Source organism: Equus przewalskii, chromosome 16, assembly GCF_037783145.1.
Source record: "Equus przewalskii isolate Varuska chromosome 16, EquPr2, whole genome shotgun sequence".
Classification (NCBI taxonomy): Eukaryota; Metazoa; Chordata; class Mammalia; order Perissodactyla; family Equidae; genus Equus; species Equus przewalskii.
In genome coordinates, this window is record NC_091846.1 from 34,418,249 (window position 1) to 34,562,427 (window position 144,179).

A 144,179-nucleotide genomic window follows, 5' to 3' on the forward strand; every position below is an offset into this window, starting at 1 on the left:
AAAATACTGAGATGTTTGATTAAATATGTTGTACTTGCTTTTGGCTAACTGCAAGTTATTCGGCATAGCTGTAGCTGGGGTGCCTGTGAGGAAAATAAAGAAGGACAGGGCTGGAAAGGGAGGCAAAAGTGAGCAGTGAAAGCCTTATATTAATTTAAGAACTGCAAAAATATTACTAAAGCAGTGATGGTTCAAAATTTCTATATGTGGCTATTTTAGGAGTGGCAAACTTGTTGGCTGTTGAATGTACATGGAGGTGCTACTAATGCATTATTTGGAAGATATTTACATATTAAACACTCTGTTTTTACTTAAAGTATTTCTTTTTTTGCTAGGTTTTGGAGAATGCTTACTTTACCTGATATTGATATAGCCACTCCTTGTTTCTTATTAGTCTTTACATGGTATACCTTTTTCCATTATTTAACTTGTATGTCGTTTTTATTGTTGGTTGCTAGTAGACAGAATATACATCATCATTTTTTTAATCTAATCTGATAATCTCTCCCTTTTATTTGGAATATTAGACCCCTTATAATCAATGATATGATTGGGTTTTGATATACCGTCATGCTAATTGTTTTATTCCAACCCCAACTGTTCTTTGTTTCTTATTGTCTTTTTCCCGCCCTATTTTATTATACAAGAATTTTTTAGTATTTCATTTTATCTCTTCTATTGACTCGTTAATTCACTTTTTTCTTTTGTCAGTTTAGTAATTTCTCTAGAATTTACAACATATAACTTTAAATTATCACATGCTAACTTCAAATATTAGTCTACTTCCTGTATAATGTCTATACCAGAGAAGAGCATGCTTCCATTTCCCCTCAGTCTGTCCTTTATGCTGTTACTGTCATACATTTTTTTCAATATATTGAAAATACCATTATTATATTTTTCTTTAAATTGTCAAATACTTTAGAATAAATTTTAAAAATGAGAAAAATTCCATTACGTTTACCTCTACCTTTATATTTCTGGACTATTCTTTCTCTGGTCAGTCTTAGTTTCCATTTCCAAATGTTTTCTTTCTGCCTAAAGAAATATCTTTAACATATATTTGTAGTACAGTTATGCTCTCAATAGATTCTCTCAGGAATTGTCCAAAAACACTGTTTATTTTGCCTTCACTCTTGAAGGATATTTAGTAAGATGTAGAATTCTAGTTTGATAGAGCTTTAACACTTTAAGGATGCCATTCCATTTTCCTGTGCCTTGCACTGATTCTAATGAAAAGTACATGTAATTCTTATAGTTGTTCTTTTTACGTAATGCGTGTAGATTTTATACCTCTTCCCCCTTCTGATTATTTTATACTATTTCTCTTTGTCATCATTTTTCAGAAGTTTTGTTATAATACATCTTGGTATTATTTTCTTTGTGTATATCTTGAATGAGTTCCTTAAATATGTCTTTTTAAGATTTCAACCAAATCTGGAGAATTTTTGTCCATTATTACTTTAAATAATTTTTCTGCCCTTTCTCACTTGTTCTCATTAAACCAGTGATATTGTCCTACACACCACTGAGATTCTGAGATTTTTTTCTTTTAGCATGTTTTGTTGTCTTTAGTTCAATTGGGATAGTTTCTGTTACTCTTTCTTCAAATTCAGTGATGTGATATATTTTTTTTTTTTAAGATTGACACCTGAGCTAACATCTGTTGCCAATCTTTTTTTTTCCTTCTTCTCCCCAAAGGCCCCCAGTACTTAGTTATATATTCTAGTTGTAGGTCCTTCTGGTTATGCTTTGTGGGACACTGCCTCAGCATGGCCTGATGAGCAGTGCCATGTCCTCACTCAGGATCCAAACCAGCGAAACCCTGGGCTGCTGAAGCAGAGCACGCGGACATAACCATTCAGACATGGGGCCGGCCCAATAATGTTTTCTGTAGTATCTACTATGTTATTCAGCCACAGAGTGAAGTTTATTTCATATTTTGTATTTTTGAGGTCTAGAATTTCCATTTGGCTGTTTCTTATATTCTTCCTTCCTATCTTTATTATGTTCATATGTTGTCCGAATCCTTAAATATGTATACATATATCATATGTATATCATTCATTAATGATATGAATCATCTATGATGATTTGATTCATAAATATGAATCATAGATAATTCATATATATGAACTAATCTTATATGTATACACATATATATGTATATATGTAACTATTGTAAAGACAGTGTCTTCTTATTCTATAATTGCTATCATGCATGAATTTTGATTCTATTGAATGAGTTTTCTTTCTGGTTATGGGATACAAGTTCCTACCTATTCACATGCCTAGAAATTTCTACTGTATACTGGACATTATAAATATTATTTACATTGAGTAGACGGATTTTGTTTACTTCTTTTAAAAAGGGTGTTGAGGTCTGTTTTGGCAAGGCTCTTAATATATTTGATCAGCTTGCTCTTTTTGAGGCTTATTTTCCAGCTTTGTGAGGCCAAGTACAAAGTACCTTTTGTTCTAGGATTAGTTTAGCTCTATACCTAATTTATGGCCTTTCTGAAATCTCTACTGAATCCTACGTATATTCAACAGAGACTTTGCATACTGGTTGTTCATATCATGACTTCTCCTTATATTGTGAGATGTAAGAGTTCTTCAGGTTACAGTTCCTAAGTAGCTCATCCTTTCCTGGTAGTTATTCTTTGCCTGACCTCAATGCATATCATTCTACTTATGTATATCTTAGAGTTAAAACCAGGACTCAAAGGAACCCATGCAGATTCAATTACACTACCCCTCAAATTTCAGCTGTCTCACTTTCCTGAACCCTTTCTGTGGCTCCTCCTTCTGTGGAACCCAATCTGTGGCTTACCCACCTTGCAAGGCTCTGAACGGGCTCGCTCTTTCTGTGCCGGGGATGCAGTAAATGCCTCCAGGTTAACAACAACAACAACAACAACAACAAAACAATAGCAAATAAACAAACAAGAGGATTGCATGTTTCACCTCATTTTCTGTTTTTCCTCACAAGACACAGGTTTACACTGACTTTTTTTCAACATAAGAAAATAGTTATTTCACATATTTTGTCCAGCTTCCTTATCGTTCTAGCAAAAGAGCTAGTTTAATACCAATTCCTCCATCGTGGCCAGAAGCAGATATCCTAGCTAACATATTTTAATTGCCTCTCTTTTCCACTGTTTGAGGGCTAGGGCTTGGCTTTTAATTGTTTTATTTCTTTATTTTTAATACCTAGCCGAGTACTTGTCATATTGCCTGAGGCTCTGCAAATGAAAACATTAGTATTTAGCTCTGAAAATAGACTCCATTAAAGGCATAGATTTATATGTTACCTGTATATAGATGTTTTCGAAGATATACTCAATTTCATTACCAAGAAAGCACTATTTCTTAATCATATATTCAAAACATGCGCCCTATTACCAGAGAATGTGCCCTGTTTTACTTCATTGTTGCTGATACTTTTTCGTCCTTTTCTAATATGTATTCTTTGTTCTCTGGCTACTTACCTCTGTATTCTGCCTGACCAGCATTTTGCTCAATTACCACTGTGGTAATAAGAGAGCTGATGCATCCAGTTTGTTTTGAGGCAATAATAATATATTCCAGATTGAGTCTTAACTGAAATTGGATTCCCCTGTCGGGCAGAAAATAAATGCCATGACACATCCCATGTGATTTTTAACAAAGATTACCCATGATACAAGTGCCCAAATTGTATTATTGAAAATGTTAACACCTGCTCTTGTGTGGGTTGCGTCTTCTTTGTAGTTGTGTTTTCCTTTCATTCCAAGTCCTCTGTTCTTTCACAAGGAGGCTTCATAACCATAAATCTGCAGTAAGTTAAATTGCTTCTTTCCTCCACTGCTTTGTGAATTCTGGAGTTGATAACTTCTGGGCATTCACCAGTAACTCTCCTTCCCAAATTTATCATTTAGATACATCCATTTTTAAAATTATTTTTGTTTTTTCCAGTTACTTCTAAAAAAAACCTTAAACTTTAAATGGCATTTTCCCAGAACCATTTATTTTACTTCATTTTTTTCTAACCCTGGCAGCATTAGATTTTCCTCTTTCCTTTATATGTACTCAATAGATGCTTAATTATAGTAATAGACAAAGAATTAAATGTCCTACTTACAGTATCTGGAATCATGCAGACCTATTCTCACTTAATAACTGTGCAATTTTAGGTAAGTTACACAATCTTTCTATCTTGAATTCTTACCTATAAAAGTTCAGAAGGCTGCTGTGAAAGAATTAAAAGGAGCATGCATGCCTCAGATTGTGTCGGTGCTTAGAGTAGTCTCCAGCATATAAACGCTTTCAGTAAATGCCATGTGATATAAAATGATGCTCCTGCTATTCTTTCTCAGCAATCAGTTACACAACAAAATTTTAGAGATGAGTGGGGCTTCAAGAGAAACAGAGTTATCTTTGCATGAGCAAAACCTTGTTGGCCATAATTGTAGACATTTAACATGAGGTTGCCTACCAGGGATCCTTAGAAAGTACAACAGTCATTTACAATCCATAGGTCAATATTTGCCAACCTTTAGGAACAGATTATTAGATGAATTATTCATTTGCTGTATGTCAATATAATTATATATTTGTTTCTTCTCTATCTCCTTGATTAAAATATAAGCTCTATAAAGGATACCTGCTTTGTTTACTTTTGTATCCTCTATGACTTGCACAGATAGTGGCCCATACTGAGTACCCAGTAAATAATAGTAAATAAATGTAATAAATATCCAAGTGTTTTACTGCTAAAATATTTAAATATTTAATTGTAGAATTGGTAACACTATTGATTTATGAGATTTTTTTCACGTAATGTAATAACACCTTCTTTGTAATGGTTAATTGAAAGAAGCTATGTAGACATACTATCTGTAAACCTGATCTAAATTATTCATATTTACAAAGGTTGAGATATGTATAATAGCAATAGCCTCATGTTACTGTTATTGTTATTATTATTATTATTACTCTAATTTGGAAATTGCATTTCTGATTTATTAATTTAAAAAGAAGATATGAGCAGAGAGGAAATAACTCATCATGGTGGGTGTTTCTAAGGAATCTAATTCTTGAGAATCATAGAGAAAATGAAGATCAGTTATAGATGCAAGCTCTGTTTCTATGAAGGTGTGGATTGATTAGTTAATTCAGTTCAGATCACCAAAGAACTATGTGCGTAATGAGAGCCTCAGCTACTGGTACTTGAAGATCAAATCAGTAAAATGATAATATAAAAGTCAAGCCAGTCTGAGACTATTATGCAGTCTCAGGTTGACATACCCCTGGAGAATTTCTGGAGAGGCATTTTTAAGAATGTCTCAAAATAGAATAGTTTTTTGGATATTTCATGCTTTTTTACTCCATGGAACACAATCAAGGAATAGAAGTAAAATAGGGGGAAAATGCAATCTAATTTTGCAAAATAATTGGACAATATTTTGGTATTGTTACCGCGGCCTTAGGGACCATCTTCTGATTTTCTCCATGGGAGGAAGACTTGAGTTAATGGCTTGAAAATTGTTAGGCCCCTCAGGTGGATTTCAAGCTAGCCAATCCCCTTCATAACCATTTAGAATACGTGCCAATTTCAGTTGTTGGCAGTCATTTGTATGACCTGCCTAGCTTAATATCGCAGCAGGTTGGGAAAATATCCAACAAAGCACCACTTTCAGATAGAATTGAATACCTGCGACACAATCAAATTTAAAAGAAGAAAATGGCCACAGTTTGGAATGATTTCAACATAGACCAAAACATTGATTAAACATCTTGAAGGCCTGGTGCATATTATATCACTTGCCAATAACTTAAAAATACTTTCAGTAAAGTATATGCTTTAAATTTAAATTTCCTCCTAAGAAAATTTAAAATTAATTTGATGGCAAAATTGGAAAGTCTTACTAAAATGAAAACTATTATGTTAGGTTAGGAATAATGATAATTATTCATGTACTCAAATACTTGGTCTATCTTCATTTTTCTTCATTTGTTATTAACTACTTCTAGAGCCAGGGATGTTATGACCAAACAAAAAAAAATATTGTAGCTTTCATTTTACTTTAAAAATGCAATCATTGATCTATTATTCTCTCTCTGGCAACAAGTTCTTAAGCAGATAACATACAATAAATAATCATTTTGTTCGGTTCTATCAGTCTCTAACGGACTTTGTAATTTCTTTTTAACCTCCTATTTGACTATAAATTGTGCTATTGTTTTTCCAGTCCAAAAGAACTCCCATCTCTTCTGATGACCTTTATTTTATTTGATTGTATCCATGTTTTCCCTTCAATTTCAGTTAAGATCACTCTTTTCCCAATAAAGACTTGTGTCTCTCATCTGCAAGGAAATTAGTATCTAACTAGAAATTGTAGATGACTTGTTATCTAGTTTGAATAAATATTTTCTTAAATTTCACAATAGTTTTTAAAAAACTTCTTTTCTTCCTTTTTATCAAAACTTCTGGTATCTGAACTCTGTTAAATAGAAAATACATGCAATTATTCAGAAGACATTATTACTTTTAAGGCTGAATATTTTTCCTTCTCAGTTTTCTTTTTTGTAATAAAAAATGCCATTCATATTGGCAAATAGTTTTCTTCTATCTTTATCAAAATTCTATTTATTATTCAGAAGTGTTCAATCATAAAATATCTTGATTAGTAGTCTCTCTGCTACTCTGGTTCAGAAAAATATCTGAAGTTAGGAAGTCAACTTCTGAGATTTTCAAGTAAATGTATGGATTGCATATATGGTACAATTATTATAATTGTAACAATTTTAGTTGGTACCTCAGCAGTCTCATATTTCATCATAAAAGGCAGGAATTAATCAATAGTTTTTAAATTTAAATTAAATTTAAATTCCCTTTCATCGTTTCTCAGAGACTATTACTAGCATTCAAAATGCTAATTCTCCTCAGTATTTTAAAATAATTTCTATTTATTGCATCTTCACTTTTATCTTGAAGTTGGCAATGAATTACTCAGTGTACCCAATATTACAAAAGAAAATGATGTACCATAAAAGAGACATATTAAATTATCTCCTCAGAGGTTTACTTTTTATTGTATCTATTTCTTTCAAGTTTTTTAAACTTCACTCTGGCTATTTCATTCAAAACTATTTATTAAACAGGAAGATGTGGTCATGTAAACACATGGGTTTATTATATGTGTCATTAAATGAAAGATTATTGAACCGGTATTCCCAAAATATGTTCCATGAAATATTGGTTCCTAACTAATGGATGTTATCCACAGCCAAGTTAGTACAATTTTTCATTACTGTAGGAATTTAGTTCAGTCTAATATACATAGTCTCAAAGCTAGGGATACTCTGTGCTAGATTTCCCAACATTTTCATCACAGATTCATTTTTCTAGGAGTATCTTTCAAATAAAGTACCCCATGGAATGCTCTTCAGGAAAAGCTAATCTAAGTAAACAGATTTCCTTTTGAATTCTATGCTACATAAAAAGTAAAAACAATTGTGGTAAGTAGTTAATCAACACTGGTACCTACCTCTGTGGTTGAGTTAAGATGCTGTGCTTAGTTTCTATCCCCAAATGTTCTATTTTGTAATATTTTCAACTTGTAAACCATCTCAAATAATTTTGGATGCAAACACTATGGTAATTCCCTTTCCTACCAAATATAACCAATCTTTATTCATCTCTGTGTTGGGCCACAATGTACCTGGTATACGTATCTATTTTAATTATCACACTATATAAAATTTATCAGTCTTCTCATCTATTCCCTATGCCAGAACTGAGCATTTCAATTTCAGGGTATGGATCTTGCTGTCATTGTGTATGTCACAACAGCCCAGTGTTTGTCACACTCAATAAACTTTGAAGGAGGAAAGAAATATACTAAAATAAAAGTAAAATTTCTAACATATTTATCTGGATATGGTCCAATTGATATGTCTAATTATATCTCATCATTTAAAGAATTACTGGTGTTAATTACCAAAAACACGTGGGACTGCATTCCAGTGTCAAGTTCTGTATTTGTAGATGTATATTTTTTTTCCAGGCAAACTTTGACTCTACACCTCTAACCTTGTGTCACCAGATGTTTCTAATTGACTGCTGGTTACTTTCTTCAGTACTGTTTCCTCTTTCAACTTTACATTTGCATTGAAAGAGAATGAAAAACCTGGTGATTACAGTACAGCAAATTAAGTTCTACAATGGCCTAATTAGAATGGCAAATTATCCCATTCTTTTCTTAGAATATTCCCATCACATCTAGTGAAAAATGTACAAAACAAATGAGGCATACAAAAGTCTTCTTTAATTTTATACCTTGCTTTAGAAGGAGGGACTGTAGTTGGAATACAAAGAAAGTAGCAAAAATTAGAAAAATGTAAGATCAGTAACACAAAGTGAAAAGGATATGATGTTAAATGTTTTAAAATTTAGCGATTTTTTCAAACTATCTGAGTAAAAATCTTATTTCACAACATGTCTGAAATTTGGGCACTCGTTAAAATTTCACCCACTGCTTATTTTTCTCGGGAGAACATCTCTTATCTGTGTGAGGATACTTAATTTTCTTTGTGTTTAAATGCATGAAGTAAGCATACATAGGATTACGATGGCAACAAATAATATGGAAATATATTTAGTGAGACGTTTTTTAAAAAATTGTAACAATATATCTACTTTGTCAACACATTAAATAACAAAATCTAGTGTGTGAATTAATATCTACTGTAACTTTTTCAGTTTTATTGAGATATAACTGACATATAACGTTATACTAGTTTAAGATGAATAACATATTTATTTGATCTATACATATAGTGAAATGATCACCACAATAAGATTAGATACCATCCATCATCTTATACAGTTACAATTTTTTTCTCGTGATGAGAATTTTTAAGGTTTACTCTCTTCGTAACTTTTAAATATATAATATAGTATTGTTAACTACAATCATCATGCTGTACATTCTGTAATTTTAAGTACTAAGTAAAGTACCAGGCATTTCAGGAGGTCTACCACTGAAATACATATAAATATGTACAGTATGACTTCTTTCGGTGGCAGTATCATAGATATTACTAATACTACAATATAGTGAAATTACGATATAATTTTCCCCATTTGCATTTATGAGTTTCCTTTTATTCTATCCATGGATTCCTTCTTTGTCAGAGCATGGAATAAAATGGAAGTCTAATCAGCTATGGCCATACCAAAGTCTGTGGATCATCTGTGATTTACCTGGAATTACTACATATCTCTGGTCCTCAATCGCTCTCATTCTTTCATTTATTTATGGAGCACTTGTTATCTCCATCTCTATAGTGAAGAGTTTAGATGTTTTCTACAGTTCTATTTTTAAATTATGCCATTTTTATGCCTATCAAATTGGAAATATTAAGAAAAATTTATAATACTGCAGGCAAGGGTACTGTGAAATAAGTAATAACAGCTCTCATCCACCACTAGTAAGAATGTAAATTAGTACAACGTTCCTGGAAGCAAATTGGCACAAAGCATCCATGGTTCAGACATTTGACTTCTTGGTGGAGATAGAGGACGTGGACACTAATTATGTTTAGGAGAAAACAAAAAGAAGGGATATTTTGGGGTTTTTTCAAGCAAGAATTCTTCAAGGACAGGGAGAGTGGTAGAGTAGAAAAGAGAAACATTTTGGAAAATCAGATGGAAGATTTAGGAGACCAGAGAAAACTCAATGAAAGCTGACCATGGGTAAAGCTGAGATCCAACATGATTTTTGCTGCTAAATGGCCAAAGTCCTCAGTAATGGGTGGATCCAGATACCTAGAAAGGAGGGGGTTTAAAATAAAGAGTACTTCTTGAAAAGTCGTTCCAGAAGCTGTTAGATCCATTCCCGGTCCATAACCGCACCTCAACTCTAAGGAGTCTAACAATTGTCTCTCTCCTCACCTAACCACCACTCTCCAGAAAAGATTGGAAGTTTTTTCTCTAAAAAGCACAAAATAGAGTGCTCTGGACTGCACACATGAGGTAGAGTTAAGAACGAAAAAAAGATGAGCGCAATGAATGCTGAAACCAGGAGCATGTTTCCCCTCACTGCCTCACCTCCCACATTAGGATAAATACATCATACTTTTATTTCTGGCAGAAAAGATACAAGGACATCGAAATCACCCACAAGGAAGCCCTCAAGGGGCAAACCCCAGCCATAGGCTGCAGAATCCTTTACCTGAAAGACAGTGGCGAAAATAAATAGCAACAGAGCACAGTAAAAGAAAACAGATGTATTCATGCCATAGGAAACTGGATCTCAGAGGGAGATAATATCAGGTATACCACCTTGAAGCAAGAATGAAATAATTTTTTTTAAAGGTATGCTTTTTGGTGAGGAAGATTGGCCCTGAGCTAACATCTGTGGACAATCTTCTTTCTTCTTTTTCTTTTTTTCTTGCCAAAGCCCCAGTACATAATTATATATCCCAGTTGTATGTCCCTCTCGTTCTTCTATGTGGGACGCTGCCTCAGCATGGCTTGAAGAGCAGTTCTAGGTCTGCACCCAGGATCCGAGCTGGGGAACCCCGGGTTGCTGAAGCAGACTGCGCAAACTTAATCACTACACTGCCAGGCCAGCCACTGAAATAATATTTTAAAAGGTAGAGCAGAAATAGATTTCTTGAAAATTAAAAATAAGATAGCTGAAATGAAAGAATTTGATGAAAGGTTTGGAAAATAGAGTTGAGGAAATTTTCCAGAATACAGTAAAAAAAAGAAAGGAAGAAATAGAATATAGGAGAATAAAGGTAAGAAAATCTAGATGACTAGCTAATCAAGAGTTCCACAAAGAGAGTGAACAGAGTAAAAGGAGAGAAAGGAATTAAATAAGAACATTTTCCAGAACTGATGCACGTGAGTCTACAAAGGATATATGTTACTCCACACACTAGAGAAAAAAATACCCTTATCAAGGCACATTATTTTGAAATTTCAGAAAACTGAGGATACACAAAAAATTCTACATGCTTTCAGAGGTAAAAACAGGTTGCATACAAATGTAACTGTCTATGCTTATAAGTCCTTACTCATGAAATTACTAATATTATGCTGTGCATGTATTAGGAGGGCGAGTCAGGAGTCACGGGTGCACGTGTGTGGTAGAGACAGAGGGAGAAATAAAAACTAAATCGTCATCCTCCAGAGGCCAAAGTTACCAGCTAATGCCTCAAATCAAAAAATTAAGAAGTAGAAAAGCAATCTTATTAATCCAAGATATGGTGATTAAACAACAACGTATTAGCTAAGAGAGTTTACAATGTTTGTCTTAAGGGAAAGAGGAGAGAAAAAGGAAACTACAATTTGTAGAACTATATGATTCTCTGTATGAATGCATAATTTTGATTTTGGAAAAATAATAAACAAAATATTTTCAGATTATAGACGCACAAATTAAAGCCAGAATTATAGCCCTAGACATCTAATTCTGTTTACCATATCAGAGTTTATAATATGACAGCTAATAAATAGCCAAAATGTACAAAAATCATGGAAAATTGTAATGAAATATGCTGCATCCATATAATGGGACATTATGTACTCATTAAATATTTGGAAGAGTTTTAGCATTATGAAAATGCTTATAAATTGGTATTAAGTGAAGAAACAAGATGTAACAAATTCAATTTTATAAATAACTAGAAAGAAATATGTTAACGTATGGTTATCTTTGGAAAGTAGAACTATGGTTCTTTATATTTTCTCTCTAAATTTTTTGTATTTTCAAAATATTTTATAATGATCGTATTTATTTTACTTATAAAAAGCCTTAAGAAGTTAAAAAACTATGAAACTATGAGTACAGACTTTTCTACTGAGACTGTATAATGTTCGCTAAATTTTCAAATTCAATCAACACCAGCAAAGGAAATGTGAACTTATGAACCTAATATAAATGGTGATATGTTTATTATTTTCCCATATAGCTTAAGTGAAAAAATTTCTCAAGTTAATAGAGAGTTTATAGCTTTCCTCAGGAGGAGAATTTGGGGTGAGGGGTTATACCTTGCCAACAGGAACATTTCTTACATAAAGTAATGTTATTGTCACAGATTATTATATAGTCAGAGTTATCTTTTTTTTTTTTTTTACTGCTTCAGATGGCAATTTATTTCTCTTTCTCATTTTTTTCAGTGCCTGAAGAGGTGAAAGTTTAATTTTCTGCAAAAATATTTCCCTGTTACAAATCTGATTTGAACACAAGAATGCGTGTATTCATGTACTTCCCAAGCCAAAGGTATAATAGCTACACACAAAAAACCCCACAAACAGTTTATGTCTACGTGAGGCCGCAGTTTCAAGAAGAAAACTGAAAACCCACCAGTCAGCAGTCTCTGGTAGGTTTGAATTTTGTCACTGAGTTACTTGCTTGAGGTTTTAACTGAATTGACTAAATGGGGTCATATAGATATTGCTCTAACATCGACAGCTTGAATTGCCTATGGCATTATTTAGTGAAGATATGTTTCCTGGGACTAAAAATTCTGAACCTTTTGTAGTTCTCCACATGTGAAAAAGAAATATGTTATCAGTAAGTCCTTCCCCAGGACAGACAATATGCCTAGCTCTGTGTTAAGCACAGCAGAGACCCAGAACAAGGACTTTATGTAGCATTTTAGGTGCCACCCTAATATTTGTATAATATGTAACACAGGGAAATCTATAATATGTGAGTGTAAAAATTTGTGGGAGAAGCCAAATAAATGCTGAAGAAAGGAACATGCAAGTAGTCAAGGAAGGGCATATATATTCTAGAACTTAGTATTTCAACACAGACAAGTTTCTTTTGAATTTCCATCAAAATTCTAAAGAGGTAATTATGTTTCTACTGCATAATGTACTATCTTTCATAGCTATGTGTATATGAGAAGAATTCAGATTTCATGCATAGATTTGCCATTTTTAAAATGAGCAAAGATGAAATAGAGCTTAAACATGTAAACCTACAATGATAAAATTGCTGACTAAAATAAAATTGTAAAATACCAATATATGCAAGTGACAGAAATCTTCCACTTAATAAATTGCCCACAAGAAATTCACAGTAAAAAGTCTGCTGTCTTATGGTAAAGCACAACGATTGCTCGAATGTATATTTCTCTTTGTCATGGAAATTTACTGCTAATTTATTTCAGAAGAGTTTATCCATTGTGTCTTTTCTCAAGGGAATAATTGAAGGCAAAGTTATTAAAAGCGATAATCAATTATCTTATTTGTTTCACTTAACTGAATCTGTCATAGTCATATTGAATAATTTTGGTAGAGCATTTGATTATAATTTTCTCCCATTCGGTTTAATTCAGTGAATGTAGTAAAAGATCTAACTCCTTTTCTCTGAAAAAATGTCACACTGTCAACAAAACGGGCACTGAGTCCGTTTTGGAAAAACATTATTTTGGTCTTGTGATTGACTTATTCATTGGAAATAAGTAACTTGCTTTGTCATTCAAGAATCATCTTAATACGTACTGTGATATTTTTTACTGTATGGCGCTATTTAGAAATAAAAAGGACAACACAGAAACATAGAAAAAATAATGTGCTATTGTGCCTTTCCTCAAAGGTCACGGATGGAAACAGTAGAGTTGGTGAACAGGTCATTTGCTTCTGTTAAATATGTCTGTATAGACGTAATCCATTCTTCTGAAGCTGTAATTCTCTCACACACCAGCAATTTTTGTGCAAGATGGAATACTGCAACTACAAAATTTGTTTCTACCACTAGCAGACACAAGAAGAAACATTTTATTTCCAAAGCTGTGAGTCGAATTCAGTACTATAAGTAGAATTGATGAAAGTGGGTGTTATTTTTTTCTTGTAAAGAATTTAAAATATTTAATGTTTAGTCACTATATCAGAAATACTCCCATTGGAGGGTTATATCTTGGATATGTCAACATGCTGTCAATAAATATTTGCTGAACATCTAATTGATTGCATCTGAGGCATTTTGATGTAGTTTTGAGGAATAGTTGTTTTCAAGCAGTTCTTATGCAGCGTTCCTGTGGTGGGGCTGATACCTTCTGTCTTTAGGGTAGAACACCTTAGAGAATAACGGCATGTCCTTAGCTGAGCACCTGGACTATAAAAATGAGTCACTTCTCAGGTACCAATTAGAGGACTGAGTTAGAACGGGACAATAGAAGGTTAATGCTTACGCACTGGTTACGAAGTTTAATCTCCTTTAACACTTTGCCCAAAAGAGTTCATGAATGCTATGTGAATGAACAAATTATCATGGAGTATAGATGTTGGGGGAAAGGGTGATCTGAGATGCAAATTTTAGAGTTCAAGACTTAAAAAGTGGCACAGTTTAGTTGATGATAACATTCGTGCATATATCTCTAAACTGGAGATAAAGAGTAATAGAGTTGAGAAAGTAAACTCAGATACTGGTTGGACCATCAACATGAACACTTGATTTGTTCAAAAATGAGGATAGTAACAAGAAAGAGCTAAACATCATGAACTAGGAGTCATCATTCTAGAGTTCTGAATTATAAGAGTAACTTGAAGGCAAACAGATAATGACTAAACAATGGGAAAAGAGAAGGATGCTTCACGGAGTTTCTGTGTCCATAGCAGCCCTCAAAAGCATAAAGAATGTTGTATCTGAAATTAAGATAAAAACATTAGCTCATATGTATTAGTTCACATGCCTGCTTTTTTTTTTATCATTTATGTTTCACATGCACTGTATTATTTCATCCTCGGAACAAACTAGGGAAACAGGGGAAATAGGAATATTTTGAGTGGACAGTGTTTTGGGGGGATGTAATAGTCAGCTCTTTTTACAACAATGCTGCGGTGGAACTGTACTAAAACCCAATGATTTGTGAGGCCAGCCTGGCCGCATAGTGGTTAAGTTCACGGGCTCCACTTCAGCAACCTGGGGTTCGAGGGTTTCCGATCTCAGGCACGGATCTACACACAGGCTCATCAAGCCATGCTGTGGCATTATCCCACATACGAAATAGGTGGAGATTGGCATAAATGTTACCTCCGTGACAATCTCCCTCAAGCAAAAAGAGGAAAACTGGCAACAAGATGTTAGCTCAGGGCCAATCTTCCTCACCAAAAAACCCCAAAATAATGATTTACAACAGAAAGCATTTATTCTTATGTGCCGGGTCTATAGGTTAACTGTGATTTGCCTCATTTAGACTGGACTCGGCTGTGTCACTTTTTCTTCAGGTTGTGGTTTGGCTGGGCTTTAGCTCCAGGCTGCAGGTTGAATTCTAGATTTCTCCACATGGGTTTTGCTAGGGTCCAAGCTGAAGAGAAGGGTTACCTATAGCATGATCTTCTCATGACAGCTGAGGTAAACTGAGCAAGCACACATAAGGCACCTACATGTGTCACATGCTCACTCTTTTAGTCAAAGCAAGTCATATGAGCGGGCCCAACATTAAGGATTGAGGGAGTATATGTTCCACACACAGTAAGAGTGGGAGGGAGAGGACATTTGCCAAAAAATAATCCACACTATCACAGCGGAAATACAGGTTTTACTTAAGAGGACAATTTGAAAGAGATTTCTCAGAAAAGATGGCAAAGACTGAAACAAATAAGAAACAACCTGCCCCTCACTTTTCCAGTAAATCATATAATATTAGAAATGTAAATCTGCCTTCTTACTCTTTGCTTTTCTCCCTCTGATGCCTCATTCCTGCACACCTCCCATCTAACCCCAAAAGTTACCAGGGTTGGAATTTAGTTCATGTTCTTAATTTCTTTCCTAAGTTCATTTAGATGTGTACTGACTGCCTTATTGATAGAATCAGGTTTCTCAGTAACACGATGGATCGTGTCATAGAAGGGAGGTCAGAGTCCACACATAGCTGAGGGGAGAGTAGGGTGATTTTTATAGGCTGTGATTGTAGATGACTGTAGTATGGAATACTGAGAAAGTCAAGGGAAGCAGGCGGAACAATTGGTTCCCATGGGAAGCCTCTCAAAGTTGCACCCTCTCATAAATTTCAAGTGGGGAACAGTTGGGTGGTGTGAGCACAAAATGTTGCAATCTAGGGGCCGGCCTGATGGCATAGTGGTTAAGTTCGTGCACTCCACTTTGGTGGCCCAGGGTTCGAGGGTTCAGATCCTGGGCATGGACCTTCGCACTATTCATCAAGCCATGCTGTGACGATGTTCCACAAACAGAATAAAGGAAGACTGCGACAGATGTTAGCTCGGGGCCAATCTTCCTCACACACAAAAAAATGCTGCAATCTAACTATAGTAGAAACACTAACAGAAATTATTAAAAGAGAATATTTACAAAGAAACTTCATTCTTAAAAAGTTCCTTGTATTTTGATGTAATTTAAGTCAAAAAAATTGAAGAAAATGATTAAGCAAGCCTGAGTTTTAAAGAATAGGTTTGAATAAGTATTGCAAAAGAGCATAATTTGAGAATACGTGTGGACAGAGGGATTATTCCTTCTCAGTAGATGGAAAGAATGGATAGGTAATAGTCCATATTTTGGATATATCACTATTTGGTTATCCATTCTCCTGCCAATGGCCATATGAATGGTTTTCAGTTTTGGCTATTATGAATAAGACAGTTTTAAACATTCTTTTACAAGTCTTTTTTGTTGACATACCTTTCCATTTTTCTTGGAATGAAATTGGTGGGTAATAGGATTGACATATATTTAAATTCATGAGAAGCTGTCAAATAATTCTCAAAGTGGTTTTGCCATTTTGCTTCACCACCAGTAATGTGGTGAATGAAATTTCCACTTGCTTCACGTGTTGCTCTCCTTTGGTTTCATCACTTTCTTATTTTAGCCATTCTAGCATGTGTGTAGTGCACAATGGTTTTAATTTGCATGTCCTACATGAGTGATGATAAAAACTTCTGACTGTTTACTGGACATTTCAAGTGTCTATTCAAGTTTTTTGACAATTTTTATTGGATTCATCTTATTATTGTTTTTTGGTTTTGTTTTTTAGTTCTATATACATTCTGGAAACAAGACTATTGATGGACGTATTTACTACAAATAATTTTCCTATATTGTGGCTTGCATTTTCCCAATGGTATCCTTGAATGAAAGCAAAATTTTAATTTTGATGGAACTTCATTTACCAATTATTTTCTCTTCATGGCCAGTAATTTTTCTGCCAAATTAAATATGTCATTTTTCTACCCCTAAAACACAAAGCTATTGTCTTTTGTTTACTTTTAAGAGTTTTATGGCTCTAAGTTTTACATGTAGGTCTGTGATCCAGACTTTTGTGTGCAGGATGAAATAGCTATTGCACTTTTTCTGTTTTCTTTTTTTTGTTCCTTCCTTCCTTCTTTCTTTCCTTCCTTCCCTCCTTCTTTTTTTTTCTTCTTTCTTTCTTTATTTCTTTCCTCCTTTTGCTAATGGAGTTATCCAGTTGTCCTAGCAATAGCATCTGTTAAAAACATTCAGTTTTCATTTAATTGATCTGGTATCTTTATCAAAAATTATACTGACCACATGTAGATGAGTGTAATGCTAACAGCACTGTTCAAAAGAACTTTGTGTGATAATGAAATACATTATATCTACTCTGTCCATTAGGGTAGCCACTAGTCACATGTGGCTATTGAGTACTGGAAATGTGACTGAGGGAACCAATTTTTAATTTTATTTAATTTTTATTAATTTAAATTTAAATAATCACATGGGCCTAGGGGCTTTGCTATTGGAGAGACCAGAGATCAGGAACCTGTACTCTGTTCTATTGATCTCTTTGTCTATTCTATTATTTGGGAACTATTTGAGAAACCTAGCTTAATTGTAAGTCTTGAATGCAGGCAGTGCAATTACTGAAAATTTGTCTTTTTTCTTAGGACTGCTCAGCCTATTCTGTATCCTTGATGTTTGCACATACATTTTAGCATCATTTATTTCTTCAAAAAAAAAGTTTGCTGGAATTTTAATAAGGATTGTGTGGAACTTATTGATGAGTTAAGGGAAAAATTGACATCTTGACAACATTGTCTTCCAATCTATGAGAATGACCTATCTTTTCATTTCTTTAGGTCCTATTTAGTTTTTCTTAGAAATATTTTCTAGTTATCAGTATAGAAATCTTGTACATTTTACTTTACATTTATTCTTAACCCCTTTGTATCTTTTTCTGCTAGCGTAAAGAGAATTTTTAAAATTCATTATCCAGTTCTTTTTTGGTATTTTAGAGAAATACAATTGGTTATTTGCACGTTGACCTTGAATTCTGTGATCATACTAAATCTACTTTTGATTCTCGTAACTTTTTTTAAAATCCTTTGTATTTTCTATGTCCATCATGAGGTCATTTGCAAACAAAGAGAATTTTATTACTTTCTTTCCAATATTTCTACTTCTAGATTTTTTTTTTTTTTTTTTTTTTTTTGAGGAAGATTAGCCCTGAGCTAACTTCTGCCAATCCTCCTCTTTTCGCTGAGGAGGACTGGCCCTGAGCTAACATCCGTGCCCATCTTCCTCTACTTTATATGTGGGACGCCTTCCACAGCATGGCGTGCCAAGCGGTGCCATGTCTGCACCCGGGATCCGAACCAGCGAACCCTGGACGCTGAGAAGCGGAACAGGCGAACTTAAACGCTGCGACACCGGGCGGGCCCCTACTTCTAGATTTTTAATGTGCATGATCATGCTTTCCAATCTTGAAGACTTTCGTTTCTTTATATGACTTTGTTGCACTGACTAGGGCCTCCAGGAAGACAATGAGTAGATATTTTTAGAGCAAATATACTTGCTTCATCCTGATCTTAGTGGAAAAGCAGTCATTCTTTTGCCTTTGAATGTTCTGTTAGCTAGAGGTATTTTAGACGTTGAAGCTTGTCCATTCTATTCCTAGTTTGAGAAGAGTGTTTAGTTTTGTCAAGTGCTTTTTCTGTATCTGCTGATACGGCAAATCACATGGATTGATTTTGAAATGTGGACCAATCCTGGATTCCTGGAATAAACCCCACTTTATGCTGCTCACAGGGAAGGTAAATACACTTTTTTGTTCCTAAAAGGACATTATTGTCTTAAGGCCTATTTTATCTAATATTAATATACCTAAACCGGATCCTGATCATCAAAACTGGTTTTTATTTGCATTAAGTACCAACTTTTAAAAGATGATTTGTAGTGAAAGTTTTTGACAATTATCCTGAAGACACACTTAATGAAATATGTAGTAGCAATGTTAATTATCAAAAAATATTCCCAACATGTATTTTTCAGATGTCCCACTGAAAAGACTATGGATACCAAAGAAGTGCCCAAACAGCACGCAAGTTGTTAAAGCACATTGTCTTCAAGGGAATAACGAGGCCAGGAATAAAGTGTGTGCATGTATTGATAGTAGTTTTTATATGTGTGTTTTTAAATATGAATTATTCTTATCTCACATCATGTAAAAATTTAGAAATTAATAGTGTGCTTATATCCAGAACAACTTTTTGTGAACATAAATCATTTCTTTAATATCCAAAAAATTAAGAAATAAACTCAGGAACTGTCACAAGAGGAGCCTAAGGAGTCATGATGACTAAATAGGATGTGACATGGTACTCTGGATGGGATCCTAGAAACAAAAAATGACGTTAGGTAAAAGCCAAGGAAATTTTAATTTTTAGTGAATTTTAGTTTAATAATTTTAGTTTTTACTTAATATGAAATTAAGGGAAACTCATATTGTACTTATTAATATTTTATTTTCCTTAGCCATATATAAGATGATTAAAGCTTTTCAGTTTAATGATTGTCATCAATATGGCATAAATCTTAATGCTGGCACATAAATTTGTGTGGGACTCTTGCTCATGGAACCGATAGTAATCATTTATTGTTCTTCATAGTACTGGTAAGTATGTAAATATGGCATATTTCATTTTTTAATGTGGGGAATTAATAAAGGTAACTTTTTTCTTCAGTTACACTATTTTAGTCTGCTACAAAATCATTTAGCATGCTATAAGATGTAATTTACCAAATGGACCTAGCTACCCAGAGTAATTCTTTTATTTATTTATTATGATTTTTTAAAGATATGTAACCCTAAAAGTGAGCAATTTATACTAGTTATCTAAAGAATTAGTCCCATTAACTGTATCAACTGTAAAATAGATTTAACTAATCAAAACAAAGGTACAATACAAATGCAAACCATACCACAGCAAATTTCTCAGTTCCTTGTTTACTAAAGCTTGTGGCAAACTACAAAGCAATTAAGGACCATCGTTGCTCAGTTGTAACATGGCTGTGAAGGCCAATGGAGCCACACTTCCACAAAGCTGGAAACAACATGGACAAAATGCATATGAAAATTCACACTTCTTATGTCAAAGTCTCTTGCCAATTTCCTTCCTTGATTTCTTTTTTTTTGAAATATAATTGACAAATAAAATTGTATGTATTTAAAGAGTACATCCTGATGATTTGGTACACATAAACATCACCATACTGTACCTAGATCCTCAAAATCATCTTAAAACGGAAAGTTTGCATCCTTGACCACCACCTCCCTATTTCCCCATCTCTCAGCCCCTGGCAAAGTCTCTGTCCAATTTACTTCCTTGATTTCTGAATTTCCACTGGGCCATTCTATTCAATGGTCAGTCATCTCTTTTTTTCCATAATGTGACACTGGCTTCTACTCCCAAATGTGTCCAAGTGTGTTTTATTAAATACATAGTGTGGATACAACTGAAAATCCAGCTGTTATTCAAACTGCTTCAATGAAAGTGTAGAAGCCACCAATGTTGAGGAAAGTCACTTTGTGACTAAAATATGAAGGTCGTCTGCTTGGCTTTGACTGTGAACCAGAGTAAAGCTGAGGAGTGTTTTGAGGCTCACACACAGACACAAATAAGAAAGTAAAGTATACGAATATGTATATAAATAACCACATTGTGAATTCATGAATAAATTATAGAAACTTAGACTAATGTCTTTAAAATGACCTTATCGACACTTCTGGTCTAAAAATCGTCATATTAACTCTCCCAGTCTGACTTGCAGAAAATATCCAAAAACAACCTCAAGCTAGGAAGAGTTTCAATGGTCATGATTTTCTTTAGACATATTGGTGTGTATACCTCTGGTCAGCTCTCAACATGAAACTTTACATTCGAGCAGAATTTGATTGGGTGGCTGTTGGCACTTTCTATGCATATGCATTCGTATACTTTCTAAACCACAGAATTCCTAATCCCAAAGAATTTACATCCTCTAACTGGCAAATTTTTTATTCATATTAAAATATTTAAGAATGGTACTGTGTTATTAATTCTTTCCATCCATTTTTATATCATTCGATGCACTAACATTCATTTGAACTTTATTTCTCTTCTTAACAACAGTCTTGATGATGATATCTGAGGGTACATATAGAACTGCCATCATTTTTTTCTAATTATATTGCCATTCTTAGCACAAACTCTGTGTGACTCTCCAGATTTTTCCATCTTAGTGATAACTGCTATTATATGTCATGTCGTCTCTTTTAACGTTATCCCTCAATAGTGACTTAAGTAGCATGTTTCACTGATAGTTTGCATTTGTCTTCTGAGACTAGTCTATGAGCTTATTATTTTAGTTCTTTCATCTCAGTAAAATCTGCCAGCATTTGCAATATAGCCTTCATGGATGTATAAAATGAACTCATGTTTGTCAAAACTACAAATCAACAACAGAGTTTGAATATCTAAATTAAATTCTATGTAATGGTCAATTTCAGTGCTGAATTTGCTCAACAGATTTCTATTTAAAAAAAAAATTAATGGGGCCAGGAAATCCATATTTGGTATTAATTGAAGCAAAACTTTAGACAATCATTTTTGGAAAAGAAAAATATAAGGCTAATTAAAATCCGTAGACAATCAAAACATAATTTATGTTAGGTTGTATATGTGTGTGTGTTAACAAAGATATATTTGTTAACATTTCATAGAATCACAAAATGTCAAGTTTAGAGAACACCTCATATATCTTTTAATCCAGCCACCTATTGAATGTTTGCATTTCTATAACCTCTTGGCAAATAACATCTAAAGCTATAATGAATTTGGGTTCTGGGAATTCTCACTCAAAGTGAGTGAGAATTTTCTGGGGTTCCTACGGGACAATCTCAACAGACTACATAGGACGTTGACCTATAGGTCCACAGTTTTTTATATGAAATCCTTGAAGCCATCTGTGTCTTGGAATTCTGAATTGTTAGAACTTTAGAAAGATAATAACATATCCAGCGGGATCTGGGGCAGTGCCTCAGAGTCAAATATTTCTGTAGCACGCATATATATTCATAGGAAATTTCGTAAAGAACATCAACATCCTCACCTCAGTTTCAGTCAGGTTTTATTGTCAAACGAGTTCAGGTCAGAACAGTTTTAATGACCAAATGAATTATGAAAAATGTTTTTGTTTTCTGAGCTTTTGGGATTTCAAAATTACAAAATCCTGGATTATTGTTTCTCTTTCTTTCCTTTAGATTACATGATATACTTATGTAGTAAAAATTTTGAATAAAATATTAAGTTTTTGTGGTCATATGGAAATACTTTATTGCTGAATATCTACTAAGACTAAGGATTATGGATTTTTTTTCAAACATCAATAAACAGATGACTATTAACATTCATCTAGATTCTTCTCATTCAAGCAAAAGCCATGAAGCTAGACATAGGGTGGGACAAGGACAGCGTATGTTTCTGTGCACTAAGTAAAGACTAAATTTCTCATATTTTCCCCCAACAGTAAAGTAGATTTTGATTCTACTTTTCAGTATTGTATATTTATGAATTATATGTAACTCTTTGTATTTATACGCACTATAAAACACATAAAAATAAAAATTGAAAACAATAGAAAAAATAAATCCATACAAATATTTTAATTTTTTTATCACTCCAGTAGATCATTTTGAATATCCTCTGTCATTCAGATCCTTTTGGAATCTGCTGCAAAAATTTATTCATAGACTATATTCTCTGCCCTATGGCCTAAGTTATACCTCTAGGATGAGAGATAGGATAGCAGAGTGCTATTTCCCCAAATTGTGGCATATGTGACACCAGTGATACATGAGTTGATTTTAGGTGATACATGGAGGCACATATTTTATTTAATATTTATTTAGGAAACTTATTTAATAAATTTTATTTATTTAAAAACCTCCATTCAATTTATTTTAATATTTATTAAAAAGAATTATAATGCATAGACTGAACTCTTGATTTTATTGACATCCTTCATCATGTGAAAAATAAGATTTCTAAAACTGAATCAATATAAAGAAACACATTGAATTTTTAAGTAAAACCGCGGATGTTTTGTGGTTATAGCAAGGGTTGAAATGGTGGTATGTGAATGAATGAAACTGGGGAAACAAAACTTAGCAGCTAAGAATGTAGATTCTAAAGTCAGTCTGCCTAGGTTTGATGATCACTGGTGATAATGCACGGAAAGTGGCTAGTACAGTGCTGACCCAAAGTAAAAGTCCTATGAATGCTAGCATTAAATGAAAATACTGTAATCATCTATTCAGGTCATCTCTTACCTCAACCCACTAGCCTTAAGACCAGAGACAAAGGCGAATAGCGTGTAAAGAGTCTTTATGCAAACAGTTGATCACCTCTGGACTAGGTTTTTCCACATTCATTTAGCAGACAGAAGCATAGTGTACTGACTACAGCAAGAGAAGTTTCCATTCGATGGGTTGCAATGAGTAAGCCACTCAAAGCCAACAAAGGTACAAGAACACACACGTATGATCAACAACTTATTTGTGAACAAGAATTAACCTTTTCTAGTGATTTATTTTTGTTTTATTTTGTTACACTTCATTGAAACTATGTTTTTGAGTTTGACTTTATATTATCCTCATAACCTTGAATTGTTCACTAAAAAACAGATGTAATTTATCCTAGACAAAACAAAGTACTAATTTCTAAAACCCCCTTCACACATTGTGGAATGAGACAGTCCCATTCTTTTAAAGAACAAGGAAAGGAAATGAGCATCTTTGAGCTTTATAGCATGAGGATTTTCTGGGATAGAAAATAAATAATTTGACCACTCTAAGCTTTCAAATGAGACATCTAAAACCTAACTCGCACTAGATAATGCTGAACTCCCAAAATGAAACTCTAAGATTTGCTTGAGGAATGAAAACCAAATTTATTCCAAAAATTAATTTTCAATCTGTGTTAAAATAAAATAATTTTCCATAGGTATCTAAAACACATTTCTTAACAATTAATCAGAATTAAAATGTGATGTTAATACCCATATAGCTCATTAAAAATACTTAACTGAGATTGACCTAGGTTCCCAGTAGAAGTTATCTTTACAAGATGTGCAACGACCTCACCTTTGCAAGCTCAGTCGTCATTTGAGAACTTAAACAGAGCTTGGTTGGCTTCTACTAAATTTCATCTGAATATGAGCTCCCTCCTCTCACAAAATTTTCTTAGCTTTGGCTCCCACCAAACATAGCAATAATGGTCATACCATTTATTTTAATTTAGGCCATGTTTGATTTGGTGCCTATTGTGTATGTCCCACCCACCCCCCTTTTTTTTGAGATTGTTTTGCAAAAACTATGAACTCCATAATGTTGTTGGGAGTGCTGAAGATGCTGACAAAGAGGGAAGGAGTAGTCTTGTCCTTCTCCTCCCTCCCATCAACTATCACAGACTCTCTATTAGCACCTGAATGTGAGAGTGAGGGGTAAATTCATCACAGCCCAGGCTGCTGTTAAGGAAGTTCAGGATGATCTTGGGCTTTCAGAACATCCTCCACCCTCCGGTCTCCAGTCTTCACAGGAATCTACAGAGCTTGTGGGCTTCTTATCTTATCCATGTCCCATTTACCGAAACCATTTCCCTGTACCCTCTGAAACTCAAAGTCAAGTATCAGTAGAGTCACCTTCATCCTCCATCACTTCTATGAAAATTCCCTCCATCATCTTGCCATAACCGAAATTTACCTCTTTCCTAATGACAGTCAAGTCCCTGTCTACTGTTTCACATGTCTCATAACCTAGGATCTGGAGGTACAGTCTATTCGCCATTTCTCAGAGCCACCTGACAAGTCCTCCCTCAGGGTCTTTGCACTTGAAGTTCCTCCTACCTGGAATGCCTTTCTACACTCCACTGTCCATATCCACATGGCTACATCCTTCACTTGCTTCAGATGACAGCTTCTCAGTTAGCTTTCTCTAGGCCCTAATCAAAAACACCGACTGTCCCTCTACATTTTATATCCCCTCTCTGCTTTATTTATCATCTTAGAACAACATAATCAGGTCAAGAAATAATGAAGACTTAATGTTTGCCTGATGTTGTTTGCAGGTATCACATCTGTTATTAATAGCCATTTTATTAATGACTGCTGTGTGCCAGGTTCTATGCTTTGTACCAGATGCACAGCGGTAAATGAGATGGAGTCCTTAACTTCCCAGAGTTCGGAGATTAATGCTGAGTCAAATCCCTACTATGTCTCAGCTGTTTTCCATATAGCCATTATAATTTACACGACAACCCTTATCTGATCGCCTTTCTTCAGCATTATTCCTTCTTTTTTCTCCATACTGCCATAGCAGTTGGTCTAAAGCACGAATCTGAATTCTTTCCTCTGCTTAAAAACATGCAATTTTCTCTTCTTGGAGTGCCCTTTTTCCATGTATTTACCTGGGCAGCTTCACCTATTCAACATTCAATATTTAGTCTAGATTTACCATGATTGAGTCTCTCTCTCTCTCCTCTCTCTTTCTCTCTCTCTCTCTCTCAATACATATAGTTATATGCCTTTTATCTGTACTCTCATAGTTTTCAATGTATTATCTATCACTCCAAGCACTCCATCAAAAAAAACATTGGTTGAGATTCTATGGCATCAATGAGCTTATCTGTCTTTGATTTCCCCATCAAACAACATAGACATGTCATAAATGTTTGATAAACAAATGAGTACATTATGCTTCTCTATGGATGTACTTCCATAGGGAAGAAAGATGAGAACTCATGAGACCCAGGTACTGAGCTCAGGTACACAAGTGAAAGAACTGAGATAAAAATCTACTTCTTTCTTATGCTTAGCATTCCTGTTGCCACCATAGCCACAAGCCTTGGGAAAGGATAACTCAGAAGATGAGGAGGAGGCTGGTGGAGATGCCCATTTGAAAAAAAAAAAGTAAATGACAGAAGAAAATGTTTGAAAGCACAGAAATTTAGAATGAGAAGAGACCTTGAAATAATATAATACCACAGATATTATGAACTTTATATTACAGGGGAAGAAATAAGACTCAAAGAGATTAAGTGCCTGCATCAATGTCACACAGCTGTTGCATTTTAGAACCCTCATTTAAATTCATATAATTAGGAGTTCTCTCACTATATGAACCTCCATTCAATTTCTGAGAAGTGAAAATGGCATGGAAATCCATATGGGTGTCATGAAACAAGATACATTCTGTAACTATTTATGCCTTTATCACCATCCATGCCACTTCTATGAGTCAGTCTAACACTGTAAAAATTCCATATGCATGGGAGAAATAGGTTTATTATCTCAGGTGTTGGGCTGTCCTGCATTACTCTCCCAATCTCGTCTTTGACTACTTACCCATGATCAAATATATTATTTTCCTACTGCCATCAGTTTATTTCTTCAAGATTTCCCATTGGACTAATCTTTAATTCTTCCTCTTTTCACTTTCTATATTTTAACTTTATTTCTTTACAATTTTCTTTGCAAGTTGTATTCTTCTTTTTTTTTTTTTTGAGGAAGATTAGCCCTGAGCTAACATCTGTGCTCATCTTCCTCTACTTTATATGTGGGACGCCTACCACAGCATGGCTTGCCAAGCGGTGCCGTGTCTGCACCCGGGATTCGGACCAGTGAACCCCGGGCCACAGAAGTGGAACTTGTGCACCCATTGCGCCACCAGGCCAGCCCCTGTATTCTTTTTAAAAGACAGAGGTTAGTTGGTAACAGGGACCTGTGAAGGGTTCTCGGGTGGCCTGGAGCAATACTACTGATTCTAGGCTCCTGGTTCCAGTGATTCTCAAGCAGAAGCAACCGCACTTGCATGTATTTGTCTTCAACTGGTCCTTGACTGCCTATAGATTTACTCATAGTGGGATTTCTTGGCTCTTTTGAGCCCTAGCAGCCAGTTCTCACAGAGAAAAAGAGCCCCAGAAGAGAGAAACACAAATCTAAAAATAATCATAGATTTATTGGAATCTTGGTAACTATAGTTCATCTCAAGGGAGAGCAAAGTCTTCACATAAAGCAAGTCAGTTCTAGTCATGAAAGTAGCCAAAGATCCACTTTCCAGGTGGTTTCTGTGGAATATTGTTCCTTCTCCTCTCCTGTGACATACCCTTTCTAGAATCTATTCATGCCCATGGAGTTAATGCTCCTTTTCCCGGAAGCTTCCATCAGGGTTTCCTTTGTCAACACCCACCAATAAAAATGTTAACATTTAAATGTAGTCTTAGCCTCTGCTCAGGTCCATGTGCTTTTTTCTCCCTTAAGGGCATTTCCTTCCTTTTCGTATAACTATGATAAGAATTCAATATGTGAAACCAAGGAAAAGAGGTTATTTCTGAGCCTGTGCTTTATTACATGGGGACCATATTATTACTGCATAATGTATATTTAATACAGTAATAATAATTAGTTTTAGATACTATTAAAGTTTTAAAACCCCTTTTAACAAGGCAAATATGCTAGAGTCCCAGGTGACAGGCAATGCTATTAATAGCAGAATTTTTGTTAGCTTTCTAGGTATTTCTTAAATTGTAGGCAGTTGGAAATGTTCGTGCTCTCTCACTTTATTCATGTCTCTGGGGACTAGGCTCCTTCTACTCTTAGTGTCATGTAATTTCACGTGATATTCTCTCTTTTATAAATCACACCTCAAATTCCTGTGACTTGGACATCAGCTGAAAATCAATTGCCCATTGATCAATAAGCTCTCTCTCCTTTTTTCTATTTCCACGTAAAAGCAAAGGTGTCTTTCCCATATTTCATTGTACTTTGGAAAAAGCATACTTTCAAACTTATCTAGGTGTATTTTTGTTATTGTTTCTTCTATCATATTCAGAATCACTCCCACCATCCTGAGCTTTCTCTTCTGTTTTATGGAGAAATAACAGGCTCTCTCAAAGGCATCAGCTCTACATCCAATACTGAGTGGCTAAAATTCTCGTTTCTATTTTCTCCAATTTTCTACTGCATTTGTTTTAAAGCTTACCTTTCTTGGAAGCTTTAATTGGTCCATTTTTAATTCCTTCTGACATCACGTAATTATTGGTTTCTCTTGTAGAAAGAAACACAAGGCTCGTTGTTAAATATAAAATATTTTATTGTGGAAACTCTGTGAGCTCTTCAAATTGACCCTTTGTGTTATACGTATGGCGTCAGCACTCCACAATATGACCTCATGCAGTAGTCTAATATTTTAAACAGATCTTCTCCGCTCGCTGCACCGGGTAATCTATCGGTTAACTTATGCACTTCCCTAAAGTTCCTGCTATCTTGATTGCAATGACCTTGAGGCTATATTCACTTCTGGCCAATTAAGCTGTAAATCAGAATTTATCACTAATAGTGGTGCAATTATAGGCTGCAGTGAAATTGCTCAGCAAAGAGAGATATCTGTATACATTTACGTTTTGTTTATTTGCCAAAGAACAGACAAAATTAGAGCAACTGCACTGGTTCTACCCCTCACTCCCTCAAAAAACGTCTATCTGGCATATTTACATTTTATCCTCTTTCTAAAACCATATGCCTCATCGTATATTATTTTATATACCTTCAGGAAGACTGACTCAAAGATTGTTTGATTAGTCATGGACAGTAAATTTATAGGTATAATATGCAACTATTTTAACCTTGTAAAACACAAAACTTTGCTAGCCAATGATGTTTAAAATGGTTGCACCTTCAATTGTATTGACACTGCCAAAAGTACAGGTTTGAGTGGCTAATTGCTTTTCCATTTGAAGGATGAAACAGGCAAGCTGTGCTGAATTTGCTCACGAGATATTCTCATTTACACTTGTAATTTGTGTGAGCTCTAGTCAACACAGGCACCACGATGGTAACTTCCCACAAAGAGACCAGAAATCTAAGTGAACACAGGACAATCATGGATAAGTTGCAAAAGAGCTCCTGAAAGTCTCTGATTCCGTGAAACGTTGCTTGATAGCAGTGCTGCTTGCGTGCACACTATCAAGTCATTTAAATATATGGTTCGAGAACATCTACCATGGGTATATTTTTACTCTATACTTTATGGATTGTTTCATCTCATGGTAGAACATCCATTCCTTAGTATGGGGAATATCTGTGTGAATATTTAATCTTTCGGATTGTTACAAGTGTGCTAAATTTGGACTGGTATCTTGTGTTGAAGGTCACCTGTTTAGAGTTAAACACTTATTAAAGAGGGCGTCCAAGTCTAAAGTACTTTAAAATTAGACATTTAAAAGTTTCTGTTACCTAAATTAATTACAAATCCTTTCACAAGTTAGGTATGTAAAAAAAACTATCCAGCAACTCATTAAAATAAGACACAACTTATTGACTTGTAAGGATAACACCGAACTTAATGATTATGTTATGCAAATGATGTTATGATTGGCATAATATTATAAAATACTGTAATAGCCTAATAATAGCAAGCCCTTTAGTTAGAAAAAATGTGTCCTACTATTTCTTCAAGGATTACTTTAAAGATAGGTTTAGGTTTCAGTAAATATTAATGTGCATTTGGGGGTCACAAAATATTATTGATTATCTGCTTTTTTGGATTTCTCTTGATTACCTTTAAATCACAAGATTTATTTCTGGGTATTCTCCACTTAAAATATGTTTATATTTATATATTGCATTCCAAACCAATTTTTTTTTAAGACAATTTTTTTTTCTGCTTTATTTCCCCAACGCCTGCCCCCACCCCCGCCCCCGCCCCATACACAGTTGTATATCTTAGTTGCAGATCCTTCTAGTTGTTGGATGTGGGACGCCACTTCAACGTGGCCTGACGAGCAGTGCCATGTCCACGCCCAGGGTCCGAACCCTGGGCCGCCGCAGCGGAGAGCGCGAACTTAACCACTTGGCCATGGAGCTGGCCCCTCCAAACCAAATTTTTATGTGTTTTTCAGATTTTCCATGCTTAAGTAGTCTCTTCATTTAAAATCTCTGGTTAATTTAAAACATGAAATACAAGCTATTTTAGTTACTCTGTAATTGTTCAAAAATAGGCATTTGCTAGGTACTCTGGGGGATACAAAGGTGAATCGAAAAACTTATGCTTTAGAAAAGGAAAAAAGATGAACGTACCCACAACTGGACCACAATGTAAAATGTAAACAGCATCATCATAGACTGTGTAAATCCTCAAAGGAGGCCATGAGAAGAGATGGTTTGCTGTGTGGTGTGGGGAAGGGACAGAAGAGCAAGGAGAAAATCCGGGAAATGGTTTCTGAGCTGAGCTTTAATAAAGAAGCCTTTGAGACATGGAAGTAGGATGGTTCAAGCAGAGTTTACAATGTTTTCCTTACTCGAGATAGCAGGGAGATGACTCAGTGAAGGGCCCAGTGTGGCGAGAAAGGACTCTGTGTGGAGAGGAGCTATGGGAGAAAAGGTGGACAAAAACTAGAGGGAGAGGGCTGCAAATACCAGGCCTTGGAAGACTTGAGAGCTTTACCTGTACATTTTGGGAAGAGCCGAGGATTTTGAATGGATAATTACGATTGTACTTTAGACACTTTAAATGGGCCTGAATTTTCAATATTGACTAGAACAGAAGATAGGGTCATTTGGCACTACCTAGACTCCAGGTGGGAGGCTGTGAAGGCCTATTTTAGGGCTTATTAGTGAAATGGTAAAGAAGGGACACATTTGAAGTATATGCTAGTAGAGCTAATATCAACAGAATGCGAATTTGTGAGAATATACAAAATACCAAGAAGAGAAGAAGAGTCTCAAGACAACCATCTTGAGGAAACATTTTTAGCGGAAGCAGAAAAAGGTCCATGAAGGAGAGAAGTTGTATGAATTCTTGATGAGCCAGCTCACATCCTTCCTCACCTTCACAAAGCCATCTGAACCACTATCTTTGAAAAGAGTGTTCATTTTGCAGAAACGCAGGTAAGTATGATGTAAGAGTGCCAAGCTAGGAAACAGACTGCCTGGTTTCAAATCCACAGTCAGCTAGGAGATCGTACACAAGTCTTGGGAACTCTCTGAGCCTCTGTTTCCTCATCAGGACGAGAATTCTACCTTCACAAAATGGTTTATGTTACCTCCTGCCTCTCGGGCTTCAAAGATGTCCACTAGCTTTAACGCTTTTGTGTGATAAAGTTTTGCATAACCTCTGCATTAAACTTGGCATCTGTAAAGAGGAAACCTCCATGCATGTCAAGAATATGCTCTAGTTCCTCCCAATTCACAGGGCTATAAAGCTTAAAGCTTAAATCAACCTAATAACTCCTGCCAAAATACAGCATTAATTTGTTCATTCATCCATCCACTCAATTAAGTTAAATTTATTGAGAACATACTATGCTTCAGACGCTGTGTTAAAGAAGAGGAACCAGCAAAGCTAAGGTCTCTTCCCTCATAAACTTTGAATCTTAGTAAAAGGAGGAAAGCAATAAACAAACTACCTTGGAAAAAAAAGTGAAGGTCGGGAGAGCGGTGATGGTGGTGAGCAAAGCAGTAGCCAGTGACAATGTGGCCAGAGAAATCGGACCTATGAAGGATGAGCAACAGCCAGCCATAAATGCTGGAAGAACTTTCCAGGAAGATAATTGATTACTAGCCCCTTCATTCACATCTCAGGCATCTCAGTTACGTAGTGTGTCCCAAGCAATGTGTTTCTAACAACACTAATCATAATTGAGCTATTTACCTTCTCTCTGCCTCAGTGTTCTCATCTTAGAATTGGCCTAAATCAGTACATGCCTAATTATTGTGAGGATTAAAAGAATTAATGTAGGTAAAGTACATGGAATGTAGTAATTATGTATTTGATAAAAATAATGACTTTGAGATTGTACATTTTTATACATGTATGCACACGTGTATATAAATTTGCATTTATCTACATACATGTATATATAGAGATTTACATAAATATATAGTTACACACACAAATAGGAGTGTATATATATACAAACATACGTATAGTTAGAATAGATACAAGGTTATACTTATTTTAATACCATTCTTGCTTGTTTTCAAAGGTTTTTTTAAGAATAAAAGTGACAGTGCTCCAGCTAACATTAGTATTTGCACATAATACAGAGTATGCCTGCATTAGTCAGGATGCTGCAACAAAAAACCCTAAAAATTTCAGTCACTTGATGAAATACAGTTGATTTCTTACACATGCAAAGTCTGAAGCAAGTCAGACAGTCCTCCGTGTTGGTAGCTAAGCCATAACAAACAGGGGCCTTCCAAAGACACCCCAACAGGTAAAGAGAAGTCTTGAGAATAGTGGAAAGTAAAAAAGACAGATCCAAAACTGTCTGGTCTGACTTCCATCTACATACCTTGGCCAGAACTTAGTCACATGGCCCAAGGCAACTGCAAGGGAGAGTGGGTAATACAGGTTTAGAAACTTCCCACGTGCCCAAGAAGAAGAAATGTAGTAACTCGTGAGGTTGCCTCTGCCATAGTACCTAGTGAAGTGTGTTGGATATATTTATAGTTGCTGCAGAGAAAAACAATAGTTTCATAGCATTTGCTTTAACAGACAAAATAATGACCCATAAATCTGACATATTTGGATTCAGCTCTATCTCGATAGATTATAGAGCCAAAATGTATTATTTATCTTCCACAAAATTCTTCCTCAGCACCAATTTCTATATTTAATTATTATTCAAATGGATTAAAAGAAAACATACCTATATGTGCATTATAATATACGATAACTGCAATGCAGTATAAAACACATTATCACCATTCGATATATACTTGTAAAATACGTTTATATACAAGTACACACAGACACGTATGTACACACACTAACGCACACTGTCTTATAGTAACTCTTAAAGTGCTGTCCAGCTCTCTTATTTAATTCACTTTGAATATTTTCGCAAATCTCCAATCAGAAAGTGAAATCCTTCAGCATGTTTGGAGTTATAAGTGAGTGAGAATGCTAAACACATGGTCAGCTCTCAATAAATATTTGTCGAATGAGAGAACAGGGTCAGCTGGTGAAGATTTCATGCCAGGCTGAGGAATTTGGATTTTATCCCACAAGGACAACCATAGGAAGTTTTTGAGCTGAGAAATAGCATGATGAAAGCAGTCATTTAGAAATGTAACTATGTCATCCGATGCAGGAACGATGAGAGGGGCAAGGTGGAGGGGAGAATTAATCCAGAAGCTATTGCAGTAATTCAATAGATGAGTCTGGGCTTCAATAGTAGCTGCTGTAAAAGAAATAAGAAGCAAATGCTGGAGACATTGTAAATAAAAATTGGTGAATTCTTGAGCAGCAAATTATTGACCATATGGGGAGAAGGAGATAAAAATCCAAGATTACGTCAAGATACTGAATTTAGGAGCTGGGGAGAGAGCGACACCGTTGATGGAGAAAGGGCCGCTGAAGTGGAGTGATTTACAGGGATCACAAGCACTGGTTTGTCGATTTCAGAGGCAGCTGCGTAACCACTTGCAAGTAATTCCTCGATCTAGTAGACGTGTGAAAGAGGGCATGCGCATTAGTCATTTTAAATCAGATTTCTTTTTTTCTGAACGACCCTCATTTAAAGAATAATAAACTTCATTTTGGGGGGTTGAAATAACATTTTTAATATTAATCTAGGTTACGAGGTCACAGAACACTATCAACACAATGCTTACAAAACACCCTCATTCAAGTAAATAATTATCATTTCCTCTTCTAAATAATTAGTAATTAAATTAGAAGGGAAATATTTTCAGTGAATGTATTGCAAAATATGCCACACAGATTTTGTCATAATTAGACCTAGGCGAAACCATTGTGTGAACTATTTTCCATTCCAAAATTAAAATTATCCATAATCCCTTGATTTTATTTCATTTATAACGATGAGTCAGCTTGTGCTTACTTGTAAATTAAGTCATGGAATTAATCTGACATTTTCTCTATCAGTTAAATGATTTTGTTTATCAAATTGCATTAGTTTAAACTATTCTTAATACAGAATGTAGTTTATCCAATAAAATATTTCATTTCAATTTTTATTCAAGTAAGTGAATTCCCACCCCGTATAGAGATGTTCAGTGCCCAAACAGATCTTTATTGCTCTGTGAACTGTTAAGAGTGTCCATGGGAGCTATTACGGGGCCTATCCCTCCTTCTTGATAGAATATGCAGAGGGAGGGGAGAAGGGTGTGAAAAGAAGACTTGTAAATAACAGCATTTCTAGGATTCAGGCTTGTCCTGCACTGAACGTGTCTTTCTGGAGGAAATACCTTTATTTTGTGCAGAAATACATTTATTTCAAGTGAAATATGTTGGAAATTCCTGTAATTCTATCTGAAGACAGAGAAAATTTATTTTATCAAGATTTTCTAATTTTTCAGGGAGTCTATTATGTCATAAAGGAGATGATTATGAGTGAAACCGTTTATCAGTTTGTGTGCTTTTTCCGCCCAAGACTAGAGACAGAGGGAGGAGACAGACACAAACATTTGCCAGGCACTTATTCAGCAGTACTTATTGCACAGATGATCAGACTGAATTCTCACTAACTTTGTGAAGTTGGTTCTAATTTTATTGTTCATTTTACAGATGAAGGAACTGAGGTTTTTAAAGTCATGTAATTTCTGTATTTCATCAAATCTAAATGTCTTGTTTCAAGACATGCCGTTACTTTGTATATCACAAAGAGAAGAAAAAATAGTCAATTAGAAGATATCATTTAAGCAGACATCCCTATTTCAGACATATTAAAAAGTAAGCACATGTGAAAGTGATGTCAGCAAAATGGTCGACTAGTAAACTGTCCTCCTTCCCCAACAGAGACACTGAGTTAACAAAAATTACACACTAAGATACCTCTATGAAAATTCTAGAAAGCAGTTGAGAAGCTATAGCATGCAGGCCATTGGAAAACCAAGATGGGATTCCAGCAAAACTGTGGGAAAATTTATGGCATTTGGCATGCCTGTTCAGCCCCTTCTTCTATGTGGCATAGTGCAAAGCAATGGGGAGGAAACCCTTCACACCCAGGCTCCTCCTTCAGGATGGAAACAAAAAAGTGGACCACGCAACCAACCTTCTAGCTTGTTTGGAGGCTTCCCCAGGGACTGGTTTCTGTCTTGCATGACTCAGAATGTAGACGAGATCATTGTGAGAGCCCCACAGCCCACTGCACTTAGTTTTATATACAGATATGACCAATTTTTGTTACAGTGTTTTTATACAATTAAAACTGTAAGTGTTTTTTATTCATTTCCATTCCTTGAGTTTATTTCAACAATCACCTGAGGCTTGCTCTGCCAAGCCCTGGCTGTCGTGAGTGGGGAATAATGATGGAAATCTGCAAGCATCACCCTGACAACCCCAGGCTGAAAGCCCTCCCCATCAGGCCTGGAATGAAGGGGAACTGGGACATCAGCTTCATCTTTGTGACATCACCACATCAAGACAGTCAGAAATGTCTCTTTCCCACCACAACAATAATTAGGCACACTGCGAAAGTTTGAGGGCTGGGCCTTTCAGTTGATCCTGAAAGCTTCTTAAGACTTTCTTATCAACCAAGAATACTTTATCTGACAAAACTATCCTTCAAAACTGAAGGAGAAATTAAGACTTTCCCAGATTAAAAAAAAAAAGCTGAGGAAGTTCATTACCATAGACCTGCTCTACAAAAAATGCTAAGATAGTCCTTTGGATTGAAATGAAAGGATAGTAGACAGCAACACAAAGCCATATGAAAATATAAGGTTCTCCGGTAAAGGTAAATACATACGTGAATATAGTAACCAGTACTATTGTAATTTCAGTGCATAGAATTTAAATGACAAAAACTTTAAAAAACCTATAAATCTATAGGTATGGGTATACAATAGATAAGGTGTCACTTGTGACATCAATAAAATTAAGTGGAGGAGAGTGAAGCTGGAAAAGAGTAGAATTTTTGTATGCATTTGAAATTAAGTTATCACTTTAAAATAGAATGCTATAACTTTAAGATATTTTATGTACTTACAATGATTACCACAAAGAAAACATATTTTGAACACAGAAGAAAATGAAAATGGAATCAAAACACTATAAAAAATCAGCAAAACACAAAGGAATGCAGTAAGGAGGGGCAAAAATGCTACAAGACGTACAAGAACAATTGGAAAAACGGTAGTAGTAACTCGATCTGTATCAGTAACACTTTAAATGTAAAGGTATTAAACTTCCCAATCAAAAGACATAGATTGGCTTAATGGATGAAAAAACAGAACCTAATTATGTGCTGGCTACAAGAGACAAATTTTAGATCTAAGGGCACACATAGGCTAATAACAAAAGGATTAAAAATTATATTCCATACAAATGATAACCTAAAGAGAGTAGGAGTGGCCATATTAATATCAGACAACATAGACTTTAACACAAAAATGTTATGAAACAATAACATTATATAATGATAAAAGGATCAATTCACCAAGAAGATATAGCAATTATAGATATTTATGCATCAAACCTCAGAGCTCCCAAATACAGGAAGCAAATTTTGACAGAATTGAAGGAAGAAGTAGGCAGCAACACAATAATAGTATGAGCCTGAAACACCCCTCTTTCAATAATGGATATAACAATCAGACAGAAGATCAATAAGGAAACGGAGGAATTGAAAAACATTATAGACCAGTTGGACCTAACAGATATATATAGAACACTCCACCCAACAACAGCAGAATATGAAATCTTCTCAAGTACACATGGAAACTTCTCAAGGATAGACCACATGTTAGGCCACAAAGCAAATCTTAACCAATTCTACAAAAACAAATCATACAAAGTATCTTTTCCGATTCACAATAGACAGAAAAAAGAAATCACTAGCACAAGGAAAACTGAGTCAAAGAGGAAGTCACAAGGAAATTAGAAAATATCTTCAGACAAATGAAAACATACGGGATGCAGCAGAGTTAGTGCTGAGAAGGAAGTTTATAGTTATAAATGCGTACATTAAAAAAAGAAAAAGTATCTAATCAACAATCCAACATTACAGATCAAGAAACCACCAAAAGAAGAAAAAAATAAGCCCAAAGCTAGCAGAAAAAAAGGAAACAAAGATTAGAGATAAAGTGGAAAATAGAAAAATAGTAGGGAAAAAATCAACAAACTTAGGAATTGTTCCTTTTGAAAAGATACATAGATTGACAAACCCTTAGCTGATTAACAAAAGAAAAAAAAGAAGACTCAATTAATCAGAATAAAAAATAAAAGAGAGGACATTATATCCAATGTTACAAAAATAAAAGTGATTATAATTGTTCAAGAACATTCGTACACCAAGTTGGGTAACCTAAAAGAAATGGATGAATTCCTAGAAACACACAACTTAACAAGATTGAATCATGAAGACATAGACAATTTGAACAGAATAATAACAAGTAAGGATATTAAATCAATAATCAAAACGTGCCAACAAAGAAAAGCCCAGGACAACATGGCTTCACTGGAGAATTCTATATTTAAACGTTTAAGAACATTAAAGAATTAACAATTCTCCTGAAACTCTTCCAAAAAAATAGAAGAGGAGAGAAAACTTATAAGCTTATCCTGTGAGGCCAGCATTACCCTGATACCAAAGCCAGACAAAAACACCAAAAGAAAACAAAACTACAAACCAATATGTCTGATGAATATTGATGAAAAAATCCTCAACAAAATACTAGCAAACCAAATTCAGCAACACATAAATGGATTAAATGTCATGACCAAGTGGGATTTATTCATAGAATGCAAAGAAGGTTCAACTATACAAAATCAATAGATTTAGTATACTGAATTAGCAAAATAAAGGACAAAAAACATGCGTTATCTCTATTTATTCAGAAAAAGCATTTGACAAGATTCAACACCGTTTCATGATAAAAACACTCAAAAAAGTAGGAATAAAAAGAAATTTCCTCAACATAAAAAGGGCCATTTATGAAAAGGTGACAGCTAGCATCGTACTAAATGGTGAAATACTGAAAGTTCTTCCTTTAAGATCAGGAACAAGGCAAGGATACCATTCTCAACGATTCTATTCAACGTAGAACTAGAAGTCCTAGTCAGAGAAATTAGGCAAGAAACATAAATAAGAGAGACCCAAACTGGAAAAGAAAAAGTAAAATTATCTCTGTTTACAGATGAGCTGATAAATGTAGAAGCTTGTAAAGATCACACACACACACACACAGAAACTGTTACAACAAATAAAAGAATTCAGCAAAGTTGCAGGACATAAAATCAATATACAAAATTCAGTTGCATTTTTATACACTAACAAAAAGCAATCAGAAAGAGAAGTTAAGAAAACAATCTGATTTACAATTGCATCAAAAAGAATAAAATATCTAGGAATAAATATAATTTAATTTAAGGAGGTGAAAGATCTGTACACTGAAAATTATGGCATTGATGACAGAATCTGAAGAAGACATAAATAAATGAAAAGATAGTCTATCCTCATGGATTGAAAGAATTAATACTATTAAAATGTCCAAACAACCCAAAGCCATCTACATATTCAATGAAAGCTCTATCAAAATTCCAATGGGATTTGCACAGAAATAGAAAAAACAATCCTAAAATTTGTATAGAGCCACAAAAGATCCAAGAGAGCCAAAGCAATCTTGGGAAAGAAGAACAAAGCTGGAGGCATCACTTTTCCTGATTTCAAACTTTATTGTAAAGCTATAGCAATCAAAACAGGATAGTATTGGCATAAAAATACACACATAGATCAATGGAACACAATAGAGATCCCAGAAATAAACCCACACGTATATGGTCAATTAATTTACAACAAAGGAACCAAGGATACGCAGTGAGAAATGATAGTCTTTTCAATAAGTGGTAGTGGGGAAACCGGACAGCCACATGCAAAAGAATAAAACTGGATCCTTATCTTACTCCATACACAAAAATCAACTTAAAATGGATTAAAGACTTGAACGTAAGACCTGATATCATAAAACTCCTAGAAGAAAACATAGTGGGTAAGCTCCTTGATAGTAGTCTCAGTGACGACTTTTTGGATTTGACACCAAAAGCAAAGGCAACAAAAGCAAAAATAAACAAATGGGAGTATTTCAATTCAAAAATCGCCTGCACAGCAAAGGAAACCATTAACAAAATGAAAAGGCAACCTACCAAATGGAAGAAAATATTTGCAAATAATATATCTGGTAAGAGTTTAGAATCCAAAATATAGAAAGAACTGATATGATTCAATAGCAAAAAACCCCAAAGAGTTCAATTAAAATAAGGGCAGAGGAACCGAACAGACATTTTTCCAAAGAAGACACACAAATAGCCAACACATACACAAAAATATGATCAGGGAAATTCTAATCAAAACTGCAATGAGATATCACCTCACACCTGTTAGAATAACTATTATCAAAAAGACAAGTCATAACAAGTGTTGGCGAAGGTATAAAGAAAAGGAAACCCCTGTGCACTGTTGGTATGAATGTAAATTAGTGCAGCCACTATGGAAACCTGTATGGTAGTTCCTCGAAGAATTAAAAATAGAACTACCATATGATCCAGCAGTCCCACTTCTGAGTATATTACCAAACAAAATGAAAACAGGACACCAAAGAGATATCTGCACTTCTATATTCATTGCGCTATTATTCACAGTAGCCTAGATATGGAAACAACCTAAGTGTCCATCAATAGATAAATGGATAAAAAAGATGCGTACATATATATATATACAACGGAATATTATTCAGGCCTGAGAAAAAGGAAAACCTGCCATTTGCGACAACATGGATGGAACGTAAGGGCATTATGTTAAGTAAAATAAGCCAGACAAAGACAAATACTGCATAGTATCACTTATATGTGGAATCTGAAAAAAAAGTCAAACTCTTAGAAGTAGAGAGTAGAAAAGTAGCCACCAGCTGCTGGGGGAAGGAGGAAATAGGGAGATGTTGGTAAAAGTGTTCAAACTTTCAGCTATAAAATCAATAAGGTCTGACGATCTAAAGTTAAACATGGTAACCATAGTTAATAATACTGTATTAATAATTGAAATTTGCTAAGAGAGCAGAGTTTAAATGTTCACACCAAAAAAAGCAAAAGGATAAATATATGAGGTGATGGATGTGTTAATTAACTAGATGGTGGGCATCCTTTTATAATGTATGCATTTATCAAATCACCATGGTGTACACTTTAAATTTTGTCAACTGCACATCAATAAAGCTGAAAAAAAATTTATGGTGTATTGGTTTCCTAGGGCTGCTGTAACGAATTACCACAGGTGGCTTAAAACAATGAAAATTTATTCCAGAAGTCTGAAACTGTGCCGAAACTGAGGTGTCAGAACTTGGTTTTTTTCCCTTTTCTAATTTCTAGACCTGTGTTCTGTGGTTCAGGGCCCCTTCCTCCATCGTCAAAGCACACAGTATAACATTTCAAATCTCTCTGCTGAGGTCATCACATTGCCTTCTGTTTTCTGTAATAGAATCTCCTTCTACCTTTTTCTTGTGAGGACAATTGTGGTTACATCTAGGGACCACCAGCAAATTAATGACGGACAATCTCCCTATTCTAAGATTCTTAATCAAGTCAGCAAAGTCTCTTTTGCCATATAAGGTATGCAGGGCTTTGGACCTAAATATATTGGGGTACCATTATTCACCTACCACAGGTGTGTTTCTATATACCTTGAGATTATTCTTCCTAACTAATTCTAACACATTATAGTGCTTTGAAAAGCACATCCTTTGCTTTAGGTCATGGGGCTTTTTCTTTTTAATCCAGTTTACTAAAAGAGCAAGCAAAAATATTTGAAATAACAAAACTTCCCTTGTCCAAAGGTCTTTCAAGGTTTACTTTTCTTTTCTGAATCTCTGCATTCTAGGTTCTCTGAAAAGACGGACAAACACAAAATTGATGCCTAGCATCAGAGGTTGTCAGCGTATGTGGACAGTTAATGAGGATGTCAATGGTCAAAACCTATCTGATCATCTAACCTCTTTCTCCCATAACTTCGTCGTTCTGTACGTTAACCTACACCCAGAAAAATAAGCCATATTTGTCGTCTACCAGTAGCCCTTGGTTACACATTGCTTAGTAGTTGCAAATCACAAAATTATTTTTAAAATGTGTCTAAGTTTTATAGTTACCTGGAGGAGGTAATTAACTTTTTTTTTCGATTCCAGTAAGAATGATTAAATATATCATAACTTCTTATGAAGCATCAAGATATATTTGATTTCTGTACAATGTTCTCAATTTTCAATGTTTAATTAAACAATTACAGGGAAGGCCACTTGGAGGGCACAGCAAAAAGGATCATAGAGGACTGCAGAGTCATTTGTTTGGCCCAATGGTGCTGTTCTTACAATGATCTGTGGGTTTTCTGTTATCAGCAAATGTCCAGCCCATTGTTTTTGCATTTCTGTCTTCAGGGGGCAGCTGCTTCTCCTTGAGCTCCCATGGAGCTTCGCTGCAACACAGCACTCTATTCCAGGGCACAACTGTCTCCACTAACGGCGTTTTCTTCCACAATGTGGCTCCCTGATGGGTCTCCTTGTGTTTCATTTTTACTTTCTATGAAATGTACTGCAAATAGCTGTTTATGCTCTGTCTATTTCATGGTGTCATGCCTTCTCTTTGGTGTATTAAGGGCCTGAAAGTCTTCTATTAGCTGTTTTCCACTTTAATTAGTTGCCTGCCACTCTTGTGTCTTTGAGCTAAGTAATCTTGAATAGGTAGCAAGCTAAATTACCTGACACTTTTCTTTCTGTCAATTTGTTTTAAAATGTGCCTTAGCAGTTTTTAGCAGACATATATTATGATTAAGGTAACATACCAATAAAAACTAAGTATTCTTTCATGTTCACATGAAATATAAATACATATACAAATGCAAGTTCAAAAAGTGAGGGAAAATAACAAACAAGTTCAATGCCAAAAAGAAACTGGGTCAGAACCAAACAAGGTAAACTGTAGGTAAGGATTATGCTTAATAAACATGGAAAATTTGATCCTGGAATTTTTATTTGTAGAACAGGAATAATAACATCTACCTCAGATATAATATTTGAAAAGTATCAGCATTTTGCCTGGTGAATAGCAAGTGTCAATAAAAATTAATTATATTATATTATACATCATATCATATCAGATCATATCATATAAATCTGTGCAGTTATTCATTTAATTCAACATAAGCTCTTTTTCTGACTACCATGTATCAGATCTATGTGTTTCAGTGCCTACTGTGTGTCTGTACTATGCTTGGGCATCACGCTAACTTCAGTTAACTCATTACCTAAGAAATGAACCACAAACTTTTATTAAGCATGTAGGTCATGTTTTAGAGCAAGCCATAGAAAGGATCATTATATGAGTCTTGAATGCAGAGATCATGTCTCTACACTGAATAAATTCTCTCAACTATGGCAGTTTATAGCATCTTAAAATATTGTGTTTCTCCTGGCTTCTCTGAAACATCCAAATACTGTTGCTCAACACATTTCATTACATTCTCAAGATTTTAGGAGGCACCATAGGACATGTAAGCATGCGCTTCATACACAGGTTACTCAGATCACTCAAATATTTAGAAATCCTGTGTAAATTAATATTTATCACAGAAAGCCGTTAAAATGTCTGTAGAGACAATCCAGTCTCGTGGAGTGGCTAACTCCGCCATTTTCCTCTTCAAATGAATCTAAATAACTTTTACAGTCAGCCACTTTCATTATTCCAGTGACTCCCCAATACTTACCCACACAGTATGTGATTTTGAATTATGCCCATCAATGATCTTCCTTCTATTTCCAGCCACAAAAAGCACAACAAGTGAATTCTATTGATCTTTGCCAACAAATAAAATAGTGATCTAAAGAGGTTCTTGACAGTTAGCACAGTTGTAAAATATGAGCCTCTTCATCATGTGTCTTGTAAATTTTGGAACCTAAGGAACTAGAGATAATGTTTTGGGTGTGTCTATAAAAGTAAAAGCTTGATGTAGGATTGAAAGGGTCATTACATAATTAAGGGTTTACAAAGCGCCACGTAATATATCCACTGCATTCAAAACATTTTATAAAAGTGCCTAAATATTTAATTCTCACCGCAACCAATGTTTTATAATAACTTAAAATAATTTAAGTGGTGCAATGTAGGTGGTTAAAACAGGTAAAATTCCGTTGATGTGTTTTACAATATTAGCTAATGTGTTCTTTGTTGATAGATACAACATGGCTTATCAAATTTGATTAAGGTCATTTCTAAAGTCTCGTCAAATGATTGAGCCAAGTGTTTTAACTCATAGAACTGTAGCAAATCTTAAATAGGACTAATGTAATACAGGCAACAAAGCAAGATTGTTAAGAGCTCAGATTTGGCTCCACACAGCCTAGGTTCCATGTCCAGGCCTGCCACTGTTAGCTCTGTGCCCCTGGAAAAGTCACTGAATCTTTCTTTCCTCCATGTTTAAACCTGCAAAATTGAGATAATTAGTTCTTACAGCATTATCATGGGAATTACTACTTTGAGACTGATAAAAGGCTTAAAATAGAGCGTGACACATAGTGAACATTCAATAAATTACAACTCTTACTATTAAAACTACAGATAAAATAGATCTATATCCTCAATCCATGCCATGTAACAGCAATTCTTATGCACATTCATGTAATAACAAATGTGAAAATATTGTAAACATCTTCAGAGAAAGTCAATACATCTACTCCCAGTAGTAAATCTATATTTTTCCTCTGGAATCAGAGGTGGGAAAGCGAGGGTAAGAGAAGCTTCCTTCGAGAAAGCATCCAGGTCCTTTTGCTCCCCTTACTGAGGAAGACGGAGACTTTCTTTTCCCATTTACAGACCAGTGCAATCTGATTTGTACAACTGCTTTAGCAGGGATGTGATACACTTGGATTAAAATATAGAACATGACTACCAATAAATCATTATATCTTGAATCATCATTTAGAAAAAAGTGAGAGACAAGCTAAAATGTTGGAGCACATGAAAAATTCTTTTACCAACTTTCCTTGCAGTCCGAGCCTAAGTTGCGGCTCACATATAGCAATTCTTTTTCAACAGGGTAACATCTTTGATGTTTGAGGGAAGAAATGAAAAGTTAGCTTCCAAGCTCTCTGAAAACTGTACTATTCTCACTCCTCAGAAAAAAATCTAATCTAAAAACAGTCTTTTGAAGCAGGAAAATTCTGTCAGATTGTGCTAAAGTCTATTTTGCCAATGAATGTTGAACATATTCTTAAATTTCATTATGATATAATGTATTTTCATTCTTCAATGTTAGGTTAAACATTATATTGAGTAATGCTTTTACCAATTCAGTTATGGATTCCACAGGCTACAATCCTCCTTTGTATGTCTTAGTAACTCTAAATCTGCTCTATTTCTTCCAGGAATTATTTTCTAATATTCTTTTTCCACTAAAGCAAACCAGTTCCTTTCACTGAAGTTCCATTTTGAAATGTTCATTAGATGTTGAGTGTCGATCAGTATCCACAGTCTATGTGTTCCTAATTCTTCTTCGCGCCTTTCAACTTTCATTTTTCTCAATGCAAACACTTTCATATTTTTACTTTCATCTATTCTTGAAGGACTTGAAGGACGACAAAACCACTTTCGGAAAGAGCTGGGTCAGTAATATAAGGCATTTTTTATAAGATTCTCTATCATGCATAACAGAGCAAAACAGGAAACAAGAGGAAGCAAACTAGAGTTGTGTGAAATTGCTCATTTATTCTTCTCAAATAGTTTTCAGTTTTTCATGAAACTGCTGAAAAATTCACAAATTGTATTCCAATGAGATGAATATTTGTTTTCCAAGTTTGCATCAAAAGTTTCATCTTCAAGTAAACATTGTATATGCATAAGACATCCTGTTCCCACGTGTGCTGGTAGTACCTGTTTGTTTATAGGCATGAAAATGGAAGTGGGATATTAAATATGCACAAACTGACTGCCTGGATAAGGAGAGATGCAAATAGTGCCATGAGAAGTGAATACACACTAATGCATGCGTGGGCGTCTCCTTTTTCCCTTTTTTCACTATTCCAAAATGAAGAGTCAAAGCTTACGATTTTTCTAATTGGGAATTTTTGTTTCAATTTGCTCTTATATGTCAAAATCTCTTTACTTTTATTCATAATGAGGAAAAAAAGCAATAAGTGGACCAGATGCTTTGGATTTTTCCCACCATGCTTGGTTTCCACATATAACATTTTCTTTTGGTGATAATGTAATAATTCATTCATTTCCTGCTTCAAATTGTAATTTTCTGAATGAACAACTTTAAATGCCATAGTCCCTTAATGGATCAGTAATACGACAGCAAGTTTGGGTATCTGCTAGTTTGAAATACCGCATAAAGGGTACTTTGAAATTGGTTTTTCTCTATGTGCATTTAAATGATATTGAAGCATTCCTTAATTTGGATGAGGTAAATTATCCCGTTATATAACTCTAACAGAGACATTTGTAAGTTAGGAGCCCAACATAAAATGCCATTTCGGGCCCCTATAAGTGGTTGAACTGAGAGGCAAATTTTCCTTTCCATCCTTCTTTCCTTCCTTCCCTACTTCTCTCCTGCCCCCTCCTTTCCTCACTCCTTCCTTTCTCCCTTCCTTCTTTCCTTTCCTTCTGTTTACTTCCTAAAATCTCAAAATTTCTCATAGCTGATCTTTAACCTTCACAAAAAACGAGACAGGAAACCTTCATATGTAGGACAGTAGGAAATGGAGAGGCCTGTCTGCCCAACCCAAAGGCTTTCGATTTCAAAATGTTGTATAAGACTCTGTGCGCTGGATTCAATCTGCCTAAGCCAGGTTTTGCTGCCATTCCAAAACTTTGAAACTCCTTTAAATGTTTTGTCTGGATTTCTAATACCTCCCGTCTACCAAGGAATTCATTTACATTATTATCTGCCTCTCATGATTTGCTCATTGAGCATGGCATAGTAAGAGATTACCACACATTCACTCATAAGCACCATCCTCCCAGCATATACGGTGTATCTTCATGACCATGTGTAAAGGGTATTCATTCAGCCTGTTTTTTAGGATTTTTGGAGGAGAGTGAGAGGGGAGTTTTTTCACTTCTCATACTTTTTTTATTCATTAGAGACAGCATATGTCCTTTTGTTTTACTGTCAGATTTTAGAAAAATTTTTGAATATGAAAGTAATATAGTGAATGTTTTTAAGATGATTGTCCCCTTTGATACCCCTGCCTATTTCTTATTTTAAGCATTTTATTTACTATACCTGTTTTGTTTTAAGAAAGGATGGTACACATTGTCATGAACCCCAAGTACCCTGTCACAGACCAATAAAGTAGGATCTTGAGTGACAACCATAGACTGGCAGTATGAATGCAGATAGTGACACTGTCTCTTGTTTTATACCCTAGAACATTGAATTATCCTAAATTAAAGGTCTAGCCAGAATTATCATGGAGGGATCATAATGTTACCACCCAAAGAGGGAGTTGTCTGCCCACTGCAAGACATGCCAATAGTCAGGAGGCAAGGTGGTAGGAGAGAAAGTTTTTTATTACAGCTTGCTAGCAAGAGGGAAGATGACCCACTAATGTCCAAAAGAACATCTTACAGAACAAAGACTACAGGCCAGTTACACAGGGGACTGGCCTCCAGGGAGGGAGGGAGCTGGTCCCTGGGTGGGGCCTCCATCTGATCTCTGGGTGGGGGCAGACATCTGGTCTTAGTTCCTGGTAGTCTTTTGTTTTATTGGACATGCATCAGACACCATAGCAATGTGCTGTACCCTGATCTTTCAGTTGTCATTAATAATGGCTATCAGCATAGGCTCTCTGCCTGGAGGTCATCACATTCCTAAGGAACCCAAAAGAACAAAGTTATCATCTTAAAGCAGCTGAGAGGGGCCACAAAATCTACAGAGCATGTCTGGGCTAGTTAGTCAGAGGTCATTTAAAGTTACAATATGGTTTCCTTTCTACAATATGGCTTCTCTTATGTCAACCTTGTGCTGAGCCAGTATCAGTTTGACTCTTAGTTTTGTGGAGGTAGCACAAGTGGAAAAAATTATTGGCTCCCACTTCTTACCAGCTATGAATCTGGGCCGTAACTTAACCCCTCTTAATTTTAGCTTCCTCTCATTTGTTAATAAAAAAAGATTTGATAATATCTCACTGGCCCAATATACAGTGCTATAGAATATAAAATAAACTGAATATTTAAGGTCTACAGGATATTATTGTTGTGCCATACCAAAAGAATTTCTCAGATAAGGTCGTACTGCATCATGAACTATGATAACTTAGCTTGTAGGAAGAACTATTGTTAGAGCTGGCCAACATAAAAACCCGTCACTTGCTTCTGATTCATTCAGTAACCGTGGAAAATAATGAGTATGTAAGAATTTCATGATTCACAGACGACTCTGGTGGGGGTTCCAGAATGACACTTTGTTGGAGGAAAAGGAAGGAGATGGATAAAAAATTTAAAAAAAAAAACCCTGAAATTTATTATTTCTTACAAAGCAGATGCCAGGGAGTATCATGCAGTATATATAAGAATGAGAAAAAAATGCAGCTAGATAAATCTCAGTTTGTGTTTAACAAATGTAAATAACTACTCCTGATGGCATTCTTTGAGCACCTGAGATATAAGGATTGTTCAGACTATGCTTAACAATGCTCCTAGCTGGGAATAAAGTTCATGCACTCTAGTTTATCTTAAAGGAAATGGAGAACACAACTTCAGGTAGTACTGTACTGCAGTCTAATTGTCTTTGCACCACAGACAGAAAAATAAAATTTTATTTGCCTTGTTGACAAGTTTTGTATTCTTATTTTGTGGGTAGGTCTCTTAGCCTAGCTAAAACGGTAATATTCTAGCGTCACAGGCTCTTCTTGGGAGCCAGCAGAAGTGCCCAGACTTCTTTGGTAAGTCAGTAACTGCAGTAGGTAAGCTTGGAAAGTCATTTATGTAAGAACTCTGCAACCCATGTATGGCCTTGCTTCCTATCAATTCCGGTAGCCATCTCTAACCAACACAGGTACTTATATTCTCAACTCTTAACAGGAGAGCTTGATCAGATTCAGAAATCTCATGATTGTATCTGATAAGGCAAGCATTACTTTCAGATGTTTCTATGCTATGGTCTATCAATTAAATGCATTTTTCTATTTAATGCAAACTTAACTTTATCAGGCTATCAAACAGGAATGTAAAGCCCCATTTCTTTAAAGGGCTGGAAGAAAGCACCAGTTATCATCCAGAATACCCTTTTAGTTAAAGTGATATCTAAACTTTACCTGACTAATGAATTGAGACCATTTCATAGGAATTTTATTCTACCCCATTTATTTAATGCAATATCCAAAATGTTGTACACTCTTTGACTGCCTGGTGGGAGGATATGTTAGATATACATTTATTCACAACTCAGAATCACCATGGACTCATTAACGGCCTTTCTCATTGTAAAGTACTACTTTCTCCAACCACTTCATATGGCCTATCAATCAACTGAATTTACATTTATGAGTGTCCTTTGTGTGTCTATCCCACAGTGCTATGCAGACTTAACATCCAAGAAGATACAATAAATATTTAAAAGGCTAAATCAAACAAATACATTTTTTAGTTGAACCTTACAAATCAACAGTAATTTTAAAGTTCTCATGCATAAAAGAATAGATTCTCTGGCTGAAGATCAGGGTGTAGAAGGATTTGTGATCTATTAGAATAAGACCACGTGGTGGCAGGTGGAGGTCAGTGATTGTAAATTGTGGCAGATACTCCTCTGGAATCAGTAAATCTTTATGTGACAAGTTTCCACTGGGTAGGTACAGAAAGGAAGTTATATGGTTAGTAATACACACACACACACACACACACACACACACACACACACATTACAGTAATCCTAAGGTCAAAAGTGTGATTTTAAAGCAAAGAAAATAACCTCTTAAGGTTACAGTATAGATTACATTTTAAACATTTATACTGGAGAACCAATCAGTAGCAACCTAATTTTATCTGTACTAAATTCAGGGAAATTTGAAGACATCCATGCTTGAATATCACACAGACAATTATGCAAAACATCAAGCTGCTTCATAGGTCTGCAGGGACTGGAAAGAATATCTGAGTATCGTCTGCATATATATGACACTGCAGGCCACGGCATTGAATAATGTTATTCACTAAAACTATCTAAATATAAAGCTAAATAGCATTGCAATCAAGCCCCAGGGGAATCACAAAGTTACTTGGCAAAGCACAAATCATTCCCTAAAGGAAGAAATTGAAAGGAGAATATATGGATAAAGAAACTATCCAAATCTACCCACGTTAATTCCAGAAAAATCAAAAACATGGAGTTCTGTCAAAGAATGACACAGTCAGCAGTATTCAAACTAGACAAATAGCCTTAAGTGGCTACAAGAAAATAGGCGTTTAACCAACAAAATGCTCACGGACATTATACTCTGATTTAGTCTCAGAGCCAGTAGTATGCACATTTAACATGAGATGACAAAATGATATCTTAGCAAAAAGTCAAGATCTATTGCCTTTATTAAATGATTGATAAAAATTTTAAAGCATTGTTGATGAAGAAATTAAAAAGAAGAAAACAGTGTAAGTGTCCAGCATTCTAGATTCTATTAAATTTGTTCTGCCTCTATGACCATGGCGCCTTTATCCAATGCTTTATTTTCAAAAAGAAAAAAAAAAGTCTATCTATCTGTCTGTCTGTCTATCTGTCTATCTACCTACCTATCTAAAGAATTTAGAATTCTTAAGGAAGGAAAGGTGATATCACTGTTGTGCTGTCATTATCATTATCCAATTATCTAAGACTGAAAAAATCATCTGGTAAGTTTTCTTCCCACATGCAGACCAGGCATCATCTTTGTTACATTTTATTCATGATCTATTTCTTTCATAAATCCAATCATCAAAATTTGCCCTGTCATAGAAAAATTGTACCAAATGGAGTTAAACAGGAAAGGAAGAATTTATTCAACACTATTGAATAGGGGAGAGAGACTGAGCATAACTCCTCTGAAACAAAAGTCAAGAGGATTTTTAGATTCTGTTACAAAATAATAGAAAAGTACTAGAGGACTTTGGTGGGTGAAGATTGTCCGTGATTAGACTATCTGTGTTTGCTGATTGTCAATTATCTTTTATTGAAGTTAGGTTGCCTCCCCACATCCCACAGAAACTGAGAAATAAGGGCCCCATCTTCCTTGAGAATTACATTACTACGTTTCAAAAAGATGGCTCCAAGGTCCTTGAAAAAGACATTCTCTGGGTTTTAAAGCTGGCAAAAAACTGGAAAAAGTTTACATCTCAAAGAGGCAGAGAAAGAATTTACAAATGCAAAATTTCTAGAGTCAATGCCTTAAGAAAAAGAAGAGTCAGGAAGAAATCTGCCTAAAGTTTAGTCAAGCTGAGAGGAATATTGAGGCCATCTTGGTCAGCCATATGCATCTCCTAGAAAGCATGACCCAACTGTCTGGGAAGCTTCTCTCCAAGACTGGTGGCAGTTGGAAGTATTCCAAATAGATGTTAACAGAATAGTTACCAATTTCCACAGCAGAATAAAACAACCACAATTACATCACAGAATAATAGAAAAATATTGTTATGTATATGAATGTGTTCAGTATAATAAAACAAAATCATATTTAACACCATCAACATGATGATCAAAGTGGATAAGCCTCGTGTTTCTAACAACATCATATGAAATAAAAAGGTGCTGATAAACATATTTTTACATTTTTTCTAAGGTTATGAATCTTCTGTAGTCAACAGTCATGGATGTAAAATTTTATAATTTTAAATTTCTCAATTTTTTGACGTTTAGCCGAGTGAATATAGTGCTGCATAGACATGATACAAATACATATCTACATTGAATGAAAGAAACTAATTCTTGACCACAATAAGTTTTAAATGCATACTGCCACACCAGTGGGCAAAATGAAACCCACCAGGTTGATTTTCTTTGTCCTGAATTCTTTGTAATGAAATATTCCTATCTGTATGCTCTGAGAAGTTTGGCAGAACACATCTCAATTAGCATACCTCAATGCTTCTATTTGATGGCTACCAAATTGAAAATTTTTAAACAATGTAATGGAAAGAAGTCTTTCATGATAAATAAGCCCTGGCGCAGTGGGCAAGCTCTGAGCCTTTTTTAGTTCTTTTCCTTGAAACTGTGCTTGCCTGCAAGCTGCCCACCTGGCTGTTCAGGCTCTTCTTGGGAGAGGAATCCATGCTCCTTTCCAGAGGAAACTATCAGTTGTTAAGAGCTATGTTTAATTTCCTCGTGAAAGAAAACCTAACACTTGTTGGGAGCTTTTTCTAAAGTCACTGGAGGTAGTTAACAGCTTGGTTAAAAATAATTAAGCCAATTTGTTAATATGAATCTTAAACTCCTTCAGATAGAACACTTAGCTCACGGGATAAGGGACTGCCTAAGTGGAGGGTTCTCGGGGGAGGCTTGGAGCCAGACTCAGCATGAGGTGCTTTATTTTCTACTGCAAATCTTCACACGTCTGCGAAATTGTTGGAAGCCAGTACCTCTGTGGGTAGATTTGCTTATTCTTTGCTGCATGTAACTGGTCCCTACTGGGAGTACCTCTAGTTGCTCCTAAGCAGATACCCTACAGCTAGCTCAAAGCATTAACAGAATGCAGTGTGAACTGAATGCAGTGTGACAGATGCCTCCAGAAGGGACAGCCAAAGTATAAACATGAGACAAAGAATAACTGAGATACACTGCACATGCCTCTAATAAAGATGGAATTGAAGTTCATTCTCCTAGAATAGGGGAGAAGCTCATTCAATTATGTTGGACCTATTTATACTTCCGAATCATCCGAAGTAAATTGTCTAGCTTTCATCCGTCATACATGCCTGTCAGGAAATGCTGGGGAGCTTGGTCTTCAAATAGTACCTTAGTTAACAAATGACCCAACGTTTCTTCTAGTTGCAGCTAAATGTCTAGTTCAGTCTCATCATTGATATTCTTAGGTACACATGTATTTATTCATTCATTTTCCAGTCAGTATCAGACATGCTGCCCTGGGTACTACTGACACTACAATGAGTAAGGCAGAAATCCATATCCTATTGTCCATCCAGCCATTAGATTAAAATAATAAAATAGTTCTATAAAGAGGATTGTTTTAAAATTCTTAATTCCAAGCTTAACAAATTTGATTTTTAACTTTCAGGTTTCAATTAAAATTTTCCTTGCACATAAGAGGGTTTTCTTTGCCAATCTGCATGTACTAGGTGCATAGGCAAGTAGGTGGTGATTCTTACATGAGCATACTACCGAGATGGAGAGTTATTCATGTTTCCCAGCAGGACTATATGCCCCTGTTTGACTGTCCATGTGTCTGTCCACACTTATATACATGTGATGTACAGCCATGTAAAATATGTCTATAGAGTAAAAACAACTGGTTTTCATATAAGGCTTTTGAAATCAAATGTAAATTATAAGCATAAAATCTATAAAATACATGTTACAATATTTACATGTAGAGATTATCATATCCATGATAAAAATAATTAAATTACCAATGTATTATCAGAAAAATTCTCATGTAAACTATATTTATACCACAAAAGACCTCTTGCCCAGTTTTAGAATATAATAACACTGTACTGTTACTACTTTGTTAATTTCTAATTGAGAAGATCTTACCCTCTTCCACTCTAACAACTTGTGAATAAATTTTAAAAGCTCTATGGTTGTCTTAAAATCGACCTACAAATTTTTTCATATTAAAAACAAAATATCTGTTTCGTTGAATGTGATTTAAAGAATGCTTGTGAAGGAAAACAGAACACATTGGAAAATATTTTTTTCTCTCTCTCCTGCCTACCTTTTATATGTATGTATATGTACCTACCTTTTATATGTATTTTATATGTAACTTAGTATACATTAATTTTGAAAGCCAGAAAATATATGGTAATAATTTTAAAGAACAAATTTGGCCTAAACATTACAGGGTGGAGCATAATGTATTTGGGAAAATAGTTACAATGTTTCCATAAATGAATAGATAGAGCAAAGGCTCAACGTGAAACAGTATTGACATTTCTAGCTAAATGTTTTGTCCAAGACCCCCAAACTGGATAAGAATATCCTCTGTTGATTTAGTAATTGCAGAAAATTCAGAGGATAAGATGGACAGGGGCTATTGTTTTTGTTTATATTTTTACCCAATATTGAAAAAGCAAAAGCTAGATTAGAACTATTCTACAATCCAATTATCCTAAAGGTAAGTGGTTCTAGTATTTCAGAGTGTTTCAAAACTTATTCTTTCTTCTTAACCTCTGCCTCACACTTCAGATTAGTTTTTACTTCTTGTCATTATTAGCACTCTAACAAAATAAAACTCATACTTATTTTACCAATAACTGAAAAGCACTTAGTGAGCACATACTGAGTGCAAAGCATTCAAGAGGGTCTATAAAAGAAGCAGCATAGTCCTGACCAAACTTACATTCTTTCTGAGATTAAGTTGGTAAACATCAGCATAAATATATAAACATGAGAACTAAATACAGCATGTATAGGATCATAACACTAAGTAGCAATAACTATGTAGTTAATTAGTAGCTATTGTTTTGTGTTATAATAAAGAAATATTTATTGTGTGCCCACTATTTTACTTAATGCCGAATGATAATAAAGAAATGGAAGAGCTAGTCCCTGTCCTTCAATTTCAAATCACAGAACATCTTATAGGTGTAGTACTTAAGACATCACTGAAGCTAATCCCTTACTGTCCTAATGATGAAACTGTTGAGTTTACAATGCAGAAAATAGACCACACACGAAAAGAAAATTACTTTAAAAACAAGCGCAAAACAACAAATTAAACTATAATAAGATGTAATGTGAATGTGAAATAAAGTAAAAAAGATTCTGAAAATGGAAATGAAAAAACTAAGGGGATTAGGAAATCTTTGAATCGTTGAATCTTTCAAAAATTAGGCAAATCTTTCAAAAAGTGAGCTGAGATAGTACATGACATCTCAAATGTTGCATACAAGCTGAGAGGCTACCACATATATTTGTAATGCCCAAAATAGTGGCTTTGTAATGGGGCCCAAATAACTGTATACAAGGATCCCACAAATATTTTTATTTTTCTCCTAGAGTAGGTGAAACTTCCCAAGAAGAAGACAAAGGCTATGCATCAATCTGCACAAGGAAATGAATATAAGTGCAAGAGATTTCAACACAAATACAAAGCCAGTCACCCAGCTGATAATGAAAACACTAAGATCCATCAGATAATGGAAAATAATTTCACAACAAGGGAAATACAAATGACTGTTATACTTACTATAAAATGTCCAATCTCATTATTGATTTAAAGAATGTTAATGTTAATTGAAACAATGAGAAATCATTTATTTACATACTATAATAACAATTAAATTCCATGATATTTAGTCACCTAAGAGTTTATGACACTAGCAATCATTCAGTGATGGAGTATAAATTTAGACAATTTCTGTGGGAAAAATATATTTTTTGTCAAAAAATTTAAAAATATTTGTATCTTACAGCTTAGCAAATCTCTTTCTTAGAAGTTATTTTGAAGCAATCATTGAAAACTTTAGGCATAAAGACGACATTGTGAATTTACTTACACTAGTGCAAATTTGGAAACAACATAAATAGGAAAACTAATTAAAATATTATGACTCAAGTATCCAGTAAAATATTACACACCTATTGAATACTGTGTTTACACATTTCAAAATGTTCTAGTTATTGTCTCTACCTGGTGGAATTATGAATGAATATTTTTCCTCTTCCTTATATTTCTCTACCTTACAAAAGTCCTTCATTGAATGTGTTCCTTATAGCATGAAAAGAGTTTGCTAAAGTTGGTAAGCCAAATATATGTTAAGTGAAATCAAATAAATTATTAATAGGGCAATGGATAAAGAACTGAAGACAAAATGCAGCAAGGTGTATCTAGGTCAAATTAAAATCCTCATTGTAGCAGCTAATGTGTAAGATTCTAACATGTGGGGTTACCGTATGAATGGGTTACTGGCCTCTGTTACCATGTTTCGTGATGACCCAGGATCCTAAAAAGAAGTCATTGAACCAATGCAAAATACCACTGCATCACTATCAATGCCCTCTCTAAAATCTCGGGAACGTTTACCTGCATTTACTTTTAGAAGTGTGAGCTCATTATAACACTTGAGAATGGGTCACACTCATTTTCTAAGTTTCCACATTGAAAAATGGCAACGTGTGGGTAATGGGATATCCCCACTCATTATTCGGATCTTTCAACACTTTAAGCTCTTGCTCCTATTAGGCCTAAGGCTGTTGGATATATATTAATAGTTTCCGGTATCAGTTTTCAAGAAGTATTGCTATTTCACTACAGTAGGTATTTTCTATGTTAATATTTTATATTGTAAAGCTAAATATAGTTTGGCTGATAGCTAAAATTGCATTCATAGTTATTTGAAAATTTCACCAACACTGTTTATTTATAAAATCTATCTTTATTTAAAAACATAAAGTGACTTTAAACAAATTTCCTGTCTGTTTAAATAAATTTTACCTCTCAAAGAAATCAACTAATCATGACCACATCAGTAATTGAACTCCTTATTTTCTGGAAATCGTCAAGAAAAATTAAAAATATATATCTGACCTATGTAACCTGCATCAAAAATATCTGCCATGTCTCTAAACATGTGGAAACTGTGCTCATTCCCTTATAGAATCTGTTTTTAATCTGTTCAAGTTAAGTTAACATTAGCAGTCGGTGGTAATGTTGTCACCAAAATGTCAAAGAGTGACCAAATATTTTGACATCCACTCCAAAACAATGAAAGATGTCAACCTGGAAAAATATTGAAATTCCAACTAGGAGGCTACTTAGAATCTACTTTTTACAATGTGTGCTTTCAGGTTTGCCTCAAGAAAAAACTGCCAAGTAAGTTAGAAATGGTCAGTGTTCTTTTTTCTTCCCACAAAGAAATATGAGCAGTAATTGATTCAAACAATTGGATATAAATCAGTCAAATCCGTACTTTGTGACCAATTAAAAGAGTAGCTAAGTCACTATCCTTTTCTGTATCTTGCTCCATAAACCCAATAAAAATATAACCAGTAAGCATTTATTTTCACTCCATTGGTATCAATTTGTTTAGAGTCATACATTTTTTCTGTACTATGTTGTGGCTTCATTTGCCAGTTTGTCTTAATCTCAAATACAATTAAATATTAAACATTTCTTAAAATGCATTTTCCTTATAATTACCTTGATCATTAATTTATTCTTTATATATTCAACCAGTAATTATTTTATAAATAATTCAGTTCTGCAAGGTGGTTGTAGTGGGGAGGAAAACAACGCAAAAATGAATGAGGCAAGCCTTCTTCACTGACAAAGTCATAATGGGGGAGGGGCAGATTACAGCATAATAAATTGCATAAAAGGAATATTCACAGAGTGCTCTGGGAGCTCCCAGCCTGAGGACGAGGTCAAGAGCATTTCCCCAGAGAAGGGAGCGCATTAGCTTGCTTTGGAAGATGAATAGGGTTTCTTTAGGGAGAGAAGAGGAAAGTGGAGGAGATACATATCAAACTAAAGACCTTCAAAGAATATGCTGTATTGGAGAAAAGCTAAAATCTGAGTATGGTTAGAACTTGGAAAATTTTCTTGATATTAAGTAACATGACTGTCTTTATAGAAGAATTATTATTGCTTCTTCTTTTTCGAAAGTGAGGTTATCTGGTCTTGTTAGGGTCTCCTCAAACTACTTCAAGAGAAATTTCGACGTTCATTCACCATGGTGCAGCCACATAGTTTTTTGGAAATGCTCAAGTTCATGAAGCTTCTTCTCTCTCCTGGGATTTTGAACTTCTGTTCCTTTTGATTGAAACCTCTTCTGGCTCTTCACATGATTGACTTCTTCTTATCACTGAGTCTCAACTTAAATGCCACTGAAGTAGCAACCACATTAATCTTTCTCACATAACCATATTTTATTTTCATCATAGCAACCATCACTTTTTGAAATTATCTTATCTATTTCTTCTCCTTGTGACAAGGATATACAATTTGTAAACTCAAGAAACCAGTCTATATTCAATACTAAAACCATCACATATAAAGAAGAGGTAGGCACATAGCAGATACTATATAAATATGTTTAAAGGAATAAATGAATGATGCAAAAGGAAAAGTAGATGGAATGTATAAACTCTAAGAACAATCAATCAATTAATGTGTCTTTAATTCTTCAGCAACAAAATTGCATTCTCCTTCCATGGCTTTTTAAGAGTGGACTTCATCAAGAAGCACATGGTAAAAGAGAATGGAAGGATTTTGCGGGCAAAGACGTGGAAGTCCTACATTTTGCAAATGTAGTTAAATGAGCCAGTAAAATATGTGTATTAGTATCGATTTGCTTCCACTTCTATTCAGAGGTGAGTAAGCCCTGGTGATGTTGACTTTATATTTACCTTTCTTATATCAGAGAGTATTTGTGAGATTCAAATAAGAAGTGAGTGTAAAAGTATCATAAAATTTAAGAGATTGCATTGCCTTCTAGTAGTAAAAGAAATAAAATATAGATTCTTCTGGAGTATAAAGAAAAACAATTTAAGATACCAATTAAACAGACGACCACTGGTATATTTTCCATAACCATCTGGTTCTTCTCAGTCTATGACTTTAGTCAGGAAAACAATAAGTAACAAAATTATAAGAAATAGATCTTTTGTTGATCTTCAGAAAAATGATTGTATCATGATGAAAACAATGTTCTTTTTTAAATGTCACACATAATTGTGCATAGCCAGAGTAAATGAGCTAGTAAATGGGCTGGCATTAATAATTATACTGACATGCATGCAATTTCAAGTATCGACTAATAAAATGATTGATAATTGTCAGATAATTAAATTTGAAATTATGAAAGAACTTTAAACAAACGTGACTTGTAGCTTTTATAATGTTTAATTAAGTACATGCTAAATGTAGCAATAATTTATTTCATCAGTAAAACTTTGTGAATAGATATTCAAAGTAAAACAATTTCAAGAAGACTATTAGTATCATAGGCATCTAAACGTCATTCTTTTATAAAATAATGGTTTATTTTTTGTGGATATTGTTACACTTGCTCTTCATTTTGCATATGATTTCATACATCCATTAAGCTACAGAATTAATTAAGCTTTTAATCTTACTGTAGACTTACAAAACTCTTTCTGGAGCTCTATCGATAAGAATTTTGAAACACATTTTTAAATAAAGCCTAGAAATTTTTTTTCTTAAGTAGAAGAAAGGAAAGGAAAAAATAATCACTACCAAGAGGAGTCTAAGGAGACATGACAATTAAATGTAATGTGGTATCTTTTCTGGGATATTCGAACTGAAAAAAGACAGTAGGGAAAAACTGAAGAAATTTGAATAAATTATGGCTCTTAGTTAATATTAATGCATCAATATTGCCTCATTAATTTTGAAAAATGTACCATACCAGTATAAGATGTTAATAATGGAGGAGGAAACTGGGTGTGGGGCATAAATGAACTCTGCAGCATTTTCTCAATAATTTTGTAAATCTAAAACTATTCTAAGATGAAAAGTTTATCAAGACCATACCAAAGAAAATATATTCATGGACTTCAAAGGCATTATTCTGCTGTCTACTTACTAAAAGGTCAAAAATATTGGGGGAGTGATAGACAATGGAAACAGCCTCCATATTAAGTAGCAACTTTCAATCTTAATCCTATTCATCTTAATAAGAATTTTTCTTACAAGTAAAGACCATTGGAATCATTTGCCAATGAGTAGCAGGTGCATATATAAGAATTTTGAAATCTAAAGTCAAACTTTCAATCTCCAAGAGCTAGCAATAATGAAACATATGTTGGTACACATAATGCACTAAATGTCTTTCTGAGAGGGCTCTCAATTTTCCCTACTGAGTTATATACCATATGATTTCCCTAAACCCTGGTTTCAACGGATTAGATGAGGTGTGGAAACCTGATTAAGGAAAATTGATCCATATTCTGGCCAGGGAATAGGGTTGTGACCTGGATCAACAATACAAGCAGAGCCAAACAGATCTCCTGTCTCAGAAATAATTGAACATGAAATACAGATAAAATTTTCCAGGTTCCAGTAGTGGCAAAAATAACGCATCCTAAGTTGTCATGCTGTGGAAGAAACTGGGATAATTATTATGGGATATGAATGAGAAGAGCAACCAAGAGAACCTAAACGCAAGAAAGAGGAAAATGAAATAGACGCAAGAAACAAGCTGGACATCCCCAAGAGATGAGAAGTAGGGGAGAAGAAGAGAAAATCCAATTAACAAGCAGAACTTGCTTTTGAGAGAATGGCATCCTTTGCTAACAGCTCTCCAATTTTCTGCTATGAACACAGTAAGACGTATCATCTGTATTTTGATTTCTGCCCTTATCTCATGTTTACAATAAATCCTTCTTTTCTAGAACAAGTAAAGGTAACCTCTTGTACCTATAGTCAAAAGAACCCATCTAAGACAGACATCAGGATTGTGCTAGCCACTATGCATGCCTGTTGGATTTCCTCTCAAGCCATAATATTTCTTATTTCCAAAGGCACTAGATGTTTCTTGTTCTCTCAGAACCGAAATATCATTATTGACAATATTTGATCAGAGTTTTTAAGATAAGCTTTAAGTTTAAATTTGTAACATTACAGAGGTTCAAAAGTTACATTACCCTTTGAATTATTTTTAACTAATTTGGTCAGAAAACAACTTCCTTGTTACTATATATCTTGGTGTAAAGAATAAAATTACAATGCCACGGGCCTATATAGTCACCTCTCATCAAGAAGCCATTTCTTTATCATTTTTCTCATTCAGCTTACATGGAAACAAGTTACATCAATGACACTGAGAAGCAGAAAAATCCTGGCACACCAGGGGATAAATATTCCTGAGTTCTACCATTGGATTTTCATCATTGTGCATATCACCACTTCTCCTGCTGTAATTAAATTGTCTCTCAATTTTCTTTTATTTTGACAAATCTCTAAACTTCATGAGGTCAATGATGTTTTGTCTATTGGATCTTCAGTAGCTAAAATGGTATCTGATGCAGTGGTTAGTGAAAAAAAATGAAGGAAGAAAGAAAAAGTAGAAAGATAGTTATTCCTTTTGCCAACCACACCAAGATGAACAAAAGCAATAATGAAAGTCAGAAAACAGTGAAATAATAACTTCAAAATGATGAGAAAAACTAAACATAGTTTTATTATATGCCTCATGAAATCATATTTCAAGAATGAGAGTGAAATACAGTTTTAGTCAAAACAGAGTCTGCAAAACATGGAAATAATATGAAGAAACTCCAAAAGGATGTATTTCAGGAGTAAAAAAATTTATCTCCAAAATGAAATCTGAGAGTAAGAAAGAATACTGAGGAAGAAAAGTGATAGACATGTGGATAAATCTAAGTCATACTAGCATTTTCTAATTTGTGGGGTTTTTAAATAAGAGGAAGAAATACAGGAAAATAGCATCAAACTAGAAAACAATTAAATTATTCCATAGTCTTTGCACCTTTTCAAGGAATTGTAAACACATTGATTATGTCTAGTCCCTGAGAAGTCTACACAATTGTTAAAGTTTTAAAGATTTACAATAAAAAATGGAAAAATAAACACAAAATAAGTTTATAGAAAAAATCTAATCGCAATAAATATGAATGCATTAATAAAATACAAAAAAGGTCCAATTGCAAATCTCCAGCTATGTCCCATTTATTAGAGATAATAAAGATATAGCTAGAGTAAAAGCAAAAGATATACCACCTGCAGCAAAAAATGCTAGCAGGGATTACTTCAGCTATATTCTTTCAGTTTTCTTTAGTAAGTGAACACTGATTTTCTTTAGAATGGCAATTGTCAAACTTAAAACTGCATTTTCCCGGCTCCCTTGAAGTAGGTGTAGCCAATGAAGCATAAACTGTGGCTTCAAGGAAATCTTTTTAATAGAGAGTCACTCAGTTGGAAGGAAGACCCATTTCGCACTTCCTCCCATTTTGCCTCCCTGCTGCCTGGAATGTGGATATAAGGTGAAGGTGAAAATTAAAGCATCATGCTAAAAATGACATAAGAGAAAGAGATAAGGAGCACTGGTCCATGGTAACTGAGGAGCTGCCATTTCAGCCCCAGATTGCCTGTCTCCAAACTTCTTTATGTAGCAGAATAAAAGCAATCTTGCAGTTCATTTTGGGTCTTTGGTTACATACAACTGTACTAAATCTTAAGTGACATATCACAGAAATAATCAAAATAATACTGACTTGACTAATTGTGATCAGATTATTCTATCTATTGAGGCAAAATAAATCACCTCCAAAATAGTGGCCTCAAACATTGTTTTTTAGATTCTATGAGTCAGTAATCCAAACAGTGCACAGACTGATACTCAACATCAGGAGCCTAGGTAGAAAGTTTCAAAGTCTTGGGATGATCCAATGGTAAGGAGTCAGAATCATCTCGAAGAATCTTGACTCTCATGACGTGTTGTTGATGCCAATATAAGCCTAGACGTCACCTTCTTGTGGCATCCCCATGTGGTCCCTTCATATTCTTTAGTTAGGGTCTCCTCACAGCACAGCAGATGAGAATAAATGTTATTGTCTTTCATAATCTAGTGTTGAAAGGCACATAGTATTACTTCCTCCTTAATTACAAGTTTCCTAGATTCAAAATGAGAGAACAAAGGCACATCTTTCAACTGCAGGAATGTCAAAGCCACTTTGTGAGAGGAATGTATGAGATGGGAGATACTGTAGTGGTCATTTTTCTGAAATACAATCTGCCACAGAGAGGAAATAAGTAGGGTCACGATGTATTCATGAAATATTCAATTCATAAGGAAGATACAATAACTCAAATCTACTTAAATCAAATGATATAGCTTTAACATACAGGAAGCAAAATTGACAAAACCACATGGAAAAATTGACAAATCCACCTTCATAATGGGAACGTTTAACAAAAATCTCTCAGTAAACTATAAATCAGGTAGAAAAATAAATTAGTAAGAATAACAGAGATTTGAACAACACAATTAAGAAGCTTGAAAAAGTGGACCCAAATAGGACATTGCATACCAAGGGAGAATGAACATTCTTTTCAAAGATTTTAAAAAACTGAAAACACACTAGGCCAGAAAGCCATCAAATTTAAATGAATCTGTTTAATATGGGCCATGTTCTCAGATCACAAAGTAATTAAGCCTGAAATAAATAACAGAAAGAGAATTAAAAAATAAAATCATCAAGTTATAAATTAAAAATACATACTTTCAAAGAATTCATGGCTCAAGAAAAACCTTCCATAGAAAATTTTTTAAAAATTAAAACTGAAAAGTAAAAAAAATTACATCAAAATTTTGGAATTTGGCTAAGAAAAGATGTACACTTAAAACCTTTTGGTAAATAAAGGAAAGGCTAGATAAAGGGTAACAAAATATAGACACAAAAGTAAATGATCATGATAGAAGTAATTAATGAATTAAGATATAATAATACAGTGGAACAAATTTAACAAATCACTTGAGTTGCGAAAAGTCTGATGAAATTGTTGAATCTGTGCCAAGATTAGTACAAAAACAGAGTTGCAAAAGATGTGTGTGCCTGTGTGTGTGTGGGTGGGTGTGAGAGAGAGAAACAGAGACAGAGACAGACAGAGAGAAAGAGAAAGGAAGGGAGAGAGGGAGAGAAAAAAGGAGAAAGAGAAAGGATGAAAAAAGATATCTGTAGCTATAGATGTAGCAGAGATCAAGTAGTAAATAAGAGATTATTCCAATCACATACCAAAAATTTAGAGAAAGTGAAAATTCTTGCCAAAAATATATACATTCAAGAAGATATATAAAATCTGGGTAATTCTATAACCATTAAAAAATTAAAGTAGTCGTTAAAAATCAACCCACAAAAATCACCAAGCTTAGATATGAAATGTTATTAATAAAACATTAAATAGGGGCGGCTCTGTGGCTGAGTGGGTGTTTGCACACTCTGCTTTGGCGGCCAGGGTTTCACCAGTTCGGATCCAAGGCACGAACCTAGCAGTTCTCATCAAGCCATACTGAGGCGGCATCCCACATAGTAGAACTAGAAGGACCTACAAGTAGAATATACAACTGTGTACTGGGGACTTTGGGGAGAAGAAGAAGAAAAAAAAATATATTGGCAACAGATGTCAGCTCAGGGCCAATCTTTAAAAGATGAAAATAAATACAATTGAAAACATTAAATAACACCTAAATGGTGAGACATCATTTCTTCTCAAACATGTCTATAGAGTCAATGAATTTCTGATCAAATCTCAACAGTATTTATGTTGATTTTTTTGGCTTTTTATCTCATTTTGGGATAACTTGGATTGTTGACTTAAAATGTTAATGGAAGTAAAAAAAGAACTATGGATAGCCAAGTGCCTCACAAAGAAGAAAACAAATTGGACAAACTGCATTAAGAGCTAGCAAGATTTATAAGAGCTAGAATAATAATGTCGAGTGATATTGGACGCAAGAACAACAAACAGATAGTGGAGCAGACAAAATACAGCACAGAGGGGAAGGAGGTTGGGGACGAGGAGAAATGGGTGAAGGGGGTCAATTGTATGGTGATAGATTGTAACTAGACTTCCAGTGGTGATGACTTTGTACTGGATACAGATGTTGAGTTATAATGTTGTACACCTGAAGTATATAATATCATATACCAATTTTATCTTAATAAAAAATAGAAAAATAATACAGCATTATAGACCACTGTCAAAGGATGGGCTATCCAAGTGGTGTTGGAACAACTGGTTGTCCACATGAGAAGAAACTGGGTGCCTACCTCATACCATTAGCAAAATTTCATTTCCAAAGATAATAAAGGAGAAACTCTATATCATCCCAGAATAGAAAAAAAGATTTTCAGGACACAAAATTACAAACCAGAAAGAAAAATATTGATAAAGTCTAGTAAGTTAAATTGAGAATTCTGCTAATCAAAAGATGCTAAAAAGGGAGACTGAAAAGAAAAGCCACAAATTGTGATACTTTTGCAAGATATATTCAAAAGACTAGCATCAAGAATAAAGAACTACAATAAGTACGATAAAGACAAATGATAATAGAAAAAAGGGAAAAGTCTTGAAGTAGCTCTCAGAGAAAAACAAATGGCCTTCAAATGTTTGAAAATATGATCAACTTCATTTGTGAACAGGATAATGCAAATTAAAACCACAATGAGATATTATTATGTCCCCAACACTGGCAAAAAGTCAAAAACACATACCCAGTTTTGGCAACGATATAGAACACGTGAAATTTCATCCAGAAATTCTCATACCCTACTGATAGAAGTGTAAATGCACACAACCTCTTTAAAAAGCAATTGAATATTACAATTACTGAAGTGGAACATCTGCATTACCTATGAATCAGCCACTGCATATGTGTACCTGGAAATATATACAGGAATTTTTATAATAGCATTGTTTAAAATAGCAAAAAGAAAAAAAGAGAGAGAGAGAGACAGAGAAGGAAAAAACACAGACTAATCTAAAAGTCCATCAACAATGAAATGAATAAATAAAAATTACAAGACAATTTACTCAGTATATGTAATGACTCACACATTAATACAACTAAATCCCACCAGCCAGAAATGATTTTTGAAAGCAAATTATAGGAGAATATATACAGCACGATTTGATTTATAATCAAGTTTAAAAATCTGTACAACTAAACAGTATGTTGTGTAGGAGTACATAAAAATGTGGTAAAAGCCATAAAGAAAATATGGGAAATAATAAACATTCATGTCGGAGGACACCTGTGTGCAAGAGTGGCGGAGAATACATTGGGGCAGGAGCATACAGGAGCTTCAAAGTTATTGGTAGTGGATATGTTGATACTCAGTTTTTTATTTCTTTATGCTTGAAAAATTTGCATCAGGCAAGTATTTTATTGTAAAAATTGTATTTAACCCAAGGCATCAATAATTTTATTAAAGTAATAGCCTATGTTCTCACCCTAGAAACATAACCCTTAATGAAATGACATAATAAATGCAAACCCATCTGCTTCCTGGCTCACACCATGTTAGTCAGCTTTTAGGTGTGTTTTCAAATAGTATTGAGCTAATAATGGCTGAACTCAAAGCAAGCATATGACTTTCTATCTGTTTTTGATAACTTTATATTCCCCTGAATTGAGAAAAATATATACACAAATTATATAAAATATATACATCACTGTATATATGTATAAACATTTTGAAAATGATGACTAGGATAGATAATATTTGCAATAAGATATCTAAATATGAAATGTTTTTAAAAAGGTATATAATTATAAAATATATACTATCAATTAACTTTCACCCAATACAAATATGAATAAAATCTATACAATATTGTTTTGGTTAATCTGCCTATGAGATTATTAGAATTCTCACATCCTGGAAATAAGCAGTATAATATACCTTACTCATTGACTATAAATGTATTTTTGCCTTCAGAAAACATGGTTCTTATTCATGAACCAAGAAAAAAGAATTACCTTTTCCTTCATTTGTGCTCATCTTTTTTTTTTTCATCTGGAGTATGGAGAGTAGAGTTAGTACAGATAATAGAAGTCATTGGAAAGACAAAAATGAAGTAGACAATACAGTAGAACTAGTTATTTTTGCATTCCAGCCATAGAGGAAGTTAAAGACTGGTACCTTAGGATAGTCTATCAGCTGAGCAAGTTGGAGTTGATAGGTGACTGATGGGGCTGACAGAAGCGGGTCAGAGTGCTCTGCTGGGCTCTTCCAAACCAAAATAAGGAATTAACATAGACAGAGCCATGTGCGCCTCTAGAGTGTGGATAGGGGTTAGAGAAATAGCTCAGCAAGTAGGATGTAGAATCCTTGTTTCCTATGGCAACTAGATAAGCTAAAAATGGGAACCCAAATCTTTTTCTATTGAGAATAACCAGAACCAGTAGTAAACTGGAAAAGGAATAATTTCCATCCTCTATTAAAGCCGCAAAGGATTGAAAGCTATGGAATGTTGGTATTGGTGTCAATTTATTAACATGAATACTAAAAATAAAGGGTTTAGGGTAGAGTTTACCAAACTAACACATTTTAGATATTAGTATTATGAAGCAGTATTCTAAAATATAAGGGTTTCAAGGCCACATAAGTATACCCAACTGGAACTTTGCAAGACATTTTCACATATTAATTTTAGAAGTTCTGTGGCAAAGAAACCTTCTTATCTTTTTTAAACCAGCACTTGCCAAATTAACTTGGCCAGTTTTTTCCTCTGTAATACTAACATGCTATAGAAATAGTGTTTTACTCAATCTACTTAAGTAACAATTAGCTTGTATCCAGAGGTTCCTAACAGACTGGAAGCAGACAGTAGCCTGCACAAGTTTAATTTTTGGAATTTGATTTCTTCTGAAGCTGAAACTCTAAGAAGCAAAAATGTAATAAAAGGAACTAAGTATTAATAAGAGCTGCAGTTTTAATTTTCTGAAAAAGTTTAAAATTTATGAATCCAAGTAGCAAAGTATATACACACACATACACATATGTTCTGCTTTAAGTATTTTTTAAAATGAGGTTGGATACTGTTTATAAATATAAATATATATATATATATATATATATATATATATATATTCACACAGTATCTAGTAATAGGCACTGAATACATAAATGCTGAATAGGAATGAAATAGCCCCTGTCCTCATTAACACCCTTCTGTAATAGTGCGGGAAACAAATTTAAGTAAGCACAGAATTTAAAGACTCTAAAGTTTGATACATATATTAAAACCTTGCCATGATGATAAGTATAGTCAAAATATAGATACATAAATTCCTCACCCAAGCAGGAGACAAGAGCTTAGCAGCTCCCTCCCCATGCATGTGTGTAACGGAGCAGGAGAGGGGCTGGGCAGAGAACAGAAAAATTACAGTTTCCTTATATCTGAGTTAGGGTTGTATGGCCTTTTGTTCTGTACTAGGAGAAAACAAACATGGGGTTGATATAGGGAATAAAAAAGTCTAGGACTACTTTAGGTAAAGTGGTTAAGGAAATCCTGGCTGAAAATGAGACATTTTTCTGAGACACAAAGGAAGAGAAAAATCTAGTCCTGTGTTGGTAATAAGGAGCATTCCAGGCAGAGAAAACCATCCAAGGCTGGACAAAACTGGCGTATTTAAGAAAGTGAAAATAGCACCAGAGTGTCTAGAGAATCATGAGTTTGAAGAAACAGGGAAGGCCAGATATCCAGCTCCTGGAAGGGAATAAACTTCCATAAGTACAGTGGGAAGCCCTTGAAAGATTTTAAGAAGTCAAATAACATAATCCAAAGTACATTTTTGCAACAAATAGAAGCATTGGTTGATGATGGTGAGTACGAAGTCAAAGATAACTACTCCATAGGCTGTTGAAGCAATCCAGGTAAAAAAAAATGATGGTGGCCTTGATTCAGGGACAGTTATCAGCTGAGAGTTCAAAGAGGCAAATAAGGGAAAGTGGAGCTGTAGAAGAGAAAAGATATGAAATCATCTGTAAGAAGAGGAAAGCAAGCTTACTAGAGAACTGAAGTAAGGAAACACCAAGAATAGTAATTAAATTGAAACAAAGCAGCTGAGGGTTGTGTTGGTCTCTCTCCATCAATATTTGGCTGTTGAGGTGATGTCATGAGGCTAAAGTGTCAGAGCTCATCCAGGTTTGGAGTTTCCTAGAACTGTAAAAAGAAAAATATGAGAGGAAAGAGAAACAAGAATAGGAGAACGACCAAAGTAATGTATCTCAGAATCTAGGTGGGAGAGAAAGGAAGAGAAACCAGAGGATGACAATGAAGAGAAAGGCTAATAAGAGCCTCCACTTGAGAGAGTTGCAAGGGAATAAGATCTTCAAATTTTAAGTAAGGTAAAAACTTTGGAGGGACTCATCTAAGAAAAAGATGAATATGTAGGCAAGGACATGTAGTCACTGAGCTAGTGTTCCAGAGATGGCGGATGAATGGGGACTGGATCTGTTTCAGGGATGTACAGAGTAGTGAAAATAATTATGACCATAAAAAGAGATGGCCAAAAAAGAAAGATCAGAATAATTCTCATAATCATCAAGATGAGTGTGGACATGCAGACCTACTGCTGTGTTTGCAAATGCTTATCCCTGTTTGTGAGATGGCATCTCTCTCATGTTTATTCATGTTCGTGGGATGTTGCCAGCTCTCTGAAAGGGCTCCATGTGTGATAATAGTAATTCTGAGCACCAGTTCCCTGTGGCTAGGCATTAGGTCCTAGTGAGCTTACTTGATGCTCCCTACCAGCTGTTCATGGAGCTTTGGGACAGCAAGTTTTTGAGGCTTTTCAGAGTTTGGCTCTCAAAGTTAAAATTTTCTTGCATCTTTCTAATTCTTACTCCATCCCTCTAACAGAAGGATCTATTTACAATCTAATTTGAGTGTATGATTTACCTGCTTATAGTAAATCAAAGATTACTGAGGCATTAGTCCTTAAATTTGGCTTATATCAGAATCATCTTTTGGAAAATACAAATCTTGCATTCTAGGTAATAACTCTTCACCATAGTTTCTGAAGATTAATATATTTATATATTTAATTGATACATTTGATAAAATTTCACTGCAAAGAATCAATGCACTTATTAAAATTTCCCCACAATTGTTGTGTGGCCAGATTTACACTGGTCAACAACGAGAATTTCCAGCTAGATGGGATAAAAAGTAAAAAAGAACTTTCATGGGGCTGGCCCTGTGGCCGAGTGGTTAAGTTCGCCTGCTCCGCTGCAGGCGGCCCAGTGTTTCATTGGTTCGAATCCTGGGCGCGGACATGGCACTGCTCATCAGACCATGCTGAGGCAGCGTCCCACATGCCACAACTAGAAGGACCCACAACGAAGAATATACAACTATGTACCGGGGGGCTTTGGGGAGAAAAAGGAAAAATAAAATCTTTAAAAAAAAAAAATACTTTAAAAAAAAAAAAGAACTTTCATGACCTTTTATTTCTACTGCTAATCAATGCATCCAGCTTTACTTTCAAGAAAAATCAGTCTATGGTAGTATCCCCTTGTCTACAGTTTTGCTTTCCATGGTCTGGAAATATTAAATGAAACATTCCAGAAATAAACAATTCATAACTTTTAAATTGCACACTGTTCTGAGTAGCATGATGACATCTCACACCATCCCGCTCCATTTCTCCCAGGATGAGAATCATCCCTTTGTCCATGCTGTATACACTACCCACCCATTAGTCACTTAGTAGTGGTCTGTATTAACAGATTGATGTCGCAATATTACAGTGCTTGTGTTCAAATAACCCTTATATTATTTAATAATGATCCCAAAACACAAGACTACTGATGCTGGCAATTCAGATATGCCAAAAGGAAGCTATAAAGTGCTCCCTTAAAGTGAAAAGGTGAAAGTTTTCAACGTAATAAGGAAAGTTTGCTAGGATTTACAGTAACTTTTACTACAGAATATTGCTTTAATTGTTCTATTTTATTGTTAGTTGTTGTTAGTCTCTTACTGTGCTAATTTATAAATTAAACTTTATCATAGGTATTATGTATAGAAAGAAACAGTATATACATCGTTCGGTACTATCCATGGTTTCAGGCATCCGCTGGGGGTCTTAGAATGTATTCCCATGGATAAGGGGGACTACTATATTTTGGTTTCACCAAAAAGAGGTAGGATCCTTGCCTAAAGGAAGTAGGTAACAGTTTGGCATTCCTATTGAGAAACCAAGTAATCCCTGACCCCTGTCCACAGAGTACCCTGACGATTCAGTGTATGTCTTGACCTCGACATCATCCATGTTGCATTGTATGATCTGGTGTGTCTGTTTTCCCCCACTAGGTTTTAAATTCATCAAAGATAAGGAGGTGATCACTCTCAGCTTTGTATCTTCAGCATTTAGCTCAGTCCTTGGTATGCAAATTCTCTTTGGTGGTTAAATAAATTAAATTGTAAGACCTTACAGTTAAATGAGAGAGAAATGCAAACAAAGTATAATTGGTAAGTATGCTCTGGAAATCGACAGGAGACACTCTGTCGGCAACGGGAAGGAATCCCCAACTTAGGTTTGAATGAGGGGCTGAAGATAAGAGAAAACTTCATAAAAGATGTGAAAGAAAGAAATCAATGTTTGAAAATTCTTAAACAATTTTAACAATGTTCATGTAAGAGTAGAGAAATGTGTCAATCAAGGATAAGTGTCTATTTAAGGTAAGAAAGTGATGAAAGTGAAGTCTTGAAGAAGCACAAACCGCTGCTAGTGATGGCTCAGAAAAAGAGTCAGCTTAAGCAATGTGACACTATGTTTAGGACAGATGTTAACTTTTTATCCTCTTTTTCCTGTTTTCCAAAAGTAAACATTTACCCTGTCTACTAGGTCTTCTGCAGAATATCTACTCCTACAACATAAGACCTCTGGGTAGAAAAAGGGTGGAATTTGAAAACAGTAGAAATGAACTTGAGCCCCGCTTCCTCCACTCATTGGCTTTTTTTTGCCATGAATTGAGTCCTTAAGATTTTTTGAGACACACTTTCTGTAAAATAAGGATAATGCGTCCTGCTTTGCCGCAGAGTTTTTGTGAAGATAACATGAGGAAATGTGTGGGAATGTGATTAATAAACTGAAAAATGCCTCATAAATATAAAGTTCTCTTATTTTTATTCTATTCTTATTTTTGCCTGTTTCTTATGCTATTTTGTTGGTTTTTCCTAGAAAAATATTCCAGAGTATGCAAAATTATAATTTTGTGATAATTAAGTTAATATCAAATTATTTACCCAAGTGTTCCATTATTCAAATAATTTTGGATTTAATATGCATGATCTCAAGGACATCTAATATGTGGAATACATTTTCTTTGGTTATGGAATTCATAACCAAGTGAATTTATCTTTGGAAACGATATTTAACAATATGTTCTGTATTCACTTTTTTTTTTAATTTCCACTTTCTCCCCCAAGAGAAAAATACTTTTAATCTATTCTCCTATGGACTTGAAATTTCAGGAAAATAAAAATATATATCTAAGTTGTTGAGAGAGTAATAATAATCTTTGACATAATAATCCTCATTATCCATGAGAAAATCATCATTTTTAAAGTAATAATTTGTTCTTTCTACATGTTATTTTTAAGGTTTACTGTCTGCCAAGCACTAGGCTAATTAAGTACAAAGGATATAGCAAGAGCATAGTAGAGATACCCACCACTTTCCAGAAGCACACAACATACTGGAGAAGACATATGACTTAATAAACTATTATAATAAGGTAAGATGAATGTGCACAGCAATATAAAAAAGAAAACATTTGAAACTTACAATCAAGGGTAACCATATTGAAAAAGGCAGGAACTAAAGGTTTCAGATCCTAACTATCTTCAAAGTCAACCATCTGGGTGTCCCATGACATATCACTTGCTTTTTTAAAGATTTTATTTTTTTTTCCTTTTTCTCCCCAAAGTCGCCGGGTACATAGTTGTATATTCTTTGTTGTGGATCCTTCCAGTTGTGGCACGTGGGACGCCACCTCAGAGTGCCTCGATGAGCGGTGCCATGTTCACACCCAGAATTCGAACCAGCTAAACACTGGGCCGCCTGCAGCAGAGCGCGGGAACTTAACCACTCGGCTACAGGGCCGGCCCCTATCACCTGCTTTTTGAATGCTAGTTTCTAGTCTATTCATATTTAGATTATTTAATCTTGCTTTATTTTTTCGAATCAGTCTTGTTCTTACCTTCCTCAAAGGAATAACACAGTACTTAATTGGAGTGAATGTAATAGACAGGCAGATGATAACGTTGGTTTCAATAAAGCCAAAATAAACTACAATAATAATAAACCAAACTAAAATGGGAAATCCTGCTTTAAAAGGAACTTGAGAATTTAATCTAATATAAATAAATTGATATTTTGTGAGAGCTAGGAGGGTAAAATAGTCATTTCTTTGTTATGATCTTCAAATAATAGATGAGGAATTTATAGAATTAAACTCCAGCAATGAAATGCTTCTATGATATAATATCTCACATACATTCTCAATAATAATGGATTCTGGCAGAACCCTAAGAGGGGTCTGTTCAGGGCCGTGTGGCTCCGACAGACTGACAGTCATGCCTTGCTGACCAGGTTGTCTTCGAGTGCAGGTATCCACACCTGAGCCGAAGTCCAACCCAGAAAGACAATTTTGACAGCTCAATATAACACTGGAAAAATTATTTGTAGAGGTTGTTAAAATAATTAGTTCTTGCAATACAACACCTCATGAGGACCATTTGCTATATTTTGTGGGGTTTTCTTCCTATAATTTCAAATATTATTTACCAGAAATGAATTAAATTTCCCGAATTTCTCTATGAACTGAAATGGACATCTTTCTCAAGAAGCAGCATTCCTTTGTTCCTCTCTTAACCACAAGCATAGTGGGTTTTTTCTAACCAACATTATTGAAGTCACCTAGCAATTTTTTTTCTGCTGTTTATATTCAGTATGGTTTGAAAAAAAGCACCTGAGACATTGTAGGTTATTACTGAATATATATTGAACAAATGAATAAGTATTCATAGAGCTACCTTAAATAATAAACTAATATGGAAAAATGATGGCAAAAGCGTGAAAAGAATAATGTTGCAAGATCAGTTAAGGCAGAAAAATTAAATAAAGCTTGATTTATTCTCACAAATAAGATTTTGTAACCCAGTGCCATAATACTACTGTACTTCCTTTAGTCATGAAAAATGGAAAGGCTTTGCCTTGTCTCAGTACTGTGCAGAAATGACAACGAGCTCTTGTTACAAACCACAAACAAAAGGATTCAAAGATATATTACTGAGACAGTGCCAAGCCAACCATTGTCTCTATCTATGAAAGGTATATGACTAAGTATGAAATGGGTTTTTGAAATAAGGGCCATATCTTGCCCAAATAATTACTGCATTAAAACCACTGTCATTTTGGTGGAGGGCTGACAGGTGAAATATCTAGCTGATGACAGTCTTATCATGTTACAGTTCTTTTGCTTTTGCACATTTCTCCCTTTGTTCCTCGCCTTGATAAAGCTGAACAGTGAAATGTTAACACAAGCCTCGAAAGTTCAATTTCCACCTTACATAATGTGTTTGACTAGAAAACGACGTATTTAGCAATGCCCTGCTTCATGAGTATTTATCATTATATTTTCTTTGTATTCATCCTCAAATATCCCCATCTACTATCTGTAGCCCATTTCAAGAACATTACATATTTTTCACTTTCTTGTCTTTACTTTTATAATTTCTTACTGTGATTTATTTTCTTATTAAGACTCTTGAAAGAATCTACCTAAAGAATGGCAATCCATACAATATGAGTACTACTTCTGGCAATTTAGATCATCCTTATTTTTGTTACACAACATAAGACTATAAGGGCAAATGACTGAATCAGATTAAAATCAGAGTTGCTGCTAGAAAATCACAAAGTCCATCATCATTACGAGTAGTAGAGTTAGAAAGGCAATTGAAACTTAGAAATGTATTTTTTAATGATATATAGGAAAAATGCACAATGCACTAGATATTGAATTTTTCCTGACTTGGGAAAAGTTATAATCGTTTCTAATTTTCTTTTATGTAATATATGACCATCTGAGATCAAGTAAATAGAAACTTCTAAATGTCAATATATAAAGTATTTCAAAACGAGAGACATAGCCAGGGAGTCTGTTGTATTTCTGGAAATGTTCCCTACACTCTAAAGTTGACAAGGCAGAGTGCCATTGCAGCATTAATTGCAGCCTTCAGAATGGAAGAATATTTCTCTGTAATTAAGACTTTCTGAATTTAAAGAAATATGATCTACACAAGCTTCTCTGTTTTTATGGCAAATTGTTACATAATAATAAAATCAAGTTGTTTACATGGTGTCTTCTGGACAGTCTCAGCTTTTCACAGACAACTTGCTGATACTACCGCACCGTTTGTCCCAAAATATTTATACCTTATCAGCCCTACGTTTCCTTGTAGGAAACAGAAGACCTGGAGTTCCTGCCTGAGCCAAGATGCCAGTAACGGGCAGAGTTAAAAGATATGAAGCAGAGCGCAACCGAAGTCTAGTCCTGAGTATAGGTGACTCTGACTTTCAGACACTCTTTCAGACAACGATCAGGACACTGAAGCAAAAGGCTTCAAGATGAGGATGGATTTAAAGGCACAGGCGGTTCTACTCACAGAAGAGCTAAGGAAGACTCCCCGAATCCATGGTGGGCAGAAAGGAGAATGCCTTTATGTGGTCACTGCTATGGCAATGTTCAGAAACTATACAGGAGTCAGTACAATCACAGGCTGAAAAATATAAAAAGCTCTCCAATTAAAAAATACACTGAGAAGAAGGGGGTATTATAGAAAACCACGACTGGTGTTTGCATGAGTGCTGTGGGTGTGGGGAACTTGGAAGAACAAGCATTGAAAAGGACTGCAGTAGGCTTTCATTCTTGGCTTTCCTGCAAAATGTCAGCCAGGGCTTCTCGCAGCTGAGAGGAGCTTTCCTCAGCACTAGCTGCAAGACCTGAGGTTAGTACCAATGAATAAACCGATATTTTCCTGGGCTCCTTTGTACAAGACAATCAACAATACTTCTTCCATTTCTTTCATCAGCCTCAGTAATTGTGAAGAGATTAGAAAGTTCAGCCAAATGTGGCTTGTAGCAGCCTACCACATTTACATGCCTGCTACATCCATTCTAAATGTATTTCTTCCACATTCCACAATCACAAGCTACCTGTCCAATATCCATGTTACTCAAGTCATTAATCTCAAAATTAACACACACTTCTTTCCATCATCTGTCTGAAAAGTGTTCAGTATGCCCTCAAATCTGTTGTAAGATATTTGACTATAGGGCTACCATCAATAAAATATGACTCCTGACTCTGGGAGAGCAAATCACCCTGGGGGCCACAGTTGTAAGGTACTCAATAAGTCACTGCCTCTACCTCACTGAGCAGTGTTCTGTAACCAGCACTGAGACATTCCTATAATACCAAGGCTCATTTCTGGTACATCACCATTTCTATCATAGACAAACAGCTGTCCATGCTGCCTGCCCCTGTGTGTGAGTCTCACTTGGGGTGGTACCCATGACTCTATCTAGAGCTTTTATTTATTCTGTATCATCTTTCAAACTGAGACTCCCCACTCCACTAGTACAACTCCAATCAGCAGTGACTTTAGGATCCACATTCACCTCTTCACAATGACTTGAGCATCTACATTCACTTCTTCACAATAATTCTCCAAATTAGTTGTCTCCAGTTCCAGTGGCTGAAATCTATGATACAGATTTCACTTACACCAGGACTTCCAACAGTTTGGGTTGAATTACATTATATGGATATAACTCTTTACTCCAAAACTCAGATATGGACGGAATGCCATTGTTTTAGGTTTTCTTTTTCCTGTTGTTTCTTTTTTTAATCAACTTAAATGTTACTCCAAAGTATTACTGCAGATTCTCACTCCTTTTCCCTAAGGTTGCGTGAGAAACCAGAGAGCCTGATTTCTGGTCCCAAAGAAAGGAGGAAAGGGCCTTGAAGTTTCCTTCTATTTCCTTCTATTTTCCTTCCTTTCCTTTCTATTTTCCTTTCTTTCCTTCTTTCTTTCCATCTATTAAGGATGCCAAGTCTACCAGTCCTTGGGAGCTCAGTGGTGCCGCTGTGTCTGTGCTAGGTTTAGGGCAGGGGGATATTTTCCTGAAATCTCCCTGATGTGCTATCACAGATCATCTAGTCTTTGCCTCACTTTCTTTGGCCTCTACTTCTATCTTCCTATAAAATCAACCTCACAGAACTTGGTCTTCCAAAGAACAAAATCTAAGAAGGAGAATTTATTTAAGTAGATTGTGAAGTTCACCCAGAAAATACAAATCTTCCCTGAGATAAGGAAGAACAAAGCTAGAAGACATTCTGGAATAAATGGGTGAAGACAGATAAAAGGAACCACCAAAAGTGTGAAGGACAGCAGCTCATGAAAGACCTGCCAGAGGACAATAGGACAAGAATAAATTTATGTCTCCATCAATTACCATTGGTCCTTGCTTTTTGATGTCTTTTTATTCCCTCTTGTCACAATGGATGGTGTGTTGGAGAATTTTAGACCAAAAAGAAATTTTGGTCATCTAATTTGAATAACTTATCTACTCTTTAGATGAGAATTTTAAAAATTTAGAAAGTCTAAGTTACTTGTGTAAGGCCATGCACATTCTCATGGCAGAGTTAGTTTTACCATTCACGGAAGACTGATATATAATTATCACAGCACTAAGGAGATTTATATATTTATTTTACTTTCCATAGGTCTGTGTTATATATATGTCTCACTATTTATGCCATAATTTCCTTTATGAAAATTATTTTATTCAGTGAGCCTACTGTACCTAATATTTCTTTCCATAAATCATTGCACTTATGGAATTAAATCCACATAAAGAAAATATTATTACTAACATTTTCAAGTATGTTTTTGTAATTGCTGTCCTTCAAACTTCTTTGAAATAAGAAACTGTACTCACATAAGAAGAGAAATATATCTTCTCTATGTTCCCCACTGCCCCAAAGTTTCTGGTACAGTATGGTACACATATTAGGTACTGAATATTATTTTCCTCAATAAAAAACTACTATTGAATTAATTATTACTAATATGCAAGGTTGAACATTTTCAGTTTGGCTAACACCTTGCTTAATTCATGATATAGTGCACTGCAATCCAGTGAAGCCATGCCTAGCCTTTTTCTTTCCACCAGAAGTGTGAACTCTCGTGTCCCAGAACTGCTAGTGTCTTAATTCATTTGAAAAATGACTTACACCACCCGGTAAATGTGTGTGTATGAGTATGAACATTCACCTATTCAGGCATTGCTATGCTACTCAGAGTGCAAAGTAATAAATAACATAGAACTTATAGTCTAAGTGGTTGAAAACTGTCCCATTTATTAGCTTTGTAACCATGATCATCTTAACTTCACTAAGCTTCAGTTTGCAAATCCTCAAAATAATAATTAATAATAACTATTTCGTGAGGTTTTTTTTCCGGAGTAAGAGGAATGCATAAAAGCACTTAGTGGAGTATATGAAACATATTAAGCGCTTAATGAACATAAGGTAAACATATCTAGCATTGGTCTTCCAGGAAAATGACTCAATATTTTGAAAGCACAGTAAATAATATAGTTAAATCACAACTCAGTACATTTATAAACTAATAATTTTTTATAAAATTATATTTCCTTTGCTGTGTGTGGTGAACTCTGGTATATTTTTTCTCTTCCATTCTATTCTAGACTTGATTATATTATTTCATTTTATTAAATGCGAGCAGGACCCATAAATTGATTTCACAAGCCACTAAAAAAAAAAATCTTCTCTGACATGGAGAATAAAGAAACAGTATATAAAAATGAGTAATAGTGACAGTAAATAGTATTTTTGTACTTAAATATATAACATAGTGAAGTCTAAATTGTTACAGTTTTGGTTCTGAGGAATTTCAGGTTTTGTTTATACTTGTGGATAAAATGTAATGTTTGGGGAAAGAATTTCAGCATCTGGCAGCAGATGTTGCAAGAATGTAATTTTTCTCTGAATGGCACACAAAGGTTTTTTGGAAACAGGGATATTTCAAAAACTTAAAGGAAAAGAAAGAGAGAGAAAAAATGTTCTTCTGCACTAAAATATATACCACATGGCCCGAACAACATTGGACAGAGTATTTGAAATAAAAATTGCCTTATAAAATCCATATAATTGTTTACCAAAATGAAATAAAAATATTTTCATACTTAAACTGAATTCTATATTTATACTTTAAATCACTGTGCTGATTTCTGGTACATTAATATTCTAGACACTGAAAATGTGCTAATACAAAGTCATGTAAATGTACAGGTCAAAGAGTTCATTTGGTATTTCTCTGGACATTAGCACAAAGATACTTGCTCCTTTGAAGATGGTCTGTAATTCATTTAAGTATTACATTTTCAGCTCTCAATTAGGTTTTCAAATCTCAGTAATTTGATGAATTTTCTTACCATCATGTCCTATTTTTAATAATTTAGTCCCTGACTTCACTCCTTGATTTTATGGGATGTTATCATGACCTGCTCACTGATTTTTAATATGCTCTTCTTATTTATGTATATATGAATCTTTCAATCACTTAGCATTTAACTGTAGATATCTCATGAATTGGAAGTATTTCTAATCCTTTACTGCAAAAACTAAGTATTCGTGGGATTAGATGAAAGGTATGAATTATAATTCTAATTTATATATGAATAAAATAGCCTCAAAGTTTCTTCACATCCTTATCCTAAAAAAAATGTTCAAAAGCTTCCCGTCCTTAGTGATCACTTATTTTTATTTCAAAATAAAATGCATATATAAAGTTATATCATTGAATTCCAATTCCCCCAATAGAATGAAGTTGGAGAAAAAATGTCCTGATTTAAAAATTCTTACCACCATTTACTTTCCACATGCCTCTTTTCCTAAAAAATAAATCAGCTTAAAAGGACTAGTGATAAAGTTTGCTTTTGTAAAAATTGACAGAAGATATAACACAAATAAAATGAATGTTGAACATTTGAATATATCTAGTAAAACCTTGAAATAAGCCCTTCCCAAAGGTTTACAAGAGATATAAATATGAATTATTTCACTTTCTTAGATTTCTAAGGAAGGAAGTAGAGATTGAGATCTGGTAACCATGAGAAATGGAGATTGTTCAGAGTATCAGAAAATTCATGACAGCAATTTTTTTATAAGTGATATTAATGAGCATATAAACAACTTCTGATTCACCTGATTGCTAAAGACATTTCATGGGAAAACAGTATGATGAAAATAAGTGTTTCATATTTAATTGGAATTCTACTCCTTAGCAAATTGATTTCTCTCAGACTAAGATACTAAATACACAAAACAAAACAATACAATAGAACTTCAGGTTCTAGCCACAATGGAATAGTCTCATTCTTGCTTCTTAGTAAAACTAGAAACCCCTGTTCATAAGACAATAAACAAGCATAGAAAGACTGTGAAAGGTAGAAAGAAGAAGAAGAAGGCAGACTGCCTAGGAACCTCAGAACTGGAGCAATGACATGGCAGTGAGTTTCTGGGTTTCCTTACTGCCTCTCATATATCCTAAACAGGGTACCACAGAAGCTGCCTATCCAGACCACCAACAGGCACAGACAAAAACAAGCTCCAAGAAGGACAGTCTTTTCAACAAATGGTTTTGGGGAACACTGGATATCCACATGCAAAAGAAAGAAGCTGAAGTCTTACCTTCCACCATATACAAAATTTAACTCAAAATGGATTAAATACCTAAACATAAGACCTGAAACTATAAAACTCATAGAAGAAAACATAGCAGAAAAGCCTTGTGACATTGGATTTGGCAATGATTTCTTGGATATGACACCAAAAGCACAGACCACAAAACCAAAAATAAGTAAATTGAGATACGTCAAACTTAAAAACTTCTGTGCAGCAAAGGAAACAGTCAACAGAATGAAAAGGCAACCTATGGAATGGGAGAAAGTATTTGCAAACCATATATCTGATAAGGGATGCTGAGAGTTTAACTAAGCTACTCCATGGTATTGCTGTCTCATTATGCTTTTTTTTTTGGCCAAGTGGCAGGCAGGGTCCTTAAACTGACACTAGACTCCTCCTGTGAGTGCATGCTCTAGATAAGAGCCTACAGAGTCACAAGCAAAGGAAAGGTCCCGATAGGACTTCCTCAATAGCTCTTGTGATCAAGTCTCCTGTGGCCCCAGTGCCTTCCCCTTGTGTGCCCCTTCATAAGACCCCTGTGGGACTTACCAAAATCCCAATCATTTAGTTTAATTTGACCAATCTTCCCTTAGCTCGAGAACCTGAAAGCACTCCATTCAAGGACCCTAATAAAGGAATGTGCCCCAGGTCCGATCTCTCTCTGCGTCTGTGCTTAGTCTTGACTTCTCTGTGTGGCCCTTTGAGACATGCTGTGTACTTCCTCCAGGACCTGTGAGTCCTGATAAACTTCTCCATTTCAGTTTCTCTCGTGATCTGTTGTTGAACCACAGCTCACCACCTGGCACCCAGTGCTCTATTTAACAAGCGCTGATTTGAGAGACTCATACAGAGGTTAATATTCAGAATATATAAAGAACTCCTACAACTTAACAACAACCAAAATAATAACCTGATTTTTAAAATGGGCGAAGGACTTGAACAGATATTTCTCCATAGAAGATATGCAAATGGCCAACAAGGAAATGAAATGACACTTAGCATCACTAATCACCAGGAAAATACAAACCACAATAAGTTATCACCTCACATCTCTTAAGATGAACACTATCAAAAAAAAAAAAAAAGACATAAAATAATAAATGCTGACCAGGATGTAGAGAAACTGGAACTCTTGTATACTGTTGATGGGCATGTAAAATAGGGTAGCTGCTATGGAAAACAGTATGGAGGTTCCTCAAAAAATTAAAAATACAGCCACCATATGATCCAGCAATCCCACTTCTGGGTATAGACAGAGGACATAAAATCAGCATCTCGAAATGCTATTTGCACAACCATGTTCCTTGCAACATTATTCACAATAGCCAAGAGGTGGAAGCAATCTAAATGTCCACTGATGGACAAATGGATAAAGAAAATGTGGTATATACATACAATGGAATATTATTAAATCATAAAAAATAGGGAAATCCTGATACATCATGGATGATACGACATGGTTGATACACGATACAACATGGATGAACCTGGAGAACATTATGCTAAGTGAAATAACCCAGTCACAAAAGATAAACACAGCATGATTCCACTAACATGAGAACTGTAAAATAGTCAAACTCTTAGAAACAGACATCAGAATGGTGGTTGCCAAGGACTTGGGGGCGGGGGGAAATGAAAACTGTTGTTAAAGGGGTATAGAGTTTCAGTTTTACAAGATGAAAAATTCAAAAGACCTAATTGTACAACAATATGCAAATCCTTAACACTATTATACTGTATACTTAAAAATGGTTAAGATGGAAAATTTTATGTTGTGTTTTTATCACAATAAAAAAAAGAATAAATGAAATTTTAGCCAGCAGTAAATATATTTTTTTATAGTATGTCTTTACTGTCATCTGAAATTGCTCAACTATAATAAAAGTTTGCATTTATTGAAGCTTTACCACGTGTTGAGTGCAAGGAAGTTTCCTGACATAGATTGCTTGTGATTTTTTTCTACCAATGAGGAAATTAAGGTTTAGAGGATTAAGCGTTTTGCCTAAAGTCATGTCTCATAAATAGTTATATTATTATTTAAATTAAGCATGTCTGCTTCCAAATAAGCTCTGAAATATAGGATATAGTTTTGGGGTATTTTTTGCTTTTGTTTGTTTTTTCTTTTAGCTGAGAAAGTCTCATGATTAACTACCTGGAAAAATCTGTGTGACAAACATTTTGCAGTGTGAACTTCCTTGATCTACCAAATTTTAGTAATTTTGTGAAGTTCATTAAGGTATAGCTATACATCAGTTAATTTAATTTACAACATACAATATGCATATACCTGTGAAATAAACGTGGATCTTCAGAGCAGCAGTATGTCCTGAAATTCTGCCTCTAATAATCCTCATCTCATTTGACCCTTTACACAACTCTTTCTCATATGGTGTAGTTTGTGTGAGAAGAGATGGATTATTATCTCATTTTGTTAAGGAAGAAACTGAAGTTGAAGTAACTGAATTTAGCGAGGTCAGTCTTTTGTTAATAGCAGAATCAAGAATAAAACCCACATCTTCTTGGTCTTTGTCCAGTGCTCTTCCCAAAAAGCATGCTACCAGATACAATTTGGCAACCTTACCCTTTATTAAAAAGAGACTAAAAGTTTCCTCAATGCTTCATATGAATTTAAAAGATGAAGCCCAAGCTTTCAAAGAAGCTTCCAGCAATGGGCTGCTTATGACACTACTCCTTTCTCCTCAAAAGAGTTTCTTTCTCATCTACATTAATAGCACTTAGATGAAAAAATTTCATAAGCCTTGCTTTAAAATATTTAAAAACAAAATTCTATCTGTTGCCATATATACACTTATTGAAAGAAATTATCCCCTAAGTCTGTATGAAACCAAAGCATATCCTTTTATCCATTCAACTCATGATATACCAAGTTTTCCTTAGGATGTCCTAGATTTAAGTTTATTTATAACCTTCTGTTTTAAATTTTCTCTCTCTCTCTCTCACTCACTCCCTCCCTCTCCCCCTCTCCCCCTCTTCCCCTTCCCTGGCATTGGTGTTTTGATGTAAATGATGCCCTGCATCCTTCTGTTCACTTCTTGCTGTCTTAGCTCTGTTTAGTGATTTATTGTTCCCAGGCAGCTCCAATTCTTGTGCCCTTTCCACATAGTAGATGTGCTTCCTCAGCTGTTTACGTGGTTCTCTGACAATATTGTATGTACTGCAAGCCAACTAAGAAGGGGCTTTAGCTTCTTCTAATTATTCTGATTTGTACTGGTTCAAAGTCAATTGAACGGACACAGAGGATTAGTCTCAGCTTGATCCATTTTTTTTTAAGATTTATCTTTACTTCCTATCTGTGTCTTACAAGAACAGTATTCATTTTATTTTTTTAATGTATGAGTAATTCAATACTTAACTATCCTTGCCCTGTATATAATCTCACTTTTTCTTTTCAGCTTCTGTTGTATGTCCTTTCAAAATGACATTTAAAAAATATCTGTGGGGTTAATTGAAGTAGAGATCTTGCTGACATTGGCATGGCTTTTTCCCTCTGTCTCAGTTATACTCTCTAAATAAGTATTTATGAAACCGTAATACATGGAGAAGCTAATACCTAGATTATGAACATCAGCTACTACAAAGAAGGAAAGATCCAAATCCAGCCAGAAATCTACTTAAGTCAATTACATTTTAGTTGGTAAAATTAAGACATAGAAGTTTGAGAAGAAACTGAGAAGAGGAAATGGATGAAGAAAATGAAAATATATGTTTGGCAGACTGAATTTTTAGTTATCATTCATGCAAAATTTAGGAGATGGGTGCTAGTGGGAGATGAGTAAACTCTGTTTTTTATTTTCAACTTGTGCTTGATTAATAGTCTGCTACTGCTCTCTAATTCTTTGTTCTCCCTAATTAGAAAATAAAAAGCTCAAAGCATCTCATATGTGGACTACATCACATGCATAGTACTGAGAAAACAAATGGATGAATGAATGTAATCATTTTTAATTTCTCAAAAATACTATAGTGTTATTTAATTTCACTATACACTACATGAGTCTTTGAAGCCTCTCCTCTTAAAAAAAAACCTCAAGAACTTCTTCTGTCATTCAACTAAGAAAAATATTAATAATTGTCTTACACTGTGTTAAGTTTTTGCCTTCTTTTTAGTAGGATCTTATTAACATATTATTCTCTAAAGATAGTCTCCAAATTTATTGCAGATTAAATTCCTGGAAAAGGAATTGTAATTTGAAATAATGGTACTCACATCTTATTTTCCCATTGGAACAAAATTATAATAGGAAGTTACATTTCTGACCCTGAGAGGGCTGGATGCCCATTTTTATAGAAGTAGCCACAAATATCACGTTTAATCAACTATAAATGATATAGCTATATAATCTGAGGTTTCTAAAGGGTACATACATTGGGAAAAAAGAACAGCACAGTAAGTCATGATATAAAATTGCATTTAATATAATAGAGTACAACGGAATACATTACAAAAGATTTAAAATAAGGGATTATATGGTGGAGCATGTGCAAAGCATTTCATAGGCACAGAGCCCAGGTCATTAAACTAAACAAGGTGCCACAATACCTTGGGGGTCAGAAAACCAGGCTACTGATCCAAAACTCCCCTTCCCCCAGAGTGTTCTGTGTTCCTAGAAACAATGCCCAAGTCAACAGGATCAGAGACTAAGTCCTTGGAAAATCTTGTTGGCAAATCAGATTTCACATACAGGTTACTCTGATCCTTAAGCAAGATGTAAATACCTCCAGGTCTTGTGACCCCCATATTTATCCCATCATAGCCTTGTTTCCGCTCTCCTAACCTTGCCTCACATTGCTTCTCCCTCCCTGACCTTTCCACTCAGACTTCTGGTTGCACTGAAAGTTTTATTTAACAGCTCTCCTTAAGTAAAAGTGTTCTCTCCCTAAAGACACCAGTAACTTTGAAACACTCACAAGTGGAAGCTGTCTGTGGCAGAGGCTGGTTACCTGTTCATCAAAATCATTTTTTCTTTTCCTCTTGGCCATATGTCCTTACAGGCCTTGGAGTTGGGTGTGACTATGTGGCTGCATTCTGGTCAATGCATTTGGGAAAAGTGTTGAGTTCTACTTCCAGTTATGGACCATTAAAAACTTCCTGTGTGCAATCTTCCTGTGTGCGATTCTTGCTTAAGAGTCGTTGTTCCCTTTCCTTCTGGCTACATTGGCGATCACCCCGGGGAAGTTTAGGAACCACGTGAGGGGATGGTAATAGAACCATAGCTGGAAGGAAGCTGGGTCCCTAAATCATTTCTTGGAGGAGAGCTGGTCAGGAGAGCTGATGCCTGGGATTGTTACATGAGTATACAATAAATAATTTTTATTTTAAGCCATGAAGTTATGGCTGCTTTTCTGCTACAGTAGCTATTCGTGCCCTAATGAATACAGACAGTCCCCAATTTATAATTTTTCAACTTTATGATGGTGTGAAAGCGATATGCATTCAGTAGAAACTGTACTTCAAATTTTCAATCTTGATCCTTCCCTGGGCTAGTGATATGCAGTACTTTACTCTCTGTGGATGCTGGGCAGGGACAGCTGGCCACAGCTCCCAGTCAGCCACACCGTCATGAGGGTAAACAACCACTACAGTCACAGCCATTCTGAACCCATCCAAACATTCTGTTTTTCACTCTCAGTACAGTGTTCAATAAATTACATGGACTATTCAACACTTTGTTATAAAGTAGGCTTTGTATCAGAGGATTTTGCCCAGCTGTAGGCTGACGTAAGTGTTCTGTGCACGTTTAAGGTAGGATAGGCTCAGCTCTGATGTTCAGTAGATTAGGTGTATTTAATGCAATTTTGACTTATGATATTTTCAACTTCCAATGGATTTATCAGGTTGTAACCCCATCGTAAATCAAGGAAGATCTGTACATTGCCACTTCACCCATGCCACATGTAAGAGGCCTAAGAGGCATTGTTAACATCCTCCTCTTTTTAAATTCCCTAATGCCCCTAGGTTTTAATCTTTTCATCTCCAGTAAGTTTCACTTTCTCTCCTCTTCAGTTTCTTTTTCATGGTCTCAACTGGAATTTATCATCATCCACAATGTCTACATCTCTGAGATATTGAATTCAAACGTCTCATTCTCATATCACAGCCTCCATTTAGCTCATTCACTCGGTTACTCATTTCTCTTGCTTTTCATCTTCATACCATATTTATCTCCTCAACTCCTCTACTTCCTCCCTCTACTCCCTTAACTGCTTCACTGTGTTGCTTAGACCATATGCTCCAGCACTTCCATCACCTTCCTCTCAGTGCTGGCAGCTCCATTTGCCAACAGACACTGCCCAGCAGATTAGTGGCACTCACTTGCATGGATTGGCACCTCTATCGATTCAAGGTCTCTGATGTCAATTGAGGTCTCAATGTTCCTTGAAATAATTCTCCGTTTTCCTAATCAATTCCTTCTCCTATTCTCCACAGTAGTTATTTCAAGCCTCCTATATTTCCCCAAATCTATGATACTGCCACCATGCCTCTCTCCTATTTCTCACTTCACAGAGAAAACAAAAGTTACTAGAAATAAATCTTTAATAACTTTCTGCTATGAAAATTAAACTTAATTCACATCCTGCCACAATGGAAAATATGTCTCAATGTAATTATTCTTTCATCTGTGATTGGGATCTCTTAGGATTGTGAGATAAAATATAGGATTTCCAGTTACATTTGAATTTCAGATAATGAATTTTTTTTAGAATAAGTAAATCTCTGTCAATATTTGGAATGTACTTGTACTAAAAAATTATTCATTGTTTGCCTGAAATTCAAATGTTTCTGGGAATCCTGCCTTTTTGTTTTGTTTTACTTTTTGCTAAATATGGCAACCTGAGCGATTTCATTTCTACCCTTTCTCCAACTTCTCACCAAATATTTCATTCTTTTTTGTGTCTTCAGTACACCATCTCTACTGGTTGTTCCCCACAAACATTTAGCATACTCAGTTATCTCCCAAACTAAAGCATTCTCCCTCAGCCCCATATTCCTCTCCAACGGCTCTGATTTCTCTCCTGCCCTTTACAACCTATTGGAAGTAGTGTATGCACACTGTCCCCTCTTCCTCACTTCACATTCGGTAAGCTGACCTCTACCTTCACCAATTTACTAGATTTTCTTTCATAAATGTTAACATTAATTTTGTCAGATCGTGTCGACACTTAATCTTTACCTTATGTGATCCTTAAGTAGCATTTGACACTAGTGAGTTACTCCTTGTTTCTTGAACTACCTTTTTTCTTGAACATTCATGACACGAGTCTCCTCTTCTTGTTTTTGTCCCTCTGACCACCCTTCTTAGGTTCATTTTCAGGTTCTTCTCTTCTGCCCAAGTTTAAGAGGCCGGTGTTACTCAAGCGATCTCCTCTGTTTTAGGTCCGCTCTCCTTCTTGCACTTTCTCTAGAAAAGCATCCATCCTCAAGTCTTCAATTATCATTTCTAGTATAGTTGGAGTCTGGATCTTTCTCTTAACATTCAGAAGTATATTCTCCACTGTCTTCCAGATATCTCTATCTGGATGTACTTCAGGATCACCAAATTCAATATAGCTAAAACCAAATTTATCTCTGTCTCCAAATTGTATCCTCTTTCTTGGTCTATATCTCACTGTAAGGCAGTAAGAAACTGAATGTCTTTTCTGGACACCTCTTCACTACTTCACCACACTTAGACCTCACCAGGATTTAGAGCAAAGTTCCTCTTTGGTCCAGAATACAGCACTGTAGGTTTACTTTCTCCCAACCTTTCACCAGAAGGCATAAGTTTTTTGTGACACACTCTTCTAATCACCACAGCCCCAGCCCAGCTGCACTTTGTCATTTGCTAGGCTCTTCCTTATCAATTATCAAACGTACAGTCCTCTTTCAGTGGTCTGCTAACGTACAATAACTTGAAGGCCTTCACAACCTAGAGCTCCTAGCACCACATCTGAAGGCATTAATGTCCTTTCTCAAAGTTAAACTAGCCACCAGCTAACAAGGTCCTTTGTAGTTCCCTTGCGTTTAGCTCCATATAAAGTGCCACACTCCACTCTATTCACTCCTTTGTACTAGCTCAAAACAGAAGTGTGGCATCATCCACAGCTCTCATCCAGACATCAACACATAGGCTAAGAAACCAGATGACACTGTTTTGAGAGATTCTGTATGCATGGCCTAGGACATCACCTTAAGTGCTTTTGTATTGGATGGAATTCTAACTTACTTAATAAAGTTCTCATAAGTATCTTCAGTCTCTTGGAGAAGATACAGAATATCCAGCACCCTTGTTATTCTAGGTAACAAACAGTACCCACTGTAGCCATATTGCAAAAGTTCTCCATTGCTATGAATGAATTTAAGCAGTCAACATAATCCCACAAAAGCTTTCATCACAATGACCAAATCCAAAATAGTGGCTTTTTTATTCTAGGTGGGTGGTCTAGGAAATCCTTGACTAAAATCTTCTTTGAAGGACAATGGCTCCTTAACGCACGCTACATATTTAATGATTTTTTTCCCTGTATCTTGGGAAAGGATGAAAACATCAAATTATAAGATTTAATTGTGGTTCTCAAGTGAGCTCCCAGAAAATCTGTATATCTTTCCAGAAAGATGAATATCATGTAATTAAATTAAGTGGAATATGTGAAGCTTACAAAGTTTATATGAGAATTTTTTGGCCAAATGTGTGACAGATTTTGTATACTGTTGCAACTAAATAAGAGACCTTCTTTTGAAATAGCCTCAAATGATCTAATGGAGTAATGACTGGCTGCCTTCACCAATTCTTAGAGATCTAATAGAGACTATTAACGATGTCCAGACTACAGGAGATCCACTGGTTGCTAGCTTTCTGTTGTCCTAAATATCTGTTTCATGGCTTATTTAAAATAACTAAACATCAGGCCAAACCCAGAGAAGGACGTTATTAGTTATTTTGTCAAATGCTTACCAGAGAGACATGCAGAGAATAATGAGTTAAATGATCCATAGTCAGCAGGATATTGCACAGATATTGGCTGTACAGCTCCAAAACAAAATTTCTAGGCATTATCCAATTTTCATTGCCTCTAAATGTGCCTTTTTTTATTAGGTAGTGCTTTCTGCTGCCTGCATTGGTAGACAGAAATACTCTTCTCATTTGGGGCAAAAGAAGGATATCCCAAAGAGCTCTAGAATGTGTTCCTCCCATTGTCCCATCATCATGCTTTTTATCATGGGGATATTACTTTGGGGATATATTTTGAGTTGGAATCAACTGCTTTCACGGCCAATTTACAGAACATTGTAATATTTATAAGCAGTTTCTCAACCTCAGTTCTACTGGACATGTTCAGGAATGGGATGCAGGGGCACTGCTCTGTGCATTGTGGGATGTTTAATAGCATCCTTGTCCTCTACCTACCAGATGCCAGTGGCAACCACATTCAAGCTGTAACAATGAAAAATCTCTCCAGGCATTGCCAAATGTCCCCTTTGGGGGAGGGAAGCAAAATTGCCCAGTTTGAGAACCACTGTTTTATGCAATATCACATTAGCATGTGTTAATTTCTTCAATTCCCAAGGTAGAACTTCTTTCCCACGTGTCAGAAGGTTCATATGCTTGCCTGAAGGGCCCACCTCTTCTCATCACCTGCTATCTGCACCTCCAAAGTGACTCAGTAGGCTCTTTGCCAATCTACCACGGGCATAAAGGAATAGCAGTGAAGAGCTTTGGTTACATAGGCCAGGGCTGCTGTCATCCTCTTGGCCTTTCTGGATAATTCTCAATAGCTGTCTAGAAATGTGTTCATTGACTGAGAATGGGGCCAATAGCATGTATATTCCCTTTGTTCATTCCTGGGAAAGAATAAATACTGATTACAGTCACCAAGATTTACCACCCAGTATTACATCCAATCTGACATTGATAAGGGAACATAAGTAAGGCACTCATCTTAGTCCACACTTAAAATGGAATTCTCGTCACAGAGAATCCTTAAATATGTCTGGGATAACCCAGTTCAGCACTAGTTTAATAAGTAATGTATCCCAGCTAGCTGTTAAATTGTCTGTGACTATTGCAAATTCTGACTTTCTTTTTCCCCACCATCCTCATTATATCGTTCTACATCCAGTCCATCCAGACTGGTATTAATGTTTGCTAGAGTTAGCAAATTAATTTCAGAAGAATTTACTAGTTGTTTGAGAAGAGTTCAGAATGTCTGCTCCTACTCAACTCCTACTTGAGAAATTACTCCAGAAGCCTGTATATCTAGAATTATATCATAATCAACAGTTAGCAATGAGTCTCAGCACTGTTTTCTCACTGTGTTCTAAAACTTTGGAGTCATTTCTCATTTTTTTATAAATTCCTTCCACAAATGCTTATATCGACCACACCATACCTCCCAAGAGTCCTTATTCCTAACTACTTTTCTATTAACATCTCTAAAAGGCAGCAAGGCTAAGCAAGATACTGAAAAATATAATAATAAGGGGGATGAGGGGAGGACAATAGTGGTAAAGGAGCATACGTGTGTGGTAATGGATAAATGCTAGACTGTTGGTTGTGAACACGATGCAGTCTACATAGAAACTGAAACATAATAATGTACACCCGAAATTTACCCAATGTTATAAGCCCATTTGGCCTCAATAAAATAATTTTTTAAACACAATAATAAAATAAAAAGTTTTAACCTATGACAAATAAAGGCTATCTTCTTATCCTCCTTATAAATAGGCATCTGGTAATACTCTTTAAAGCCAATAGTGAAAACTGCTATCTTCCTACTAGGCCACAAGGACATCTGAATTCCAGCTGCGCACTTAGTGACTAAAATATCAAATATATAATAATCTTTTTGGACTTCTTGGATACCACCCTCAATAGAAATAAACTTGAGAATCCAACATAATGCCATTTATTAGCATTTCTTTTATCTGGTCCTTAAATCATTGACCTTTGATAGAGTGATCCTCCTTGAATAGTCCCCACAATGCCTGGAGTCCTTCAGCTATACTCATTATGTTCTCATTTTTATCACTTATATCCCATTAATTGAGAAAGAACCATTGATTCCTGGTTTATAACTTCCCCTATAATCTTTCCTTCCATTTCTGCAATGCTGGAAAATCAGGCAAGTCAAAGCTGTATACATTTAATTCCAAAGCACCCTTTCCCCATCAGGAGCTGACAACTGGGACTAATTAAAGACTTACTACCTGTGCTACCTGCCTTCTATTTGATGATGTACATTAACCCAGAGGCCAGGTATGGGGATTTAGCTAAACACTGCTTTATTCCCATCCAAGCTGGAATAGGACTTGATGAATTCACTTATTTCAATCAAGTTTCCAGAGGCCTGACAGGTCTCATAAAGGGACATGTATCATTCATGTCATAACTAAAATATTACAATGACCAGTGTTCCATCATTTGGCATTTCAATAATCCAGACAAATGCCCTACGACAGTAATCCACTGGCCCTTAACATGAGGCTGTATATATAGCTCATTATCAAACAAGACTTTCACATAGAATCCAGAAGGATGTGTAAAGAAAGTATTTATTTTGCCCTCGGTCTATTATGATTCATATGAAATCTGTTCTAGGTGTAGACTCAGGAGTGTTTCCTGCATCCTATCACATTGGCATCTGCCCCTGCTCCTGATTCTCAAAATGCAGGTGTGCCCTTGTTCTCCTATGAGTGCCCACAAGGCAACTCATACTTGAGATCTCAGGAAGCATGTCCACCTCCCCAAACTCCAGGTACTTCCTCTCTCATTTCCTCTTCCCCCATAAAGCCTTCCATAAAGCCTTCTTGTTCTGACACTTAGACATTGCCACTGTAGAAGAAAACCATCATATCCTCTCACTGAACTGCCATGATAGCCTTCTAATTGGTCTCCCAACAATCATTAGTGTTTCCTTATCATTTATTCTCCGTGTGGAGGCCAGATAATTCTTGAAAAAGTAAATCAGATTTTTCTCCTCTTAAAACCATCTAGTAGCTTCCAGTCACACTTAGAACTAAATCCGAATTCTTTGCCAAAGCCTAAAACAGCCATCATGATCTATGGCCCAGCCTCTGTTCCATCATTCTCCTCTTCAATGGATTCTGCCCAGTGACTTTTATGCTCTTCCAGAAACACACCTAGCTTGGTCCTTGTACCCGTCAACTTCATGCTCTGAGGTTTATATAGGTAGCTCCTCATCATTCAGGTCTCTGCCCAAAGTCACCTTCTCAGAGAGGCGTCCTACCAACTCTATCTGAAAGATCACACCACCCCTCTGGCCAGATAATTCCATTTCTTCAGAGCAATTATCACTTTTTGAATTGTTTTAATACTTGTTAACTCCTCAAAGCACAAACACTCTGTGGTTCACCACTGCATCTCTAGCATCAGAATAACGTCTAGCATATGTTAGGAGCTCAATAAATATTTATTGAATGAAGGAATGCCTTCCTCTCACTTCTAGTTCCTGTCTTATATTCTCCACTTAAGCCTGGGTGATCAATTATTCTACTCTGTGTGTGTGTGTGTGTGTGTGTGTGATTTTTTTCCTGGGCAGAGCTGGAGGAAGATTTTAGATACAGAGAAAGGAAAGAACAGAAGGAAGGAATGAAGGGAGGAAAGGAAGGAGGGAGGGAGGGAAAAAGGGAGGAAAGAAGGAAGGGGGGACTTCTCATTAGAAAGTTCAAAGTCTAATGGGGCTATTTACACTAAAAGATGATAAACCTCTTAGCATATCTTTAATACTTTGATATATAAAAAGAGTCTTAGCTTCTATTCTCTGATTTAAATTATACTACAAAAGACTCCCATGGATTTTCTTACTTACTTAGTTCTGGATTCAAAGAAAGGAGACAGAAATTACCCTGTATACCCTGACCCCAGGCCCCCAGGCTCCAGATGGATGCCAAAATGGAGAGTAGAGAAAAACAAAAGTTGCTACTACCTTAAAAGCTAAGCTATTTTAAAGAAATTGGGAGAAGAGATTGGGAAATATTGAAAGATGTGGAAAAGAGAAAAGATAAAGCAAAAAGAACTTGCTGAGTGATGGATGTGGGCACTGACAGTGTGGAACCAACAATGAATTCTAGGTGTTTTGCCTGAACTGTCAATAGTGGAATCATTTTCTAGATGGGGGAGTTGTGGGGATGAATAGGTTAGGGGAGTGTTTTTAACTACATGAATTTACATTTGTGATGCCTATTAGAAGCCTAAATAAGATGTCAAGTAGGCGATTAAAAGTATGAATCTAGGTTAGAGTAGAAAGAGGAAAAAAAAGTCAATCAATAAAATATAGAAGTGTTTGCAAGCCAAGGGAGTATGAGATCACCTATGACTGTAATTTCACCCAATCATGCCTATCACCTTCACATTAGAACACATTTTTAAGACCTTTTTTATTACCCTAAAAGAAAATTCACATATAAAATAGCCTACTAGACACGTTATTTTAAAATATCTATAATGCAATGCCCTAATAAACATAAAAAAGAAATGAAAAGAATTTATGATATTGTACAACATACATTTCAATACCAAATGCTCAGGCATGGCTATACTATAACTATATACATCGTAACATAAAAAAATTTCATAGTTGAATAAGTAAGACTATATTTAACTTGAAAATATCAACACCTTTTGTTTCTATTTAACATTTTGAAATAAGATCTAACAAAATAAGTATATTTGAATATATACATGGAACCACTACTAATGTGAATATAGAAATGTAGAAATATCTAGAAATTCAGGAGTGTTGCATTGCTCTCTTAAATTCCCAGAGCAATATTATCATCTGTACTGGATGAGCAGGGAAAAATGAAAAGCTACTGGAGTTGGGTCATGAGAGACAAGAGGCAAGAACATGAAGGCAGTACTTATAAACAACTCTTTTCATGGGTTTTGTTTTATGAAAGACCAGAAAAAGAGGTTGAAGTAATGGAATATTGTTTAAAAATAAATGATACTGTGGTATATTTGTATGTTCATATAAATGATCTTAGAAGAAGGTTAATGGATTGGGAAATAAAAGTTAATGGGTAAACTATAGAAATAAAGGCTGAAGTAGGTGATAGGTGATCAAATTGTATGCCAAAGGAAGGGATGGACACAGAAGGAAGGGGTTTTCTCTAACAGGAAAGAAGAAGGATCTGGGGGCTTATGTGTTTATTGAATAGTCCTGAGAATCAAAAGCTAAAGTAGATTTTGCATTAGTTTCTTATTGCTGCTGTAATGAATCACCGCAAACTTAGCAGCTTTAAATAAGACAAATTTATTCCCTTTCAGTTCTGGAGGTCAGATGTCTAAAATCAAAGTTGCTTTCTTTCTAGAGGTTTCAAGGGAAATTCGTTTCCTTGCTCTCCAACTTCCAGAGGTCACTTGCATTCCATGTATCATAGTCCCTTCCTCACATCAGCCCAACCTCATGTTCCCATTGTCACATCTCCTACTGTCTGACTCTGCTTCCTCCTGTATCCCTCTCATAAGGACCGTATGAGTACACAGGGCCCACGTGGATGATCCAGGATAATCTTCCCGCCTCAAGATCCTTAACTTGATCACATCTGCAATGCCCCTTTTGCCATATAAGATAATATTCACAGGTTCTGGAGATTAGGAATGGACATCTTTGGGGGAGAGACAGAGCTTCTTATTCAGCTCACTACAATTTTCTTCTACTAGTTTATGTTTTCTTCGGTTAAAAAGTTAATAAGATCATCAGCTGAAAGTGAGAACAGGGGAGGCATTATAGGAGATTTAAGGAGGGAAGAGAAAGTGTAAAAATGTCAATTCAGAGTAGAAGGAAGAATTGACTAGGCAAATAGAGTAAGAATGTTTGCTGTTATGAGAACCACCTCAAAACAAGATCATTAGTTTAAAATGGCACTGTTATCACAGTGGAATATGCCTCCAGCCTTATATCTTCTCAAATCTTGGTGAATAGTCAGCAGATAGTTGCATTTAATAGGATTGGGATTGGGCCAGGTTAGCAGAAGGAAAGAGGAACTAAGCTAGGTTAAAAAAGAAAGAAAGAAGATGGAGAGTAGAGACAGTGGGAAAATGTAAGTGTCAGCTGGTAAATCACAATTGGTGGAATATTGTTGAAATGTGGGTTCTAGAGCGAACTGTCAAGGAGCGTACTATGCACAATTACAGTACTGAAGGTGTTAAAGTTTTGGTAATGACAAGATCTAGGCTATTACCGTAGGAGAGAAGATAACTATTCCACTTCCAGGCTCTGTTGTATACGAGGTATACAGCTATGAACCAAAGCCATCATTAAAAACAAACAAACACCTGTGGGGAAGCAGTGACTTTAGGAGAAAGCTAGGGTTGAACAGTAGAAAGAGGTAAATAGAATATTTAGAGAAGTAATTTTGTGTACAGGTTTTATGGGCTGAGTTGTGTCTCTCAATAAATCATATATTCAATTATTTCAGAATGTGACTCTACTTGGTGATAGGGTCTTTAAAGAGGTAATTAAGTTAAAATGAGGTCATTATCATAGGCCCTAATCTAGTATGACTGGTGTCCTTATAAGCAAGGGGAATTTGGACACATACAGTTACAGAAGACCACGTGAAGACACGGGGAGAAGATGGCCATCTACAAGCCAAGGAGAGAGGCTTCAGAAGAAATCAACCCTCTGACACTTTGATCTCAGACTTCTGTGCTCCAGAAGTGTAAAAACATAAATTTCTGTTGTTTAAGCCACCCAATTTGCAGTACTTTGTTTTAGTGGCCCTGGAAAATCATACATTAGGGGATGTTGATTTGTGGATAATGAGTTCCAGAGAGCATAGCGAAAGGGTTTGATGAGTTGAAATGGGAAGTAGTCTGATCCTGAATCAAATTAGAGGATGCTCAGGAAAGAATGAGGATAGAAATCTGGGGATATTGAACGACCTGGAAGACTTGGACTTCTTGAAGGAAACAGAGATGTGCTATATACTAGGATTAAAACTAATGGTGTTCTACGGAAAGGAAGATATTCAAATCTAAGTATAGTTTGCATCTTGGTACAATCTTTTTAGAGAGCTAATAGTCGAGAGGCAAGAAGTGTTAAGGGTTTGGGAAGTCTTATTATCATATGATTCTTAATTCGGAATACATTGGTAAAAGAAAGATTTCTTGTACAAAGGGAAACTAATAGTTTTTTAGTTTGATGACATAGCTTAAGAAATAAGTGGTATTGACAATACTGTTTGATGAATTTAGGACTAACCAATGCCCAAGACTGCAAGTCTGATAAAAAATTAAAGCAATAGAAAGCCTGGCACACAGTGCCATATACACAATAGACCCTTGATAAATGTTCACTGAAGGGAACAACACTGAACTAGTGCCACCACGAAATAGCCAGATTAAATAATGAAGAAAAACTAGGAGTGCAAAATAACAGAAAGGTTAAGTTAGTTATTGAATTCACATTTAGTTGCAAGGAACTTCACACAAAAGCCCTCACAAAAACACCACAGCATAGAAGAGTAAAGTTATTAGAAATCACAGACCCACTTTTTAGATGAGACTCAGCTTTATAATTGTGAGCTACATTTTCTACAATTTCCTGAGGGATTTCTTTTTAACTTTCAACAACTGAGTGTATTGGCAAATACTTGGCAACTCACATCTTAATGAGCAACAAAGAACAACCAATCAATAAACTGTGAAATGACGAATATTAGCAATTTATGTCGAGTGTAAACTGTAGCCACATCAGAAGGTAAACACTTCCAAGGGTTGCTGCTTCACTTTAAGAGCTGGTTTTGATGTTGTCTTCAAATACAGCGAGCCTCAGTCTAAAGACCCCAAGTATTAATTACTGCTTACTACCCTAACCAGTACATAACACCATCAGCCTTTTGACATAGCAACTTTTTAGTCACTGGAGAAAATGACTACATTTCTTTTATGTTGAATTAGTTCAATTAGCTCCTACTTGAACGTATTCTGTCTCTGTTTTGTTTACTACACATATATAACTTGTACTTGTGCTGCTTTATTGTTTAGGACAAAAGCCTGTCTTCATTTTTTCTTTCTTTTTGTACATGAAAGGAGCAGTATACAAATTTCTTCCTTTAATTTACCTATCAAGTTCATAAAAGAGAAGGTGAAGTTGCCCTTAAAATTTCTAGAAGATTTTTACAACTAAGTGGTCACCAAAGAGGAGAAATTATACTAATTAATGTGGTAAAATTTTAAAAAGCTACCTAGTCGCAGCTGACAACTATAGAGATTAAGTGAAGTTAGTACTCTTGGAATTAAAGCTGTTAATAGAAAAAAAAAAGTGCTCAGTTATCCAAGTCTGAAGTTAGGAACTTAGAATAGTGAATGTGATACTAGCTCAACACAAGGTTGATATAAGGGAAGCCACACTGTAGAAAAGAAACCACGTTGTGACTTTGAATAACCTCTGACTAACTAACCCAGCTGTAAATGCACCCTCCAGGAGATCTACCTGCTCCATAGGTTTTATGACCCCTGCTTGTGCATGTACCTCCTACCTGCACTGAGACAACAACTTTGTTCTTTTGAGTTCCTTAGGAATGTGATGCCCCCAGGACGAAGAGTCTACACTGATAGCCATCATCAATGACAACTGAAGATCTGATGTAGTGACTCCCAATCTGTAAGACCAGAGGGTCAACATTCCTAACCCCCTCCCCTATGACTCACTGGCCTACATAACTGCTCCAAGATTCTGTGTCTGCCTTAAGATGGTTCCTTAGGATGCTAGTCCACCATCTTCCCTTTTGCTAGCTTATTGCTGAATAAAATGTCCTTTCTCTGCCACCATCTTGCCTCTTGATGATTGGCTTTTGTCTTGCAGCAAGCAGATCATGCCCCTTTGTGTGGTAACAAATATAACGTAAGCAGATAAGCAAAACTACTTTCAATTTCATAGGAGGATCTTACTGATTAATGACTAAAAGGATGAGCTGTAGCATTACACAGACCTCCATCACTTTATAGCTTTGTGTCTTCAACTCACCAAGTTCTTCATCTCTAAAATGTGGATGGTAATAAATCTGCTTTGTACAGTTTTGTGAAGATTACATGGGTTGGCATATAAGAAGCATTTAGAACAAAGCCTCAGACGTCATATAACTCAATAAGTACCAGTATTATTAGTTGTTATTGTTATCGTATCACTGTAAGAGACAGAATATCTCACAGCAAAACATGCCTCTTTGGCATAAGGATTATTTTCATCTGATTATTTTGAAAAACAGCAGACATAGGAACAGCTCTGGAAATACTATGTTACTGTTTTGTAAAGGAAATTTACATTTACAAAGGAATTCTCCATTTGTAAGTGTGTCTCCCTCTCTGTACCAGGAAGAGAAGGATGAATCTGAATCACAAGGGACCCTTATCAATGGAGAAGGCACTGACTTAAATCTGCATAACAAATCTTCCCCTTGTTTACTGTACTATTTCCAGTAGTCTTCCCATAATTTGCCTTCTCCACACTCCTTTGTTTTAGCTGGAGATGGTATTTAAGCTTAAGTTCTAGCCACCTCTTTGGGTCTACTCATCCCAGAGTTTCTCCCATGTATATATGAGATATACATATTAATAAACTTCTGTTTGTTTTTCTCTTGTTAATTTATCTTTTGTAACAGAGTCCTCAGCCAAGAACCTAGAATGGTAGAAGGATAAGATTTTTTTCCCTCTCCCTACATGGTAATTGTAAATAATTTCACTAATATTTATTGAGCTTCCATTATGTGAAAAGTGATTATAATAAAAAGCAATTTACGTACCTTCAGAGTGACAATCAATTTTAAAAGTTCAGGTCAAAATTTTATCACCCAATTCTTCCCGCTCCACCATCTTCACAACTCCAGTCTAACCACCTGAATGCAAAATTATACTCCTCAGCAATTTAAATTATGCCATTATTCCTTTGGCCATTTTTTATCACAAATTTAAGCTCTACAGTGCTATGAAACCTGCAGACACAGAAGTTCATGATTTATGTATGTATTTGATAGCCTCACCCCTGACATCCTAGCCTCAAATCTAGACTCTTAAACTGCCTACTTAGCTCTGTTAACTGATTTTAATCTTGCATATTAGAGGAGCCATTCAAATGTTCTTAGGCATTATCATCTTGGCACTTTAATTGAAATATATCTTTACATTTAAAAAAAATGGAACATAACAGTGAATAAAAGCAGCCCTTTATTCACACAATGTATGCTAATGTTGACCCAACTGCTCTTAGCTTTTCAAAGGACTCTTGTGATTTCCTGGAATTTCCTGAACTCAGCACTTTGATGACCATGGCTATTTTAACTTCATTGCTCTCCCAGTTGCAAAAGAGCTTTTGACATTTGGATTTTGTGTTCATCTAATGGCAACTGCAATTAAAGCTTTCCCACATCAATGAGCTAACTTTTGAAGGCCATTTCAGAGGGTGAATTCAATATTCAAATTGCATGTTGCTTATTGATCTGTGTGCTACTATTTGTGTGACTGGAAAAGTGCTCATTAGAAACTTTCCTAACACTATTGATAAAAAAAAATACTGAACAGAACTAATTTCACTCAAGTATTCTGCATTCATAAATGAGAATATAGCTGAGGCCCAAATAATTCATTGGTGAGCATTAGGCATATATGGAGAAAGAAGTCAAATACTCAGACTTGACCAAACAGTCTTATTTTGAGGGGATGAGTATCCAAATTACACTTATAGACTCCAGAAAGAGCAATGTAATCACTCAGAATGACTTTTGAAAAATCTCCTAAGAAATTATGGCTTCAGACAGCCTAGAAATAGAAGGTTCCACTTTTTCCCCGTGACCTCTAGTAGATTTAGGAGTACTTGATGCCCATCCTAGGTTTTGAGGCTACAAGTGAGAGCTTCCTTTTGTAAGTCTTATAGACATTAAACGTTAGATCTTTATGTTGCTGCCATAAATATTTTCAATTTCAATTTTACTTTCACCATACAGAAAAACATAGAAAAAAAATTAAAGTAAAACAAAGCACCCCAGAGCGACTTAGGGATGTTTGTTTCATGAATACTTTCCCGAAACTATATCTATCCATAAAAAGTGGATTGGAGAATTATTATAATTATCTGGATAAGTGTGCCATTAAACACTTCATCTTTGCCAAAACATCTATTCACATAATTTCCAGCCATTTTTTCTAATGTGCTTGCTGCATACCAAAAAAAGAAAACTCATTTTGAGTTATCCAGTAATCAGCCGAAGGACAAATTGGAAGCTTTAACTTGGCTAACATTCCTTCCTAGGTTGTTATTTTAATTGGCCAAAGTAAAAAACTGCTTTATTAATTTTCATTTGTGTGTTTATGTGAGAAAAAAAGAATAGAGGATAATCATAATTATTTGGGAAATGAATCCTGCTGCCATTTCAAGTATCCTTTTCCTTGAACACTTTTATTCCAAATGAAGAAAGGGAAACAGGTAGATGCCCTTAGATCTTACGTTTTCAATTTGATTTAGATGTGCTAGGAAAAAGCAATAAAATTTTCTCTCACATTTAAGAGAAATAGAAAGAAAGTAAATATATAAAAGGAGAGAGAGACTTAGAAATACTCTCCTGCCAGGTCACTTTTGCCACAAACTAGTCACTATCAAGTAGCTGACTTTTGATGATACTGTCTCTTCTAGCTTATAAATTGCACAGTTGTTGAAGACACATCAACAAGCAGTATCATTGCTGTTTTAATGCTGTTAAAATGGAGTACAGTTATGTAGTGTAACAATCATGTAATTTATATAATTAGGTCCTCACATGTGTATAGTATACATTCAATAGTGTTGTTATTATTTTCCCTGTTTTACAGATGGAAACATTGAGATTCAGAAGGTTCAATGACCAACCTAAGGTAACCTGGCCAGTTGGTGACAGAAATGGTACTAGCAACAGATATTTTCATACCTAGTATAGGACAATTTCATAATTTCATTATAGACATGACAAATAAGCAAGGTGTGTGAATAGAGAAGATGGAGAGGAGGAGGCAAGCAAACGTAAACAGAATATATAATTTTTACTGAAATTCTTTCTCTGTGTGTGTGTGTAGAAGAAAGAGAGGGTAGCAATTAGAGTAATAATTGCGTGTCTTATTCTGAAAGCCAAGAGAGGAAAAACAAACCATCAGGACAATAAAATCAACAGCAAAAGGAGTTGTTTCATAAGTTGAATGGTAATTGGCATAAAATAATGAACACAATTCTGTTTGATAATTGCATCTGTTCTATGAAAAGATGATTTTATCTAGGGATAATGAACATTTTTCAATGCGTATTTTGATTTTTTTTCTGATATGATTCAAAAAACAAATAATATGAAGGGAAATTAACATCTAAGTAAACAATAAACTCCAATATTTTTGTATAATCACCAACTCTCTAAATAAAATCAAAATATAACCATTTCTATAAATATTTGAAATCATATATATGAAGAGTTTATACACATTTTATTATATGTGTATATTATTTCTTAAGTCCTTTTTTTATTGAGGTAACATTGGCTTATAACGCTATATAAATTTCAGGTGTACATTATCATATTTCAATTTCTGTCTAGATTACATCATGCTCACAACCTAAAGACTAATTACAGCCCATCACCATTAAGTCCTTTACTCTTATTCCTTTTTTTACAGCTAAATTTCTACATATTATCTGTCTAAGATGAATAGGTCAGAAAAAAATATTTTTTTCTTAAGACATTTTCCAAGAATCACATGGTTTGTTCATGCGTTCATTCACTCAATTATGTTTCCTGAGTGCCTACCATGTGACTAAACTGTGTTGGGGTCCAGGAATATCAAAATCTAGAACATAGAGTTCCTATGCAGAATAGATGAGTAGAGGAGACAGCCAAGCAAACTCGAAGCAGCTGTACAGTGTCATAGTTAGGATAATGGAGGGAAATTCTGCGTACAAAGGACTTACACTGGAGGGCTCTTAGCCCAGCCTGGAGAGACCAAGGGAGTCTTCCCTGGGAGATAACTTCTCAGCTTCAGAATCTTCACGAGCAAGCAGGACTTAGCCAAATAAAATAGTGTGTGGGTGGTGAGAGGGGCCAAAATAATATCCAATCCTCTACCAGGTATTCTTAGGAAGCATATTTAAAGAATATTGGGTGCACAGTGGCTGGATCGAGAAAGTCTGTGAGTAATATACCTTGGCTGGAACATAAAGTATATAAGGAAGATGAAATGAGACCAAAATACAACAGGCAGATCATAAAGAGACACATGCACTGCATTAAGGGACTATTTGTGTGAGGTGTTTGTGTATGTAAGATTCTGTACAATATCTGCCTTTTGCCCTAAAAAGACTTATGTCAGTTGATTGGTACTTTGGATTTCATTTTGAAGCATCTTCTAAGATTCTCAAAAATGAGAATCACAAATGTCAAGAGAATCTCTGTTGGTCAGAAGATTTTCCTATTGCTCACCCTTCCCCACTCCTTCCCACTCCAAATGGGTGTTCTACAGAATCATCTTTATCACTTTTATCATGAAGTGTTGTTTTATCTTCATAAAAGATGACAACAAATTTATGTCATAAAGAATAGGGAATGATAATCCTTGTAATTTTATCTATGCTAATGTAGCTACAAATGCTAATCCTATTTCTTATATATTGAGGTTTTGTCACAACAGAAAATACGTAAGGCAGGTAGAACATTAAAAGTATACTTACAAGTAGTTCTTCTCAACAAAACAGTTTACATTCCATTGTTGACGGAATATATCGAAGCTGTTTGCTTGAATAATGTGTGAGGTAAAGCATTTGACAGGTTAATTATACATTGCTTTAAAAAATATTTCCTAGCGTTTTATTTGGAATTGGCTGTGTTTTAATGTCTTTGATTCTCCTGTTGCTCTTTTATTATGAAACCTTTTTAAAAGATTCTGCCTGCAGGAGAAGGCGTCTCATCAGGTCCCTCTCCCCTTATTTCCAAACCTCTGCTCGTATCCTTTATTGGTCCATCCCCAAGGTAGGAGTTGTCACTACTCTGAGGGATCAGCACCTGAGATGTTATTTGGGGGCATGTTTTACCACTAATGCCTTAGAAGTCATGAGCCACATGCAGTTTTCAGATTATAGTTTTCAGATTATACCTAGGCAGGTTTTCCACCCGGACAACTGTTCTGACCATCCTCTTATCTCCACCTTTCTTATGAGTAACTGCGGGGGACCAGGACAAAATCCCACCCATTTTAGAACCAAGGAAAGGGAATTGAAACACGAAGTCTTGTTTGGTTCTCGTGGCTTAAGCATCATTCTTCAATTTAGCTTTTTTCACAGCTCTAACTCAGAAGTTGTTAAGGATTTGCCCAGCTATTGATATAGTAGCATTTCATTTCCTGTTCAACCTTGGCTTCTAGGAAGTGGAGTTCTCTCAGACAGAACCCTGAGAGGAGAGGAGGCCTGAATGTCAAAACCATTGAAAGACCAGTTATCATACAACAGACCAAGTAACCACAGACTACGCGCTTGAAGCTGTTTTTCTAGTAGTTATAAGGTACTTTCCCTGATCTGTGATTGTCATGAAGAAATATATCCACAAATCCATTCATTTATCAACATGTATTACATGTATACTATGACCGTATATATTTCCCATCCATATCTATCCACTATACTCCAGACACGTATTTTCAAAATCTACTTGACATCTCAAATTCTGTATCCACTAGGTATTATATCAAGACCAAAAAGGTCTGTCCTTCCAAAAACCTTCCCCATTGCAGTCATACTTGATTTCTCCTTTTCTCATCCCTTCCTCCTCATCTGATCCATCACAAATTACTCTTGGTTCTATCTCTGAAATATACTTTGAATCTATCTACTTCTTTTCTATTCCACTGTTGGCACATTACTCCAAGCCCCAATGGTTCTCTTCTCAACTACTGCGGTTGCCTCCTAACCTGTCTTCTTGCTTCACACTACTTTATCTCCATATAAGAGTAAATAAAATTACAGCATTTTACAGCTTAAAATCTTCCAATACTCTTAGAATAAATCCAAATTCGGTATCTTAGCCTAAAAGATCCTCTTTATGATGGGTCTACATCCTGCTGTCTTACCACTTTCCTCCCTCCTTGATTTTTATGCCACAGACACACTAGCTTTTTGTTTCTATGCTTGGAACATAATAAGCACATTTCTAATCACAAGCCATCTTTCAGCCTCTACACTAGCTATTTCCTCAGCCAAGAAAGTTCTTGCCATCAAATTTTCACCTACTGGTTAATTTTTCTCTTCATGAATTTGAAACATTTTATTTATTTGCAGTCTTTTCTATTATCTAGGATAATATGGAGAGAAGGCCCATATCCAAGTGGGTAGGAGAGGCTGGGATACAATCTGGCCATAAACCCTACCCTGGGCCTAGTGACCCACAGTGGGTAGGGAACTCAAAACCTGGAGCTTCTGAAGGAAGATTTTGAACCCTACACAGGGCACCCTTAACTTTTAAGACCTGCCCCTGAGAGCTAAGCTCCCAAAACATCTAGCTTTGAAAACCAGCAGGGCTGACGGCCAGGAGACCTGTGGGGCTGTAACATCTGAGAAACGGCTCTTAGAGGGCTGTTGCTTGGACTCACCAGGTCCAGGGCTCATCTCCAAAGCAGCGACGGAGGTACCCCGGACTTGGCATGGGGGAGGCTCATTTTTCTGTCTCCGGGGTCAGCCTGAGGAGCAGGCATCTGATTTGACACACATTTGGGGCCCTGCCAGGGTGCTGTTGGGGACAAAGACTGGCAGCACCATCTTCGCACTCTCCCTCTGCCTTGCTCCAGCTGGCTGATGCCACCTTTACAAAACAAACAAACAAACAAACAAAAACTCTAGACTTTTTTTTCTTTCTTTCCTTTCAAAGTTTTTTTTTTTTCTTATTTCCTGGCAGGTGCCATCTCTACACTCCCTCTGCCTCAGTAGCTGGTGGGCTCCATTTTTACACTCTTTCTCAGCCGGGGTCCAGAAAGACAGTCTCTCTTGGAAGGGAGTTTTTACGGGCATCTAGTGCCCTGGTCATTGTTGCTGCTGTCCAGGGGATGCCCCTTGATCCCCTGACTCTGGTGACCAGGAGCCATGTGTTCCTGGGTCCCAGGGGATTGTAACAATAGGAGAGACAGTTTTTGGCAGGCTGCCATCCCAGGGCACGGCACACACAGAGGACTGAAACACCTCCAGCCCTTCTGTGAAAGAGTCCTCTTTGCTTGTCCTGGAGCTTCAGCCTGAGGGGCAGGCTTCAGATTTAGCCCACATTTAGAGGCCTATGGACGCGCTGTCAGAGAATGTAGGCCTGTGCACACCCCCTTTGCGCTCTCCCTCTGTCTCATTCCAGCTTGCCTGTATCTCCCAGACAGGAACTTATACAGTAGTCTGGAGCCCCAATATTTGCAACTACCCCCCAGGGGGCACCACTAGATTGTCTGGCACTGGTGGCCAGTGGGGTTTACACTTGTGGTCCCATAGGACTACATATTTGCACGCTTTATCAGCTGCTGCCTGAGGGTCTGGCTTTCAATGCGCATGAATCTAGGTGCTTGCTGACTGAGATCCTCCCCTGTGGGACACTGATGGGTGTTAGCACAACATCAACTACTGGGAGCCATTAAAAATAAACTAAGCTGTTTAACCAATCTCAAGGGTTTGAGAGACAACCAAGAGCTAGGGCAGGGTGAATGATAATGTTCATCTCCTAGACAAGCCCACTTCCTTCAAGACCAGGAGAGGTGGCTATTTTATCTAGTGAATAGAAACCAACACAGAGAGTCAAGCAAAATGAAGAAATGAAGTAACATGTTCCAAACAAAAGAACAAAATAAAACCTCAGAAAAAAACCTTAATGAAATGGGGATCAGTAATTTACCTGATAAAGAGTTCAAAGTAATGGTCATAAAGATGCTCACTGAACTCAGGGGAAGAATGGATGAACACAGGGAGAACTTCCACAAATAGATGGGAAATATAATTAAGTACTGATAGACGTCGCAGAGCTAAAGAGAAGAATGGCTGTAACCTCTGCCGTACTGCTTTCCCACATGTGCTTTGGGTGGTATTTTTCTCTGATCAGATTTCTCAATCATATCCCAACTACTTTCTGTCTTCCAAAGAAACTTTAAAATTATTTTATCCTAATGGCCTTTCCCCCTATTTTCCATGATTATAAGTTTAATCTGTGTCTAGTACATTTGTTATCTGTCAATAAAGTTTGAAGTTGAGTAAAAACATGTGCTTAGTCTACCATCTTGAGCCAAAAGTTTAAGGTCATACAATTTCTGGAATACTCTTTTTCTCCTCCCTTTCTTCCTTCTTATTCTAATAAACTACTCATTTTTCAAAGACCATTCTTTGTGCCATCTCTAGCTGCTTCCTCATCAGAACTCCTTATTCATTATATCAGTTTTAGTGTTCAAAGCACGTACTTCCTCATGACTAGTATATGTTCTTATCTTCTTCCCTAAGTTGATTTTATGTATGGTAGAATCTGTATTCATGGCTTTTAGGATCTATTAGATGCAATTAGGGGCTAGTACAATACTTTGTAGGGAATAGAGATTCAATAGATACCTGATATAAAAGAAAAATCTCAAATTTTAGAGTGTAAAAGAACTTTGAGGATTATATAATCCAATATCTTCTCTTTGTGGATGGCATGACTGGGGCCCCTTACTACGAGGCCGCGCTGGAATCCAGGCCTCCCAGAAGTTGTCCCGTATTCTCTATATTAGAAGATGGACTGATAGACTCTTACACTTAGAAGGAAATATGAAGTTACTTAACACTCAAAGCAGAAACTTACAGCTTTCCTGAGAGCTTAACATGCAACTACTGTGTGAATACGTTTAGTGATTAAAAAAAAGCACTTTCTTTTTACAAAGCAGATTATATTATTTTTAAAAAGCTGTAAATTATAGAATGCTTTTACCTTAACTGAATAAACCATAATTGACTAAATTATCTTCTCATTAAGACCTCAGTTCTGATCTGTTATCTCAGTTCAATTCCTCATTCACATGACAGTCCTTCAATTATTTACAACAATAACACCATATATATGTCAGAAATTACAAATATATAGCACATATGCTGCCGCTACCCCATACTGTGATCATATAACATAAACCATCTTTCCTGCTGAATCTAGTTCTAACTTTAGAATCCTTAACTCAGTTTTGTGGGCAACCACTGTCAATGGATAGTCTGTGGCACATATGATAGATTGTATTATTATTTACAGTATTCACACTTTCTCCCTGGGATGCTGACCCTGTTTCCCCCTCCCTTCAGGATGATTATACAGTGTCAACTTGAATTCTGAAGGAGCTATTTGACTTAGTTTGGCCAATGAAATGTGCATGGAAGTGAATATGTCACTTGCAAGCAGAAGCTTCAAGAGACGATTGTAATTTATCATTTGCCATGTCTCCTTTCCTTCTGCTATAGGAGCTTCTCTGTCAGTGAGGTTCCTGTAATGAAAGCCGTGTTGAGAAGAATTGCAGCAAATGAGCAAGAAATAAACCTTTATGTTGTTAGCCACTGATATGTGGTTGTCATTTATAACTACAGCATAGCCTATCTTCTCCTGACTAGTAAAGCATGTAAATGCATTCATTCATTTATTCATTCATCAAACATATTTTGGTCTCTAATCACATTACTAGGTTCTGGAACTACAGAAGTAAAAAAGATAGACATGATTTCTGCTTATAGTATTGATATAAAAATGAAGAAGCTGCTTTTTTAAAAAAATTGTTGTAACACAAAGAATTAGAGATTGAGATAAATTCTATGAATGGACCTAATTAAATGTTATAATAGAGAAAAGGAGGGTGGAAAGTTAGTCTGATTTAGATACTGTTTAGAAAACTCATCTGTAAAGAGATTAATTTTACACTGAAGATAGAAAAATATGAGAATTAACAAGCTGTGAGGGAGTGTGGACAAAGTAGGCATGGATCAAGGATAATGACAACATGGTCAAAAATCTAAAAGGAAAAGACCTTGTATATCAGATATTGAAAGGAAGCTGGTATGAGCTGAAGCAAGCTGAACAATTCATTTGTCTAAGAACAATGGGAGTCAATTGCAGGATTTTAGGCAGAGGTATGATGTGCATATATGAAAGACCACTTTGACTACTAAATGGAAAATAAGTTAGAAGGAACATAGGTGGAAAGAAAAGAAACAATTAAGAGACTTTTGAGGTAGTCTTGCTAAGCAATACAGTGGCGTGGACTAGGATAGTGGCCATGAAGATTGTGATCATATTAAAGATTTAATTTGAAGATGAAATCAGTTGAAATTGTGGAATTGATTGTGAGATAAAGAGCAGCACAAAGAGTGTCCCTGAGTGTCATTTGCTCAGAGACTGGCATAGAAACAGGTTTTAAAAGGTGTTATGGCAAGTGGGAATGGAGAATTGAAGTGTGGACCAATTAAGTTTGTCTTTCTACGAGATGTTCAAATGGAGATGTCAGGTAGGCAACTGAGTACACAGGACTGAAGTTAAACAGTAATATCTGTTCTGGAAATATAAGTTTGTGAATTATCACAATATAAATGCTATTTAAAGGCATGGATATAAATATAATCTCAGTGAAAGCAAATAGAGAGAGACAAAAGAGAGCACAACATTGAGCCTTGGAGAACATTGAACTACAGGAGTTGAGGAAGAAGTGGATCCAGTAAAGGAGACTGAGAAGGATCGTTGTGCGAAAGGGGAGAATGTACGAAAATTATAGGCTAGAGGTTATTAAGTCTTTCAAAGTAGAAGGAGTGGTTAAAATCTGCCAAATGCTGTTGAGACACCAAGTGAGAATACCAAAAAAAAAAATAAAATGTTTGTTGAATTTGGTAATATGAGAAGCCCTCAGGGATTTTGAAAAGGGTACTGAAGACAGAATCTGGAGCAAGAGAGGCCACAGAAGTGGGTGTGTCTCTCTTTAGAGAATTGAGACTATTGAACATAATTCCAGAAATAGGAAAACACCTGAAAAAGGTGTTGTGCATCCATGGAGGATTTTTTAAAGATTGTGAGACACTATAGCTTGTTTTACATTGATGTAACTATTCTATAGGAAGAGAGAGATTTATGATGTACGAAAAGGAAATCGTAGCTGTAGGCATGAATTCCTAGAGATGATGGAAAAGGATGGAACCCAGAAAACACTTAAAGAAATTGGACTTTAACAGGAAGCCAAGTGATTCCTTCATCTTTACAGGAAGGAAGGAGACAATGGAGTAACAGGAGAAGGTAGCTTACAGATAGTGTGACAGGAAGATAAGAAATTTGGGATTCCCCCAAGTAAAGCACAAGCAGACTGAGAGTGAGTCGGGAGAGGGTGAGGGAGTTTTAATAATAGATGAGTAGGTAGGAAATGGTTAAGCAGGAATATCAAGCTAATAAAGAAAGTATAGCAGACTCAACAATCATTGATTTCAAGTGTGGCTGGTCAATGTGGTCGTGAAACTGCCTTTGCAGGCTAAGGAAAGACAAATACTGTGGTTTAGCCAGGGTTTTGGTTTGGCTTTGGAGTATGACTGACAGAGAAAGGAGTAGGCAATTATGATAAAAACTACATGATCTAAGCTACTGAATAGCGAAATAAAGAGACAAGGCAGATAGGTTGTAAGTCGTGGGGTAAAAGGATGGGATGTCTCAATGGGGTCAAAAGATTACAGCTGTGGAGGCATTTGGGTAAGTGAATTGAAAAGTTAGGAGGCGAAGGTCAGAGTAAAGGAAGCAGTTTCTAGCGATGACTATGTGCTATCCTGCTCTTGTCTTCCCTGCTTCATCTTTTAATGAGACTGTGATTCATTTATTAATCCTTGTTTCATTTTATTCTTTCCTCTTTGCCTCGACTGCTTTAGCTATTTTTATCCTATTGCACTGCATGCATTTTTGTCAGTAATTTAAAATAAGTTTTGGAACAAAGCAAGGCATTAATTAATTAATTTGCATATTTCAAAATACTTCTTTTATGGCATGGTTTCTAGATCTATTGCCACCTCAGTTCCTCTTCTCTGAATGAATTCCATTTTTTCAATACTCTTAATAAAGTGAAATACCCAGAACTAAGAATAATCAACTAGAGATAGGTTAAAAATGTCACAGTCAGCAACAGAAAGAGCCAAGACTGCAACACAAGCCTCATGACTCCTAGTCTAGAACGTGTATCTCTTGATGTGATAGTGAGCTAGGAACAATTGCAAATATTTAGTGAGTGATAATCTCCTGCATGCATGGTGCTTAATATTTTGTATATTTCATCTCACTTATTTCTCACAAGTAAACATGAGGTAGATATTAGCCCATTTTAGAGACAGGAAAACTGAGGCTTAGGAAAATTAACTTGCACAAAGTCAACAAGCTGAGAAGTAATAGATACCACATAAAACCTCAAGGAGTCTGACCCACAGGCTATTTTTCCTATTCCTATGCTCGACTTGCCTTCTATTCAGGTTGGCTCAGGTTATACCAACAACTCATATACTCACTGAGTTAATAGTGACTTAAAATTCCATGGTAGCCTTCATATGCAGTCAATCTTTTAGCTTTCTCTCCTTGCATGATGCCAGAAACATAATAGATACCTAATAAATATTTGATCCATTGAATTAGAGTTCCGTTCAATCAGTATACTGGATAAAGCCTGCTTCTCATATCTTCATTCCAATAATTAATTAAAATTGATTGATTAGAATAGGACTGGAGACAGAGACTTGAAGAAAGTTCTCTCCATCATTCTTCTAGCATGAATGTTTAATTGACTATGCCAATTTTAAATCCGTATAACATACTATCTCTAACATATATTCTTCACTTTGTCCACAAAGATAATGAGAGGCTGTCAAAAATAGCATTAAAGCTAGGGTTTTTTTCCTATAATATTCACTTAAGCTGTCTGTCTAAGAAACATACCCAAACAGGAAATAAAAACATATTTATTCTTAGTGAACCGTTGTTGGTTTCTATTGATCATTGCTAGCTCTTCTGAAAATATACAGGCCATCTTGGTATTCATGAATTCTATATTTTATGTCTGTTATGTCCAGAAATCACATTTCACCCTTTTTTGCTTTACTTAATGTCTGTGGATAATATCTATCTGTTAATATACTTAGTCTCTCTTTGTTTTCTTTTTCATTCTTTTTTGTATGTGTAGCATAAAATTCTTCCACAACTAATTGAATTCAGTTTCACTTTTTGTTCCCTATTTCCATAAATGACAAAAAGATCTGCACACTTATGTCTGGAATGGATCAATATAGGTAGAATGATTTGGGGGGGGGAGGTTCGGTACCACTGAGGCCCTGGTACTCCCTGATTTTCCAACAGATTTGTACACCATGGCTGGTGGCCCTTGTTCAGCCACTAAGACATCATCTTTTTAGCTTTTCAGTATATGGTGTCCATAAAGTGAAATCTTTAAAACCTTGGAAATGAGAAATAGAAGATAATTTTTGGAAACTTGACCCCTAAAGGAACAAATAATCATCCATGTACAAAATTATCTTCAAAAGACATGATCCTAGGTCAGCAAAATTTTACTATAACATGATTAAATGTACTAGCAGATTTCAAGAAAGACTATACTGGGAATGAAGTTAGGCTGGAATTGATCTAAAAAGAAAGCAAAGTAAAAGGAGGTTTACAAAGTGAAGCACAGTCTGTGATATCTTAAAGATTTCTCCAGGAGAGATTTTTTTCAATAAACTTTAAATATCTCTGGTTCTAATGGCAAATATCTCCATTTGAGTTATCAAGTAATCTTAGTTCTACTAGTAAGCATTTTATTAATCCAAATTCCTTTCTTCTACTCCTCAATCACAACGGAATTTTCTAAATAACATTTACTATTATATTACATATTGCTGACATAGGGAGAAACGTGCTCACCATGCAAACATATATTTTCCCATTCCTGGAAAGTAGTTTCTCATTGTAAACGCAAATTTTGGTATTGGGCTAGGGAAAACATCATGTCCTCACCAAACCATTTTGTTTTGCGGTGGACATCGCTATACTCAGAAATGCAATGTAGCTGTGGTCCAGGTAAAATGAAATGTTTTGTTGATCATAGCCTTACATCCAGAAGGGATTTTGTGATTTATTTTCCATCAATGGAATACGAGAGGAAGTGTTATGTCACCAACTGTCCTGGGCAGATAAAACAGGTGGTCATTCTCCACATTCACTCTTCCCCTTCTCCAACAACCTTAGGAACCATGTGTTCTAGGTGGTGTAGCTGTAAATTTGAAGAGGTAGGCAAAGTGCAAGTCATAGAGGGCCACAAATGCCTCACTAAGGAAACTAGATAAGAAACCATTGAAAGATACAAGCAGAGCGTATCCTCTCATCAGAAGCTTCTCCTCTCATTTCTTCTGTTGGTTTTCATTGATATGTATGTTTTTTGCTATTCTGCTTTCAGCTGTTTTTACTGGACAATAGCACACATTAAAAATGTTAAGTGTAAATACTGTTTAAAGTATATATAGACACTCAATAAAAAAATCCTTTTAAGGATTTTTAGTCCTATTAACCTCAAGGGATCGTTTAATTTCATAAAAAAGGTGATACAACAGCCTCTGGGACTCCAGACTCAGCAAGACACAGCAAAATGACTTAAACCACATTTTTATTCTCTTCTTCCCTCGGAAACCTCCAAGACAAGAGGTCAATTTAGCCCTATTTTATTCTTACAAAAAGAATTTAGTGTTCTTGACAGGTGTCAGATTGCAAGTCCTTAGAGACAAGTGTTTCCTGTTTGCCATCCGAGCATTTACAACACAGACAGTTGTACGTGGTTTTCCCTCCTCTTCCTCTGTTCCTTACCTTATCCACAGACCGCAGCCCCGACCCTCAGAGAGCAACTCCAGATGCAAGAGAGTAATTCAGTCTCCTGGCTATTAAATCACTGACTCCTTAGCACACTTTGTCTACAGGAGAGGCAGCAAACACCATTCGTGATGATGTTTCTTGTGTGATGTTATACTTTGTTCCCCATAAAGTGGATGGAAATGTTCAGTACATTGCACAAAAGCTACTGAATAGGCATGCAATCAGAACACCTTTAACCTTTTGTTGTGATTGTTAGTGTCATAACTGGTGCTTTAAAAATTATGTTAAATTTGTTTTAATGGCCTCAAAATCCAGTGTCAGAATTTCAGTAATTTTTCCCACTGAAAATGTCCTGATTTTAAGGATGAATAACTTAAAGCTGCTACAAATATAGTGATCTATAAAACGTTTCTTTCCTCCAGAAACGTTTTCCATGCATTGGTATTATTGCGGTTCTTCAGAATTCTCTGGCGAAGTTCTAATAGCCTTTTTGTCAAATGTCTCAAAAAACCCTAAAGCAATAGCTAGTCTCATATCATGTATAGCGAACATCCTAAGAAGACTAGTTGGAAATGATCTCCACACACAGGAGATTGCCTGGCACCTGAAGATGATGACAGCATCATCAGATTTGAAGACTGAGGCTTTTTATCAGAAGGGGGATCAATCTTCCACTTTAATACCAGCAAACTTTCCAGCAATGTGAGAGAGGTGACAATTCAGCATGGGTGCATGGTCAGCAAGAGTCTGGCCTGGGTGTTTCAGGATGGTGACTAGTAAAGCCAGCACCTCCCATGGTGGGTTGTATTCCTACCACCAGCCTTGTAGCTGCAGAAAGCAGCTTTGACTGACAGTCAATTACGTGGACATTCACCTTAATATCATTCAGAGCTTCATTTTGAGAATCAAAATCCATGTTGACAGACTTTTCTTCAGTTCTAACACTGAATGGAGCAAAGATGCTCCACCGTGCCTATTTTTAGAAGGGGAGTCATTATCTGACTCTCATTACAGCACCAATACTACCAATTTCATAGTCATCCTGGAGGGGAAGATTAGGAGCTCTAAAACTGGATGGATTGGTGGCAAGATAGAATCCAGTGCTTACAGCAATATAGCTCCAGAAACATTGTGGATGAATTTATATTTCTGTTCCAACATTTTAGAGCTTGGATCCTAGCATCTTGTCACCATTCCAACCAAAAATTGGCACAAGGGAGTCTGACTTTCAGTTGTAGACCATTTCCTCAATGTAGTTCCTGACATCTTTATTCATTTCCTCTGGGCATATGGAAAGAATAAGTGCCACATATCAAAAAAAATACTAACGATGTGTGTAAAAGGATGGACATTTTCACAGACGCAGTTCTGGCCACATTTTTAGAAACAAATTTCACATTCACCACCATCCTCAGTAATAGCCAGGCTGGATCACTGAGCTCTGCTTGTAACCATGTTTTTAACAAAGGCCTTATGTCCTAGGATCTCAGTGATGACCTCATAGAAGGTGCTGATCTCGAATTTCTCCAGAAGAGCATCAATAATATGTTTGGTTTCACCCAAACCCAAGTATATTCAAAGGATTTCTTTCTCATCTCAGAGGTCAATCTCTCAAGCTCCTCATTGCTCTTCTTACTAATTTCATCACTTCTGTATGTAATCAATAGTGTTGAGCATGTTAGAACCCATGTGTCTAATGACCACTGCATTGATGTACATCTTTTCCACTCCCATCTTGGTTTGGATTTGGGGATGATTTCTATGGTTCCTGGATTGTGGCTGAAGACATATTGTGAAAGGTTCATTTATACTGGATATTAGAGAACACAATCTTTAAACTACTATCCTATTGCATATTTTCCATTATTACTGCTGAAATTACTCTCATAATCAGCCTCTCCATAATATCGAAGGTTTCTTTCAGGAAATTAAAAATTTAAAAATAACCACCATAGTAGCCTGTTTTAATTATGAATGATTGATTCACAAAATGTTCTCCCTAGACCCCTAAGTATCATCGTTTGTATCAACCTGGAATAATATCAAAGCATGTGAACACAGCAAGAAGTAAATGTTTCTTTAGCACTGCCCCATGTTGCAGGCATGGTGTCAGGTACTGGAGATGCAGAGATGAGTAAGACATTGTCCCAGAACTCACAGTCCAGTGAGACATATTCATTTACTTGCTTCGTTGGCTAGAGTGGCCTCACTATTCTTTTTCCTGACAATGGTTGCTGACACAATTTGTGCAAGGGAATTGATGAATACAAGCAAAAGAGACAAGTGGCAAAACTATCTGAAGTATTCTTTCTTGGGCTGGCTCTTCTCCAAATGAGAACTGATAATTAGGTAAGTAAATGAGACCTTACTGAAACAACTGACTATCTCTGATTAAAATGCCGTGCAGCAAGATGGCATATTGCAGAGGGGACAGCCTTTCTCTCCTCGTCACGCTCACTACTCTCCTGTTGAGTTATCATTCACTATTGGGTACAGAAGCAGCTAAATGTACAAAGTTTAGGTCAAGTGAAAATTTCCCGAAGCTTTATGGGTAATTAGGTTGGGTTATATTAGTCAAGGGAGTCTTCATTAGTTACAATGCAAACACTATGTGGTTGCTAGACATTCACATCCCGGCATGGTTCCTAGTTCAGCCCATAATTACCTATTCACTAGATGATCAGTTTTGCAGCCGGGTGAAGGAGGAATCCTCAGAAAACACTGTCGTGTCACCCTGGAAACCTGGAAACATGGTGACTAACAGAGCAAGGGGGCTAAGCACAGTTTCATTATTTTGGAAGGGGAAAAAGGCTCTCTTTGGAATCTCCCTACCCTCAGAGGAAGCTTTATGAATCATTTGGGTGGCGATCTCCTACATGTGATATGAGGGAGTTTGTAAAAGGCCTTTTGCTCTAAAACATCAACCCTGGTGATTGCCCATTACCATTATAGATTCATTTCCTCAAATATTGGATGTCTTTCAAATCAAGAGTCACAAGGTAAAATCCAATTTCTGCCAGGAGGATAGTATTTTAAATTGGTGTCAGCTAATACTTTAGGTGACCATTTAAGAAGGGTGAGCACATGTCGTAGTTTTCCCAAGACAGTCCTGATTTACACTCTTTATCATGGCATAATCAATAATTGTGCCCCCATTCACTCTCAATCTGGGTTAGATGATGATAAATTATATAACCTTCTAAAACTAAGGCCCAGTCAGGATTCTTGGTTTCAAATATCAAAAAGAACTCTGGCTAGTTCAAGTTTTTGGCAAGAGCATCTGATTGGTTGAACTAAGACCATATATTCAAATTGCAATTGCCAGAAATTAGGGAGAGCAAGAAGATGGTTTTAGTTAGAGTGTTGTCTCCAAAAAAGAGTTTGTGGGCAGATTAACTAAATCAGAAAAAGGGTTCAGAGGCTGATAGCTTAAAAAATTTTTTAATCAAAATTTCTCTTCCTTCTAGTTAATCTCTGATGTGTTCATTTATAACTTGACATGACAATATGTGTCTTATAAGGACATATGAGATATTAGTTAAATGGAAGAAAAAAACCCAGACCAATAAATGTCTCCTTTGTAGTGTTGCCTAGAAACAACCCTTTCCAAGTCTGATCAGGACACTAAGTTCTGCAAGTGGTTAGATACCCTAAATTTGTTGACAGACCATTCAGATCTATAAAGTCCTAAAGCAAAGTAACAGTAAATATTTCTGGAAATTTCCGATTAATTTCTCCATTAAAAACTCACTTCCCAGGGGCTGACCCCATGGTGTGGTGGTGAAGTTCAGTGTGCTCTGCTTCATCGGCCCAGGTTTGTGTGTTCACATCCCAGGCACAGACCTACACCACACGTCAGCCATGCTGTGGCGGCAACTCACATATAAATTGGAGGAAGATTGGTACAGATGTTAGCTCAGGGCTAATCTTCCTGAAGCAAAAAAAGAGGAGGATTGGCAACAGATGTTAGCTCAGGGCTAATCTTTCTCAGCAAAAAGAAAAAAACAAACAAAAAATCATTTTCCTAATATATGAGGATTGCCCTAATGCTTTGCTATTACTCTGGTTTATTAGTCATATGTCATAACTTTGCAAAATGGGAAGAATGTTACAGTTTGAGATTTTTAGCAATCCTTAGGTAAAAAGTGTTTTTGTGTATGTGAAGCCACAGTTTGATTTTTAAATGTAAAATGCTGTTTTCACAAATTAATAACCTCTTTATTGAAGATGATGGAAATATTTCAATTTCTATGAAAGTTTGGAGGAGGGATCAGAGGCCACCAATGATAACTTGGAAGGAAAACAAGCTCAATTCATAGACAGTAATAAAAAAAAAATTGTCCTGTGCTATACCAAATGTATTAGTAGAAAGATAACCATTAGCTGCTACTTAAACTCATAACAATCATCTGCCTTATAATGAAATTGTTTAAAACACTAGTATACAATATTAAAACACACATCATAAGACACTCAAAAAAAAGCTTTGATTTTTGTGTGATAAGGAAACATATATCTCTCTCAGAATAATAATTTAACAAGGTCTCAGCAAAACGCATTCATGTAACACACACTGAGAACAAGGAGGAAATAAGACAGTATTAATCCCTAGTAATTGGAACAGCGATTTGGGAATTGAGCAGCCTTCATTCTGCTCTCTAATTCTTTATGTTACCATAGCCTGGAAGGCGAAATTCTGCTTACCTTAATGTCTAGATTGGTGGTATGACTGTAATACATCTTTTATTAATTACCAAGTCCTGTTCTACCATTAAATATGGCTTAACTTTAATTTTGAAGGCCTAAAACAAAAATAAAAGTACCATATGTGAACTTAAACCTGGTCCCACATACTGTTTAAGACAAAACACATCTTTCATAAAAGTATTTTTCTCTGGAAGGCCCATTAAAACTATGCTTAAACATTCTACATCCTCTCTAGATGTTCTTTCTTTACCTCTGTATTTCTTGACTGATGATGAAAACAAACTTTAGGGATATGTTAAGAATGATCTCTGTATAGATTTTGCCCTGTAAAAGTAAATGCCTGATCACAGCAGGACTATTTGTAAGTAATCCATCCTAATAGAAGAAAAACATAATAGAGTTTATCTATCTTGCCATCGAAAGTCCTTCAGAACATGAGCGATTACTAATTGTATACTAAAAAGAAAAAGTTCTGACTGTAGAATAAACTCCATTCAAACTGGGAATCGATGAGCTCCACGCCAATAAAATATACAAACCTCACAGTTTGTTACTCTTCACAAGACCAAAAAAATCAAACTAATGTCAATATTAACTGAAGTTTTAGCCAAAAGAGAACTTACTTAACCATGTAGGATTATTATATTATGTTCAACTTGTTATATTAATTATATTACAAAGCATATAATTTTACCTAACATTTAAATAAAATAATTTTATGACTTTCACTTAGAAGTATAGAGTGCACTTAGATATGAAGTCAAATCTAAACAAAGGCACAGCGTTTATTACCTTGAGTCACCACCAGATCACCAATCAACACAAATCAGTTACTAGAAGATAGGCAAGAAAATATTCTCCCTAAATAATTGAAGAAAACAATTTATGATAAACTCTTTATATACCCAAAGTATCTACTGCTTCACAGTACACAAACTTAAACAGGCATAATGAAGGATATGGAGAGAAAAGCATAATTCATATATATTCTATACACAATCTATACACATCTATCCACACCTTTGTAATATTCTTTTTATCTATATGAATAGAAATACTTCAAGTGTTTGGAGAATTTTACTACCTTTTTTCAGTAAAGAAGCTAAAGAACAAGATTACAGACTTTTTGGATGATAGAGAAGAGATATTAAACAATATTTAGTACTTACTGTATCTGCCACCAGTGAAGTTCTTAAAAAACAAAAGTCAGAATTTAAGAGCTCTGTGTCCATGTTCGGCCACAGATCACTAGAAGATTCTATTCAGTAGATAAGATGATGATGGCATTGTCTAATCATACCATGTAAGGGTGATTACTTGGTAAGTAATCACAAATTTGAATAGAAAAGATCCAATATTGAATCTAAACAAAAAGTTCCAACCAAACACCTTTTCAACTAAAATATAGCATTCCACAACCCAATATCTAATTCAGGGCTTTCTTCACCATGAATTTCCAAATAGCTTAGTAGCTGATCTTATTAACAAATGCTTTATTTTTTTCATTTATTTCTTGGCCAATGTATATCTGAGATTCTAAATCCCATAATTACACAAATATAATTCTCAAGGAGGATGAAATGAACCTGTAATCAGAATTCATTCCAAAGATGTCACTAATAAAAAAGAGACTTAATGGATTCCACATTACGTACAGCTCAGAGACATAGGATATAATTACTTTTACAATTATATTGAGTGAATAAAATATAGATGTCTGGGTAATAATATATACCCATATATCTTTCTTTTCAGTGAGGAAGGTTGGCTCTGAGCTAACATCTGTGGCAATCTTCGTCTATTTTCTGTGTGGGATGCTGCCACAGCGTGGCTTGATAAGCGGTGCATATGTCTGTGCCTGGGATCCGAACCTGCAAACCCTGGATCGCTGAAGCAGAGCATGCGACCTTAACCATTACACCACTGGACCAGCCCCATATATACATACTTATATTTTAAAATTAGATTTATATTGAATTTCACAGAGAACAAATGATTTGTTACAAAGAAAACATATTGTGTGACAAAAGTACTATTCCATACTTGTAAAGTCTTATAATGTACTAGACCTACAAATAATTTTCTCTAGTAGGTATAGCATCAAGATATACCAAAAAAGAAAAAAAAGTAAAATCCTTTTTATCTCCTTTTTTGTTTGTTCTATTATTTCTGTTTTTCTGCAAAAGTGGACCCCTCCCTAAGTGTACACTACTTCTAATATGGCCAAGACTTCCCTCTTGTGGCTGGTTGATGTCAATATGTACTCTTATCTTTTAAGTGACCAATTTCTTAAATTGTTTCAGCAAGGAAACTGAAAAGAATAAAATTACATAGTTTAATATACATGAAATCAAAGACAAAGAACATCTAATTTGAGTAAGCTTATCAGATTCTCTAAAATGTTTTAGATTTTAAAACAAGCCAATTAAGTTCCCAGTATCCTTCTAACACGGGGTGTAAGCCCTGTGCTGTCGCGAGTGTTGATATCCTCCCTCCACTCCTGACTCACATTTCAGGGATACTGCTTTATCAAAAACCACTTTCATGGTTTCTGAAATAACAGATTTCCTATTTCTTTAGTAGATTATTTTTTTCAATCCTGCTTTAAGAGGGAAAAAATGAACAATGTCCTTTTAATTAATATTATTGCTTTCAAAAAACAAAAAATCTGATTTTCCTGAAATTTGGGATTTACTAGGTAGGAAGAAGAAATGAGAAAAATAACTTTAACCTTTATTCACTATCATCTTTGAGTTAGGATAACCGCTCCAGTTGTAAACTACAAAGTCAAGTGGTAAAATTTTTAAAAAACTAAAGGGAAACGGAGAAATTGAAGACCTGCTTAGTGTGACTTGCTTTACCACTCATATTTCGTTAATACTCGTAAAACTCTGTGAATGTGTCACTAACTTCCATCTTGTGGATGAAGAAATTATTGTTTTGATAATTTCCATGAATATACCCCAACCTGGAACATTACGCTATTCACAATTAATTGCTATGCTAGTTTTGCTAAACAATTTTCTTATTTTTCTACCTATGATTTTTCTGCCTAAGCTTCACCTCAACTAAAAATGAAGACTATTAAGGTAAAGAGGTTAAATAGTTTGATCAAAATTAAAGATAAAAATCATGATGCAGTTAGGAAATAAATCACACATGTTGTTTACCTCAAAGGAAAAATATTAAAAATATATCCTTGTTTTTGGCGATAAGCTTTTCCTCATTCTAGCTGAAATAACTATTTTTGTATACTTTGAAAAAGCAACTATCCAGAGTGAAGTAAAAGTAACAGAAATGCCTCAACAGACTGGTTTGTTTCAAAAGTAATCTGTTTTATGATGAGGGAATACAAAATACTAAAAAAATAAAATTGCAAAGAACTAGAGGTAAGATATTTGAACATTTCTATAAAACTAAAACTTAGGGATAAATACAACCCACTAAAAAGACTTTTGAATTATTAACCAGCTTGTCAGCACTTGCTATTTCCGTCCAGGCTGGAAGGCTGGGTGCTGTGCCTTCTCTTGGATAAGGTTTAAGAAAAAAATCACTTTAATGGCAGAATATCTTTGAGGCAATATTTATATCATTGCGCATCAAGTTTGATGAATTCCAAAATATGATTACACAATATAGAGGACTTTTCTTTTTGAGAATTGTAAAGAAAAAAAGTGCAGACTTGAAAATATTTTAATATAAAAATGGAATTTTCTTCTAAGAATGAAGAATTGATATGTTAAAGAAAAACTGCTTTAGAGTCATCTGGAAAGTTGTAATAGATCATCATTGATTGTTCTCAAGTTTATTTTCTTTGCAGCAATCTGTTTCCAGTGATCCATAATGAAAACCACTCTAGGCATGAATAAGTATGTAAGAAGAGTTGAAACCTACTTTATTTAAAATGTTATTTTCCCTTGCGCTTTAATGAGCAAGAAGTGATCTGAGAAAGATTTGCTTGCTAAGGCTGATAAAGATTTTAAGTTAACACTTAACAGGAAAACTTCTTTCAGACCTGAACATGCTTTTTGAGTTTCAAATTGTCTGAGTTAGCTTTAATTCCATTAGAAATAAAGCAGGAGCCAGTGAAAACTGCTATATCAGAGAAACATCATTTGTCTTAATTCAGTGTCATAGAGAATCTTTCAGAGAAATAGCAAACATTGTCAAATGCTGCTAAATCAACAGACCATATTAGATTTATACCATGATGCATACTTCTGTTGAAAGCAATATTATATTAGTAGAGCATATAACAGACTTGAATGCAGAAGACAAATCTGGCCATATATTGGTCATAAGATATGGACTCATAAGTTCTCTACTCATTTCAATTGTCACAAAGTACCAAATGCATCTTAACTAAACTCTATGTGGTTAAAAAAAAAAATAGAGCTCTAATGCATACTATAATAATAAAGACACTTTTATAAAATAGGTCTTGTCTACAACGGCTTAACTAGACATTAGAACATAAAATACTTGAGCTCCTACTACTGCAGCAGAGACAAATTAGTGCTTTCAAATTTTAGTTACAGAACTGTGTTGTGAGAGAAAAAAATTGTTCATTTGTTTGTTTTTTTTGTACTTGGCAACTGTATTTCAAGGCTTTAACTTACTTTTTTCCTCTTATATATTTTCAGCTGCTTAGCTTATCTTCCAAGTTATGTTTTTGATAATGAAGTCATCCAGACATATAAAAGAAATATCAAATCTGCCCTCCCCTGAATAGCTTAATCCATTTTTTTGAAAGGAGCAATAGGAATAGTCTTAGAAAAATATACTCTATCAAAAAACGGAAAACCTAAGAAACCAAACAGCAGTGAAGAATAAATCAAAGAAGCTTTCATATGATAAATGAAATTTGAGGAAATATTAATAATGAAGTAATTTAATATAATGTGTTATATTTTCTAAATTTCTTCAAGTAAATTGTGTCATTTGTTCTTCACAACTCTTTAAGCTTAGATTTATTATGTCCATTTTAAATAAATTTGTAAGTTGTTGCAAGCTTAGGCATAGTAGGGGCAATGGAACTAAGATTCCAGACTTTTGATAAAAAGTATGAAACCACCTGTGTTCCTGAGCAAGCATATGACATCATTAAAAAAATTACAGCAACATTATATCCTTAAAGACTGTGATGCATAAAATAACGTTGGAGAAATTGAAAATGCTTGTTCTGAAGAAAGGAAAACTTGCAGAAGATAAGTTTGGAATGGTTTGCTGTGGAACAGATCTATTCCTTTTTTCCAAAGGGCTGTATGATGATCACTAGGAATCGGTTACGTGGAAGCCTATGTCTGCTCAAATGTCTAACCATGTTACAATGTTTCCTAGAGGGGAGAGCTTCCCATCTCTGGAAGTATTCAGAGTCTAATCATCTGGGAAGGAGAATAGAGAAAGAATTTCTTTTTCTTTTTTTTTATGCTTTTTGGTGAGGAAGATTGGCCCTGAGCTAACATCTGTTGCCAATCTTCCTCATTTTTTTCTTTTTTTTTTTCTCCCCAAGCCCCAGTACACAGTTGTATATCCTAGTTGTAAGTCCTTCTAGTTCTTCTATGTGGGGCACTGCCACAGCATGGTTCTTGAGCAAGTGTGCAGGTCCACACCTAGGATCCAAACTGGTGAACCAAGGGCTGCTAAAGTGGAGCACACAAACTTAACCACTATGCCACTGGGCTGGCCTGCCAAGAAGCGGTTTCTGAACTAGAGTTCTGGAATCAAGAGTCTTGAGTTTAGACCCCAGTTATACCACTGGGATTGTGACCTTGAGCACGAGGAGGAAACAAAAGTAGCTACCACTTAAGGTCTTTGAGGATTAAATGAAATAAGACATAAAAAGCACTTAACACAACAAGCTTCTTATGTTTTTCATGATAAGACAACAGTAAAGTTTAAGTATTATTATTTCACATGCACGTAAGCTTCCTTCTGCCTACAAACCTTTTACATACCAACTGCTATGCATTCAGCAGTGACGTACCACCTAAAGTATAAATACAAATGAAACAGTCTCTGTTTTTGAGAAGCTTGTTGTTCTCAAATTAAGTGAAATGCCAAACCATTTCAATGTGGCCTGATATGTGCTACCCAGGAACTGTGGGAGCACAGAGGGGGCACACACAGGGCTCGCCTGAATTTCTAAGCAGCTGTGATTCACAGCCTCTAGTTGCTTTCTTTCTATTTTGGATGTTTCCAAATTATTTAAGTTGACAATTTCTACATGTGGCTAACCTCGTCATTATTTTTTGCTTCATATGAGTTTCACTGTTAGAAAGTAGCCTGGTGCTCAGTAATGACTTCAAAATTTCTGCATAGAAAGAGCTGGAAATGAGATTGAAAAGTCAGACTAGAGCATTTATGTGAAAGCTATATTGACATAGCAAACACATCCATTTTCAAATTCTGTTATCTTTTTATTGGGATTGGTTCTGGAAAAGGGAATAGAGATCATGAGGATCATAAACCCCTTAAGCCACCTTTTGGTGCCACCACTGCTGGCTCTAAAAGATAAAACACAACTTTATCATGTTTTGTATTTCTTAAAATATTATTTTATTAAAACCTAAATTTAAGAAAATGTAATTTTGACAAGATTACCTTTCTCTTGCTGTAGGGCACCCAGTTTGTCTTTAAGCTAACAAGGTTTTCTCTCTGCTGGGAGAACCTCCTCATTGTCCCATCTTCCAGGATCTTTGCATTCTTCAAACACCCATTGAACCCATGTCCTCTGATCTTCTGAATAAGCGCATCTTTCCTTTCATGAGCACTTTGTAGTGTTCTTATTTTTCTAAATCTTACCGATCACGGACAGCCCCAAAATTGTACTTTGCCCTCAGCAGATTCTCCGTAAACATTTGTTAAATGGTGAAGATGAACAGCCGTTGCTTAGCTCAGTTTAATAGCAGAAGAGCTAAAGAAGTAGCCGTAGCAAATATTCATAATTTTATGTAAATCTAGTTTTAAAAACTCTCACAATATAATTTGAGCTCAAATAATGTGGTTCTTAAAAATGACTAGCTATGATTTCCATCAAATTCCTTTGTTATGCGAGTGCTAAATTACAATTTAGTAGCCAACATCCTGTGTCTCAGTCTTGCCCTTTGATAAAGATTTATAGAATGTGTGGATCACACAAAATAAAAGGCTAAGTTGAGCATTATCAAAATCATAGAGTTAACAAATAAAAGCAGGTCCTTGCCGCATGTTTTTGAGCAAACATTTCATTATGGCAAAATGGCTCCTGTGTCATTCTAATATAGGTTAGGGAAAATCGCTCCTTTTCTTAGGACATTTTTATCTCCTCAAAAGTTAAGTTCTATATAAATTTTAAAATTATAACACTAATGGAAAAGATTAAGTGAAACAAAGATGCCCAAAACAATTAAGAATTGCATTGCAACAAACTGTTTAAAAATCTATTGCCCTCGGGGCTGGCCCCGTGGCCCAGTGGTTAGGTTCCCGCGCTCCGCTGCAGGCGGCCCGGTGTTTCGTCAGTTCGGATCCTGGGCGCGGACATGGCGCTGCTCATCAAGCCACGCTGAGGCAGCGTCCCACATGCCACAACTACAAGGACCCACAACGAAGAATATACAACTGTGTACTTGGGGGCTTTGGGGAGAAAAAAAAAAAAAATCTATTGCCCTCGAAGAAATTTTCCAACTTTGACGTTTGGACTATTGAGCGCCTGTTTATAATTCCTATAGATAATACCTATCACTGTGATGGCAATTTTGTGACGAGACATAGAAACTTCAATACTTTAGCTGGCCTTAGGATAAAGATTGGTTAGAATGGTATAGAAGTTTATTAAGAAATCTATTTGCTCTAAGCTAATAACTATACATTGTTTCTTGCTTTCACCCTACCTTCTCTATGCTCCTTTTCTTTTCCTTATTTTTTATTCTCATTCTATTTTAGTTTAATAACATTCACCTAAAGCAGCATTTACGTGAGTTGCATGAAACAGTAGTTCCATAATATGTTCTACAATACAATGGAACCATTGTGACACAAGCATGGAAAATATTACATAACCTATTCTCCTCCTTAGAAGTTCAATGCGTAAATTAGCATATGAAAAGTTCTGTGAAATCGTATAGTAAAGAAACATCCTTAACTTTGTTAGCCAACATTGTTCAACTTTTTTGACTTTTACTATGTAATTTATTAGAAATAATAAGAATTTATTATACACTGTGGGCCACATTAAGCACTTCACCGGCATTATATAATTTAATCACAACTCCAAGAGGTATGTACTATTGTTACCCAAGTTTGCAGATGAGGAAGTCAAAGCTTTGCTAAGTAAAGAATTTGCTGAAGTTGATAGCACTGATAAGACTCCAGTCTGGTCTGGCTCAAGAATCCATGCTTGTACCTGCTGCACTCTATCTCAATATAACTACACCCTTTTATAAAAGCTATTTTAGATTTAAGGGGAAAGGAGAATATAACAAGGGTGATGGAGAAGTTATTTGAAGAAAAGCATGGTAGCAGTTGAACGAATTTGTACAATTGTCTTAGATCCAAACTAAAATAAGACCCAAAAGAACTCAAAAGTTCTTATTTACCCCGATGCATGGTTCTCTTGGCTATATCAGCTCTCTTTAATAAAATTTTTCACCTTCTCTCTTCTCTTAGCTGCTTGGTGTCTGCTTCATTGATCTTTTCCTTTTATTCATTTTTACCTTACAATTTTGATATTTTGTTTACAATTTAGAGTTATAAAGTGCTGAATAATGTTTCAGTTGAAGGTCAAACTTAGTCTTGTCTCACACTTCTGCTTAACAATCATCATTTCCATGGGATTCATTTAAAGTTAATCAAGCTCAATAATGAAAAAGAGAAACTAAATAGCTGATTACATGTGTAATTATTTTACATGATAAATCATTGGGCTTTAAAGAGATTTAGGGATTTGGTTAACTTCAGTAAACTCTTACTTTGTGTTGAAGATTACACCAGACACTGGAGGGAAAAATGAAGGTAACCTATGGATCCTGCCATCAAGGAACAAAGAGTCTAGCTGACAAATAGTCACGGAAGAGAATTCTAATACTCTACGACAGAAAGTGCTATGTAGAATGAGTGTTATATACCTAGAGAATTAGAGGACCATAGAAAGGAAGTTATCACTGTCTGATTTTTGGAACATCAATGAGTTAGCCAAATAAAGAAAGTGATGAAAAAATGAGGTTCCAGCAAAAGAACAGCATTCACTAATCATGGATGTGAGAAACGGCAGGATGTGTGTGTCTGTGTGTCTGTGTATTTATGTGTTCACAAAGTAAGTACCTTAGGATTGTCAAGGCATGAAGTGGAAACCGTAAAATGGCACCACAAAAGACTGCACAGGTAGGCACAGGTCAAGCCATGGAAGTCTGCTATATCATGCCAAGAGATTTGTGAAATCCACTGAATAATTATTATTTCAAGCAGGGGACTAACATGGTTAGACTTGCGTTTTAGATAGATTGTGATAGCTTCAATGTGGAGAACAGATTTTTATGAAACATAACTAGTAATGAGACTAAATAGGGCTCTATAGTGATTATCAAGGTGAGAGAGGATGAAAGCTTGAGTAAGAGCAGTGGTAATAAAGATGGAGATGAGCAGATCAATTCCTGTAGCATTAGGAGCTGAAACTGGAAGATGGTGGATTGCATTTAAGACTCGTGTAGGGAGGGTGTTATTTATGGACAGAATGTTTGTGTTCCTCCCAAATTCACATGTTGAAGCCTTAACCTCCAATGTGATGGTATTTGGAGATGTGGGGACTGGGAGGTAATTAGCTTTAGATAAGATCATGAGGGTGGGACCCCCGTGATGAGATTGGTGCCCTTATAAGTAGAGGAAGAGAGACCAGATCTCTCTCTCTCCATCATGGGAGGATACAGCAAGAAGGTGGCCATCTGCAAGCCAGGGAGAGAGCTCTCACTGGAAACGGAATCCACCTGCACTTTGATCTTGGACTTCTCAGCCTTCTAAATTTAAAAATAAATGTCTGTTCTTTAAGCCACTCAGTCCTTGGTATTTAGTTTCCCAAGCGAACTAAAATAGAAGATGAAGTTAGAAGCTGTCAAGCTCAGCTCCCCCATTTCTAGTAAGGGAAGGGCTGAATGCTGAAGGCACAAACTGAAACAGAGCAAATAGAAGAAGCACTATGGTGGGAGGAAATATAATGGATTTCTATATGGGCATACTGAATTTCAGGCAGGGATGGCTTATGAGCAATTTCATATATCTGAGAGGTGACAGATACGTGAAAAAATGGAGGAAAAGAAGCAAAAGCTACTGTAAGATATAAGCAAGTGTAGATGCACCTCAAATATCCCCAAATAGCTTTTCCTTCTCTATGCATCATATAAGATAAGATAAAACGCAATTTCGTCTTAAGCTAATTGAAAAGTAAGCAAATATCTTGGCATACTCAGCCTCCTATTCTTGTGAACTTTGTCTTCCTTTGGTGGCACTTTATTTTCCTGCAGGATGAAAGTTATTTTAGCGAAGCCTTTATTTGATGTAAGCAAGAAACTAGTTAAAGAATTCTATGCTGGTTTCTCAGTAGCAACTGGAAAACAAGGGAGAAAAACCCCCTGAAGAGCATAGGCTTTCAGTGCATATGACTCAGAGCCTTTGCTATTGCAAGAGAATGAAATCCAACTCACTCTAATTTAAGAAATAAAAGGAAAAGAGTAATTAATTGTCTCATATGACTAAAAGATCCAGAGGACTTGAGGCATTGCTTGATCCAGGGTCTCCAGCAACATCATCAAGACTCAAGTACAATGTTATTTCTCAATTATATCTCAATTAAAAAGAGATTCAAATACTATCCCCTTTCTCTGCTCTACTTCTCCCTGGAGGGCCTTATTCTTATCCCACTTCTATCATTAAGGCCTCTAGAAGCCCCCTGTTTATATCATTTTAAGAATTCTATTAGGAAGACTGTTTCTTTGTTTTGATCTAAAACAAATCCAGGAATGGGGGAAGTGTTTAATCCTGAGCCATTACATCCAGTGAGGATAGAACGTGCAAATTGGCCCAGCCTGGATCATTTGCCCATAAGAAGTGCTGGCAGAAAGAGAGGGGTATACACAGGTCAGCTCCACCAAAATAAAAGGGGCTCCCCAACAAGAAATCAGGTTAGGACTCAAGAAGGAGGAATGACACTGGGATGGCAGAATCAATAGCTATCTACCACAGAGCCTCACCACAAAAATCTCCAGGTTAGAAGAAAGGGCACCTTTGTCTGTATGTTGTGTTTGTGTATGGAGATGTTTGTGCACATCTGCAGTGAGAGGAGTTCACAGCATGCTACTCTCCAAGGTCTGTTTCCTTTGGGAGATTCCTCCCTTACAGCCACCAGAATTAAAAAGCTGGAGAAGATCCTCATAGGGTCCCTAGCTCCTAACAATCACATTAGCTCTTGAGAAGAAACCTCTGCATAGCTCTGACCCTGTCCTCCAATCTACTCTTCCAATATGCCACCTTGGAGCTACCTATTCAAAGCAAATAGGGCCCTATCTAATTTAGCATCAGAGAAACTTGAAGTAATTATTTTTCTCGACGCTAACTCCCCAAACATTTGGCACATCCCAAGGAAAGGTACAAATGACATTTCATCAAAAGTGTGGGAAAAAGGGGTCAGAGAACATAATATGATCAAGACAAAATGAAATTTAAAACCTTTTTAATGTTGCCTTCTTTCCTTCACAAAGTGAATACACCCATGTTTCTACTTCCTCTCTCATTTTCTTTGCTGTCTGCTTCTTTCTCCCATTAAATTAACACAAAGACAGTTATCAATCACACACAATTCAATGTGAGTGGCTCTCAGACCAGCAGGCTTGCTTGCTGTCCCTTGGTAAACTGCTGGGGGCCAGAGCGACTGTGGAGCTGACACTCCATTCAGAACTGGAAAGACAGTACAGACTTTTACTATATTTTAGGGCAAACATAATATGTCAATTAAATTATATATCTGATACAGCCTGAGTAGTCATCTACTCTTTATAAAACTTAAAATTTACAAAATGATTTCATTCATTAAATATCAAAATTCCAAACAATTTACCTTTAAACAGCGCCTTCCTAAGAAAGAAAGAGTTATATGCTTCCCCAAGTGAGTTTGGGCACCTGCACGTAACCCATTAATAAGACTGAAACCACCTCCCACGGTGTTCGCCACACATTGGGAACTCAGTGATGTGTTTTGAATTGTTGTGAATAACTTAATTAGACAGAAAATGAATGCATGCTCTGTAAAGGCAATTATTTTCATATCTATGCCCAGCCCCCAGCACAGTGTCTGACACCCGGTAGGCATCACACAAATATTTGCTGAGTGATCAAATGAAAGAGAATTCCATTCTACAAGACATGGAGACAGAAACTGTAAAGAGAATAACTCTTGCCAAAGTTCTTTGAAGAAAACAAAACAAAAAAAGGGGGGAAAATCATCACACTGAGCTTCAGCTACACCAATCTCAATTAATAATCAAGGTTCTATATTACTAGAGTGAAAATTTGTGAGAGAAAAAGTAGATTGCTTCCTGAGAGCTTCTGTAATGCTAATAGGATCTTTAGACTCCATTGTTGCACTGATGATTCATTGGTAAAATGCAAGCACACTTTTCCTGGCCTTCATTATCAGCCCATTTCTGGCCTGATTTGCTTTAGATAATTCAGACTCCGCTGCACCTGAACTGTGACTCTCCATATCAGAAAAGGGAATGGAAAATGAACAATAAGAAGGAAAAGAAACTGAGTTAAAAAGAAAAAAATTCCAGCATCCTGCCCCCTCTTTATGCTTTTGGTTGAAATTTTAAGTAATTGTAGAACTTCTTCTCACTCCTGCCTCCCCAAATTCTTCTATTGTCTTGCATCCGAAGGACATTGCTTTATGGCGTGTTAAGCAAAACCTGCTTTGTTTTTGTTCAAATTGTCTGCTGTCCACAGCGAGAGAGTCAGGAAGATAGCTTACACTACAGTGGTCTTTTTGGCATTCTTCACTGCCACCACTTATTGTGGCAACAGTTACCATTTGCCAGTTTAGGCCGTAAGCACATCTCTTGACCATTACCAGACAGCTTTCATAATTTTTGAATAATATTAAATCCCTCCCGTGTCCAGAAAGGCCAGAGAGAAAGCACAAGCCAAGCTCCCATTTCACCATACCTACCACTTCTGTAAGCATCACTAGGCATAAATGAAGTTGTCAATGGTCTGTGGTCAATATGTGAATTCAGAACAAGCCACAATTGTTTCATTCCAGAAACAAAAAGTACTCATAGTCACTTTACCCAATGATAAGACCAGGTGCAGGGTTTATTTTTGTAAGCTTCAGTATCTGGAGTATTTATGTGGGAGTTTACACTCAAATACATGTAATCATCATTTTTAAGACTGGTATTGATCAATAGAGAGCCATAATTAATATAAATATTATTACAGACAAGGTGAAAATGGGAACCCCATTTTGATTTGCATTAATGTCTTATTTTTCTGCTTTCCCTCTTGAGAAAACTAAGTCTGTGACACTATGCACAAAAGAGATTACAGCCTGGTTGATCCAGCCATATTAGTTTATATGAAGTAGTATACAATCAGTTGCTATGTTGATGCAATAAAAATTTTTAAATCCTTTAATGTAATACTTCAGATCCGGCTCAACAAAGCATCATGCTAAATTCCCAGTTTGAAAGCATTAATATCATTCCCCTATTTCTGATAAGTCCTGCTCTCTTCTCCTTTTCTTTATCTAGCCTCACCATATGGATCTATATTGCCTGTGGAGCATTTTGTTGTGTAGAAGCTTTCTGTCATTGTTGGAATAATGAAATCCACCTTTCATTTAAATGCTTGATAGATTCGTCCAATCTCTCTCCCATGGAGAAAAAAACTGAAAAATCTCTCTGTAGAAATATGAATTTTAAGAGAAATCAAGCTTCCTCTTGAATAATCAAAAACTTACGAGAGTAGCCTACATTTTAAAAATCCATCAGAAAGACATCATTTCCTTTAATGCACTAGATTTTATGAATTAAAGCTGCTTTCTCTGGCCCTCTTGCACATTAGCATTTTTGATTGCTGGTTAGTAAACATAAGCATCCTAATGGGTTCTTCTAAAATGATTTTCAAGAATCTTTACAGCGCTTCTTTGGCTTATCTATATTCATAGCAATGAAATCATCACACCTGCAAAAATTGTGCTATTTGTAAGGTAGTTAAAAGCCAGCTTTGTCACCATTTTGTTCAGTAATAAGTGGAGGAGACGAAAAATTAAAATTCACTTTGTTGATTTAAGATCTATCTTCTTAGCAAATTTCAAGCATAGAATAGAGTATTGTTAACTCTCATCACCATGCTGTACGTTAGATCTCCAAACTGGTTCGTCTTGCTTAACTGAGACTGTGTGCCCTTTGACCAATACTTCCTCATTTCACCCTCCTCCTGCACTCCTGGCAACCTCCATTCTACTCTCTGCTTCTGTGAGTTTGACTATTTCATTTTACTTTATTTTATTGAGATATAATTGACATGTGACCTTGTACTAGTTTTGGATGTACAACATAATGATTTGATATATGTATATATTATAAAATGGTTACCACATTAAGTTTAGTTAGCATCCATTACCACATACTTACAATTCCTTTCTTGTGATGGAAACTTTTAAGATCTACTCTTTTAGAAACTTTCAAATATACAACACAGTACTGTTAACTATAGCCAACGTGCTGTACATTATATCCTTAGGACTTATTTGTCTTATAACTGGAAGCTTTTACCTTTTGAGCATCTTCACCCATTTCCCCCACTCCCCACCCCCTGCCTCTGGAAACCACCAATCTGTTCTCTGTAGTATGAGTTGCTTTTTTTTTTTTTTAGATTCCACGCATAAGTGAGATCATACAGTATTTGTCTTCTCTGTCTGACTTATTTCACTTGGGATAATGCAGGCAACGTCTATCCATGTTGTCCCACATGGAATTTCCTGATATGGTTGCTAAGAGCCTGGCACCCTGTGAATATGTACGCAGTAAAAGATAGCTAACATTGAAGGATGTAACAATAAAAAGAAATTCACTTTGTTGATTATCACTTTTTCCTCCCCCCATTTTTAAGGGTACAATAAAATGTGCTGTACCATCTGCAAAAGGAAATTAGTGTGTGAAGAAAAAACTACTGTGAAATGTTCATTGATATTTCTGTTCACTTCAGCCCAAAAGGCGTTGTCACACTATGCTTCCCTGGTTGTCTTCACAGGCGACAAAGCATGGAATTTATGGCAAGTGTACATTGTGGAGGACAGTAATGATTTTCATATAGAAAATAAATGCTTTAATTTTTATGATTTGTATCTATGAAGCTTTTGATATTTTCTTGACCTCGAGTTGTTGTTAAGGTAATATCTGAGATCTCTATCCGAATTGAAAAGATAGGTAGTAAGCATAGGAACGAAGACAAACCCAGAGAAGGAATACTGTCAGTGCCAGCTCAGGGTGTTATGCCCAAATTCTGTAGCTACATGTTGTCAAGAACTAGAACTAGTCAGGTATAACTAAGGTAAAAAAATTTTCTAACTAACATAATCAAGAGTCCTGAGTTAGGAGGGGAGAGGTGAGGTGAAAATGCAAACTTCATCCTGAAATATATACACAACCTGAAAGAATGTAAGAAACAGGAGGTCACCTCTGTATTCATATTGCAGCGGAGAAGGAGAAAGAGGAAAATGTGCTAATTGGTTGGAAGAGCCCCGGGGTTAGTAAAGAACGAGGCTGGTCTGAACACTCCTCCACCCCACCACTTATTCTCCCAAGCCTAACCTTGAGTGGAGTTTCTATTTAGATTCACAGAAACGATAGCCCTTATTATCTCTAAAAATGAATTTTTAAGCTCCAAAAGTCATTTTAAGAGAGAGGGAGTACATTATTTATTCTGACTCCAGTCTCAAGGGAGCAGGATAGATTAACTAAACCATCTTCGGCAAATGTGTTTTTGTGTGCCACCAAACCTAAATGACCCTCCGCTGTTGACAATGCATAGCTGGGATCTCAGTTCTTCCTTTGCCTGAGTGAGTGATGATGAACACATCATTATAGATTCCTGAGCCCTGATGTCTTCATCTACATGCTGAGGAAACAAGATGCGTATACTTGCCCAGGAGAACTGCGACAAGAATCAGAGACAAAACACTTTATTAACTATTAGCAAACTGGTTAAGAGTAAGACTCTGGATTGACTTGCCTCAATTCTTTTTTTTTAATTTTATTTTATTGAGGTCATATTGCTTTATAACATTGTGTAATTTCAAGTGTACATGATTACATAGCAGTTCCCGTATAGATTGCATCATGCTGACCACCAATAGTCTAGTTTTTATCTGTCACCATACATATGTGCCCATTTACCCCTTTCACCCAACACCCTCTCCCATCCTCTCTGGTAGTCACTAATCTGATCTCCTTACCCATGTGTTTGTTTGTCTTCCACATATGAGTGAAATCGTACAGTGTTTTCTTTCTCTGTCTGACTTGCCTCAATTCTTATCCAGGCTCTATGGCTTACAAGCTGTGGAGCCATGGGCTCATTATTTGATCTCTCTGTGCCTCAGTTTCCTCATCAGTAAAATGAGGATAATAAGACTACATGCCTTTTAGGGTTGTTGTCAGGATTAAATGAGTTTATTTAGGTAAAGGATTTAGTGTCTGGCATATAGTGCTATCTAAGCATTTGTTATTATTACTATAGATATGATGTTGAGAAATCGGACAGAGTTCTTCTTCCCACACAACATAAATCCTTTATACTGCAGTTAAAGCACATATTCTGGTTGATAGGAAAAGAGCTTGCAGAAAACTATTCAGCACAGCAAGAGTGAAAGTGACCTCCCAAAAGCTAAGGCAATCATCAGAAAGTTCCCCAGTCTTCCATTACCCAAAGCTGTCAATTTATTGTGTTACAGTGCTCAGTAATGACAGTGGTCATTATGTTTTGCAAAAAAAAGTAACCGTATTACATCAAACACTTTTCAGAGTATATGTAAAATACAGTTATTAACAAGAATCTAAGTCACACACACACAAATATATATATGTAGCTTTGGAGTAAATATTTAGCTTTAAAAATATTTCTATATCTTTCTCAATAAAATCAAGAAAGATAGCTGGCTAGCAAGATGGCAAATAAATGGATAAGTAGTTAGAGATAAAAGATAAAAGATGATTGAAAATTCTGGATTGATGTTCATTTTTATCTCAATGATTACTTGGCAGTTTGTACAGAAGACCAAGAAAAAGTAAAGATTTATCCACAAATTAACTTTTAATGGCTCAAGCAGCAATAGCCTTGCAGGAAAAAAAATTCATAAAGGAAGAAACAGGCCAAGTGATTTTCAGGAGGCCTGCAATCATTTTCTGCTATAAAACAGGAAAATTGAAAAGCAACAGGCTGTTTAGATTTATAAAAGAAAAAAATTGCATATGGATATTTTCATACATATTTACAATGTTATGTGCATTCACAACAACATGCAACACAAATTCATTTCACACATAAAAAGTATGAAATATGAAATGTCAGGGTATCATTTAATTCACGGGTATATGTATGTACGACAAGGAGGCTCACTTTATTTCTCTTCTAATAAGAAGGACACTGCAGCAGAAAATATGGAAATTTTTAACACAGCATATTCATACATCTGATCATAGACTATCGTACGAGGAAGAGAAGCTTTTCCTGTTTTTGAGGTCATTGTAAAATTCAGTGACCTGTGAAGCTAAGAAATTACTGGATTCTGTTGCTGTTGGGGCCATGAATCTGAATCTGGTTGAATCTCTGGGATATCATAAGATAAATAAATGAAAAGCAACAGGATATACTGGACTATATGAGGAAGCCAGTTAGTTTAAAACTAATTTGGCCTGACCTTGTTTTTCCAAAAGGGCCTGACGTGACCTGTTGAGCATGCACTGTACATCTGTTTTAAATATTTACTATGTTCCAAAGGCAAGAATGATCCTCTTAAAGATAGGGATGTAACTTCCCCCCATATTGGCATTTCTTTAAGGATAAGCATCTGTCCCTAAACTAAAGATTAATTACTGATCAGCTGTGCTCACTTTGTGACCACTCACCTTGTGGCCTCCAAGCTACTGACCACAGATCTGCTGGGCCAGCTAAGCATCTCATCACAGTTGTAAAAGGGGCATTCCCAACTTATGTGATGTATGCTTTTTGTTCCAAGACAGTATATAACCACTCTGTACACCCCATTTCTTTGGTGCCCTTCCTTCCTTGGGGAAGGAAGGACCCAGGCTAGTCTTCAGATCTGGCTCATAATAAACACACCCCAATTTTGATTTCTGGATTGATTATGGATTATTTGCGTAGACACATAAGGCACGAAGTATACATTTTTTGAAAGTGTACACTCTAGACATCTTTCATAATCTCATTTTCATTGTGTCAAGCAACACAACTGTTTTGACCGTAATAATCAAGTCAAGTCAATAATCAAAAAAGGATGAATTTTATGTTTTAAAGACTTGGCTATAAAATGCGAATGAACTGATTATGCCAGTTGACTGAAAATAATATACCCTCAAGTGGCAAATTATAAGATGAACTATCAAAATAAGCAATTTACTTTTGATACTGGGAAATCACCACATATACAGGGCAGGCATATCATTTAGTGAGCCACGAATATTAAAGTTTGAAAAGGTATCTTTTCCACCATCCTAAGGACTGTATTTCAATTAGCAACAATCTTGTAACTTTAAATTCCAGTAGAATTATTATGTGATGCTTGAATTCATTGTTTGGCAGGATAGACTAGCAACAATTAGGAGCCAGGAGATTCAAAGTTTACTCAGACTCTGTCAGCAGCTCTGTCAGTATGACTTTGAACAAATCATTTCACACCTCAAGGTCCTTCATTGCTTACAGCAAAAAGAAAGAAGAGACGACACAAAAGATCTAGATTTTGATATTTAGTTTTAGAGACTAGAGAAGATATGAATTTCTAAATTTCCCTCAGATTTGTCATCACATTCCAAGCTGCTCAAAATGTAGTTATATTTCTAGGGGCAAAGGTTGAAAAATCTGAAAATAGGGGAAAAAACATGAAAAAAATCACAAGATTGATTCATTACAAACACAAATACATGTTTCTCCACCACCAGCGAAGTGGGAATGTTGCCTCAAATAGGTATATGACTATAAGTCATAGTGTAATCTTCTTAAAAATGGAGATCACCATCAAGCTTTTCTTCAAGCTGAAACTCACTGATGATGACTCAGTCATTCCCAGACTAGAGGAGAACTGAGTCAGAGGAAAACAATGCCCACCACCACCTCTACACATACGTACCCTAAGCCTCAGATGGTCCCCATTGCCCTTACAGTATTATATTGTCCCAAACTCATCCTTACTCTAGCAACCAATTCAACTTTGTATGAAAATCATAAAAGTAGGCAATTCTTAAGAAAGTTGAAAACGCTTGACTCTTTATTTCTGGGTAATTCTTGGTGTAGTGTAAACCATCCTCACTGTTGGTGTTTAGGGGAGAAATTAGGGTTGGGCTTTAGAATACTGGGATCCAGTGCTCTCTGAAGCCTGTGCCCAACCTTCAAATATGTACCCTGTGAATCCAAAACACCTTCATAAAACCTGATCATCGCTCTCCTGGTCTCCAGGGCCAAAAGGCAGAATGTAGAAGTCACGGATGTTTTTGTCTTTTAATACACACAAAATGCATCTAATGACATGAAAGGGGTGACAGTTCTCTGTATTTTTCAAGCTTATCTGAAGCACTTTCTATACATATAGATTTGATTTCTTCATATATCTGTGGATATCTTGTGCATAAAATAAATAGGTCAGGACGTAACACCCTGTTTACTGAAAGCAAGTCTTTTCAGATACACTGCAACAATTAGAACTACATTCCCTCCCCACCCATGTTCTTTTTACCACCTGTCTGCATTAAATCCTGACAATATTTTTGAAAGCCAAAATTATTTGTGGAATGAATAATCTGAAATATCACCCTCATCCAGCCTCAAATTGCCCTTTCGTCTCACTTGGTAATATTACTCATTACTCAACAACCTTATGGAATTACCATAGAAAGAGGCAGCATTATTAGTTTTTGAAATACCAATGTGACTTAATTTCTCCAGTAAATAGGCTAAAATAAATAGATTCTAAAACAATGATGATTGAAAATTTTACTGAGCAGATACAAAGCTTTCATTAAGAATCCAGCGCCTGCTCTGGTATGCATTAGTTTATTACTTTCCAAACATGTGTTTGCTTTTTTTTGTAGACACAGGCTTAGAGTGGAACACTCCATAATTGACTACTTATGAATGTTTTCTATTGAATCGTTGACCTTGGTGGTGTGTCACAGCTTGAGAGAGTAATCCACAAAACTCTTGTGCCACCATTGGAAGATCATAGGAGTGTTTGCCATTCATGTCTGTGCTCAGAATGGTATTTGATGAACACAAAGTCTTTAAAGATTGTTGGATACATTTACTATTCAGGGGTTTTCTTTCTTTCTTTCTTTCTTTTTTTTTCTTTTTGCATTTTTATCCAATACTCTGAGGGAAAGTTATTTTTATATTCACAGACGTTTAACAGAGTTGAATATACTGTATATGTTATTTTCTAGATATAGTAAATGCTGAGGCTGCTTTTTTCTTTTTTTTTTTTAAGAAAACAGCTTTCATCTTAGGAATTTGGTTATATGTTCTTAACATAAAGCAAAATCTTCTGAAGGATGTACTCCTCCTTGATTTTAATACAGTAGAAAAGGGAGTTTTCAAAAGTGGTAATATATACCCGTTGAAGTGGGCTGCTTTTTTTAAACAGATTTATTTTGCAGCCACACTCTATTTTCCCTTTGAACAATGCACACACTATTTAAGATCAGCTGTAGAATCACAGGATATTAGAGCTAGAAAACACCTTGAAGTTTCTCCACTTCAGCCACATCTTATGACACAACCTGGTTGAGAGTAGTGTGGTCATAAAATGAGTTTTTCTCTAAGTTAGTAATTGGACTGTGTGGAGAGAAAGTAAACAAATGTTATCAAGAGCAATTACATTTTTACCATAAAGTGAGCAATTTTAGACTCTCTCATACCATCGCTGTCCAATAGCACCTTTCTCTGTTAGACCCTGCAAACTGAGCTGCTGCCAATAATCGTTTCTCTGATTTTCAGTAATTCCCTCTCTAGAACATAGAATGAGACAGGTCAATGCGAGCTGTGGCAAAAGATATGCAGAATAAGGGCTAAAAGTCAACGAATTCTTTTGTCAAGGTCAAAGAGTCAAAGGTTGTGAAGGAATTCTTTTTTTTTTGGCTGAGGAAGTTTTACCCTGAGCTAACAGCTGTTGCCAGTCTTCCTCTTTTTGCTTGAGGAAGATTCGCTCTGAACTAACATCTGTGCCAGTCTTCCTCTATTTTGCATGTGGGTCGCTGCCACAGCATGGACACTATTGAGTGGTATAGGTCTACACAGGAACCAAACCTGAGCCACTGAAGCAGAGCGTGCCAAACTTAACCACTAAGCCACAGGGCCAGCCCCCAGGGAATTCTTTTATTTGTTTATTTTATTATTTATTTTTATTTTTCCCTTTTTCTCCCCAAAGCCACCCAGTACATAGTTGTATACTTTAGTTGTGGGTCCTTTTAGCTGTGGCGTGTGGGACGCCACCTCAGCATGGCTTGATGAGCAGTGCTAGGTCTGTGCCCAGGATCTGAACCGGCAAAACCCTAAGCCACTGAAGTAGACCATGCAAACTAAACCACTTGGTCATGGGGCCAGCCTCTCTGAGGAATTCTTTTAGTTGAAGAATTTTGGAGGGACTAAATATCAAATAACTCCAGTTACACAGAAAAAGGCAATCACTGCTCAACAGAAATCTAAATGAGAGCTATCTCTAGATACTTTGAAACCAGTGAATTAGGATTGAGTGAATTTCAAACTTTGGGGCAGCTATGGAAAGGCGAGTGACGGTGCTGAGGGGAGGAGAGGCTCTGCAGCCTGCGTTGCTGAAAACTTGAAGCTCATCTCCCTGATGTCACCACAGCAAACGGTGGAAGCTTCTTCACCCCTCACCTTCACCCTGCACACCCTATTCAGGCTGAAGTTTGCCCTTATGTAACTGTATTTTCCCCTGAAGATTACCTTTGATCTTTCCGTTTCGGAAAAAAGCATATGAAGAATGGGGTGTGGGGCAGTGAGGAGAGAGAGAACTAATGGGGGACTGGAAAGAGAATATCATGTTGTTTTGGGCGTCAATTCACTTAGAGCCATGGGGAAATCCTCATCTGTATTTTATCCATTCTTTGTGGGGTTTTTTCTTTGTTAGTTTGTGTTTTACTTCTTAATTTGATTCCATTGACTTTTCCCCACTCAGTCATTACTACACAACAAACTGATAACTCGTGACCAGATTCATGACAGAAATTATTAGTGGAACCATTATAAATGCCTTAACTACAAGGAAAAAATACAGTAACACCTACTTGTGTGGTAAGGATTTCATTTTTGCTCTTCATAAGGTTATCTTCAGAAAATTCTGGTGACTGACTTGCCTAGAGAGGTGTCTTAAAAGCTTTTATTAATTGGCTCATCCGCTAGTCCTCCACCATTTATAATATATGCTGATTACTTGAATCTGGCAGTAGCATCCATATTGATGGATGTTTAATTGTTCCTTTTGATTTCTATTTCATATTCCCAGTATCATCAGCTCCATTGGACTCTCTTCTCATCTGTCTTGCTCCATGTCCCTAGTTCTCTCTCTCCCTTCCTTCCACGCTTCCAGCAAAGTATCTTATTTTAAGAATCAGATGGCAAATCCCTTCTTCTATTTCTTTAGCTAAATAGATTGATTCTCATCTCCACTTTCTGTCTGGGAAGACATTAGGAATGTGCCTGCCTTGGCATAATGAATAGAAAAACCATCTCTGGGGCCGGCCCAGTGGCACAGTGGTTAAGTTTGCACATTCCGCTTCTTGGCGGCCCGGGGTTCACTGGTTTGGATCCCGGGTGCGGACATGGCACCGCTTGGCACACCATGCTGTGGTAGGCATCCCACAGATAAAGTAGAGGAAGATGGGCATGGATGTTAGCGCAGGGCCAGGCTTCCTCAGCAAAAAAGAGGAGGACTGGCAGTAGTTAGCTCAGGGCTAATCTTCCTCAAAAAAAAGAGGAAAAGAAAAGAAAAACCATCTCTGATTCTTACATTCCCCCTATGGACAGACTACATTAAAAGACAATTTCCAACTCTGGTCATTTATCAACCCATTAACAGACCTCAGATGTGTCACTTTAAAGAATCTATCAGGAGACAGACCAGGACATGTAAACAGGAAACACTGTACAAACAATTACTAGTGCTACCCAAGTATATCCTTGGCACACCATTTTTATATCCCTTCAGGGGGAACAGTTAGAGTCCAAAAAGAGTGACTAAGTATTTTAATGCACTCCTGTTTCCTTTCAGTGTTTTGTACCAAGAGGCATTTAGGGAACAACACAAAGAATGAATCTATTCACTGTACTAAGGGAAAATGCTTTGGCTCTAATTAGTATTCACAGTATTAAAATCAATGATAAGCTATTGAGATGCTATAGAGAATATGGAAATATATACAGTCCTCTTTCAGAAGGATGCAAATCAAATCACCTGCTGACCTCAGAGCGCTGGCTAAACTTTGAGACAGGTGTAGAGCCGATGTCCTCCCACCAACGCCTCAGCGTGGCCTCAGAATGTCAGCATCAAAGCCAACACCCCACCCCCAGCCACTTTGCCTTTCATCACCTAAGCTCTCAGCCAGAAAGTGGTGACACAGGCGGCCTGCGTTGTATGTCAACAGATTATCAGGACGGTTAGTAATATTCCCTTGCGAGGAGCCGTTTTAAATCTCTGCATTGGCAATCCTAAGGCTCTGTTGATTTTTGTTCCTTGCTGATAAGGCTTTTAATGGCCAAGGCCCGATATATTTTTAGATCTTTTGTCACCACGGGTCTCCTGTCACTCACTGTGGTGGAAATCAGCAGGCTATTAGTTTGCCCAATGTATAATCTCAAGTCCCATGGAACAAGGGCTGGCAGCAAGTAGGCCTCCTGATTCTGAAATTTACTTTTGATTTTTATTCATAGAGCACTGTCATTTCTGCCTTTGAACCTAAAGTGAAAACGTATCTTTCTGGAGCTGGGTTAGAACTCTGGTAAGGAAAACATATTTTAAAGCATCCTGCTATTTTTCATTAAAATAATATATATAGTATGCCTATTTGCTTAACACATCAAAATAGAATTCATATATTTTTAAATTACTGGTTAATTCTCCCCCCCACCCCCCAGGAGAGGTAATTAGAATCTCTTTGTAATTTAGATTGCAGTACTTTCTTAAGATAGAGGGTAGTAAACCATCAAATAGGGGAACTAGATGAACCATAGGGCAAAAAAAAATATCTTCAGCACACCTAGAAATATTGGACAAATGTTCTTTAAAAGATCCAATAAGGAAACAATCCCTTGGTTACCACAGAAATGTTCTTTAACTGGAGTTTTTTGTTAATGGAAATAAATTCTTGTCTGTAGTCTCTCATTTGTAACTGTGGCTCTGCTTAAGTAGGAGAATATAGCAAGAGTAGAAGGAAGCATGAAAGAGGAATTTGAGAAGATTTCACTGGAGTAGTTTACTGTGGAAGGACATCTATAAACACCCAGGTAGAGTAAAGAAACGTGCAGGAAGCAGGCGATCAAGCAGAGAAAACACATTGGGAGTTTGACACAGGAGATGAGCACATGGCAAATCTCAGTTTCCATGAGAGTGAAAAAGAGATATATTGTTAAATATGCAACTTTTGCTTACAAAGTATTTTTTAAACTTTTAAATTACAAAATATCAAACTACAAAAAAAGGGTAGAGCGATGCTACCTTCAATGGTCTGCTTTCAGAAAAAATTTCACAGACAGGCTTGCCCCAGGATAACAGGTGGCATGGTGGGCGGGACATGATGGAGACAAAAAGGATCATTGTGTTGAAATGTAGTGAACAAACCCCATGTGGAGAATAATGTGTTAATGCGAGGCACAGTGAGGGTTTAGAATAAATAACTCAGTTGGATGAAAGAGTGTTTTAAATAAAAAGTGCGAACATGATTTGAAGACATTGACTGTGAAATGTGATGAGGATTATACACTAAAATTTCCTGGAAAAATAAGCCCAATATAGCCTAAAACACATACTCTCATCCAACTGTACATTTTTCTCCCCGTTGTAGAAATATATACTCCCTTTCACTAAATCTTAGATACTTCCTCCTACAAATCTGCTTCTTGCCCAATGGACAACTACCTCACTTTCAAGGACTAACACTTATCCATTTCATCAAAAGCTGTAGAGACACAAAGGGAGAAAAATACTGTAGCAACCTTGACACTGAGGAAGGTGCAGGACACAGTAAGTCCTCAGTGAAGGAGTGAATTATTAAATGGATGAAAGCAGGGCAGTTACAGTGGCGGACTATGGGAGGATCCCTCCAATATGCTCACTAGGCAGCCCGTCCTCTCCTCTTAGTTCACTCTGATTTTCGAAGGAATAAAATAATACGTCTGTTTGGAATGCTACACAAACAGCCCATTTTCCCTTTCAGCATTTCATTCTGGAGCCCAGCAGTACAAATTTCCTACCAGCTATTTTTCCGGAGCATCTCTAACGTGGTTTTTGTCTTCTCCACAATAGTAAAATTGCACTTACTCATAACGACTTTGACACTGCCAAAGCTAAAATCCTTTTTTTGATGTTGATTCTCTCTGACCTTCCCTCGGTTTTTGACAAAGTAGATTAAGATTATACAGAAAACCTACTTTTTCGTGGCCGCAAACTATCTCCTATCTCCTTTCATACTTCCTCAGTCCTTCTTTTTCACAGTTACTAGAAGGGCAGTAGTTACAAAAGAAACACTGAGGAAGTGACCAGGGAGGTAGGAGACAAAATGTACTATGTTAAACACGACTTATTTTAACATAATTTATTGTTGCCTACTTTTGTAAATAATCCAATATATATATAATGCCCACTTTATATCTATGTGCTTTGTGAAATACATGACAAATAAAACACACAGACATGCCATTGAAATACTTGAAATCTAATTATAAGAAGAAGCATGTATTTGTGAAATAACCATTGCAAAGAGGATATTATGAGATTCGAATATTTAACACACAAATTGTGTGCTTCAGTATTTGAATAGAGTAATATTAGGACATAATGAAGACAGGTTTATCTGTAAAGGTATCCTGGATGAGATAAAATTTGAGCTATATTTTCCTAGAAAATGGTGTAAATAGATTGATTAAAATAAGCAAGGATTTTCTGTCGATGAGAACGGCACGTGTAAACAAAGTCACTAGTGTAGAAATTTAGTGGTAGAAGCAGATTGATCTAACATTTCTCTAAGCCCATTAAATGTGTCTGAACAAGACTTTTCATTGTTAAATTTAACCAAATTGAATACTTTGAGTCCCATTCCACTGAACAACCTTAAGTGAAGGATTTGCTTTTTAATGAGGCATTTGCATTTAATCATAAATTTGGGATGCAGCATCTTTAACTCGGTTATTTCTACTGGAATAGGTTCTTTCAGGGCTTTATACTTATCCTGTAGTAAAGACACAGATTCCTCAAAATATATTTCCAATGTAAAAAACGAGAGGAATACTTATTTATAGAGAAACCTGGGAAATATAGTACTTACAATGTCAAACGCAGAGTTGTATAATAAAAATTTCAAAAATGTTATCACTAAACCATTTACAACAGCTTCAGAGAAC